The 144,179-nt window shown below is 44.3% G+C and overlaps 2 protein-coding genes and 1 non-coding gene across 3 annotated transcripts; all 3 read right to left on the bottom strand.

Moving 5' to 3' along the window:
- Positions 1-26,737: 26,737 nt before the first annotated feature.
- On the bottom strand, positions 26,738-131,726 carry LOC8036952 (cytochrome P450 302a1, mitochondrial). Its single transcript, XM_029973376.4, has 10 exons — positions 131,516-131,726; positions 103,815-104,019; positions 95,877-96,114; positions 68,187-68,380; positions 66,529-66,730; positions 65,809-65,968; positions 47,358-47,527; positions 37,524-37,602; positions 33,228-33,443; positions 26,738-27,405 (listed from the first exon to the last, which is right to left on the bottom strand). The coding sequence occupies exons 2-10, from the start codon at positions 104,017-104,019 to the stop codon at positions 27,292-27,294; spliced, it is 1,578 nt and encodes a 525-aa protein (XP_029829236.3). The 5' UTR covers positions 131,516-131,726; the 3' UTR covers positions 26,738-27,291.
- On the bottom strand, positions 42,402-47,009 carry LOC115326284. The gene has a single exon (XM_040217644.3). The coding sequence runs from the start codon at positions 46,873-46,875 to the stop codon at positions 42,565-42,567; it is 4,311 nt and encodes a 1,436-aa protein (XP_040073578.1). The 5' UTR covers positions 46,876-47,009; the 3' UTR covers positions 42,402-42,564.
- Trnaa-ugc lies at positions 117,375-117,449 on the bottom strand. The gene has a single exon. It is a non-coding gene; the product is annotated as a tRNA-Thr (tRNA).
- Positions 131,727-144,179: the final 12,453 nt, after the last annotated feature.

Below are 144,179 nucleotides of genomic sequence, written 5' to 3'. Positions count from 1 at the left end.
AAACACGTAACCGTAAGCGTAACCGTAAAGTATTTACCGGTAACTGGTTTTAACCAATATTAGCCGAAAAATAAAAAGAAAAAAATTTCTCATGTATGACTTGGAGGACGGATCTTGAAATATTGTGGCAATTTGACAGAGTTACTTTCAGCGAGTGGTGCATCTGGTAATACGATTTCCGTTCAATCTAACTTTAGGTTTAAGGATACTTGGTTGGAATCATTCGTCGTGCTCATAATAAAAAAAAGTCTATTTCTAAATCTATCACGCTCCTACATCGCTACATGTGTCAGTACGTGTCGCCTTCAGTGTAATAACTAATAAGTTAGAATTCTCAGATGTCCATCCAATTCGGTTCTATCAAAACCACCAATGTTCCTGACATGCAGTAGCCAGTACGAAGAAACGAGGTAAATTGACTGTCATGCAGAGCTGGCGGAAAAGAAAACATGTTATTCATTTAGTCTGAAACGTCGCTAGTAATGATTTTGAGACAACACAGAAAGAAAAAACAATGTGACCGGTTTGACATTGGCGTTAAGTGTATGTTTCATATTAACCGTGATCCAGAATTTATCTGAACAGAAAACAATCACAAAAATTAAAATTATTTTGTGAAGTGAAAGCTAATATATCCTTTGATGGCCAGTATTTACATGGAAGTTCAGTGACTGGCCGGCATCGGCGCTTTGGTGTTCAAGCTGGCGAGCCCCGTCATGGAAGATCCGTTTACTGACCGGCATCGTTTTTTTTTTTTTCGCCTTTTTCACTATGAAGTCAAGTCATTGAGATTCTGACGAACTGCGGCAATTCATGGATAGCGAGTGGAAATGTTTGCGTTGATCAATCCTTCCTAAATGACTGCCGACGCTAGGGTATTTTATCCCAGCATGGCAAGGCTGATGTGTTTTATCGCCAAAACGCAAGAAAAAACAATACGGTGAAGAAAATTAGCTGCAGAGGATTTGAGAATGTGACCGCCTACGCCACGAAAAATAAATTTTACAACGCTGAACATCACTTTTTTCAGGAAGCTAGTTTAATTTGATGTACTATACTTAAGGTCCGGTCGTATACGCAGGTGTTTGGCCCTGATAAAAAATAAAAACGGTATAACGGAGCCTAAAAATGAAGAAAAAAAAAACGTGGCATGATTGAGCACGCGCTTTGAGTTACAAAAACAATAATAAACATTACTTTCCAGAGACTAGAAAAGTAAGAGATGTGTTTATTGCTTATGACGTTACGAAATTGAGTGCGAAAATATGCTATTTCAGACAGGAATCAACTGCATTCTGTGGTAGTTACGATTATCTAACAGAAATATTTCGAACGTTCCCATAGCCAAACGATATCTGTTGCTTTGATAAATTATGTTATACGACATACCGCTCCAGAGGAACGCGAATATAAAAACTTATTTTTTTAACGCAAAAAAGCGAGAAACACCACTGCATTGTGGATGTTCACACTGCCGGGTTTGTGAATGTGACCCCTTGACGTTACAAAAAATAATTGTTACAACGTTGAACGATGCCGTTTCTGAAAGCTAGTTTAATTATACGTGCTGCACTTGAATCTCAGGAATAAAAACGTGTCTAGGCCTAATAAAAAAGTAAAACTGCGGAGCGCAACCTGTATAAATAAAACCTGGCGGCACGCGGGGGATAGCACTGATCTACGAGAACAAATTAAATACTACTTTCCGGAAGTCAGAATATTAAGAGATGTGCTTAATACGTAGCGCGCTATGAGCTCAGCTAAATTACTGCCTTAAAATGACGGTATTTTTGATTCGACAGTGGGTGAAGATGGCCGCTTTCAGACAAACTTCAGCTGCATTACTGTAGCAGTTTTACCACTTACACATTTTCCCATTTTGCTCGCAATATGCTCATTATTATTACATTTCTTTCTTCTTTGAAAGGACTTGTACTGTTTGCCTACGGATATGAATTATCCCGGCAAAACAAGAGGGCCACGGTTTGTGCTTTGCAACAATTCAAACTTAGGCTCGCACTTTTTGTTTTCACCTTCTCCGTGATTATTACCCTAAAGAACGGTGCCGACGACTGCAAAAATATAGAAAATATTTAAAATAATAAAATCTAATACAGAAAGGTGACAAAAAATATTTAAAAATATAAAAACTAATACAAGAAGGTGAGATACAATATTTTAAATAATAAAAACTAATACAAAAAGGCGAGAAAAAAATATTAGAAATAATACAAACTAACACAAGTAGGCGAGAAAAAAAATATTTAAAGTAATAAAAACTAATACAAAAGGTAAAAAAAGATTTAAAATAATAAAAACTAATACAAAAAAAAAAATAAGAGAGTGATTTCCGGGATTCGAACCAACGTCCGCACGCTCTGCAAGATAGCGCGATAGCAAACTAGGCTAAACTTGCCCGGTTATCCAAGAGTGTTTTCTGAAAGGATACATGTCTGCTGAATTCGTTTCGAACCGTTCTACTTAGTTTCGTATTTAATTTTTTCTACGTGTTCAGGACTTATTCATACTATTATGACAATAATGACGTCTGCAATAATTTATTATTGCTGTGTCTTATATGAGTTTTATAATGCGGTTTGCTTATCCTTTCATTTGAAACGTTTTGAAGATACGAAAACAAGCTCATCGAATCAACAGCCTATGTTTCGCACGGTTTGCCGGCCGTATCGGCCGTGTGCGTTTGAATGCCTCCGTTCACGACCGGATAACGGTTAAATTTCCCGATTAGTCGTGATGCGTGGAGTTTGCCTTAGTTTCAAACGTGTCCGAAAAAGACGGAAGCGACTGTGAGAAGTGGAACTTCGTCAAATCGGCTCAACAGCCAAGATCATGGTACGGGAACCGAAGTAAGTTTGTTTCTTTGTTCGTTAGGGCTAGTTTATTTCCTGCGTTCGGAAAGCTTGTTATTGTCTGTAGATCGCTTGCTTTTACCAGTATTATTAATTGTGCGTGAATGGTGTTATGCGAGGCTGTTTTTCTTCTTTTTTCCCCGATGCAGAGACTGTACTCGCTCAAGGTTCATCAGTAGCGGCGGAACTTTTTTGGAGACGGGGGGTGCGGGGGTGGGGGTCAAAGCGGATGGGGGAGGATTGCCTCCCTAAAGGCCTCCCTCTGTCGTACTGTTTACTGGTAAACTAGCATGTCTGGCAGCGCGCGGTGCGGTGCCCCTCCATCGCCGACGCCATTCCATGCGGAGAGCTGGACCCGACAAAAAGCAGCGATTGATTGATCGAGCAAGCCCGTGGCTTCCACCGCCCAGTCGTCTCCAAACGATTTCATTTTCGCGATTCGTAATCAGAAAAGAATTGCCAAAAATTGGTGCCGCAATGAATTTACCCCATGGTTATTAATGCATAGCATACCACTTCCGATCGCAAAATTTGTGCCCGCGAAATAATTTTTGACGCCGGCACTTATTCCTCGCGAAATGTCGAGCTCTAAATATCATGTTGAATATACCTGAGACTGGGGTAGAAAAACATAAAAGTCGAAGAAACAGAACGGGACAGGACGACGTCTCAAACTCAGCTACCAGGTTTATTCAGTCCTCCTCCTTATATAGTCCACAAACAGCCCACCACCAACACAAAGGGGCAACTCTAACCAGTTCAACCGCCAAACCCTCCAGACAGTCACTACCAACACAAAGGGACAACCTCTAAACAGTCCAAACGCCAAACTCTGTAATTCCAAACTAGCGCTATGGACGGCCTTCATGCCGATTCACAAAGATAACTCAGCAATCTCCCCCAAAGTATAACAAAAGGACCATTACCTCTTCCAAAGTAACAAGGATTCACAAACACATACAAAAAAAAAAAAAAAAAACTTTTTTCTTTTTTTTTCCTTTTTTTTTTGTTTTTCTTTCCCTTTTCCTTTCCTTTTTTTTACTTAAATTGTTTTCCTTTCCTCCTCGACGAAAGGATGACACGCACTTCACGTAAAACGGTGCAAAGTTGAACAGTACAGCATTTCCCTCTGTCCACCCCAAAAAAAAAAAGCACCCATCAATTACGCCAAGTCCTGAAAGAACAGAAGTACCCGGAAAAAATCGTAGACGATGCGATCAATAAGGCACAGGTCCTTGATCGTGGCCTCTTGTTGAGTGAGCGGAGCCCTCAGACTGAGGAGCGTCGGGCGAACCTGGTACTAACTTTCAACAATAAGACTCCGAATGTCGCACCCATATTAAGAAAACATTTAACATTTTACAACAAACTGAACGCCTCGCAAGGATTATCCTCTCCGTTCCCCGAGTGGTCTACAGACGCTCACGCAATCTTAGGGACGCCATAGTTAGGTCTAAGACAACCTACGCGGAAAGCACTGGCAGTCGCCCTTGTGGAAGAGCAAATTGCGACGTCTGTCAACACGTGACACCTAAAACCACGGTAGAGAGTACGAATTCCAATTTCACCTACATAATCCACGGAAACTTAAACTGCAGCACAAGTAATGTGATATACCTCCTCACATGTGGCACCTGCGGTAAGCAGTACGTGGGCCAAACCAGCACACCTTTCCGATTGAGGTTTAACAACCACAGGGCGCATGTAAATTCATTTCCCAAACTCCCCCTTTCAAAACATATGGCTTTACCCAAACACACGTTTGACAAACTGGACGTTACATTTTTACAATCCAATTTCAAAAGCAACCGTGATCGCGAGCAGAGAGAATCGTATCTTATTTACAAATTTAATTCAATCCGGGCCGGTATTAATGAAGATCCAGGTATAATGTCATCTATGCATGCAATCTACCTTGATCCCCCTGTAGCGGAGTGACTGTAGCTAATTCAATCCCATTCGTTCAACCCTTTAACTTTTCCGTGTACCTTTCTGTATAACCTGTCGATGAGTCTACGGGTCATGACCTTCAACAGGCATCTTCCACCTGTTGCTCCTTGTTGAATGTTCTGAAACTGTGGTTAACACTGTTATATTGACGCTTTTTTTTTCTTTTTTTGCAGTAGATTTGTTTATGCTCTTCGGCCGAGCGTTTGCCTAATTTAATGCGTGCGCTTTTTTTTTTTTTTTTTTTTTTTTAGTGCAGGGGATTTGTCTATGCGCGTTGGCATTGATTTACTCGGTGTGCTTATTTCACCTTTTCTTTCTCTATGTAGGGGCTTTTCTATGCGTTTGGCGTTATTTACTGTGTGCGCTTATTACATTCCTCCCCCCCTTTTTTTTTTTTTTTTTTTTTTTTTTTTTTGCTTTGGTTGATTTTGCGTTTGCCCGCGGCGTGCGTTGCTGGCCATCTGGGCCGATCCAACTATGTGAACGTTACTGCGCCTTCCGCACGTGACGTTCCTGGGGTCACGAAGTCTGACGTGGCCTTTGGTTTGCTCCGATGGCTGGCGGCGTCTGCTGCGGCCGTGCGTGGAGTGGGGGGGAGTACAGCAGCGTTTTTTCACTTGGCTCTTTTACTTGGGCATTTTTACACGTGATCTGACAGGTGACGTGGCCCGGGTGGGGAAAGCGAAAACAATCCTGTAACCGACTCTGGCAACCAGTCTTGAAGAAGGCCTGTCTCAGGCCGAAACGTCGACTCACTAAATGCTTTAAAACTCCAACAACGTTTCGAAGTGCGACTTTATTACTTTATATATATACATATATATATACACATAAATATAACTATATTTTTAAAAAACTTTTGGAATTTTTACCGAACTGTAGCGACGCCTGGCTTATGCAATTACCTAGACTTTATTCGCACCGTCTCCCTTACTAGCCTTTTTGTATCATTCCTCTCCTTGTGAATGATTTCTGTCTCCGACCAAATAGCAGTGCAGTTGTTACATTCGTTGATATGTTTTGCGATTTCTGAGTTCGGTGCATTCTTCATCACGTTTCTTTTGTGTTCACTTAATCTGTCGTTGATGCATCGTGATGTCTGTCCTACATACTTAAACCCGCATTCCAGTGGTATCTCATACACCACACCATTCTCGCAATCTACCGATTTTTCTCGATGGTTCTTTCTGCAATTGTTCGCACCTGTCTGAAATGGCGTCAATCTACTAAGTTTAAAATCTGAGCTGAAGACCGTGTCTACTCCAAACTTTTTCGCACAAGCCTTCAAGTTGTGCGAAATTTCATGAAAATAGGGGATCACGGCGAATCCAGTCCTTTTACCCTGTTCCTTTTCTCTCCTTCCTTTAATAACTATTTCTAACTGCCGTTTGATAAAACTGTCTTTATACCCTACATTGATAAACCTTTTGCATTGTCTTTTAACCGAATCCGTGATGAAATGAACACACGATCTGTCCAGCGCGTTTCTGACCAACGACTTTACAACCCCAGCTTTTACGGTCTTGGAATGACAGCTAATCCTTGGCAACACCGGTTTAGAACTTTCTTTTCCGTATTCCCAACATACCCCTTTATTTACATGTATACGTAAGTCCAGGAACTCTAGGACTCCTCTTTCTGGTTTTTCCGTAGTAAACTTCAATTCCGGAGCCGCTGACCTTATCTCACGTTCCAGACTGCCCGTTAGATCATTTGTTACCGTGCAAATTATGATGTCGTCTACATATCTTCTTACTAACGCCATACCAGGGGACTTCTCCTTTAGTCCGTTATGCACTACTCGATCCAAGGAGTTTAAGTACACTTCCGCCAAAATCGGTGCGACCGACGAACCTATACAAACCCCGTCTTTTTGAACATACTTCCTTCCTTCGTACTCGATTACCGTCGACTTCAGGTAAACCTCAAGGATCGTTAGGAAACTCTCTACCGATATACCTGAACCTGCTTGGAACTTTACGAGATTCAACTCCAATGCCTCTCTCACTCTCTGCATCAACCGAGTCTTTTCTAGCGAGTAATAAAGGTCCTTAATATCCATGGACACAACAGAACATTGCTGTCCATGAAATTTTTCCAACATGTCAATCAGTTCATTTGAATTTTTTAGAGACAAAGAATTATCTAGGCATGCATACATCAACCCTCGCTGGAGAAACTTTGAAACTTCGTGCGGTCATCAACGAGAACGGAACCTGGCAGAAAGTAGTTTCAAAGTTTCTCCAGCGAGGGTTGATGTATGCATGCCTAGATAATTCTTTGTCTCTAAAAAATTCAAATGAACTGATTGACATGTTGGAAAAATTTCATGGACAGCAATGTTCTGTTGTGTCCATGGATATTAAGGACCTTTATTACTCGCTAGAAAAGACTCGGTTGATGCAGAGAGTGAGAGAGGCATTGGAGTTGAATCTCGTAAAGTTCCAAGCAGGTTCAGGTATATCGGTAGAGAGTTTCCTAACGATCCTTGAGGTTTACCTGAAGTCGACGGTAATCGAGTACGAAGGAAGGAAGTATGTTCAAAAAGACGGGGTTTGTATAGGTTCGTCGGTCGCACTGATTTTGGCGGAAGTGTACTTAAACTCCTTGGATCGAGTAGTGCATAACAGACTAAAGGAGAAGTCCCCTGGTATGGCGTTAGTAAGAAGATATGTAGACGACATCATAATTTGCACGGTAACAAATGATCTAACGGGCAGTCTGGAACGTGAGATAAGGTCAGCGGCTCCGGAATTGAAGTTTACTACGGAAAAACCAGAAAGAGGGGTCCTAGAGTTCCTGGACTTACGTATACATGTAAATAAAGGGGTATGTTGGGAATACGGAAAAGAAAGTTCTAAACCGGTGTTGCCAAGGATTAGCTGTCATTCCAAGACCGTAAAAGTTGGGGTTGTAAAGTCGTTGGTCAGAAACGCGCTGGACAGATCGTGTGTTCATTTCATCACGGATTCGGTTAAAAGACAATGCAAAAGGTTGATCAATGTAGGGTATAAAGACAGTTTTATCAAACGGCAGTTAGAAATAGTTATTAAAGGAAGGAGAGAAAAGGAACAGGGTAAAAGGACTGGATTCGCCGTGATCCCCTATTTTCATGAAATTTCGCACAACTTGAAGGCTTGTGCGAAAAAGTTTGGAGTAGACACGGTCTTCAGCTCAGATTTTAAACTTAGTAGATTGACGCCATTTCAGACAGGTGCGAACAATTGCAGAAAGAACCATCGAGAAAAATCGGTAGATTGCGAGAATGGTGTGGTGTATGAGATACCACTGGAATGCGGGTTTAAGTATGTAGGACAGACATCACGATGCATCAACGACAGATTAAGTGAACACAAAAGAAACGTGATGAACAATGCACCGAACTCAGAAATCGCAAAACATGTCAACGAATGTAACAACTGCACTGCTATTTGGTCGGAGACAGAAATCATTCACAAGGAGAGGAATGATACAAAAAGGCTAGTAAGGGAGACGGTGCGAATAAAGTCTTTAGGTAATTGCATAAGCCAGGCGTCGCTACAGTTCGGTAAAAATTCCAAAAGTTTTTTAAAAATATAGTTATATTTATGTGTATATATATATGTATATATATATATATATATATTTTTTTTTTTTTTTGGGGTGGACAGAGGGAAATGTTGTACTGTTCAACTTTGCACCGTTTTACGTTAAGTGCGTGTCATCCTTTCGTCGAGGAGGAAAGGAAAACAATTTAAGTAAAAAAAAGGAAAGGAAAAGGGAAAGAAAAACAAAAAAAAGTGAAAAAAAAGAAAAAAAGTTTTTTTTTTTTTTTTTGTATGTGTTTGTGGATCCTTGTTACTTTGGAAGAGGTAATGGTCCTTTTGTTATATTTTGGGGGAGATTGCTGAGTTATCTTTGTGAATCGGCATGAAGGCCGTCCATAGCGCTAGTTTGGAATTACAGGGTTTGGCGTTTGGACTGTTTAGAGGTTGTCCCTTTGTGTTGGTAGTGACTGTCTGGAGGGTTTGGCGGTTGAACTGGTTAGAGTTGCCCCTTTGTGTTGGTGGTGGGCTGTTTGTGGACTATATAAGGAGGAGGACTGAATAAACCTGGTAGCTGAGTTTGAGACGTCGTCCTGTCCCGTTCTGTTTCTTCGACTTTTATGTTTTTCTACCCCAGTCTCAGGTATATTCAACATGGTTAACATCCACCAGCTCGCCTGCACCCTTACTATTGTATCTCTAAATATCATTTGCTGTACACGTGTTTTTTTATGATCCAACGCACGTGCAACGAATTTCACAGCTCCAGAAACACTCAGGCTGCTTTAAATGGTGAAGGATTTATTCTTTTCCTACTGCTGTTTTTTAGAGGCTATCAAGTATTAATTACAAGCTTCTAGGGAAATTTACAAGCATGTCCTGAATTAAGGTAGTGTCTCGCCAGTTTTTGGTATCTATATTTTTTTCAGTGTAAGTATATAGTGTTAGACATACCTCACCAAATCCCTGTTTTTTCGTTTGGTATTGCCTTTAGCGAATGGTGCAAGTTGTAATTGTTTTAGTTGTTGCACGATTGTAGTAAGGTGGTGAGCTGGTACTAATGGAACATCTTGAAAAATAGTTCGCAAAAAAATCAAGGAGACGGGGAAAGTAACACATAGACCTCATGCAAGCGCAAACTGAACTCGCATAAATCAGAGAAGGGAGAAATATAAATGCGGAAGGGCTCGAGCACAGGCCCAAGTGGAACGCGCTGATTTACCTGTTAGCAAAAGCCAACTAAAAAAAAGAAATGGTAATTTTTTATGTTAGTGAAGGTAACAGATAGATGGCTAGTACATAAAGAGAGCTCAATCTCTCTCTAAAATCTAGGATGGATTGTCACATACCTATGCACTGTTTACACTACTCGTGTATGTCATCCTTAGGAAAAACGTCAATAATTAGCAGATACTATAAAAACATAGAAGATAATTATTTTAGGCCTTTCTTATTCGTAGTATGGGGCAACCAATGGTGTCCGCACATCCGTCGGTTACCTGAGCTGCAGAGGAAATTGTTTTTACAGTATTATGCATATGGGTGAATTAGCACGGCCCACTTGGACCTGTTCGAACTTTTGTTAAAGCTCCTAACGCATTCTTTTTTTTTTCTAATGTATGTGTGTTGAGAGTCTGCACTCGTATGTAGTGTATGTATTCCTAGCCTTTATTCCTTGTTTTTTGGGTACTATTTTTCAAGATGTTCAATCAGGGTGAACTCACCACTTTACTACATGGAAAGGCTGTTGCTAGTTCTAAAGTGTCTGTAAAACAATATACCTGACATCTTTGCCTCACATCCCGGTTCCTGAAGCTCACATTCACCAAGTAAAGCCTTTCTGATTTCTCTCATCCTCTTATTTTCTTTTGTGTACAATCAATCGAGTTGCGAATGTACACCAGTCTGCGTCCTACGTGTTTCTATATTTTTTTCCTTGTCTTTTTGTGCACTTTTTCAAGTTGGTCTATGATATTTTTTATCATATATTCTAATTTGTGTTTTCATCTTTGTACTTACTGCAGCCTTTCCCAATTAGATGTTGGCATTCACTTTGCCATCCTGATGTGAGTGACCTGAGACGACACAAAATGACAGTCTCCCCTGCTGAAGTCCTGGCTTCATGAAAGACTGCCAAGGCCGTTCATGGCAAGGTTAGCAATATAATAGCAACTTATTGCTGCTAGGATTGTTTTTGACACAGACTGCATTTATGGGCCGGCCTTTTGCAATTCTGTTGCCACTCACGTGGAATGAAAGTTTTTAGGGAAACGTCGCATTTCATTCGTAAGCGGAATGCTGAGTTTACAACAGAAGTGCATTGCGTTGCCTTGCATTGGGGGTCGGTGGCCGACTGGGCAAGCGCACACCATTTGGAGCACGTGGAACGAAAGCTTGCGCTGCAGAACCCTGGGATCCTGGGTTCAGTCCGAACCCCTGCCCATTTCGATCTAGAAAGCACTGTACTGGCATGCGTATCACTACTGCTTGGTGCAGGTTGTATATTCCAGGCAAGCAGTCATACTGCACTGGCTAAATTGCTCACCTACAGCGAGCAAATCATCGCAACTTTGAAATGGCTCACCAACTACACGCTGTAAAAATATCCACAGAACCCCAACAGAAGTGCGTCACTAATTGCATCCAGTATTGCTGTGTTGTATCTGTATTTTGTATTTGTTTATTTAGTGTTCCCAATAATGGCTGAAGCCTTCCCATTGATGCGCTTGTTAGTAGCAACACACAAACACAAACAAACGGCGAGAGTGGTGAACACCACCACTTTTACCGCTCGCCGCCGCGCCCATTGGTTTTCGGAGAAGTTTGCAGTGTTAGTCCTTGTGGTATTTGGTCATAAATCGCACATGAACACAACCAGGGCACTGTACCTACAACTCAAGACTTGCGTGAATACACCCTGTAGGAGCTCGCACTTTCAGAGTCATTTTAATGTTGCAGAAATGATAGAATGGATGCTTGGGCGAGTTGATGAACCATATTCTATGGTGACAGTTCAGAAAAACATTCGCACACCAGATACTCAGGAAGACAAGCACACGCGCTGAACTTACAACTCTCGTGTATTCCACTACTTTGTTCTTCTCTTTAACGTCTAGATTGACTTTTCAGAGTGTGATAAGGAGAATAGCACAAAATACAAGGAAAGAAGCAAAGAACAGAAAAAAAAAAGAAACGGAGGAAAAGCAAAAATAGGAAGCTCTTACAAGTCAGCCCTCTCCCTCACTACTATCATTAAGATAGAAATTGGAGCTTTTTGGTCGACAACACAATAGGAGGACTACTTACACACTTGTTCTTCAGATGCTCTATTCTTTGCGCTTCCATTTTTTCCCTTGGCAATGGGTCTCGACTCTTAACTATTACGGAACAATTTTCAAAATGTGCTACACAACCACACTCCGGACAGTGGGTTCCCAAACGTCCAGCGGCGACTCGATGGGTGTTATAAAAATGCTCCTTTAAACGATCATTTAAACACCTGCCAGTCTGGTCTACATAAGGAGTGTGGTAAGACGTATGTAGGCCAGACTGGCAGGTATTTGAATGATCGTTTAAGGGAACATTTTTATAATAACCACCGAGTCATCGCTGAGCATTTGGGAGTCTGCTACAGGGTGTAAGATAGACAGGTGGGGAAACGAGAGCCAAATGAGTGACCGCATTGTGTCCCCTTCGGTTTTCTCTTTTTCTGTGGCGCCATCTATGGGGAGCACCGCGAACTCTCACTCCGGGTGGGCGACCGATGGCGACCGGCTAAACTGACGGAGATGATTTCTCGTGGATTTTTAATGAAAGACCGCCGTGCTCTCGGTTTATTTTGCGCACTCTCCCCATAGAGTTCCACGCAAATCCAATTCCGATTTTTTTTCCTCTCGCCGCAGCGCCATCTGTCGCAAGTGGGGAGTAACCGCAAGCAGACGAGTACACAATCCGGTCACGGCGCTGCGGTAGGCTTCTGTGGGCCGTTTCCCCACCTGTCTATCTTACACCCTGGTCTGCTGTCAAGATTGTGGTTGCATAGCACATTTTGAAAATTGTTACATAATAGATATGATTTGAGACCAATTGACAAGAGAAATAATGAAAGCGCAAAGAATAGAGCATCTGAAGGACAAGTGTGTAAGTAGTCCTTCTATAGCACTGTCGACCAAAGAGCTTCAATTTTCTTCTAAACAATAGCGGTAGAGAGAATGATGATGTTTAAGGGTTTTCTTTCTTCTTTTGTCTTGTCTTTCGCCTTTTTCCTTGTATTTTGCGCTATTTCTTCTGCTTATCACGTTCTGGTAAGTCTATCCAGACGTTGAAGAGAAGAATGAAGTAGTCGAATACACAAGAGCTATAAGTTTAGCGCGTGTGCTTGTCTTTCTGAGTATCTGTTGTGTGATTGTTTCCCTGCACTGTCACCGTAGAATATACAAAAATGAATAATGCCATTGGCGTATTTGTCATGCCAAAGCCTGTCACACTTGTTCCCAACTTTTATCTCCACGAGATCACAATACCATCGTTTCTGTTGTAGTGACACTGCAGACTCTATACTTGTTTTGCTTCAGTCTTTGTAAGGGGGACGCTGTAGTCCGATTCTACACATCTATGGTGTACTAGACGGCACCATATTTGCAGAGCTAGTCTTCGGTTTTTGTAGTTCCATCGAAATATATTTCAGCTTTTAAGTTATTTGTTATTTGACATGTACATTTACAAGCTTATCTTGATTGAAGGCAGCAAATATTTTGCCAGCACTCATGGCACACGTTTGAAGTATATTGCGTTAACATAATTGACCAACCTCTGACTTTTATTTGTTAGTGCCTCTAGCGAATTGTGCATGCTAGGATTGCTTTTCTTTGTTTCACATAATCTACGGCACATTTTTCACCTTTCTACTCAGTGCAGCCCTCGCCGAACAGAAGATAGCATCGACCAGGCCGAGGTTCAGTCCATGGCAGTGTGCAAAAGTTGTTGATGGGTAAGCTGCCTTATATATACAGCTGTGTAAAAGCAGCTTGTCTTGGGTGACAATTCGAAATGCATTTTTATGTTCTAGAAAGTGAAATTTGCATGGGCATACTTGCAATGTGAAACCTTACCAAGCCTGTTCGGAACTTTCATCCTTTTGAGATTTCAATACAGCCGCTTGTGCTGCACACGCACTGGCTACTTCGGCCAGACAGAGACTTGATCCATATGAAGGTAAACAGGCGAGTATCAACGGCTCAGTTCTGTGTGTGGTAACGTTCTCTCCTTATCCGACGACTTACCACACTTGGTTCGCAAGGCATTTGAAAAGGAAAGCAAGTGAGCTGCTGGATGATGCTCCCAGTACTGAGCAGTCGACGATTGCTTGTTCACCTTTGTATAGATCACGACTGTACTTCAAGCTCGGCAAGCGTGACACTTATCTGATTCAGCTTAGCAGTAATGTGCTGAGCGGTATGTGTAGAGCTAGTTGACTAGTGTATAGACAGTGGCTGTGCGGTACAAAACAGACCCAATTGGGAACTTTAATGCAATCTTTTGTACTCCCATTGATGTTATGATTATGATTACACAACGTTTTATGGTGAAAAAAACAAAAAAACGCGATGTAATCGTTTTTTAAGACTGCGTGTGCGATCTCCAAGCTTGTGTTTGTACGTTCTGTGCGGTGAAATGCCCTGTATAAGCAACATTAGAGAATCCTTGAGCTATATGCTGCAAGGAGTGAAAACTGCAGTCCGCCCGCATTCTCCCCTCTTCTGTATACTGTGCAAATGCAGACGGACGCGCACTTTGTATGCTTTGCACTTAAAGGCCCCACATAAAGCACACTGCTTAATACGCATCAATATTGTGAAGTGTTTGCGGATTTGGCTTTTAAATGTCATGCACATAGGAAGCACAATGGTGATGTAAAGTATGCCGAAATCGTAATGGTGCACTGCACTTTAAGGTTTTACAGGCAAGTTCCGCCTGGTCCCGAGCAGCCACAATAATGAACACAGAATTCAGAAAAATAGTAATATGAAGGACCTAGGCAGGCAGCCAGACGTTTTGAGTTCGCAATGACATTTGATTATGATCACAAATATCCCTGCATTGCTCAAAGTCGCATAGTTTACACACCATATTGGTTATGGTTAGCGCAGCAGGAATATTTTTTTATCAGGCTTCAACGTCATTTTTAATTGAACAAATGTGGCTTTCTGTGTAAGTCCTTTGTGTTTTTACTCTTTTTTTATTTGTGTGCTCGTTGTTTCACTTTTTCTTATGATTTAGTCCGGGTTTCTGTTACTTATGTGTTCATTATTTATTAATTTTTTTCTTTATTAAGTTTTAGTTAAAAATATGATGCCCTCGTCATTTTCCAGTCCGGGAAGCGGTGGTGACCTCGTCGTGTTCAAGGAGCAGTAATGAACTTTCATCTTGTATTGCTTCCGGCGAACAATGGTGTCTGTGCGTGTGTGTGTGTGCGACGTGTTGGTCACAAGGGATGATTTCGGGACTGAACGGAAAAACAAGGCCAGCGAGGAGCGACTGAGGGACTTTGAACATCGCACGGTGCAAGGAAGGACTTCAACGACTAGGCTAGCAAGCAAGCCCATGTCAAAACTGCTGTGCTCGACCGGAGAGTGTAATCAGAACTTTACCCTGTGAGTAAGGATCAACGACTTTAGAACTTTCGTATAGTTTACAGCTTAATTGTCGCCTTCCTTTTGTTTTATTTTAATAGGAGTCTGTGTGCTATTACATTTTTAGTTTATTTTAATGGTTGTTCGTGTGATATTACTATTATTTTTTCTTGAACGGCGGAAGTGCTTCTTTGGAATTTTGGCGCTTTTATGTATAAAACTTTTTTTGCAAACCATATCTGTCTGCTCCCTCGACAACCAATTCCGCCAAAGGGCTGTGACTTTCAGACGTCGAATGATATGTTACAATGTTTGCTAACTAGCGATCGCCTGCATTTGATTTTTGTAGCATACATATTTGTCGGAATTACAAATTTCGAACCTGGCCACTAAAGATTGGTCAGTGGCCTATTCTGCCAATGTATCTACGTAAACACACGTTTGGCAGTGTGGGATAGCAGTAAAATGTATATTTTGTGGATATTCATAGAAATGCATTATATGATCCCATGTCTGGACCTGAAAGTATGGCACCTGCCCCATGGCAATAATTTTAATGTGATGCTAGAAGGAGCATCACATGAAAATTGCTTTATATGAGGTGGGTACCCTATTTGCCAGGCCCAAACACGGGATAATATAAAGCAGTCTATATATGGTATATAAGGAATTGGGCAGATGTGGTCATATCTGCCCAATTCCTTATATATCCATATCTGTATTTGCATTATAAGTCTAGATATGACATTTTTGTAAGGGATGGCTTGTATGTAGCATCAGCTGCAGTACATCGGAAGGTGAAACAGTAGGTGTGTCACCCTATTAAACTACTTCTATTATATTCCGGTGTTGCCTGATACGGTTTAATATACGGTTAGACCCACTCCGGTGAAGCTCTACGGATTGGCCAGATACGGTTCAGCTTCCGCTTCGACCAATTACGGTTGGGTTTCCGGACTGGGTATTTCCGGTTCATTTACGGTTTCTAGAAATCCGGTTTGCTTAGGGGCCCATATGACGGATTAAAATTCCGGATTCATTCCGGTTTATTTTTAAACCGTTTTTTTTTTTTGGTAGGGATAGCTCCTACTATCAAATACAAGGGCAGTTACACAATACACAAAGAGAGTTTTTTTTATTTAGTTATATTTACACTCAAGGGCATTGATATCCAACGTATTCAGAGGGATGACACCTTCTGGTCAACCCACAAAGAGCCTTTTCCACTCAAGTTTTACATGGAAGGCCCGACTTCCGCTGAAATTCCTCACGTAGACGAGTTGTCCGACCGAATTAACTGCCACTACTCCCAATCTGGGAATCTCTCAATCTTCGTTCGTAGGCCATAGTATCATGAGATCGAGGGGTGTGGCTCTTCGTCCGCCGAATATTTCTTCGGCGAGTGTTTTTGCCGTGTAATATGAGACCGTCGCGTACTCCTGGAACAAGAACCTGGCGATTTTTCACTGAACTGCTTCTTCCGTAAGCATCAAAAGGGCTTTTTTTTCGTTTCGCAAACTATCTGTTCTGCTTGCCCGTTAGTTTCAGGATGTATGGTGCACTAATGTGATGCCTGATGCCGTTTTTTTTTCATTTTTTTTTGCAAAAACTTGTTTATTTTATTCGAAGCAAGATTTGGCGCGTTATCCGAGAAAAGTATTTTTGGTAGGGCAAAAGTAGGTAAAAGAGACCGTAGAACGTCAGTGACGTGTTTGGACGTCGTGGCAGGCATCGTGTAAACTTCCAGCCACTTAGAGTACGCATCGACCATGACTCCGCAGATGCGGATACGTTTCGCCACCCACCGACTGAATAGTGGATCGTTTTCAGTTACTGCTCATGATGGCGTTGGACTGAAGGAAGACTTCGAGTCTTTCCAGTAAGTTTTTGAAAACTATAATGTAACAACCTTAACAACATCTTCCGGACCCCGTGAAACACAATATTTCGTGACCTTATTTTGTCATTAAAATGGTCAGGTAAGTACCGTAAATCGCGAAGCAGTTTACTTGACGTCCGCTCCAACTGGTGTCTTGAAAGATTGAGTCTACTGAGCGTGTATTCCTGCAGAAGAAATTTTCATTGATAGAATATTGACACGTCAATCAACATTTGATTCCTTCTTGGTAGGATTTATTGCGAAAGCCCGTTACAACCGCCGAACCGCATCTCCCTATATCAGAGAACAATTTATACCCAGCCTGACATTCTCGCATACATCCGTTTGCTGGGCCACGCTACTTGAGCTAGCTAAGCACAGCTGGCAGCGGTGCGAGCAAGGCCACGAGGGGAACGTGATGGTGCTCGAGCCATCCCACTGTGAACCAATGTTTCGGCCACCCCACGGGTGCGTGTCGCCATCTATTGGTAGAACTAACGCCTTGTTCAAGATGGCTGCCGTGGGACCGCAGCCGTAAGGTTATGAATATAATGCAATTAAATGCAAAGGTGCAAGCGAGCTGGACAAGAATGACGAAAATAATCCCTGGAGAAGGGGAAGAAGAGGGACAAAGGACAAACATAAATCTCCAAACACAGCTAGGTGACTGGTGCGCGACCGAAAAAATCCGCCTGGTCCGGGTATCGAACCCGGGACCTCTCCATTACAGGTGGAGCGCTCTACCAACTGAGCTAACCAGGGGTTAGACATCAGTAGAGCAAACGGGTTTTATCAGTTGCCACCAGTCTAACACCAGCAAGGGTGAAGCTTGCAGTTTAAGGTTATGAATATAATGCAATTAAATGCAAAGGTGCAAGCGAGCTGGACAAGAATGACGAAAATAATCCCTGGAGAAGGGGAACAAGAGGGACAAAGGACAAACATAAATCTCCAAACACAGCTAGGTGACTGGTGCGCGACCGAAAAAATCCGCCTCGTCCGGGTATCAAACCCGGGACCTCTCCATTACAGGTGGAGCGCTCTACCAACTGAGCTAACCAGGGGTTAGACATCAGTAGATCAAACGGGTTTTATCAGTTGCCACCAGTCTAACACCAACAAAGGTGAAGCTTGCAGTTTAGGGTTATGAATATAATGCAATTAAATGCAAAGGTGCAAGCGAGCTGGACAAGAATGACGAAAATAATCCCTGGAGAAGGGGAACAAGAGGGACAAAGGACAAACATAAATCTCCAAACACAGCTAGGTGACTGGTGCGCGACCGAAAAAATCCGCCTGGTCCGGGTATCGAACCCGGACCAGGCGGATTTTTTTTTTATGTTTGTCCTTTGTCCCTCTTGTTCCCCTTCTCCAGGGATTATTTTCGTCATTCTTGTCCAGCTCGCTTGCACCTTTGCATTTAATTGCATTATATTCATAACCTTAAACTGCAAGCTTCACCCTTGTTGGTGTTAGACTGGTGGCAACTGATAAAACCCGTTTGCTCTACTGATGTCTAATCCCTGGTTAGCTCAGTTGGTAGAGCGCTCCACCTGTAATGGAGAGGTCCCGGGTTCGATACCCGGACCAGGCGGATTTTTTTCGGTCGCGCACCAGTCACCTAGCTGTGTTTGGAGATTTATGTTTGTCCTTTGTCCCTCTTGTTCCCCTTCTCCAGGGATTATTTTCGTCATTCTTGTCCAGCTCGCTTGCACCTTTGCATTTAATTGCATTATATGTCATTCCTCTTCGAACAGACTTCACATTCTAGCAAGAAGCAGTCTTGCGAAGGGGTCTTGCAGAGGAAGAGTCCATGGACATCTTTAAAAGACATAATCGGCCCAGTTGCATTCGTTAGAGCAGTGATCGCACATTGCGAAGTTTGCGCAGTAGACACATACACATTCTTCGTGAACTGGGAGTTTTTGAACCCACTTAGGACGAAGCAAATAAAACTTTGTTAGGCCCATTTTTGAGTCCGGGTGGTTCGCTTTGAACTCTCTGTAGGTTTCCCTAATAGATCGAGCCATAAACCGCTTCGCAACAAAATCTTGACCGTCGGTCACAATTCGCACGACGTCCTTCTTGTTTGGACTTTGCCTCGTGCAGTCTGTGGCATCAGTTGTGTAATATGAAAGCGCCTGTGCAACATCATTTTCGTCCAGCGGATGTCCCTGATACAGGTCACATGTCGGCCAGACTCCCATTTCTCTACTTAGCTTCCTTGACTTGTCCAAAACGTGCTTTGTGGCTTCGGGGGTATGTTTGAAAACATCCCTCTTTGAAGTCTGAGACGGCAAGAGGGATAAAAGGCGGTAGCGCTCTTGCTGTGACGTGCACATTACATAGGCAGCTTGCAAATTTCCTGTCCATTCTGTGCACGAGGAACATGGCTCATGCTCCAGATCTATGGGCTCTTCGTACATATTACTCAGCTTGCGACCGATTTTCTTTCTGAACTCCTCGGTAGCCTCAGTCTGTTTCCGCTTTACGTAGGCTTTTCGAATTCGAGGGCTTATCCTGGCAGGAAGTTTCAAAGGCGTGACACTTACTTCAGCAGCGTCGATCGCTTCAGTGACTTCTTGAACCAGGGATTCCTCGGCATTGAATGATGTGTCCGCTGGCCCCAGGGACGGCGACGACGAGGTCGATGACGGTGCTTTTTGTTCACGCTGAAGTTCTTCAATTGCTGTGTAGAACATTTTGAAGCAGTTGTTGCAGAGGACGTCATCCGAGCTCACGCGCTCATGTTATCACCAGACTCAGGGCTGAGAATTTTGAATTGATTATAATGCAAATAAATGCAGAGGTGCAAGCGAGCTGGACAAGAATTACGAAAATAATCTCTGGAGAAGGGGAACAAGAAGGACAAGGGACAAACACAAATTTCCAAAGACAGCTAGATGACTGGTGCGCGACCGAAAAAATCCGCCATGGTACGGGTATCAAACCCGGTACCTCTCCGTTTGGAGAGGCCCCGGGTTCGACACCGGACCAGGCGGATTTTTTCGGTCGCACACCAGTGACCTAGCTGTGTTTGGAGATTTGTGTTTTTCCTTTGTCCTTCTTGTTCCCCTTCTTCAGCGATTATTTTTGAATTTCGGAAGTTAAATCGACATGCAAGACATATGCAATTCCTTATTCAGAAAGGACGACGTACAAATATACTCATATTTGCACGATGGTATAAAAAAGTAACAGGAAACATACTAACCTGCAGTCGTGGAAACAAACTTTTCATTAGTCAGTCTTTAAGGGGGAACACTGGTCTTGGAGCTTTTTTTCTTATTTCATGACCAAACTCAAAGATATTGTACACGCTTGTTCAGCTTTTTGTGCTGATTTCATATATCTGGTAATTTCCTCAGTCAGTAGAATCTTCCTGAAGGTAATTAAAACTTGCCTGCCTTTGTTTGGAGGAATGATATGGAAAAAACAGCTCAACAAAATATCCTTTTTAACACATGACCAGATACTACAAAGTGTAAAGAATACAATGTTGGAAGTACTTTTAAGATAAACCAATTATTAGTGATTTCACAACATATTGAAGTTCAGTGCTCAATGCATGGCTAACAAGTAATAAAACAAAATTTAAGATAAAAAATTTTCTAGACCTATATTAAAAAATCTGCTCTCAACACTGTATGCTTCACACATTTAGCAACACATTTCAAGAAAGATTAGATTTCTGACTGCTTTAGATGCTGAGATATCCTTTCTGCAAATTTTCAATGAGTCCGAAAATTGTGTCATGTGCAAACAATGTTTTAGAGTCAACTTTAATGCACATTCAGCCCGCATAGACATTATAAATTAATTTATATCTCAAATATTTATCCACGAATTTAGAAGCCTGGTAGATTCAGAAGAACAACAGCCATTGCTGTTTTCAAAAGGAAGCAGTTTTAGGGAGTTTTTGGCTCCAAAGACCCATGTCCCCCATTAAGGGGAGGCACTCCCCTGGAGGGTCTACTTTTATGTACTAGTGCTATTTCAATGAAATTGGCAGGATATACTAGGCATGCAAACTTGGGAGGCTACACCAGCTTTCAGCTGAAAACGTCAATTTCATGCCAAGTAACAGCCTTATATGTCAAAAATACTATGCAGCTAGTAGTGCCTAGGGAAAAAAACTATCGTTACAGAACAGTACCAAAATGTCGCACTTAGTTTCCCTGGATATAAGGACGAGTGACTAGACTAATTGGTAGTCGGTTTCAAATAATTTTAAACGCCATATTTAGCGTTAAAGTAAACTTCGAAAAAGGGGTGAATTTCAATCATATTTTTAGCTACAAAAGTTGACGTTTTCTTGCTAAAGATATAGCAATCTTGAAAAAGTAAGCCCATAGTCGAATTCTCCAGTAAATTTCACTCCAGAAAAACCGCACAGCAGTTACGAAGGTACTTCAATCATCGAATGATTGTTTTTGAGCAATGAGAAAATGGTCAAAACATAAAGCTGAGGAAAACGCGTTTTAAAATCTATATTGTGTTCCACTTTCGATGGCACTTGCTACTTGACCTAAAATGCTCCAGGAGCGTACGGCAGTCTCTCCTCTGCATTGTCCTTCTGTGCTTTGGCCACAGCTTCCATCTTTTGCCTTTTGCGCGATGTTTCGGTGCCTTCACTTGGGCCTTTGCAACCTTTATCCGAGTGACCTTCACGGCCTGCGATATCTGGTGGCTCCCTTGCTCAATGCCCATCTCCAAAATAACTTTCTCGAAGCCTAGAAGACCCAGGTTGAAGACTGCAAGAGTCGCAGCACACTCGACAAACGACCTTTGGGCACCTCTTCCAAAGCAAGGCGTTGAAAGAATCATTCCCATTCTGGGCTCTCATCTGAGAACATCTTTCAAGAAAATCATTCCGTGGCAGGCGGTTGTACAAGGGCACTAGCTCCTTCGCTATCCCCTTGGAAAAGCTGGCTTGTGTGGCCGAGATGCTGGTGATTCTCTCGCTTCCTTGAGAGCCTTGCTTCGGTTCAAGTGGCACCAGGACTCCATCCCAGTGGAACGAGCGAAATGAATTGGCTCCTTGTCGGGGGGTGGTATGAATGCAGGCAAGGCGTTGATGCAGGAGACTGGCATATACACTCCACGCTGCATGGAGTATTGGGTCACGTGGCAGGTTTAAGCGAATCGGAGTTCCTTATTCACCAGTGTGGCCGATAAGAGAGCGTGCGGTGTTGTTTTCTATGCGGTTACACGTTTGGTGCGCACAACGTCTCGCAAGGAGCTCCATACCAAAAGAAGGAGGGCTAAGCACTTTTTTTAATGAGGGTTGCCTGTCTGTGCTAGACCTAATGAACGCGGAACGAGCGCACTTTGAGAATGGCAAATTGGTGTGACCGCGCGCGTTTTCATGAAGCCGCTCGGGGGGGGGGGGGGGGGGGGGGGGGGGGGGCGTTTGTTCATCCGAAATAATTTATTTCGGAGTAAATACTGGATCTACAGGAATAAAACATTTGACGTCATTCTTCGGGAGTTATACAAGCTGATAAGACTATTTTTCAAAAACGACTTTTTCAAAACAATTGTGATATTAAGGCTGTGCCCCCCCCCCCCTTAAACCTGACTGTCAACACAACTCTTTTCAACATTGTTTTATTTCCATACATGTTTTGTACCTAGATATTTACGGCATGTAAATGATGCCGTAAATGATTCAAGAAGGCTATTCAGTCTCACACATTTACCTGAAATACCTGTCGATAACGCAAATGGAGCGCTATGCGTAGAGTTAACACACAGTGTGCAAATATCCAAAATGACAGCGCGGATGTAGATGAATTTGACGCCACAACGCAGAGCTTGGGAGTTTTGGTACTCTAGAAACCTATTCAACGACTCTAGTTCCTCCCACACTCATCCATGGTAATAAAGCGGTCAAATAAGTCGTCCGGATTGGTTTAGGAAAGCTGTAACATTTTGTTTGTAAATTGATATCTGCACTGTTTTTGCATGCGTGGGAGCTATCGCGGAACTAACTAAGAGAGCGGGAACCTTCATCGTGTGGAAATCATTGCGCATTATGAGAGCAACATCTTGAACGTACTGATACTACAAGGACGTGGGCTTGCCCCGCCGCAATTGAGGAGTTTCAGGGACGGTGTCACCGCCCTGGCGGCCGGTCGCCGAAAGAGAAAGAGGGGGATAGGTTTGCTAGATGTTGGCTTTATGTAAGTTGTATAAAGTGCGTTGGCCGCGAACGTAGGCTTATAAACTTCGGCAGCAAGAATATTACGCGGCTCTAGTGTTCCGGTACGAGCAACAGAGGTGACACGATCTGCTACGACTAGCTACGACCACCCGCCGCAGCGATGCAGGCGTCGAAGTAGCGCAACCTGTGTACTACGCAGTCAGTCGCCGTCGCCCGACCCAGATCGTTTGGCATTCAGGGGTTTCCGCCCCAGGTTCTTCGTTTGTGCTTGGAACCGAGTATTTTCTCCTGTGCTTGTGTATGTGCTCAGTGGCTGGATATGAACCTCGTAGAGCAGTTCTTCAGGCTCAACGGCGACTCAAACTTAACGGCGGAGGGACTTGCTGCAACGCTTTCGGTTGGTGCACGGGTGTGACGACTACACGGATAAACTTTAAGATTGCTGTTAGCAAGGTAGGTCATAGCCGCTTTATGTTAACACAATTTTAAGTGTAAGTACTCTGTGTAAAGGCGAATCTATCGCGTTTCTGATCCACCTTTGTTTTTGTTGTTGTTTCTATCACGCACGACTGACTACTAAGCAAATGCTTCTGTACCTATCACGGAGTGAATGTCTTCGGCCTCACATTGCGGAACGCCCAATAAAAGGGCATGTTCGTTCAGCGAAAAAACTTCCCTTTCGAGTGACCATTTTTATTGATAATTTCTCCCGTATCTAGGCGCTTTAATGAACACGATCGATTAGGTTTGCTTCCCTAGTTAAGACATTTTGCTGCCACATGCGGCACCTATGCTTGGCACGATGTATGCCAGTGGTGGTATTGTGAATTGGCTTACTTCCAAAGCTAAAAGTGTAACAGGTGGGACCATTCAGTTTGCTCAAAATGTGTTGATATGGGAATTTCGTTGCATAACTACCGTTTTATGTCTAAGATTGATAAGAAACATGCTCATGTGATGCTGCACGTCTACAGCATAAGCTTTGCAGATCCAGATTGAATATGCTATATGCTACAGTCTCAAGGTTTTAATAGATCGAATTGGTGATTACACGGCAATAAATGTTGTGGTGGAAAACCGCCCATTGACTCGGTGAGTTATGATCGTGACCATTGGTGTGCTGTTGGCAAATTAGGTAATGGCACACCTCTTCCCTGACCATGTGGCTTCAAGGGACATTGCATCTAGATGTGCTTGACTATGTTTATGTCAAGGTTCAGTTGACCCCTCTGCATCATTACAGGAAGGCAGTCTAAAGCGACAACAGACAGCAGTGAATATACAATGCATAATAACAGGCACAAGTGTCCAGGCGCATAGTCCGCAGAAGCCAATTTGAGCGTCGAAATTTTTTTTTGTTTTGTTTAGATAGTTTTCATTTAATATATAATCCGCAGGGCCTGATTTCTGCGCCCAGTGCATAGTCCACCTAGCTGGTGCGTTGTGTTTTCGTGCTTGTTTTCCTGGGTGGCATTTTCTTCAGACATTCTTCGGTGAACGCTGTTGAGCCAGAAGAACTGCTCTATGAGGCCCATATCCAGTCACTGAGCACACACACAAGCACTGAAAATAACATTCGGTGCCAAATACCAACGAAGAACCTCAGCGGAAAGCCGTGAATGGTAAACGAGCAGCGTCGGGTGTCGGCGACTGACTGCGTAGTACTCAGGTTGCACACCTTCGGCGCCTGCATCGCTGCGGCGGGTGGTCGTAGCTAGTCGTAGCTTGATGATCTTCAAGCAAGAAATCTTGTCATACTGTAGTGAAGACACGTGTGCAAGTGTTCGACGACGTGGGCTCTCGCGCTGGTGCAGTTGTCATCAAGAAAGATACATATCAACAATGTTTACCCGTTGAGGCTGAAACAATGACACATACTTTATCTAAACCTAAATTTATCGGTCTGCGGTTACAAACATTTTCGTTGACGTTGTTTAGATGTAGGCATTCAGGCCTCGCATTAAATGGTGTAGCAAACTCTTCGATTGTTCTAGTTAATTGTGCTAAAAAGCGGTTGAATGGAAAGTATGACAGCTACAACATACAAGGGACAATCGAGGTCTTTATGCTGCGTTCTGTGTGCATGGACACTGGTGCCTGTTTTTGTTTTTTTTATGAAATAATGACACTTGCAGCAGGTGAGCGTTACTTCGGCATCCCGCTCTGCGACCGCGACTCGGCTGCCCCGCTGAGAAAATGCCTTCGGAAGACTTGCCCCGCTTCAGTCTCACCCGAGAACTTGCCGGAGGAAGAATGAAGCTTCATGTGGTCTACATGAAATCGAGGATGACCAACATAAAGGAGAATTACGATTTCCCCCTACAAATGGGGGAGCGTAGCAGGGTCGCCGAAACCAGCACGTCTGCGAATTCAGAGAAAGAGATGTTTATTACTTTTTGTCAAAATAAAAACACCAGACAGTAAAGGAATAACCCCGGTACAAATGCTGTGGTGAACTTCCCTGACCCCGCGACTATTCCGGTCGTTTATTGTTCACAATGGTCGAAGCTTGCGGTTTGACCTTGCTTGACGAAAGTACAAGACTGGGCATCTATCTGTCCGGTCTTCTCAGGTTTTAAATTATGTCTCACTGGTGATGTGCCCGTCGCCCTGTAGCCAATGAGCCGTTCTTCCCTAAGCTGACGCACTGTCAGCTTAGGGATGAACGGTGGAAGCTACGTGTTTGTTGGAGCAGTCACACATCTATCGTTCGCCACGTAACCACGCTCTCGTTCATACCCAGGCGCAGAGAAAGGAACGGGACACGTGATTAAAAGAAGGTGTTTGATTGACTCTGGTTAGCTTGCAGCTTCCACAGCACTGTCAGCTTAGGGATGAACGAAGTATATTATCGTCCTGATGACGCGACGCCGTGAATCTGTCGTGCCTGGATTTCGTAAGCCGTTGCCTTCCAGCGATGTCTACACGCAAGCTTTTCTCCTTCGCCTTTCCAGTCCTCCTTTGTACGTCTGTACAGCTCTTCGTACAAGGCTCTGCGCTCAGGTAGCCGTCGATTATTTCCTCTGATGCTCTTTCAAAACATTTCACCATGCAAAGTAATTTTTCTCTTCTTTCTTAAAGCTTACAGATGAATTTTCTAATTTAGGACAAAAGTAATTTCAAAAGTAATTAGTAATTTTCTCGAAACTATTGCCTGAAAGTAATTCATTACATTACTAAATTACTATCCTAGAAAAGTAATTCATTACATTACTCATTACTCCAAAAAGTAATTTATTTACTGTAATTTTATTACAGTAATGTCATTACCGCCACCTCTGGTGCAGTACAACCGCTAAGCTGGGTTTTTTAACGTGCATCATGCAGTAGTGATTACACGAACGCGTGCCGGTACGAAACTCATCCAGATCGAAACGGGCAAGGAGTGGGGATGGAACTTAAGAAGCGGAAATGGTTGGGGGCTATTGGCACACTGGCGCCCCCACGTTTCAAGTCACGCGAGAAAGAAAGAATCGATATATTCTCCCGTCACAAGCCGACGTAACGCAGTCGATCAGATTGAAACCCAAATGTGTAAATCAGCCTTCTTCCTCAAGTATTCCTGTTACTGTGACAGCGCATCATTATTTTTAGAATGATTTTGAGCAATGTGAAACAAGCAGGAAAAAAATGTGACGCTTTCATTTATCTCTTATGGAGAACGTTTAACGGTCCGCAACTTTGGATATAATATAACTACAAGAGGCAACTCCAAGTTATTAATTAGCTTGTTTTTATTTCACAATTGCAACTTGTACATACTTTGAAAATAGCCCCCACTAGACACACAAAGCCTCAAAGAAAATATATACAGTACATTAAACGTGTTATGTAAAATATGTTTTATAATAGTTTGTGCAAGTATCATGGTTAAAAAATCTTCGTAAGTTGTAAATCTTTGTAAAGCTCTCCGCAGCTTGTAAGGTATTAAAACTGACAGTCGGAATTATATTACCATCAAGCGTCCGAACGTGTGGTGTCTACCGTTTGTACTATGAAGATGTGATACCTTTCAAATGCGCATTCATTATTATACACTTGCTCGATGTCAATATAAAAATATAATAAGAAAGGAATGAAGATCGATATTTCATCATTGACATATTTTTCTTATTAATATCGAATAATTGATCCGGCCAGACTCGGGTAACAAATGCTAGAAGCAAATGATCATGGCTCTCATGCTTCTCGAATTTCTCAGCATGGCGTCATCTCCAAATGGTTCGTTCTTAGAAGGTAATTCGTTGTATGGTTTCGTCTGTGTGTCCGTTCAATTACTTCTATCTACGAATACCATCTTGAGTGGCTTGTCTGGAACGTTGATCAACCGCGTGAAGCAGTCAATTTTGTCGTACTTGTACTCCAGCTCGAAGTTTCGAACAATCTGTAAAAGAAGGAATCGCCGGTAAGCGACCGGGAAAGCGATCCCAAGGTACACGAAGCACATCAGGCGAATATCTTAAATACTTCTTACGCAGCAGTCATGAGATAAAACATAGAATAGCTTCATTTTCCTATCAGAAGCAGCTCGAACTTAAGGCCGCCATGTTTTTCTTTTTTATATTATTGTTATTCGGAAATTGTTTATTTTAGTTATGTTGCTCCACCATCAAGGTCGACCTACATCACGGAAGGAAGAGGAGGGAGTTAAAAGGTAGGGGATGGAGGGAAAAGGAGGCAGATAGAAAGGGGAAGAGGGACACTGCACGAGGATGGTGGGACAAATTGGGAGATGGAGAGAGAGAGTGAAGGGGGAGATAGGGAATTAGGGGTAGGTGGGGAGGGGAAGCGTTGCACAATCCAGTTTCCCCGCTAAATTTAGAGGAGAAATTTGCATGGCAACGTCACGTGACCTCTACACCAATCCAGGATCTCTGTTAAATTTAGCGGGGAAGTACTGTACGAGGATGGGATAGGAGAGGGAGAGGGTGGAAGTGGTAGGGAGAGGGTGGATGAGTTAGAGGGGAAGAGGGCATCGTAGCACGGTGAGGGCTAAGATTGGGAGAGGGAAGGAAGGGGCTAAATGATTGGTGAAGGATTGGAGGTAGGTAAGAAGGGAGTTTCACCGCATCCTGTTTCACCGCTAAATTTAGTGTGGAAATTAGCTTCGTGAATATGTCACGTGACCTTTATACCAATCGAATTTCCCGCTATATCTAGCAGGGAAAGCACTGTTGGAGGGTGGGGAATGGATCGGGAGGAGGGAAGGCGGAGGGAGGTATATGAAGAGGGAAATGAGGCTCCGTAGGAGCAACACCACCTAGAGCTAAGGCCGCAGCGCTCCGAGTTGTGACGTCCCAGATTCACGACGAGTGGGCCGACCTCGACGAGTGGGCCGACCTGAGAGGAAGGCTTCTCCGCAACACGTGCAATCTTTTTTTTTTTTTTTATGCGCCGTCTGGAGTTCCCCCGGAACTCCAGACGGCGCATGCTCCGAACTTGTGTTCATTTATATCTTTAGTTTCTCCTTCGCGGGGCATTTGCGCAATGACAATTTTTGCCCCCTTTGCGCACGGAAGGTTTGCGTTGCGCGAGGTTCGCGGCAAGAGTACGCGAACCGCTTCAACCGTCTTTCTTTTTTTTTTTTTTTGTTTGGTGCGCATGACGGTTATCGTGTGGCGCTTAGCGAGTTAAGCGCAGACCGCATGGTGCGTTTTTCTGCGCGCGAAAACGCGACGCGCTATGAACGCTCGCGCGGAAGCTTATGCGGGGACACCCGCATGCAGACAAAGGCAAGCACCGCCGGCCGCGCGTTATCAGCGTTGCCAGATAACAGAATCCTCAAAACGCGATGTAAATGTTGACGGAAATACTACAAAATGAGAATTAAATGAACAAAGAAGTACATAAAACGGGTTTGTTTGTCAAAAGAAACACCTTTTCAATTTTTATATGGAAAATAAAAATGTACTGTGCAGGATCACGTTATAGTTCGACCGACCCTCATTGGGCGAAAGCCGCATCGACGCCTTGGCGCGCGCGTCTTGTTCTGGGACGGCTAGAAACCAACGCTCCCGCGAAAACGCGCGCCCGCGCGCAGGAAATGAAGTCAGTTTGACGCCGACGCGCCTGAATCGCGAGTAGAAACGCGCCATGCGGTCTGCGCATCACGGGGTAGCTTTCGGGCTAGCCATGCCTCATGAATGCTGTGTCCCTGGGTGCCATGTGAACTACGAAACGTCCTCGATGAAACAATTTGTATTTAAGTTCCCAGAAGATGAAGAACCGTTAAAAGCATGCGTGCGGGCGATCCCTCGTGAAAATCTTTTACTATCGACTCATGCCAGCGTGAGAACTTTCGTATATTTTCACATCGTATTTTTATTTCTTAATTACTTTATTTTGTTTAATTTTACGCCGACATGGCAGCGCAGCCGGCAAGTACAAGCAAGCTCGCGCTCCTTGTTTTAGAAACTTATCTTTGTTACGGAAGCTCCCGTTCGCAAAACAAAGGTCAGGAGCCTTTAGCCTTCGCTTTGTGTCCCTTTCTTATTCCTATCTCTGTAGAGCATATTATTTAAGGACTCAATATGGTTCACTGAACTCGGGCTGAGCTTTGTCCTGCAGGGAAAAACTTCAGGTTGATTGCTTGGAAGACAGTTTCGGGAAGTACCCACAGCTGGCTGGCTCGCAATATCACGTATCTATAAGGCAGCTCTATGAAGGTGAAGATAAACAGCGACTGCAGAGTACGTTGGCGACAATCACGTATGGAAACGAGCGATGGGAGGAGCTTGGAAAACGAGTGGACATGCCACGACTCAGCCGCAACCTAGTCGTTACAGTAGAGGCAGTGTCACAAGCGATAAATGAGACCCTTCCAGTCCTATACAGTCGTGGCAGAATACGCAGTTCATTCCGCTTTAAAAAAAGCTGAAGTATCAGAAACGCAGGGTAGCGTTGACCGAAGAAGACAAGACGGCTAGTTTCACTCGCGCAGGAGAACTACTCCCTAATTGTCAATTAATTGGTTCGACAGGTGCTTCTTTATCCAACTATGTTCGTCATTAATGCCTTGAGACACATTTACGTTGCTGCCCAAGAACTTTCCGAACCAGTGCCACTTTGTGACCGAGCTTACAATGAAACTTTTGTTTTTATTTATTTTTATTTACAGATACTTCTGCCTTCTCAAGGAAGGCGTTGTAGGACGGGTTTCTACACAATGACTGAAACGTACAATATGGAACAAGGCCAGTGCAACGAACATAGTAAAGAGCAGAAACCGTGAAACCCACAACCAAAATATTGCACTACAATGAAATGAAACAGTGAGCATCATTACACTTTACCGTGTATCTTTTACTGTTTACGCTAGAAAGCGAACAAGACATTGAACGACACAAACGACCAACACAACCTCAGTTCGAGATATATAGCTGCCAAAATATTTTTGGGGGCAGTGCGTTGAAAGATTGGCAACAGCCAGCGGTCACAACAAAATCAAAACAATAAGCAACAAGTAGCCTCGTGGTTATTTAAAGAATGAAAAGAGCGAGGCTTTAAATGATTGGGTGGAAGTCGTGTTTACGATGTCAGAAGGCATCTCATTCCATTCAGTAAAGGTTTTAGGAAAAAGAGAAAACTTGAAGCAGTCGGTATGGCATTGATAGCCTGTAAGTGATAAGGCATAGTAGCTACGTGTGCTTCTAGCAGATTTTAGAGTGACATAGCTTGACCTATCTATTCTAAAGCCATCGTTTATCAGTGTGTATAGGAAAGCAAGTCTGTTAATTTTCCTACGCATTTGGAGGGGCTGGATACCGGCTATGTTGTATAGGGCACTCACAGAATCTAATCTTTTGTATTTGTTGTAAATGAATCTTTGTGCCTTCTTTTGTACTCTTTCGAGTTTATTTATGTTCGATAATGTGTGTGGATCCCAAATAATATCAGCATATTCTAAAATTGGCCTGATGAGAGATTTGAAGGCTATTCATTTTGTGGCAGGGGTAGAGTGTCTTAACTTACAGATACCACAGTTTGAACATCGCCATTTAAACTGTATGAAAAGACCAACGGAGACTTTTTACGCGTTATTGTCATCGAAACACATTTTTCAAGGTTTAACTGCATTTGCCATGTCTGGCACCAGTCACTGATTTTTCTCAGGTTCGAATTGAGATTAGCTTAATCTGCGCCATTTTTAATTTCAGAAAATAACTTCTGTGAACTAACGAGACTTCTGAACTCGACGACTTTTGGAGGACACACAAGTAAGCTCATGCTAACGCACTTGTTGTGGTGCAGCACGATCATTGTGCTAAAAAACTATTGTGGAAGGGTGAACGACCCGATTCCTAAGTCTAACTCCAAGTTAAAGGAAATAAATTGTGAAACAATAAAGTCTAAATCATTATTTCATATTCAGCGCACCAGTTGTCATAGCACTATCATTGTGCAATGGTATTAAAGTAGGTATGCCGTACATGTTATGTGCCTTTGTGTGGGGAAAACTACAGAACGACATCCAAGGTGCTTGTGTTCGAATATGGTCATTATGGATACAAGAAGAAAATATGGATAGACAAGAAGATACCATTTGAAGCTTTTAAAAGTGAGAAAACTATTCACAGCTTCCATTAGTAGTGTGAATTAACGCAGGTAGTTGTGGACATGAAGCTCCTACATATGTGTTCATTACTAAAAATTATTATGCTTTCACTTTTTTAGGTTTTCCTGCACTCAGTTAAATGAAAGCTTGTACACTGATTTAGACGGTGTCCTTCCCTCTTTTTACTGTCTTTTTTGCGTTTACTTTTTAGTTTTCGCGACCCAGTCCCAGTATATTTGCTTTGTGATAAACATTCCCCAGCTCGCCGGCAGTTTTGTTCTTAAATTTTTTGTTTACTTCTGCTGAAAATTCCATTTGGACACACTACATTTTTTCGTACTCCAGGATAGCATCAGTCCACAATTTGTTAACACATCTTTTATTTAGTACCACGGATGAATTCAGCAACCAGATATATGCAAGCACCACCTACTTAATTGGTGCTGTAATGCATTTTGGCGGGTCTCTTCACTCCTCGCAATAATGTTTTACACCAATTATTCTTTGTTAGTTTATGTCTATTCGCTTCTAGAGATAACTAAAGCAACCAAGAGTTAATTGCCTAAAAGAAAATCTAATCTTTCTACAAACGCCCTTAACCATGTTCTTGGATATCGTTATAATAATGGTGGGTCCTAGACGCTGCTCGTGTAATAAAATATGTTTCCCAGTCATAAAGATGTTTATAACTCCCATTTCGCCTATTAACAAACGTTTGTGTGAAGGAAGAAAGAGCAATACTACGTCGGTAAATTACGCGCGACGCCTTCAGTTCAGCGCTTCTCCACAACGCTCGCCAGCCGACTCGCGTGACGTCACCGGAGAAGCGCTGCGGCCTCCAGCTCAAGGTGGTGTTGGAAGAAGGGTGGGAGGACGGATCGGAAAACGGGAGGGAGAGAGGAAAAAATGTAAGAAAGAAAATTTTTCAAAATTAATCAAAATTAAGTGTGTGGTTTGTACGGTACGCATAATGGGAGGGATCGCTGGTCTTTGTCAGCATGATAAAGCGTGTGTATTTTTTTTATTTGAATGATTCATGGTTACAAACACCCTGCTCCCTCGAATACCCAATGCATCATGGCCCCTTGAGCATTCAGTGGAGCGTTGCTTGCAGTTCTTATGTTTCAGAAGACTGCAGCAGTTTCACCAGACTGTTCCCAACACCAAGAGAGGCAGCGCCATCTAACGGAAAAGCCGTGAAGGAGAGGCACGGGCAGCGCTGTCGCCTATCCAAGTGTACAGTGTGCCTAAATTACTGAGTGCTTCCAGTTGGTCTATCGGGGTCACATGGTTTGTCAACTGCGTTCGCAACATAAGGCGCCACGAGGTGACGAAGGCGTCTGTCGTCTGCAAGCCACTTCAAGCCTGACTCCACCTCTCTGTCCGCTTTCTTACTTGCTACGTGGCGACTAACGCATGCGCACCTGCGACCAACTGCCGTAGGAGGCGTTCGCCATTGAATTGAAAACAATCTGCCTGGTTTCAACTGGTCTCTTTCTTGAAAAAAATCATGGCTCTCTGCAAGTGTCCGTCGAAAACAGCCGCTGCCTAGTGGTCGAAATGTGAAACAGAGGTAGCCTGATGAAATGCATGAGGTTGTGGTCGCGGATCGTAGGGAATGCGAGAAAACAAGGGATGGCCCGGCAACTGACCCTGGCAACCAGAAGGCACATGACGGTCTCGGCGAAGCGCTTGCCGATGCACATGCGGGGTCCATAGCCGAAGGGCAGCAGGCAGAACGGGTGAGTTTTGGCTGTCGAGCCCTGGTCGCTGCGGTCCTTGAGCCAGCGCTCGGGCGAGAAGCTTTCGGGCTCCGGATAGTTGCTCGCCTGACGACAGGCCACCTGGTTGTGTGTGATCAGCACCGTCTGCAAAGAGAGTTTCTCCGCGCTGTAAGGGACAGTTAGAAAAGGGACCCGACTGGTTGACCCTCTACCTCCCTGTGTAATGCTCACTCGACACGCATCCTACATGTACAGTCTGTTGAGTGTTAAGTGATCCGTCACCGTTGCCATTGCGGTTTTGTAGTCGGCCATGTTAGGGAGCCAAGTTTGCAAAGGAATATTTTCAAAATTGACGCACGTTCATATCGCCTCGCAAATATCGATTGGCAAGTAGAGTTTTGCGAATATTTGAGTTTTAAGTTCGAATCGATGAATGGTTGACCCAATAATTCGACTGGACATTCGGATTCCTAGAAGTCGAGTTTTCAAAAATTACCATATATTGAATATCAGTGCAGCCGGGAAAAAAACGGGTTGAATCAGGACCGCCGTCTATCTGGTAAAATATAGTCGTCATAGGCCTATGCTGGATCAAAATCACGCCTCTATTCTGGAGCCTTGACTAAGAAGCAAGTTCGACAGGAAGTCGTTTTTTTTTTATTGTGTTTTTCGAAGAAAGCAGTTTCACTCTCAGGCTCAGCTTCTTGGATGGGCTCGAGGTAAACCCGTAAACCACGCACGACACCATTTTGAATTCAAGAAATCTTGCGCCACCTGCAGCCAGCTCGGGGCACTTTAAACCCATTCTCGCTTGTTACATTTATAATATCATAATTTATAATTAAAATATTGAGTGACAGCAATAAATATACCGGCCGCTTCCGCTGCAATATCGCTTTCCGCGGCGTCCAGCAAGGCTTGAATCTGGTGACGCGAGCCGACACCCGATTTAAACAGTTCCGCCATATCCTTCCATACATCCAACACGCTGCGTTTCCACACGTGGATGGCTCGACACATCCGTCAGCCGTGTATTAAGTTTGTCAGTTAAGAATGGTCATCAACGACGTTTTACGGAGAAGCTGTTTATGGCTAGGGTTCCGTGGATTTTTTGTGTACGTCAACAAAAATCGCAGTGCCCTTTCTTTGTCGTCGTTCCAAGCGCTTGCGTGCCTAGTTCTTTCCGCCTTTCCTGGGTGGTGGTCCCGTCGCGCGGTCTTTGCACAGCCGCATATGTAGAGAGTTTGGCCATTCACTGGGAAGTATAGAAGACAAATGAGGAGGCGCCATTGGCAGAAAACGGGCTGGGCGTGTTCCAGGGCGTCTTCACAAATTCGAATGTGACCAGCCAGAAGCCGGATATATGACCTTGGCGGTGGTTGCGAGAAACAAACTTGGTAAGTGCGTCGGAGTAACTTTCGGTGACAGAAAATATAGTGCAAGTGATGTTTCAATCACGATAATCTAAAATCATGCTGGAAGAGTGCGTTTAGCGGAACGATTGACATAATCTGAACGCCAAGAGCCGAGGTCCGGGAATCTGCCATCCGAGCGGTCACACCCTGTCCGAGCAAGAGAGAGTTCGAGCAGCACATTTGTTTCTTACATATTTCTGCATGATCCCGATCGAAACACCACGTGCACCCTATTTTCAACCACAAAGAGTTACTACATTTTACGCTTATGCGCTTACTAAAACGACCAAAACTGTTTCTCGCTACCACAACTAGAGGATTCTTTTCGCCTTCTGGTTGGTCAAGAGAGCATGCCAAACCCTCTTTCTGCGTCTGATGTACGTCCTGGCTCTGCCCGCGCTTCCCATTGACCAAACTCTCTGTATACACAGCTCCGGGTCTATGGCTAGGGTTCCGTGGATTTTTCAGATTATCGAAGCAGGAACTAACACTGCCTGTGTTAACGAAAATATAGAGGCGCCAGAGGTGGGGACTTCTCAAAGCGGGCTTCCCATGAGTGAGCGTGATTGGCCGGTGTTTCAATCCAGACGCATTCACTCTAGAAACTTCATTTTTTGTTAATCGCCATATCGTATTGCTCCTAAAACAATGCTGAAATCGATCGAAATCCATATTGTTCAAATTATTGAAGCAGGAACCAAAGCTGCCTTTGTTAATGAAAGCAGAGAGGGCTTCCCGTGAGCGTGAGTGAACGGTGTTTCAATTGAGACGCATCCACGCTAGAGATTTCGTTCGTTGTTAGTCACCATATGGTATTCATTGCTCCTAAAACAATGCTGAAATCGATCGGAAGCCATATCCTTCGTGTACGTCAACAAAAACTCGCACCGCCTTCACTTTGTCGTCGCTTCAAGCGCTTGCGCGTCTAGTTCCTTCCGCTCTCCCGGGGTGGCGGTCCCGTCGCGCGTGTGTACTTTTCGCCGGGTGGGCGAAAAGTACACGCGCGCCTACGAACACATGTCTAAAACGCGCCTACGAAGACCAACGGCGCGAACGGCAACGACAATGCCAGCGGCACTGGCGGGCGGCACACGCCACCGTCTGTGTCGCTTCGCTGGTCATCCATCTCGACAGAATGGAATGGCCTGTACATTTTTTTTTTATCATAGCTAACCTCTTGGTTCCGCCCTGCAGAACATACTGTGAAAAGTAATTCAATTACAATTGCCACTACTTTGCTCCAAAATTAGTTAAAATATATGTTTTATTATTAGCATACAAAAGTAATTATTATGTTTATGTATTACTTTCAGAATGTACTTAAATTACATTGCAATTACTCTCCGCACTAAAAAATAATCGTTCATACCTTGTATGACCGTTCAAGATAAAGCATGTGTTCTATGACGCTTTACATTCATGCCATAGTATGTCGAAAATAAAAAATGTCTAGCTCACTTGCACCTTTGCATTTAATTGCACTATAATTATAGCCATAGTGTGTCTTTGTTTCACTGGATTTATTAAGTGATATGAGGGCTGAGTTCTGAGTATAATACGAGTAAGTTGTTTCATTATTTTACCGTACCACCAAGATTGTTTATGCTCTTTTCGTAACCACGGTTTAAATTAAACGGGATTATTGATGTTAATAAGCACTGACACAATGCAATGTAAACTCTAATTATTAATTTTTCTGGGTCAACGCTAGTCTTAATAAAAATACGGAATCTGCTTGCCACAATCACATAATTCTGATGCCTTTTTACCATCTAGACAATTGAATTAGCTTTTGTTTTACGTGGTGTCATCCTACTTTGCCGCGTTACGGCTGCTGTGACTGACAGTGGCTAAGCTGTGGTTGCATGGTCAGCAGCCTTGCGCAGGCTTGGCTCTTTAAATACCCGCCGACTTGGTAGAAGGACAAGATGAGGCAGATTCATAATTATTTTACACTCTCAGGCTCATTAAAGGAATTACCGAAGTTAAAATGTAATTAAAACTCAGCTACTGTGACGTTCTATCTTTTCCAAGGACGGCTCTTAACCGACCTCGGCAAAGATTATATGAACGCAGCCTAAAGTTAGTTCCTCTCACTACAATTACCTTTAGCCAAAAGTAAAGAACTCAAAATATAAACGAGAGCAGTAAATTAATTACAGTAATTCAATTTCTGTAATTGAATTACTACCGAAGTACACTGAAGGATAAAAAAAACTGGTATTTTCCCTCGACTATGCGATTTTTTTTTTCCGATCTTGTGAACATTGCGAATAACATTTTCGCTGTTTGTATTCGATTCGACATTCTACTTTTTGTCCACTTTTAGGCCAGTTTTTAGACATCGTTGTTGGTAGTGCAGAGCACTCCGTATGGCCCCCGTTTCTAGCGCTGTTTGCTTCTTTTTTTTATAACGATCTACTGCCAACTTGCTCAACCTTTTATTTGGCTCTGACGTGCTACTTATGATTATTAGTAAATAAATAAACAAAGTACGTGAATATTTTTGTGTGAATTCCTTGTAAGCGTACGACATACTTACCTCAATAAATCTAGGATATTATATTAATTTAGAGTTCCAATAAAACGATTTACCGGCACTTTAATTAATGCAGTTTACAGCAGCACCAAGAGGCGTGTTACTTCTAGAGAAACAAAAATTAAATAAAAAAAACCGCGTCCGTCTGATTGATTTTAAACGGCAATTGTTATCAGGTATTAGCAGATGGTTAAAGACGGGTCTGGTATCCTGGTTGCTTTATTTCCAAAGAAAAAAAAAAACATGTTAATCAACAAAAACATATCTCACCCCTGCTGGCACGTTGTATCCCGACAGGACAACGTCTTCGGGCAGGATCCTCCCGACTCCAATCGCAATCGGACTTAATCTGCAAAATAAAAATAAGCAATGCCTGTCATGGAAAGAGTGCCAGGTGCGTAGCCGAGCTGGCTACGCATCCGGCTGCCACATGGAGGGGCGGGGTTCGAACCCATCTCGTCCTGCATCTTTCTTTTAACGTGAAGCGTTCTTTGGCTAGGTGCTCAGCATTTCGCGAAGCCTCATAAATGAAGCTTGATAAGCGTGGCCGTGAAGCTCGATGCTGATTGGTTAAAGATGAAGGTCACGTGACCAGACGGGTAGGCGAGGCCGATGAGGCAGGCGAGGAGGAGCTCGACTGCCTGTGCGCACTAGAGGAGCTTGAGAGCATGGAAGGCTCTGGAAGATCGCCAGGTTTATCGGCCCTGCACGCGTGACAGTCAGAGTATCGCGAAACGTTTGTGGTGCTAGAAAGCTTCACGTATTTAAAACCATTGCCTTGCAATTTGACATACTTTTTTATAATTCTGGACCCTTGCTGAAATTTCTAGTCTATTCTCGGCTGCCATCGAGTGTTCTGCTTCGGAACATTCTTGATCGCACAGCGTGAATAAAAGTAAAGGTAACGAGCTGCTTCGGACCTGCTACCCTTCAGTCGCCAACGAAGGATGTACGGCATAACCTTGGTTTTATTTCGATGCTGAAGTTCGCCTGATTAAGCATTTATATTTACTCCTGCATGGATATTTCGTTTTTATTCGTGATTATATTACGTTTAACGATTCACACCAGCAGGCATAACCCCAGCACCACAACAATAATCGGCGAGTGTCGGTACGGTATTGTTCGCAATATATGCCGAGTATCCCGTTCTTTTCCATCCCCCGGTATCTGGTGAATATCGTTTCAAAACTCGGGCAGTACAGGCACAATATCAGTCCAGTATTGGCAGCGTGGGCTGAGTACCCGCCAAACATCACGGATAACAATCAAGTACTGGCAGCGTCGGCTGACCACGTGTATGTCAGTTCAGTATCGGTGAAATGTCAGTTTACGCTTTTAGTGCTTCATCATTCTGCCCCAACATTTTTGTACTACGTTGGTGAAGTTAGTGCAGCTTTTACTGCGCTCCCAGCTTCCGGCGCGTGACTCCGTAGAAGACTTTCAACGCATTGCGAGCTTCGAGCATTAGAGAATCAGGCTACACTGCAATTCCCGAAGTTTGTGCGCGCCCAAGTCGGGATGGACTACCTGAGATCACGGGGGGTTCATGGTTTTATAAAAACAATAATAATTGTGCCGCAAAACCTTGTAAACTCAAGTTTTATCAAAACAAAACGCTCCTGTTATTTTATACTAATCTTCAATTAAAGTATGTACCAAAATAGTGTTTTTGTGTGTTTGTTCTTACGCAAAAGCATGGTTTCCAAACAAATAGTTTTTTTTTTTGTAGTTGATGTAATTGTCAAATTTTCCTGTTTACTCATCTGCCAAGAGGGGCCAGGTTTTTCGTCACGCTGCAGTTTTTTTCACCGCCCCTTTCGGCCGTCGTTGCAGTAGAATTTTATGATTTGATTTGATGTGATTTGATCTGAAATGAGCCAGGTTTTTCTGATGTTGGAGCGACGTGAAAAGTTCAAATATCCTGCAAAGCAAAAGTTAAAGAGCACACACAAGTTACACAGATATAAAGATTGATAAACGTTTCGACGCGTCACGAAGGTGTGTAGTAAATAATTTTAATAGGCTGATGGATGTTCTTTCACTGCTTTATGCTCATAGAGGGTGCTTTCTTTTCATGGTAAATATTTTTTTTTATATATATAGGGCTTACTGCTAAGTAAATGCGATCTACACTTCAGCTTGGGTGAGTTGGTGAATCATGCTAATATTTCACAGCACACAAAAGGAAACACACTATAAAAATACATACACACAAAGGAACAACTCTCACGCAGCGCTGGCTGTCAACTCTGGGATATATTAAACATCACCTTCGTTATCTTTTAGTTTTACTCTTACGCTCTAAAAAAGACAATAAAAATTAACTAAGGAAGAGCAGAGAAAGAAATAGAAAAAGATAAATAAAAGGAAAAGGAGAGAAGATAAGAAACAAAAGGAAGACAAAGAAATAAAATACAAATAAAGAAAAAGAAAAATAAATGAAATGAAAGAGGAAGGGATTACACTAAAAGTCACTAAGGAGGTGTTCCTAAATAATCTACCTCTTTTTGGGATAAAATCTTTTTTTGGGATACCTTATCCAAAAAAGAGTTAGATTATTTAAAAAAAAGCTCCTTAGCGACTTTTACTGTAGTCGGACTTTATCCCTCCCTCTTTAATTTCATTTTTTTATTTTATTTTCCTTATTTTGTATTTTATTTCCTTGTCTCACTTGGCTTTCTGAACTTCTCTCCTTTTCCTTTTCATTATCTTTTTCTTTTTCCTTCTCTGTTCTTCCTTAGTTAATTTTTATTTTATTTTTACTTTTAGTGCATAAGAGTAAAACATAACAAAGTTATGTTTAATATATCCCAGAGCTGACAGTCAACGCAGCGCGAGAGTTTTCTTTGTGGGAGTGTATTTTTACAGCGCAGCTATTAGGTGCCCGTTTCCGGCTTGAGCGGCATCGCCGTCGTCGGCGTAACCGCGCGTAACCCTCGTAACCCTCGTGAGGGTTACGAGGTTTACTCTCACGAGGGTTACGATGGTTACTTTCACGAGGATCACGAGGGTTACCCTCGTAACCCTCACGAGAGTAACCCTTGTAACCCTCGTAACCCTCACGAGGGCTACGAGGGCTAGTTACCCTCAAAAGAATTACCCTCAGAAGGGTCAGGAGGGTTACCCTCACAAGGGTCACGAGGGCTATGAGAGCTACCCTTACAAGGGTCACGAGGGTTACCCTCACGACGGTCACGAGGGTTACCCCTGAGGTCACGTGACTCCCTGAGGTCACGTGGCCTCAGGGAGTCACCTATCCCTCAGTACCCTTCCATCCTATCCCTCAGTACCCTTCCTTCCTCCTCCCGAAGAGCTGCGCTCTAATCCGGTGTTACAGGGAGCGCTCTAATCCGGTGTTACAGGGCTTTCATTTCTTATAGTTTGTTGTCTTGTGCGCGGCGCGGCGAATATTATACGAGAGGTAATCGTAATCTTTTGTAGAGTAATTAACTAAAATTCGGTAAGGAACAGTTTCAATCAGTGGCTTTTCAAGTCACGTAGCAATTGCAATTTTGGAGGCTAGCACCGTGGAAGGCTGTGAATTTGCGGATGGTAAAAAAATATCACCGAATTAGAGATATTCGCCCACACATTTTGGCCGTATCAGCTACTACTGACAGATCTCTGTGGTAATATCATACTTTAATGCGAAAGCATTAACTGTCCCATGAAGCGAACCGGCGTTGTCTGAGTGAAGCCAGCGTTATCGCTGTCTGTAGCAGCGATAAACGACACCTAAATTCCCATTGGTTGAGCGAAACGGCACCTAAATTCCCTTGAGCGAAACGGGACCTAAATTCCTATTGGCTGCAACGCGTCATGTGGCTCCATAGCAACGGCGCCATCGTTGCTAAAGAGCCAGCCAGACTGCTGGCGGCTCAGCGAGACGGCCTGTTGTTAGGCCTATCGTTAGGCCTAAAGTTGCAATTTGAGGTCTCACGTCATCAACCAGTACCCGCAGCTAGGGTGATGATGATAATGAGAGGACACGTGATTTCAGCACGCGCCGCGCCGCTAAGTCAACGATTACTTATGAGCAAGTTTTCTGAAATCTGTTGATGACATTGTTCACTCTGTAAGACTCCGGTGTTCAGGTTTAAGGCAGGAGAAGTATGTCCTCCTGCGTATACACCTTTCCAGTGTTTATCACCCTGGCAAAACATTCGGAGTGACTGGGCTGCAGACGCATGCGCAGCGTCTGATATTCAGAATGCGTTCCGCTGCAAAGCAGATAGGGATAGAAATGTGCAGAAGCAATACCACCTAGAAGACAAGCTTCAGCTTGTTTGCCGTTTGGGGCGGGTCTACGGTGTAAGATATACCATGGGCGGGTTAGGAATCCACTACGATGACGTAATTCGCTGGCCTTGCCTTCGAGGTGGTACTGTTACGTTTCTCCGGGAGAATCGACGAATCCGGAGACCGACGTTTATTTGGCAGCGTTTATTGTTTGGCAGCCGGAACCAAAAGAGCGCAAAGCTTGCCGGCGATGCCGCTTATATCGGCAGCAAGCACCAGAGGTACGCCCCCCTGACTCAGCAGTTCTGCTGCGGCCGCGACAGCGATAAGCGATAACATCGCATCGTAACAACTCCTCCCCCTTTTAGGGCGAAACCGCATAAAACAATTTTCCCGCCACTCTCCAGGTTTCAAGCACGTCCTTGGGAATGTTCGACAGACAAACGAACGGCGTAATCCTAGTGCTGCTTGCGCAGAACTTCACAGTCGTTGCTCGAAGAAACCTTCGCAGCGAATACAGGTTCAGCTTGCGCTGATCCGAAGGGAGGGAAGTCCTGGAGACGCAGGGCCCAACACCGTTTGCGAAACTGGCCGGAAGCGTCGACGCGCGGCCCAACACCGTCACTGCAGTTTTCAGTGTCCTTGACTGGTCGGAAGCGTCGACTGTGCGGTCCGAGAGGAGCAGGAAGGAGCGGTGATGGCGTTCCTTGCGACCATGAGCCAAAGTCGCCAGCGGCCCAGGAGTAGCAGCGGCTGTCACGTGCCGTCGGTGCCAGGACGTCGGGATGACAACAGAGGTCCGTCGTGCTTCTGAGGGGAATGAGAAGGGCCAACAACAACCAAGCACCACAGAAATTGCGGAGGCACCCGAAACGCCCTTTCCACTCACCGAGAGCACGAATTATTCAAAAGAAATAGCTTACAAAATATGCCCCAAACGCAGCCAGAATTTTTTGAAAATATCGTTCCCGATCTTTCGGGAATAGACAGCTAATGAATGAAATTGAATGGAACTATTTACAAATGTGCAGATGAGACAAAAGAAACAGAAAATCGCACTGTGCGCCGGTTAGAGCGCTCGGCTCAGACAATCGGCGTTCGCATGAAGCTTTCCTTTTTTATGTCGAACCAAGAAAGAATATTCCTGGAGGGTCAAGCTCCAGCGTAACAAGCGACCGTTTTTGGGGGACAGCTGCTGAAGCCATGTGAGCGGTCTATGATCTGTAATTAAAATAAACTCCGAACCATAGAGATAGCAGCGAAGCTTTTCTACAGCCCATACGAGACAAGCGCATTCTTTTTCGATAGTACTGTAGGCTTGCTCCCTTGAAGTTAGCTTCCTGCTGGCAAACAAAACGGGGTGCTCTTCCCCTTCATTTTCTTGGCTTAGAACGACGCCAAGTCCTTTTTCGCTGGCGTCGCACTGCACTAAGAAGGGTCTTGTGTAGTCAGGGCTGACTAATACGGGCTGAGTCGCCAAGGCTAACTTAAGAGCCTCAAACGCATGTATCTTGCGATCGTCCCATTTGATCTTAGTGGGCTCAGTTTTCTTGAGCGCATCCGTCAGGGGACTCGCCTTTTCAGAGAACTGGGGAATGTACTGGTGGTAGTAATTCACCAGTCCGATAAAGGACATCAAATCTTTTTTTGTTTGTGGCAAGGGAAACTCTTTAATGGCCTGAACCTTGAGTTCTTGTGGACGTCTCATTCCTTGACCGACTACGTGTCCGAGATACGATACTTCGCCTCGGCCAAACTTACACTTTTTCGCCTTGACTGTAAGTCCTGCGTCTTGCAGGCGCGAGAACACCTGTTCTAGGTGCTGAACGTGCTCTCTCCACGTGTCCGAAAATATAGCGACGTCGTCTAGGTACGGCAACGCAAAAGACTCGGTTCCGACCAGTACCAGATTCATCAGTCTCGAAAACGCATAGGGTGCGTTTTTCAGTCCAAAGCTCAGGACAAGCGGCTTAAAAACACCAAACGGGGTCATGAAGGCGGCAAGGTTACTGGCGTTCGCGGTAAGTGGCACTTGCCAGTAACCTCTAACGAGGTCGATGGTTGAGATGAACTTGGCTTTGCTTACTTTCTCAAGGCAAGTTTCGATATTAGGGATTGGGTAGACTTTTGTTACCGTTACCGCGTTTAACTTTCGATAGTCCACACAGGGACGAGGTTCTTTTCCTGGAGTCTCTACCAGAATCATAGGAGACACGAAGTCGCTCTCGCACCGCTCAATCAACCCTAGCTCTAGCATTTGATCTACGGACTCCTTTAATAGCTTTTCTTGGCGGGGGGAAAAACGATAGGCCTTACACTGAATATTTGACCGAGTCCTCACTTCGATGTCATGTTCGACCAGACTCGTTCTTCCGGGAATAGTTGAAAACAATTTTTGGTATTTGCCAATTAATGCCGTAAGATCCGAAAACTGGTTTTGGGTGAGCGTCTTATCGACTGCGGCCTCTACGACTTCGGCGATTGTCAGGATCCCGTCGGTTTTTCCCAGCTCAGGAATTCGTGTAGGAACTTCCTCTGGTTGGTTTAGTGCAATGCTGACTACTTGCACCCTTTCCACGTACGGCTTCATAAGGTTGCAATGGTATATGCGGACCTCTTTTCTGCGACCTGGCAGTTTTACCACGTAATTTGTCTCTGATAGCCTCTGCTGGACCGTTGCTGGTCCTTCCCATTGCAATTCCAACTTATGAGCCTTAGAAGACCTCAAAAGTAGGACTTTGTCACCCACCTTAAACGTTCGGAGGCGGCTGTTTTTGTCATAGTAGGTTTTACCTCGCGACTGCGCTTTTCCCAGGTTAGCCTCAACTAGCTCACGCGTTTTGTGGAGACGGTTTAGTAAGGAAAGCACATACTCCACCACTGTTGGGTTCTCGGCTTCACCCTCCCAGCCCTCGCGCAGCAACCGCAAAGGTGAACGCAAATTGCGTCCATAGACCAGTTCCGCTGGCGTGAAACCAGTTGACTCGTGAGCAACGGTTCGCAACGCGAAAAGCATAGCGGGCAATGCCAAGTCCCACTCTTTTTTCTGTTCGTGACAAAGGGCCCTGAGAATGCGCTTCATTACCGAGTGCGCTCTCTCTACGCTGTTACTTTGCGGGTGGCTTACAGAACTGTGAACAATCTTAATGCCACACCTCTCGAAAAAGCTGGTTGTTAGAGCACTGGTAAAAACGCTACCCAGATCACATTGAATTTCACTAGGAAACCCGATCCGAGAAAAGACCGAGAGCAAGTTATCTACTACTTCGACCGATGTCTGCTCTTTCATTGGAACGGCTTCTGGGAACTTGCTGGCTGGGCATAATATCGTTAGAAGGTACCTAAAACCCGTCTTAGTTGTAGGTAGGGGTCCTACGACGTCTATCACTAGCCTTTTGAAAGGTTCCGTGATTATGGGCACTAGTGTGAGAGGCGCCTTTCGGCGCTCGTTTGGTCGTCCTGTTCTTTGGCAGGTGTCGCAAGAACGGACGAATTGCTCAGCCTCCTTAAAGCAGCCCGGCCAATAATATTCTGCCAAAAGCCTGCACTTGGTCTTTGTGATTCCTAGGTGTCCCGACCACCCTTCTCCGTGAGCAAGCTCGAGTAATGCAATTCTATACTTGGATGGAACGACAATCTGATCTACCTCGTTCCCCGATTTGTCCTTGAAACTACGGTAAAGAATGCCGTTGCTCATAAAGAAGGAGATGTTCGGCTTGATTTCTTTTCCCACGCTATCACGACACTTTGAAAGACTCGGGTCGGATGACTGTTCGGCGATAAGCGTAAGCTTATCTACACCGGCTAGCGCACGAAAATTGCTGCTCTCCGGCGAAACCAGCGTGGTCATGTCAGCTCCTTCGTTCGGCTCTTCATCGGCCCCGCTGCTGGTTTTACCAGTCGTCGCGCTCGCTTCCGTCTGAAGTGTTTCCGGCACTGCACTAGTTGTCATTGAGCGCGTGACGACTAGAACAGGATTCATGTCAAGCGGTATACCCGACTCGCTCAATTGCCTTGCAGTTCTGTTTGACAGTATGTACGGACAGTTTGGAAGCACTCCGTCAGAAACAGCTGCTTCCGTTTCCACTACTCCGAAAGGTCCGTTTAGTTTTACCTTAGCGACGGGCAGACTAACTGCCCGATTTTCCAAGGCCTGACGGATCCACACACAGTCGCCTGTAAAATGTTCTTGCTCCACTAGCGAAGAGTGTACCAGATCATACGTGGCGCCGGTATCTCGTAAACCTTTGCAGAATTTACCATTTACTTTCATGTCGTACAGATACGGCCTGAGTAAGTCCTCCGCTTCTCCCAGACACAAGTTAACGGGAGCAACTTTAGGGACGCGGCAACCAGAAGCGACATGACCAGGCTGTTTACACCTGTAGCACACTATTGGTTTACGCTCCTCGAACGCCTTCATTTTACGTTTCTTTTCGTCTGAATCAGACACTCCCTTTGTCGGTACTTCACTCTCTTTGCCCTTTTCGGCGGCTTTCTTCACGAACGTGCGAGGTCCGCATCGTTCGTAGAAACGGTTTGAGCTACGGTTTTCTTCTACAACTTTTTTCCCGTGCCTAGAGCAGTACTCATCCGCGTAATCTGCAGCTTTTTGCACCGTTTCTACTTCCGGTCTATCCTGAATCCACTCCTTTAGACCTATCGGAATACAGGAGAGAAACTGCTCTAGTGCTATCTGCTCCAGCACCTTTTCACGATCCTCGTAAGAGTTGACACCACGGAGCCAACTTTCCAGAAAGCCTTTAAGCTTATAAGCGAACTCCGCGTAACTTTCGTCCGGTCCTTTCCTTGTCTCTCGAAATTTCTGGCGAAAAGCTTCAGGCGACAACCTGAACTTCCTAAGCAGGCATGACTTTACGGACGCGTAGTCATCGGCTGCTGTAGGATCTAGTCGGGCCAAAACGTCGGCCACCTCCGCTGGCAGTAAACTCAAGAGCCTTTGAGGCCAGCTCGACTCTACAAGACCCATCTTAGCGCAAACCCGTTCGAAATTTACTAAATAGAGGCCCATGTCTCCGCCGACGCGAAAAGGTTGCAAAAGGGCTCGCATGTCAAACTTTTTCGAGCTGTTATCCACCACAATGGCCTCACCAGCGTCAAAGTTACGTTGAAGCATTTCTAGCTCAAGTTTTTCTCGAGCAACGCGAAGCCCTTCTTGAGCCGCGTGAAGTTCCGCTTCCCTTCGTCTCTTCTGCACCTCGCTCCAACACTCGGAAATTTCGTCGGCGCCCGCGCCACAATCTTCAATGGCCTTGATAATCTCGGGCTTTCTCATGGCCTTGACCACTTTAACACCCAGCTCTTCCGCTAAGAGCATTAAATCGGGCTTCACAATCGCCGCGAGATTTATCGGATCCATGTTCAGAAATTTCCAAAAAAGTTTGGCTACTTTTGCCCAGCGCCCGTATCAACCGTTTGGCGACACCACAGAACTAACTGCCTTAAACACTTAAGCTGCTCGGTGAACGGAAAGGAAGCCTCAGGCACTCACCGACAGCACCCATGGAACCCGGCGTCGTCGATCCATCCCACCGCTGCCACCAGCTGTTACGTTTCTCCGGGAGAATCGACGAATCCGGAGACCGACGTTTATTTGGCAGCGTTTATTGTTTGGCAGCCGGAACCAAAAGAGCGCAAAGCTTGCCGGCGATGCCGCTTATATCGGCAGCAAGCACCAGAGGTACGCCCCCCTGACTCAGCAGTTCTGCTGCGGCCGCGACAGCGATAAGCGATAACATCGCATCGTAACAGTACTGACAGAAGGCGATTATTCGAATGGCCTAAAGAAAAATCAAGTTCCTTCGTGCCGCCTGATGTCAGCGCCACGACTCAATGTCTCACCTGAGGCTCTCGCGGATGCAGGCTTTAAGATAGGAAGCATTCTGGAGTTGCTCGAGGTCCAGTTGGGAATCCTTCTCGGGCAGAAGCCGGCGCAGCTCCAAGAACAGCTTCTCCTGGCTAGACGGATTGGTGGCAAGGTAGTACAGGATGAAGGACGTCGTGTACGCTGTCTGAAAAAAAAAAGAGTACAAGAACATCAAATGACCATGTTTGCGTCAGGTTGGAACTGCGCTATGACCTTCATATAAACAAATGTACTCGAGCGGTTCCGTGAAGAAATGTCTACGGAAATTTACGAGGCGAAGAGTGCCCTCATCCGCTACTCCATACTAGCTTCACTGCAAAAACCATGGACCAAATTACAGTTGGTGTGCAGGCAAGCTTGTAAAAGTTTACCACGATGATTTTATTTGTTGTACCCTCTATACTCCGTTTCACCTTCAGTCCGAGCGCAGCGGATGCTAGGAGCCATCCCAGCCAATCCAGCGTGGAGAGAGTGTCGTGTGACCTTGAGCTCCCTGCGTCGCTCCGCCCAACCGGCAGGTCACGCGATTTTCTCCCGACGCTGGATCGGCTGGGATGGCTCGTGGCGTCCACTGCGCTCGGACTGAAGGTGAAACGGAGTATAGGCCGAAGCGTTGCAGAGGGGAGTGGGGATAGAAGTACAAACGTAATAAACATATAATTAATATGGCTCACTTACACGAATAACGACTTGTTAGTGTTTGCTTAAAGCGGGCAAAATCTGTGATTATTGCAATTAGGGATGTCGCGAACCGCCCCAGGTTCGATTTCGAAAGGTTTCGATATTTGCGAAGCGAACTAAAGTTCGATTTCGAAAAATTTCGATATTTTCGTATTGACCGAGGTTCGAATTCGAAAAATTCGCAACTTTCGATCACAGTGAAGTTTCGAATTCGAAAAGTTCGAAACTTTCACGGTTTCTAAAATTTCGGATTCGAATATTTCGAATATTTTTTTACTTCAGGTTCGATAAATTCGAAGATTTCGAAATTCTTTGGAAATAAAATTCGAAAACTTCGAACGCTTCGAATTTTTATAGACATGAAGTTCGAACAATTCGAAGATTTCGAATTTTTTTCTGCATGAAGTTCGAAAAGTTCGAAGGTTTCGATTTTCTTTTAACGCTAAATTCGAAAAAAAAAAACGAAGATTTTGAATTTTTTTCTAGTCCACGTTTTCAAAGTTCGAAGTCCGGTTTTCAAATTCCTCCACAGTTCGTTTCAAATAACGTTTTCACGACTCACTGGTTTCCACAAAATCAAGTTTAGAAAAGTTAGGGTGTGATATCTAGATTCTGCGAAGTTGGTCAGGCAATTAAATGAGACGACGAGTGTCCCGGATGTGCTGGAATATTTGCCAGTGCAGAGTGACTTGAGACCATAGATCAGTAACTGGGACCGCCAGCCCGGGGGGGTCTTTAACCTGCATCACGCAGTAGTGATCACACGAACACACTGTTTTACGAGACTCATTCAGTTCGAAACGGCCAGGGGCGAGCAGGAGGTTGAGGCTCAGAAAAACCATGAAGCGACCTGGCAAACCACCTCGCCACGATGCTAGTAATCCGATCGAACGTCGCCCGAGTGACGCTGGCATATAGTAAGTTAAGTTTATAATTGTCCTGGAGGTTTTTTTTCTGGGACGGAGGAATCGCCTCGCAAAAGCCGACACAACTCGAGGTTGAGGAGCGTTCTACCATACAAGTGGCGTCGGAAGAGGAAAAACGGGGGGAAAGAGGGTAGCGGGGGGGCGGGGGGTCTTCAGTCCCCTTCCCCCCCCCCCCCCCCCCTTCCAGATATTTCGGACTGTTAAAGGAAACAATACGGGAAAGAGGGCGTGGTCGAGCTTATTTTAATCTGAAATTATTTATGCATATATATCGCTACTGTCGCTCTTCACTGCATAAAAGATTGCGTAGATGGTCATTGTTAGAAACTCGTTGTCAGAAGGCATTACTCGTCACATGCTTAGTGGTTCGGAAGTTCAAAGCTATGTCTTTTCGACCTAAATACTTGTGCCAATAGTAAAAAAAAAAAAAAAAAATAAAAAAAATAAATGCAAGAATAAAAAGCTGGAAAAAAAAACTATCAAGAATTCGCCGGAAGGGTTGTATTCTTGCATATTCAGAGGTTCAGAACTTCGAAACAAGTTTCTTTTACCAAAATGTGTACAGGCTAAAAGAAACACGTCCCAGGAACGTGAAGCGAAAAAAAAAAAAGTTTTCTTTTAATGACGTGCTGAACTTGAACACTATTAGAAATCTTCTCAAATGAGTTAATTCATTCCTTAACGTGAAAAAACAATAAATACATTATTTTGTATTCTGCAGATGGCAATGATATGTACTGTATGTGGTGTTAATTTAAATGCGATACCTCAAACAACTTAGACAAAAATAGATATCAAGTTTAGGGCATAATTGCATGTAGATACATGTTTGGACATTTCTTCGAAACTCACGTTGAATAACAATAATCACATCTTAAGACGGCACTTACCTAGGCTATACATAGATCATTCTTAAAAAAAATATAACATCTCTACCATAAATAGCTTCGGCTACAGCGCGCTTCAAATCTGGCACAAACGGTAATCGTCAAAAACCCGTCGTCCTTCCTCGCTTCTTCGGGAATTTATTTCTTTAAAACTAAGCATGCCAGAACATTGAAACAAACGGCATTGTCTTTCGTAAGGAACGCAGCACCGCGTGTAAAAGTTAGAGAAATAAATATTACGAATGTACCTCACTACTTGAATTCAAATGAAACCGTCCGCCGGTCATTCGAAGTTCGACGAACGTCGAACTTTTACGCTAAAAGTTCGAAGGTCGTCGAACTTCTCACTTTTCAGGATTCGAAAGTTCGAAGCTTTTCGAATCCTCTTGATAAATAAGTTCGAAAGTTCGATATTCATCGAATTTTTTGGTCAGTCAAGTTCGGAAGTTCGAAAAGCATCGAACTTTGAGGCGCAATAAGTTCGAAAGTTCGTAAAAGATCGAATTTTTTAGCGTAATAAGTTCGACGGTTCGAAAAACGTCGAACTTCTTAGCTTAACAAGTTCGAAAATTCGACTTCTGTCGAATTTTACGATGTAAACAATTCGAAAAATCGAAATCTTTCGAACCTTTCGAACCGCTTGATTCGATCATCGAAACTTCGATTCGAAAAAAGTTCGCGGCATCCCTAATTGCAATGACTAGAGGAAGGCAGTTTTCTTCGCGAGATGTTTTGGGATGAAACTGTTGAAAGAAATGTTAGTGACAAGTGGTTGTGCCAATTTCGCATATGTCGTTGAGGCGCGAGGAGACGTAGACTGGTTCACTCATTAGTGGATTATTGTAACAGACGTTATCGAATTAGCACAAACGCGAGATTGTACGGTGACTCGAAAAAGAGGCAGTAAATGACTTAATTCATGGACGTGACAGTCGATGTACGATAATATTTTGATAATAAGAAGCGCGCTTAACGGTTTTGTGCGGCTGCGAGTAAAGATATGTCCAAATTTAGGTACCAAGGTCCCAGGCTGAACTTGCATATTCTAATTTTGGTAAAACTAATGCCTTATAAAGGATAAGTTTTAATGAAGACGGCGCCTGCTGAAAGGTACGTTGCAGGAAGCCAAGCGCGCGATCTGCGTAGTTAATAACATAATTGGTGTGCGTTTTTCATCACAGGTCTGAAGATAGAAAAAACCTAGATATTTATAAGTAACATCGCTTTCAAGGGGGCTATTTAATACATGGTAAGTAGGACACGCTTCAACCTTCCGTGATGTTTTCGTTGCATTACACATGCTAATATATGGTTTCATCTGTCATGCATCATACCAAGAGAAAAAAGAGCATTAAAATCAGAGTGTATAATGTCGACATCAGCAATGTTGTTAATGTTACAATAAAGAACACACTCGTCAGCAAATAGGCTTATGGAAGCTGAGATTGTAATGGTCGGCGGAGGAAGAAGCAGACACTACCGAAGTGGCACGTAGAACAAGAACATGGTGTCAGGCATGGGATGCGAACCAAGGCCCGAAATAAATAACCGCTACCTGGACTGAAGGCTTTTGAGGCACCTGTAGAAACGAGTCCGTTTTCTAGCATGTGGAGACCGCTGCTCGTTGATTGAAGGACACGTAAGCCCAACCTAACTACCCTCGTCCGGAATTCTTAACCTGGCCTCACCACGTATCATGGAGTCTGCACTGCAGGTGCGGTCTTGCGATGAAAACTTCATACACCTCACGGGAGGCTTCTGCTGTCAACGAGATTACGGTAGACGACTGCGCCGGGGGATACGAGATGCCGATTATGCCTTCGGGAGGTTAGGCCTTGCTACGCCAAACAAATCAAGGTGCACCAAAGCACAGCATAGTACAACCAAGGAAAGGCGAAACAAAGTCACGCAAATTATGGTACAGAAACGCACAGCAGCGCACAACATAAGCAAGGCAAGTTAAAGCAAGTTGAAGATCATCAAAACAACATTGTCTAAAAAGGGAAACCCCTACAAGGCGCTTCTTTCTCACCAAATAGCGCCTTTGAGCAAAGGGTACGGCCATGCGGAGCTTCTTATGGGATGACTCCTCCGCCCAGGCGTGCCTACAGCAAGTAAGATGCTTGTTCCAGTAACTCCGGACTTAGAAGGGAGGAATAGGTTGGCAGGTCTTTAATGTAGATTAGAAATAGTGTAGGATAAAATTCAGAGCCTTGTGGCACACCGGAGTTTGAGGGAACAGAAGTGGAGTTATTGACATTTATGGTTACAAATTGCGATAGTGCGTCTATGAACACTCTAACCAATGTCAGATATTTGAATTAATACTTAGCAGCCTAACTTTGTAAAGTAACAGTTGATGGGATAATTTATCGAATGCTTTGGAGAAGTCTAGGAATATGCAACCAGTCCTATATCCGTGGTCCCGTGTTGAGCGGATGTTATGGGCGAAGACTAAAAGCTGGGTGTCCCATTTAAGCAGAGACTGAGGAAGTATCGTGTTAAATTCACCATAAGCACCCTGAAAAAACTTGGTTTGACTGCCATGCAGTTTACGCAGGATGTTGAGACTGTCTGTGCCCCTGATGGTAAAACACGAGTGCTTAGAATCTCGTCATACACGACTGATAAAATCAAACGCCAGTTGCAAGTATGCGCAAGGCGACCTCCTCTCCACCGTTTGCTCTGCTAACTTGGAGAGAGGTGGGAGGAGCTTCAAATTTACTCTTAACCTGTCTTCGACATAGGCTGCAATTTTCTTGTGCGTTAAAACATTTCTAAAACTTTTTTTGTAATAAAAAAGACACATAGCTTTTGAGGTATTTGGATGATTATTTCGATATCTCCGATAACGATACCCGATACCCTGCCGTCACCTTTGCGCATGGATCGCATCCTTATCAGGACCGTTATGGAAGTTATCAGAACGATCTTCTAACAGTCTCGTAGGTCGTAGAAAGGATAATATCGTAATTACCAGGGGCTGCAGTGGACGCTGCCTTTCGGCGCCCGAACGTTGATCCAAATCACTTTATATTGAGAGTTCGGTCGATGGGCGGAGCTTGTCGACTGCTAGAACGAGCGAACTTCCCTAGGCCACAAGATGAAGGTTTTTGGTTTGGGGCACTCCATTTCGGGTGCGCGAGTGCAATTCCGGGTTATAAGATGAACAAAATTTCTTGTACGCTAACATTTTCTTACGCTTGCAATTGAAGACTCTATTAAAAACCGGTCATACTTTATTGACCTACAGAACAGAACTTACAAATCATATTCTATTTTTCTTTCAGTTTTCAATGAAGTTATTATTTACCAAACAAAACGAAGTCAGGCAATGCAGCGCACAGATTCGCACCGCTTCTCCTAGAGGGCGCCAGTCGCTGCACTAAATTTTAGCGGTGACATTGTTTGAGAGATAATACAAAAAAATATTAAAATTACTCTTTTGAGAAAAGAAGAACAAATCAAAGGTCAAGTTTGAAAGATTGTTGCAGATAAGCAAAATTGACCTATTGATTTCGTGTACAGCGCCGAAGACGCCTACATTAACGAGAAACATTTCATTACCACGACGGGTCACTGCGTGTTTGACGTGTCTAATTCAGAGGGGGTTCGAAATTCGATGCCCGAAGATGACAGAGACATTATCCCAATTTCTGGCTGTCAGGCGTAGCTACTATACTTCGTTTCACCTTAAGTCTCGAGTCAAGACGCAACCGGCGCTACGAATCGATGGGACCAATCAAACAGCGTCTGAAGTGCAAAGTCATGGTGTTCGTCAAGTGTGAGACGTGGTCTACCACCGCTGCACCAATCGCGTACAAGAAAGACCCAGTGACTTGCGTAATTCACGTTGTTTGATTGATCCCATCAACTTGTAGCGTCGGGTGCGTCTGTACTAAAGTGAAACGGCGTATAGACTGTAGGCATAGTATTCAAAATAAGGCTCTCCCGACACCTGCTAGATAGCGAAGCGGTAGGGCTTGAAGGACATGGCTTCATCAGCGAAGGACAACGCTGGCTACAGATTGGACACGATTGCGTCAACGTTCGGCTTAAAATTTACTCGAAACCAAATGCGGACGCAGCAATCGTTTCCAGTCTGTGTCCAACGTTGGCCTTCGCTGGTGACTCCAAAATGTCAGCACTACGGCCCTGTCTTCTAGGCGGCGTTGGCCCTACTCTCCCAGTATAAATGACTCTGCGCTGACAATGACGCCACTGCCTCCACTGTGAGGGCCAACGGACGAGCTCGCTCGCCGCATGGACTCGCACCGTGCGTCATCAAAGAACGATAATATGCTTGGTAATATGTCGTATGTTTCTATTTTCGAGTAAAATGAAACTACAGTCGCTAATCAAATTGTGTCTATGTGCTCTTTCTACTTTTGTCTTGTTTGCGCTGTTTTATTTTCCTCGTAGCATGCACCGACTCGATCAACTGCATACGTTGCAACAGTGCGGGACATCGTTCTTTACTCCGGGGAGCATTCGTGGAACCCTTGGATCCGGGGTTATTTGTCACATTCCGGTCTGCATCGACGGGGCAGAGAATACCGGGTATGGCAATTAGGGCGGCGGCACCGTAATGCGATGCAGCTTGCAATCACTTGAAGAGCGCGTTCGCAATTACGAAGCCGCTACGAGGTATGTCGTCCTCTTATATGTCGAGCGTCGTCAGCGTCGCTAGCGAGGCCAGCGCTAATTTCATACGCGTTTTAATGAGGAATTAAGTTTTAAAATGTGAGAGCATTTTATACGCTCCCTCTATATTGGAACGGGAAGGTGCTATTTGATTTTCCGCGTACTTCTCATGCAGAAAAAAAAAAGAATAAGAAATTAAGCGTATATTTAAAGGACTAGAGTGCGGGCTGTATTCGTCACAGGATAAAATTTTAATTGGCCTTACTGGCTTACGACCCCGCAAAAAAATAAAGAATTTGAAGCGAAAACAGACACTCAGAAGTTCTTAAACTAGCTAGAGCCTTTAATTATATCTACGACAATTCGACTGCCATTCCCGGTCCAAAAAGATCAGGAGAAAAACAGACAAAGAAAATCGAGCAAGAGTAAACTGAAAATTAGGCAGAATGCGTTTTAGCGGGGAGGTTTCTCTGCTAAAGTTTGTGGGAAAATTTCGAGCGTTAAATGCTATGTTTAGCAACTAAACTTTTTTTTTTTTTGTGGTTAACGCTCAAAATTACAAAGCTGATCATTTGACACACTCTGCATACTAAAAATAGTAAAAAGAAGAGAAGGTTACAGTAGAAAAGGAATTATAGAAGCTGGTCTCCTGTTTTACAGGCATTTAAAAGCTCTCAGATCGAAGGCCTTTATAAACTCAGCGAATCCGCTCGCAGTCCCGACTCTGCGCGTGCCCATTAAAGGTTCTTGCGATTTCCTAAAAAAATTCCCTAATCAAGGCCATTAGAATTTTTGCAAAATAAAATACACGCTTCATAGTCCCTTAAGGCAACATTACATCACCCCTGTTGCTGGGCCGCGTACAACGTGCTCAAAACTAAACAAAGTACACAGTGACTCACTCATTACACAAAAACTCCACCCCACTCTGATTAACTTACTATTTACTCGCTCACCAGTAATTCCGTCAAAGAAACACTGACACCCCCAAAACGAATTTAATTTTTTTTTGTTTTTGTTTGCCAGGCGATTTTTTTTAGGTGTCAGGAAACTATGCAATCAATATTTTTCTGCAGAGTCACGCATACCTTGAATAAAGTAAAAACAAATCAACTGCTCGAAACCGAAACAGAAACACCCGGACGAAAGCTCATGGCCAGAGGTCACGTTGCTACGCCCCACCGGGTTTTAGAGTGCCGCTCTTAAGCGCCCGTTTCCTGGTTGAGCGGCGTCGCTGTCGGCGTCGGCGTAAGCGCGCGCGTTGCATTATGGGACGTCTCCCCGCTAAATTTAGCGGGGAAATTGACGTAACGTGACCTCGACAGCAATTCAGTTTCCCCGCTAAATTTAGCGGGGAAAACGACGTCACGACTTCGTGTCACGTCACCCATGAACATGTTAAGCAGCAGGAGGAGAGGAGGAGGGGACGGGAGGAGGAGGAGGGAAGAGGAGGAGGAACAGGGGAGAGCAGGAGAAGAAAGAGGAGGAAACTAGGAGAAGAGTAGGAGGGGAGGGGAAGGAGGAGGAGGAGGGTCATACCCTCCCCTTCGTACCCTCTCCTCCCCCACCTCAAGGGCTGCGCTTATTTTCGCCATTACAAAGATTTGTAAAGGTATTTCTTTTTTTTTTCTCCGCTTCTCCGGCGTGTGAAACAGACGATGACAACGACGAACTTGCGTGTATCGTTTGCTGTGCGACTGTGTCGCACTTTTATCCCTTCCGCTCGATGTTCTGCGCTTGAAGATCGATTGACTACAAACTGGCACTAGCGCGCAAACAATACGAACAGAAAAGGAGGAATGGACAGGACGGGCGCCGAACTTCATTTGAACGTTTAATGAAAGCACCGAGTTAAACAACCACACCGTCATAGCGTCAGCACGTGCTCAAAAACGTTATCCCCTTCTTGTTTAAGCACACCTCTTAGCTTTCTTTGGGTCCAGAGACGTCGGTTTAAAGTTCTTAGAAATAGCGGGACAAGATGTGGTCCCAAACATGTCCTGGGGCATAAATGCACCAGAACATGTACGGGACTAAGTCATGCGCAGCTATTTATTACGAGCCAGGACATGTTTGGAACTACGTCTTGGGCCAATGTTTTTAAGAACTTCAAACCGACGCCTCTCGACCCCAAAAAAGTTAAAGGGACCATGAAACGATTTTGAAATCGAATTTCAGTTACTGCATGTCGTAAAAAGTGTGAAAAGAAAACCAAAACACAATAATAAAGAGGAAAAAAAAATTTTTTTTTCGCTATGGAACTTTTAAAAGAAAAGCGGACTTCTTTGTACTGCGATGCATCCGCGGTGCCAATGCACGCCAGCTAAATCTAAGTCGCCTATTAGATTAGAGCCTACCTCACCAGCACCGCGATCGTAAACAATAAGTGGCAGGAGAATGTTTCTTCAAAGTTTTGTTAAAGAATATTCTGATCCATATTTTGTTGAACAATTCGCGACGGGACGGAAATTGCAAATTTTATAATGCTGGGAGCTATGCGTCATCTATTTAGTTGTAAAACGAAGCAAGAGAAAGATAAGATAAGACTGCGCCTGCGCCGTTTCGCGGTTCCCGCTCTCTGCTGAAAAACATGGCATCCGGGGTGATCGTTGACGTGGTCGGCGTGGTGGAAGCTCATCCTTCCGTGTAGAGCGCTATCCTTGACGGAATTTTCTTCGTGTATCGCGATGACAACCCAGCACGTTCTTGAAGGGAAGATTCATCTACTCGTGCCGCAATGTTTTGGCGGCACTCTCGAGACAGCAGAAACGCTCGTGCCGTCGTCTTTGTTTACTTCGAGTACAGTGGTGTTTTCTTAGCTTTTGTGTCCTTGAACATTGCCCGGATTTCTTATGTTGCGCATTCCATGCGTGTGCTCAAGTTGAAGGTACTACTGGTGCGTACTCTATTTAAAGGCGTGTATAAAGAATGCGAATTTTGACTTGTTTTCATCACCCGAGAAAATTGATCGTCGGGATGGTCCAAGACATCGTACACTGCATCTTTTTCTTTTCTTTTTTCATACACTGTGCCCTACGAGCCTATTCTGACAAAATAGAAATTAATAAAGCTTGAGCCGGCTGAAAACTGCATTTTCTGCTACGCCAGTGAGTGACAGCGCGTCCCCTTCTTTTCAGCGATGCCGCTGAAGCGGCTGTCGTGCTGACGACCTGCTGCGCTTCGTACAGTGGTTGTAAGGGTGTGTACGCGAGGCGCAGAGAGGTTGTTCCGGTCGCTCCGGTCACAACAGACCGAGTCGTAGCTAACGCGCTCGTTGCAAGTGCCCGAATTACAGTCCGGAGCTTTAGAAAAAACGGCTGCAGTTTCACCGCTTGCCATTCGAGCAACCACGTCGAAGCACTTGGTGCAGGCTCATCAATTTGAGGGACCCCAGGTCTAAAGTCAGGTCATCCGTGTATGCTCGGAACATACCATACATTGGAGTCGCCACTCCTTGTCGTCCGATTCCGACGAGGAACTGGACTCTTCGCCGGAAGAAGAACTCAATATTTCAATAATTTGTTGTGTAGAAGTTAATAAACCGAAACCAGGACGTATGGCTGTTCGGCGTTCAGGAAACATTGAAGGTTTATTGTAAAAGTTGTTTGACAGAAGTAAAAAGGTCATTTCATGATTCCTTTAGGAGCGCCGCTTTGAGATTATGCGACGGCCTTGAGTTGTGCAACCTGGCGAGGGACATAAAGAAAAGAAAAGTTGGGTACCTGGAAGTCTTTTTTACGGCTAGAAGCCATAAAGAGGGTTCACCTTTTAGGACTATTGTCACCGAAAGAGAGACATGGAAGCGGTTGGTGAGCCATTACCTTCTGAAGCAATTAACTACCCTGCAACTTAGTGACCCATTTTTGGTACGAAACTGACAGGCGGTGGTGAAGTACTTGAATTCCGGTACACACGCGAATGCAGCTGCGTTCTTTACCGACGTAGTTTATTTGTTTTAATCTTTTCCCCTCAATGGCCTTTTCGCGTGGGTGCGTGAGTGCATAGACAATAAGGGTGAGGTCGAAAAGCTCCAGAATACTAGCGGTGGCCTCTTCGCGTGGATGCATTGACAATAATGGTGTGGTCAAGCTCCAGAATACTGGCGGTGTGGGATTCGATGGCTCCTCGGAACTGCTCGGGTTACCTTTAGCCGACATTCATTCTGTTTGAAGACGTGTATTACTAATAAAAAGAAGTAATTTCGATAGGCGCGTGCGTAGCTCCAGTGCTTTGCGACATTCCTATTGGCGAAGATTGACCAAACCATTAGCAAGAATTTGGATGCGAGTAGTGTTAGTATGGTATTTCGATTTGTTGACAATTACCTGATGGCAATCAAAAGGCCCGTGGGGGCGTCGAATGATAAAGTTGTAAATTCAGTTATGGATGTTTTCAGGCCACATGCTGGGCGACTAAAGTTTACACATGAATGCCAAGACGCCATATTCTTGCGGTTTCTTGACCTAAAATTTAAGTACAGTGAGCACCATGCGTGTTGGCTCTATCAACCTCGCACTAAGAAGGGACTCTTGTCTTTTGATTCTTCGCACCCGAAACTAGCTAAGAGGGCCCTCGAATCATCGTGTCTGCTGGTGGCCCTAGAGAAGCCTTGCCACTATACTCTAAGAGAGCTTTGGGAGGCTGGTTGAACGGCCTGGCGCACGATGTAACTGTTGTCTTTTCGGCGCCCAGTAAGATGTCGCAACTATGCCCAAGAGTGGTTGAGAGGTGGGAGAGACAACAAATGAGCGGCAAATCAGTAAAAATACGTAAAGTGTGTAGTCAGGGTGGTCTATCGTATTTCGCTGAACTGTGCCCGAGTTTACATCGGCCAAACTGGCCGATGTGTCAGTGATCGAGCACGCGAATATGAACTTTCGCTGCGGTCCACCACTGAACGGCACCTTCTTTTACATTGTGTCACATTTGGTAGTGTCATGATTTTGGGCAAAGGGGCTGACAAAACTGCGAGGGCATTGCTGGAAGCCTGTGAGATACGAAAGGAGGGTAAAAATTGTGCCCATCAACCATCGGTGTATTTACACACGAAATATAAAACTTTGTGAGCACGTGTTGACGCTATGACGTTGTGGTTGTTTACCTCGGTGTTTCCTTTTCTTTAAACGTTCAGTTGAAGTTCGGCGCTCGTCCTCTCTATTACCCCGTTGTCTGCATTTTTGGCGCGCTGACACCAGTTTGTAATCATGAGCCATCTCGCCTTCATCGCGACGTTGATCGATTGACCCGTATCACGAACGACAGTTCCAAATTAGCGACCCCACGTCTGTCGCAACGTTGGTCCGTCGTGAGCGGCCGTCGCGTCGTCCAGTCCGCGGCACGTCACCATATTGAGAATGACGTAATGCATGTACTTTTTTTATTTTTTTTAAATATAATTTTTACACATTAGCATGTACAATACATGACCATGGAAAAGAGAGTGAGCATTACTGAAACCGGCCAATTCACGACCGGTTTCTTTCGGGCGGAAAGAAAAGGAACTTCGAGCCGCAAATTGTGCTCTGGGTAGTTGGGCACTTATGGGTCATGTTCCAATAAAAACCTTGGCAAGTATAAATACAATGCAAGTGTCCCTTTAATTAGCCACTCTTACTGCGTAGAGTATCGGTCTCATTCTGCCGACCGCTATTTTCCCAACTATTCCTTTCACCTTCAAAGCTCTCTCACTTCTCCCCCCCCCCCCCCCACCCCTTTTGATATAATGTTCCCTCCCTCTAATCACTGAGAGTTTAAGAAACACGAGAAGTGGCTTGTCATGTTCAGGCTTCTAATCTCATCGGCTGAGCTAATGAGATGCTTGGGGCACAGCACGTCCTGCTCTTCTGTCAGTGATCAAGTGGCTACAAAAGCCGTTGAAAACGAACAGGTGGTTGACTACTAAATATGCTTTTAGTTTTCAATGCCGCGCGCAAGTTCGTCTGCTTCTTGCACAGGGGTTGCGATGATGCCAGAACGCTAAACACTTATTGGGTGATTGTAACAAAAACAAAATATATATATATTGGGTACACTTATCTAGCATTGAGGTCTACCCGCTATCCTTCCAATCAAAGCCAATCAGAGCTCGACGTCGTTCTGACGTCACCGCAACCCCTGTGCCAACGTTACCAGATTACCTCAGGTGTGGAACTCCCGTTAAAGAGGGTACCCCCCTCACTCACTTCAGTCCGCCTCCCGTCGTTCGAAGCGCCATCTAGATTTTCGTTTCATAACTGTGTGTTCCATAGAGCAGAGCTGGAACGCCATCTAGACGCTGTGGCTTCGAAACTTACGTATTCCATAGAATACACTACAGTTACCGTAGGAGTCGTCCGGCGCTTCGAACGACGGGAGGCGAGTCATGGTGAGTGAAGGGGGGGGGGAGGGGTACTGCTTGCGTGTATCAGCAGTTCCGTAACTGACCTAATGAAATAACGTTGCCCTGCGCAAGAAGCAGACGACTTGCTCTCCGCATATGTATCTCCCTTCGTCGTTAAATGTCATTTATTATTGGAAAAAAAAATGGGTGCGCTTGTCAGAAGTGTTTTGTTTGAACATACACACGTGTCAAAGTCTGATACAAAGGCAGTTTTTTTATATTTTATTAAATCCTTCCTATAGCACACAATTTCTCGTGTGTTTGTACAAGAAACTCGGGTCAGTTTTCCTTCTTTTGCACATAAAGCCGCAATCACACTATGGTGCCTGGATCGGGTCTCCGACTGGTGTGTTTAGCATCCTACGCTGCCCATACATCAAATGTGGTCCCGAAGTGGCTACAAATGACGTCACAGAAGCCGAAGTGGCAGGCTGTCGGATGTCGCGATCCTGGCAGTTGGTCGAAGAAATGCTGGCAAAAAGCACGAGTGAACGCGATTCTCGCTGCCGCCATGGCGTCCCAACTGCTGACTGCTGAGGCTTCCCTGGACTCTCACACCAGAGAGCGACCTGCAGCAGAACAGGCGTCTGCTACATCCACCATCACTGCTGGGACACCGCCAGGATCGCGACCGGCGACAGCGTGACACTTCTATGACGCCATCAGGCGGAAATCGGGGGACCACTTTTTTGGACGCGATAAACACACCAGTCGGAGACTCCTTCCAGAGACCATAATCATATGGCGCATAGATCATACAAAAGACACAGAGTTTCGCAGCCATGATGACAGAATCATCCGCGGACACGTCTCAGGCATGTTCCAATCATGTTTGCTTTTATACATACGTATGCTTCGAACATGTGTGCGGGCAGTGTCTGCCTGACCAATGTTACATGATCGTCGTACAGCACGCTTCACACACTCTCTGCAGACTGTCTCCAATATGATATATTAGCAGGGCGGCCCCGGTTTTCAGGCTTCTAGTGATTCTGGGAGTTTAAGTAAACGTTATAATCAGCCTGCCTTTTCTCCAGAATGAAAGCATCGAGATTGCAATTATGAAATTTAAAATGCACGAAAGCACATTATGCAAGGACGCCTTTAAACAGGATGGGATCGCGAGAGACTTCAGCGTAAAAATCTATATTACCAGACGGAAGAAATGGTCGAAATATTTGCGGCTGAAAAAGTGATGCGCATTCCTGTTGTGAGGTACTTCGTTCTCTCGCTTTATATGGGATACCAAATGGGTAGAATGTGTAAAACAATTTAATATTTCTTTTTTTTTCAGGGAAATGAATAAACGTCAGAACTTGAAGAAAGGTTAAGACGCGAAAACTTCCACTGTGGGTAGAAGTTGTATATTGCTGTGCATCCCAGGAAATCTGTTGAAGTGCCTCGACCGATGGATTCATAAACACTTCCAAAAACAGGACTCCAAGATCACATTTGAACTATTAAATGTGAGCTTTATTTAACGTGAGCCTATTCTATGTAAGCCCCTCGTATGATACAAAGTCTGAGTTTTCTCAGAACAGGCACCAAAGCTTTATTAGCACAGCGATTGAGTCACTTCACGCGGAGCAAACTGACAAAAAATGACCAGAACAATTTGTGTGACACATCGGAAACACATTCAACTTACATCGTGCGCGGGTTCCGAGTCAAAACGCACCATCTCTACATATCTGACAAGCTGTCCTCCGGGCTTTCTTTTGCTAACATCGAGCAATCAGCAGATCATTTTAACATAATCAAGCCGTCCAACTACGTTTGAGCACCTAGAATGCAAGTGCCGTTTGCGCTTAAGTTTCCCAAACATAGTCCTTGAGCCGCGCAAGCGCAGTCCAGTCACTTTATCCATTGTTCACACCCTGCTGGAGTATTGTTGCAATGAGCGCGAGTTGCTATTGCGTCTAGAACCTAAAAAAAGTGTGAAAACAGACAAAGGACAAGCAGAATTTCGCAAACAGAACTTTCTCTAACAGTAAATGCTTGTCTATGAACTTCTACTATTCAATATTTCTGCGTATAAGTCGATGGTACGGACCGCCGCCTGCGAAGCCTTGGCCGTGATCAGATTTTCGAGTGCAACAAATATCATATCTTACAGAACATAAAAATACAAATAAATTTGTGAAATTCGTGGACTAAATACAAAGCGCAAGGGAATTGTGCAAAGATGGTGTGGAATGTATAATGAACGACACCAGAGGGTTTGTGATGCAGTGCGGAGCAGTGGGCGCGGTAAATGACGATTTGGTGGAGGAAGCGAATGAAAGACTTCGTGAGAACCGACGCTTTACAACCAATACTCTTGTAACACATACTCTTGAAGTTCCGAAATCATTGCTTTTCGAGATAATTTTAAAATAATTTTAAAATAGTTCAAAAGCACGGCATGTTTTAACGATGAATGTCAAAAATGCTCGCACAAAACTCCGGAGCCGCACTTCCGTATGGTTGAAGTTGGCCTCATCTGTCACATACAATGTTACTTCATCAAATTTGCTGTATTTGAGAGATGATAATTTAGTTTACAGATAGCTTGAGCCTTTTTACCTCACGAACGAAAGATGGAAATGCTGGCAGCTTCCGTGTCCTTGCTCGTGTCGGTATACGCGCATGTAATTGAAAACTTACCGACCTTTCGTGTGCACCTTATGTTTTGAACAACATTTTATGGCATCAGAGCTTCTTTTGCACGCGTTTCTTGAGCGTATTTTTTTCTTTCCGAACTTGGCAGCACGTCTAACGTTTGCCATAAATAGCACTTGCACGTTGCCTACGATATCGCAAACGCATCCGTCGAAAGCACTATTCAACCAAACGATCGCTCACGAAGTGAGAGCACGCACTTCTAAAAAGTCATCAAACTTTAAAGTTAATGTAAATTTTTGTGCATTTAAAAAAATAGATTATTTTTATTCTATTTTTGTTCATTCCAATCTTAAAAAGCTGATTTTTGAAATTGTAGATTGCCGGCGTTCACCGCACATCTCTTTGTTGCCCTCTGTCCGTTTAGACCTTAAGAACCCCAAGTTGTCCCATAATGAATACTGTAAAATATTCAGACCTCTTATGTCTATTGATGGGGATCACCTTTCCACATCTATTGCCTAAACTCTGAATCATGTTTATTTTAGAAATGCTGTAAACAAAATACAAGGAGGTGCTTCATGATTTTCTTGTTTGTTTACTTTTTTCCGTTATAACCGCCTCCCTTCCTCTTTTTGTTTTGTTGTTGTAATGCCTCAGGGCTCTGACCGTAAAAACAAAAAGAACAACAAATACCTTATTAATTAATTATTTAATTATTAACCATCGTTTTGAAGTCTTGTGAAAAGCGCTTGTAGCCACAGATCGTGTTCCAGCCGTAACTTTAAAGGAAGACTACAACGAAATTCTGGCGCTCATTTTTTTGGTCTATATGTGTTCAAAAAAGCAGTATCACATAGAACACAACAATATATTGTTAAAGAAGTCACGAAAAGCAATTTCGAAACAACTTAAACGATTAACAACGAGCACCTGGTGGATGTCGATAACGCCTCTTTTGTAATGCCGGTCTAGGGACCTTGAGAGGTAGTGACGGCAACTGTCTCGCCTCGAGCCACGAAGAGAGAAGAGGCGAAGCAGGAACTCCACTCTTCCCGAGAATCCCTTTTGTGTGACCCAGAAGTCGCTATTGTCCCCTTACAAGATTAGTGAAGATGAACCCGTCGCTCAAAATTCGTACAAAAGCAGCCGCTTCGGTGGCTGGAACGACTAGGCCATCCTCTCGGCGTCAGCCTCGCCGTAGCTTTGTTCTCCCCGAGACCAACTCCGTCACGATTGCGTTGGATGTCAAATGCTCTCCGCTGGCTCATCTCCGAGCGCTTGCCAGAGTGGGCCATTTATGACGAAAAATACTGCCACCAGGCTCAAGATAAAGACGTGCGATTGTCATTTCCGGATATTGTGGATCATATTCAATTTATTTTTGAACACGACGGGTATATTTCAAATTTCGTTGAAGTATCCTTTTAAGCGCCAAGCAAATACATCGTGCCCCCGAAAATAAAAATGCAGTGATTATATTTCACCGCAAAAGCACTTTGTTTCCGCCGAAATGCACGGACCGCTTGCAAACGTGAACGGTCTGGAGCAGATACAAAAACTTTAGGATTGACCGTGATCTTATTTCAAAGTTATAAGTGTTTTTGTTTTTCATAAATGTTCAATATGAAAATGGGACCCATTTCCGGTAGTTTACGCAATTCAGCCCCATGTATTGCTGGGCTTGGTCAGCGAGGATTTACCCATCGAAAATTTCTGAAAAAGTTCTGATAACTTTCAAATAAAATAACGGTTCGTTTTGAAACATTGATATCTGGTCCGGACTGCTAGTGCTACATTTGCGATTGAGAAGAGAAACTGTAATTTTTTTATGGGACACCATGCACAACACAGGAGCACTCTTCGCTAGTTTTCAGTTGCCGCAAAAACCTGGCTCTTAGTAACCCCTATGGCATTTCAACGTGAGGAAGCAGAATTTCGATGACCCAGTCGGAGTACTAGCTTACTGTGTCTCGAAGTACTTTGCCTACACGTGCAGGCTCATTCAACACGAAAACGTCACTTATGGCAGAAGGATTTCACTGGAAGGGCCTTCAAAACAACAAAATGACATTCCAATGCAGCACAAAAGATGTAAGCTTGTTTACTTCGCACGGATAACGTGGGCAAAGAAAGAAACCCAACTTCGAAAAATCAACCTTTGTATCCAAAATGGTAAACTCATATGTTTTTCTTTTTATTATTTCGTGTTTTTAGTTTTATGTTGTTTTGTAGGCCTTCATCAATGACTGAAGAAGGATATAAGCGTTCATCAATTATTATATATAGGACTGCTAAATGAACTCACCGTGTCTATACCGGCGAGGAACATGTCCAGAATCATGGTGAAGACACCCTTGATGTCGGTTTCCGGATTTGACAGGAACTTTTCCAAGACAGTCTTTTTTTCTTCCGGAATGTCTGTGCGAACTTTCTCCTTCGCCTGGCCTAGGTACTTGTTTACTATTCTGCGCTGACAAAAAGAACAAAGGAACGCATACAAGACAGTGGGTCAACGGAATGCTTTACTATATCCTGCGCCCAATAGACAAGTACTAAAATATTCAATGAGAAAAATAGAACTCTTATATTTGCGCAACTAAATATACAAATATCTGTTTTGCAAACAGTGTAGAGGAATACATAACGATGTCCACTATCAAATATATGTGAAAGCTTGAAAAAACAAACCTATACAATCAGATCACAACACTAAGAAAATACCGCCGTGCAGGAGTTATATCTTATTTGGTTGAAATGCAACTGAGCCGCTTTTAGTTTTGCTTTCGGGTAATGTCAAATAGAATAGCCAAGCAGCACGCAAATTTACATGAGAAAACATGAAAAAACCAGCTCCAGTCATGTCTAAAAGAGTTGCAGTTTTCTGTCTTACCAAATTGCGTCCTCTTTGGACCGTAAATTGACCACTGAGAACGTAGCTTCCATCGCACTGTCAGCTTAGGGTTGAATGGAGTATGTTTCATTCCCGCATATAAGCCGGGAAGTCGGGTGAGAGCCGTCGACTTACCCGGCCATGAAATCCTGCGATTTGACAAGTCTCTTGTAGGCCGGAGTGTCCCAGAACTTCCAGAAAGGCAGGCCGTTCTCGGTCAGCATTATGATGCGATGCGTCTCGGAGGCAGCCTCAACGAGCCGCTGCTGCTCAGAGTCCAGGGACAGCTTGCCCTCCAGGCACCCCAGGCGAGTGTTGAGGGCCAGCACTCCCGTACCTGGCATAAAATTTCTTGATGATATATTTATAAGTAAACACAAGCAACACAAATGTGGAAGTACATTTCAAACCGTACCGTGACACAGTGCGCTCTTCAAAAAGTATCGGGACTTGTAAGAAGCATGCAGGGTCCCTTTAATCGAGGAATTTTAATCTGGCACCACCAACAGCGCCACAGGATCATGTTGCCAGATTGGTGGAATTCGTGCAATGAATCATGAATGATGACAATTCATCTCGTGATGACTGGTAAAAATAAATTATTTTTGTCTCACTGCTCCGCACGGCTGCAAGTGCGCAAAGACTCGCAACTCTGCTATGAAGGTGACTTTTTTTTTTGTTTCAGCAGATGCATTCGATGAAGCCGAATAACAAGAATAAAGATATTGAATACAGGCAATAGTTATTACTGGTCGTGCAGCTACCAATCCATGAGGTGCCTGCTAACTTTATGCACATCAGCTGGGTTTCCAGCTTGTGCTGTATATGCATGGTTGTAGGGTTATTCCAAATGTCAGGTAACAAGAGCTCTCGAGAACATACTTTATTTCAAGGGCAGATATGCTGATACACTCTAGTACGTCACTGGTACACATTACTTTCCTACATATTCACCATGCTTCTCCTAATGCTTGTTCCAACGGCACACCAAGGATATGCCGGCATAAAAGTCTATGCTAAGTCCAAGTGAAGCCTCGTAAGGACGGCTTGCTAAACTTCCGCATCGCTTGTGAGTCGCCTACCGGTCAGTTGCTTCTTCAACAATCTGAAGAGATAAATATCAGTGGATTCCAAGTCGGGGCTGTAGAGAGTATGCTCCAGTACCTCCACCCCGGAAGCAACATAACAATTCACGCATGCTGTTGGCTACATGTGGTCGGGCGTTGTCGTTTTTCATTTCGAGTTTCATGTTTTTATTTGTCACGTTTCCATTTTATGACATTAGCACCGTACACCTGAACAAGTTGACGATAAAATTTGACTGGTGAGGCGCCACTTAGATAAAAAAATTCCTGATAACTCGACGCACTTCCACATTTGGTTATGTTTCCGTGAGCGTAGCTGTACTACAACTGAAATTGCGAGGGTCTGCCGCAATGTGCCATCTAACGGCTGTGTGAGAAAGCTGCTGTCTGCTGCTGCGATCCTAGCGAGAACTTCGAACAAGAGGAGAGATAAGGCACCTGTGAGAGTTCTCGTTAACTTAGCTTTTGAATAACTTCTATATACATATGTCATGCGAGCTTTATCTACAAAACACATATTTTGAATGTCAAAATCATGTTCTGAGGGGCACCCGAATATATATATATCTTTTATTTAGTTGACGTGATACCAAAACACGGTGATTAATTTTAAATTAAAATTAAAACGACTGTGAAATCAAACCGCTAAGGTTAATAAAAAGAAATTCTTGCTTCATCTCGCTCGAGGAATGAAACGAGGACACTTACACTCCAGCGCCCACCTGTACAACTCAGTCAGAAAGTCTCGCATTTCGAGGCTCGTTCTGTGCCGCGTTTTGCGAATAAGGTTAGCCACGTCCCACGTGACATCCTGTAGAACGGGCATGTACACTGCCATGGAATTCTGCTGCATCAGGGGCTTCTGGAAGGTGTGCCGGAGCCGGGACCACTCTTCGCCATTTCTGCGACACGATAAAAGGAAACGTCACCGCCGGGGAGGCAGAACGACGCATCTGAAGCAATTCTGATATTGAGTCGTTCAACTTTCCCTAAATAATCAAAAAAAAAAACAAAAAAAAAAACACTCCTAGTAACAACGGTGTCAGAGTGCAGCCCTGAAGGTGGCTCGCCGTAGAATGGCGCTATCCCACAGAAGCAACGCGTGGAAACACCAGCACCAATGGCTAGAAAGCGAGCTTGTCCGTGGAAAAGAGAAACCTCAATATCCTGCGACCGTTCTATCCTGTATTTAGAGGTTAACAAAAGCTTCAAAGATAATTTCAGGCACCGCGTTGTTGCGTATGCACTTTCGGATTTTTGGCATTTACAGTTTTGCTTTTTGGGTTTTAGGCAGATTATATTAAGTTTTCGATCTTTTTCCTGTTCTTCAAGTTCATAAAGTTCTCAGTTAGGCTTCCGTTGCCTAGAGTAAACTGCAGAAAACACTCGCTCGCAATTATCAATTTGGGAGCAATATACGCAATAAGCTTCACAAATATTACTAAAAAGGACATTTTCTTCTTTTACAAAGCTGACGAATTTTATTAATAATAAATTGATATATGTTAAGCAGAATCCAAAAATCTCCATATGAAAAGAAGAAAAAGAAATCGGTGAGCTTTTCTCGGGTGAGCTTCTCTCCGGGATTCCCCGTTCAGCTATGCGATGCAGTCCGCTCCACTAAACTATGCTGCCCGTTCCGCTACCTGATCCGTGACCCACTCGGATATGCGATGCCCATGCGGTCCGCACCACTACCCTCTACGGCCCCGTCCTCCATCCATATGTAGCCTGCTCCGCTATCCTATGCTGCCCGGACTGCTATCCGCTGCGACCCGCTCAGCTATTTGATGCGGTCCGCTCCGCTATCAGGTATCGCTGTAGTGCGCGTTATATAGCACGGTGGCCCAGCGCTATGCGGAGAGCAAGTCGTCTGTTTCTTGCGCAGGGGTTACTGTGACATCAGAGTGACGCCGAGCACTGATTGACCTTGTTTGAAAGAATAGTGGGTAGAGTTCAATGCTACATGCCTTGAAATCTACCCGCCATCTTTTTTTTTTTAATCGGCCAATAAGAGTTCGGCGTCGTTCTGACGTGACCGCAACTTCAGCGCAAGAAGCAGACGACTTGCTCTCCGAATATGCATTTGATGAGCAGAAAGATTATAAACACTGACTCGGGCTTTCAGTTTCGCCAAACCGTTTTCCAATCAACCGAAAACAACCACACAAGATGGCTGTTCGTTTTTGGTTCAGGTTCATTGGTTTTCGTTTTTTGTTCCGCTCGGGCAAAATAACGGTTTTGGTCCGGTTTCTGGCTCGGGTTAGAGTTCGCTTGACAGCCTGCTAAAAAGGTCAAATTACCTGTCTCTGGTATCAAAGAGACTTCCACAGCATGTTCTTTCCGCTGGTATTCAACTGCTAAATAATTTGCAGAACAAGCTTAAAATTCAGCCATAGCAAAAAACAATCCGATTGTTGAAATTATTAAACTAGCAAGTATAACATTACCCGACGCACGGGCTGAATGTCTGTACTATTCTGAACCCCTGTAACGGGTTGAAAAGATTACTTTAAGGGGCTCGGTGAAAAACCCAAATGGGATATGATAGAACAATTATCAGACGAACAAGAACCCTGAAGGATGAGAACAAAATAATAAAACACGGCAATAAAACCATCGAATATAAAGCTACATGATTAAAAAAAAAAGCGACACTGCAGGTCACGACACACACACGCAGAGGTTTCAAACACAGCTGAAATTTTATTTTACAAAACTTGGACAAATAGAAAGAAAAAGCGAACGAATAAGGGGAAGGGAAAAGCCCCAAGAGCACCTTTTTCCGCAAATGTACACAAGAGTCTCAGAATGCAACGCGCACAGTGATGCATTATGGCACGTCACATACTTACACACCGATTTACCTTCCCCGCTAATTTTTGCGAAGAAATAGAATTGGTGTGTCGGTCTGTGACGTCACCTAATGCAACACTGCGCGCGTTGCATTATGGGACGTCACAGGCCATAGCTTCATGAAACGCGGCTTTGGCCTATCGCCGCCTCCGTATGTCGCAAAATCAAAATACCTCAAGAGCTGCGCTCTAATTTCGCGTTACAGAGTGCAAATGTCTTTTAATGTTTTGCGAGTGATTCAAAGAATTCATGCTCAGAATTAACGTTCACCCTTCGTTGCCGAGGATCTGGCGGTACGTTACATGAATGTCGCATTTCCAGCACTGCGCGGAGTAGGGCATAGCATGCAGACTCCGCGGTAGTTTCCAAACGAATTAGTCGGTGGCTTCATCTTTGACTGAACAGTCAGCTATGACCAGAGTCCATACTCGTGAACAACCTTCTGTGGCATTTCCGAAGAGAGAAGGTACTATCATGCCTCACTGGAGATGCCTTAAGAAAACGAGCGCGGATCAAGTATGGGCGTGGGTGCAATATAAACTCCGTTCACCCTTAAAGAGGCACTGCAACAACATTTTGACTGGTTTCTAATTCGCACCGAACCTGAGCGCACTTAACGTAGTAACTTAAAGAAACTTTTCTTGTCTCAAATTTCGTTTTATTTTAAAAGTTATAGGCAAACTAGAATTACAAAAACAAGCAAAAAATAACCTCCTTCATGATGTCGTAGGTCCTGGCTTGAGTGGCCATCAACTAGAGGAGGAGTAGTGAGCTCATCGAGCGCTCACGGCTGCCGCACTCCGGGTCGGTGGCTCGAGAAGGTGCCACTAAAGCACGTGTTGGATAGGCTGTATGAAGCAGGCGGCCAGGGCGGCTCGCATCGCATTTGCTGCGCGATTAAAGACTAATTCGGCATAACACTTAATTGGCCACAAACGGCAGCAAACACGGGGTAAAGATCAGTTCAGAACGGGAGCCACTTCGCGCTGCCATACCGCCAAAGGGCCAAATCGCCAGCCAAGCCCGCTCCGAAAGCCTTCGGAACGCTCAGAACCGGTCGGATCCTCGAGCCGGTACACGACCGCAGCGCCGCCGCGTACATCCGGGACCTTTTTACGCTCGCCGTTCGTCAGAGCCTCATCCCACTAGCCCCCTTTCTAGTATGCGCCGTTTTTTCCGCAGCTTGATGACGGGTTTGTCGACGGGTCTTTTCTTGTTTCCGTACTTTATAAACTGTATTTGTTTCTTTTCTGATCTAAATACTGTACAAAAACTACTTTCATGCATAATTGAAACGGTTCGCGACCCTTATATTTTGTATCTCGACAAAGTAGAGTTTGTCGACTCCTCGACAAAAAAAAAAAGCTAAAAGCTTTTTTTTTTTTTTTTTGTCGAGGAGTTCCTCGACAAAAAAAAAAAAAAAAGCTTTTAGCGGCTTTGACCTAGTAAGCCCAGGACCAAAGATGTCACATACTGCGCGCTTTCGGCTACGCGGGTCGCCCTCGTAGGTGGAGGAGGTTTCCGCGTCGTCCGGATAAAATATGACTCACTGATATTTAGTTACTCTCTCCGTGCTCGCTGGCTTGCCCGAACCCCAAGAGACGTGGAACCCGAAAAAAATGCAGACGCTTAAATATGATTGCAGGGCCCCTTTAAGCTGAGACTAAAACCTCCGCCTTCAGCGCGAGCTTTCTGCCCTTGCTGACGCAAGTGTCAATGCGCAGGCATGCGTGACCAAAACATTGCGGAAGCCAGAAAGCTGACGCTGAATGCCGAGCTTCTACAGGTTTTCCCGCTCATTTTAATCCAAGCGACGACCAATTTAATCCCGGGGTCAGTCAATTTAATCCAAGCGCCATACAATTTAATCCAAGCGCCACACAATTTAATCCCGGGGTCAGTCAATTTAATCCAGAATATATATATATGCACTTATTGTGTTCAGTGGTCGTGTTTCGCTTACACATTTGGTAACTTAGAACAATTGCTTATACAATTAGAATTTTGGGGGGGCAATTGAGAATTTGATCACTAATGTGATTACTTTGAGTTACTAGTCCCACTATTGACGAGGCTTAACTGATATGTTGGTTTACTCTTTTTAGAGCGCAGCTCTTAGGCACCCGTCTCCGGCTTAAGCGGCGTCGCCGTCGGCGTAACCACGCGGTGAATGATGGGTAAATTTCCCCGCTAAATTTAGCGGAAAAATATCCCCGCTAAATCTAGCGGAAAACTTTCCCTGCTAAATCTATAGAAATGTTTTCCCAGCTAGATTTAACGAAATATTTGCCCCGCAGAGTCTAGTGGAAAAATTTTCCGCTAAGTCTAGCAGAAAATTTTCCACGCTAAATCTAGTGTAAAATTCTTCGTGCTTAATTTAGCGGAAAATTTTTTCCCCGCTAAAACTAGCGGAAAGTTTTCAGAGCTAGATTTAGCGAAAACTTTGCCCCGCAAGACCTATCGGAAAAGTTTCCCCGCTAAATCTAGTGGAAAAATTTCCCCGCTAAATCTAGCGGAACAATTTACCAGCTAGATTTAGCGGAAAATTTTCCCCGCTAAGTTTTGCGGAAAATTTTCCCCGCTAAATTTAGTGTAAAATTTTTCCCACTAAATTGAGCGGAAAATTTTTTCTCGCTAAATCTAGCAGAAAATGTTCCCAGCTAGATTTAGCGAAAAATTTGCCCCGCAATGTCTAGCGGAAAAGCTTCCCCGCTAAATCTAGTGGAAAAGTTTTCCCGCTAAATCTGGCGGAAAATTTTCCCGCTAAATTTAGCGGAAAAATTTCCCAGCTAGATTTAGTGGAAAATGTTTCCCGCCATCTAGCGGAAAAGTCTCCCCGCTTAACCTAGTGGAAAATTTTTCCCGCTAAATGTAGCGGAATATTTTCCCCGCTAAATCTAGCGGAACAATTTACCAGCTAGATTTAGCGGAAAATTTACCCCGCTAAGTCTTGCGGAAAATTTTCCCCGCTAATACTAGTGTAAAATTTTTCCCACTAAATTTAGAGGAAAATTGTTTGCCGCTAAATCTAGCGTAAAGGTTTTCCCGCTAAATCTAGCGGAAAAATTTTCCAGCTAGATGTAGCGGAAAATTTGCCCCGCTAAGTCTTGCGGAAAAGTTTCCCCGCTTAATCTAGTGGAAAATTTTTCCCGCTAAATCTGGCGGAAAATTTTCCCCGCTAAGTCTAGCGTAAAATTTTCCCCGCTAAATCTAGCGGAAAATTTCCCCAGCTAGATTTAGCGAAAAATTTGCCCCGCAAAGTCTAGCGGAAAAGCTTCCCCGCTAAATCTAGTGGAAAATTTTTCCCGCTAAATCTGGCGGAAAATTTTCCCCGCTAAATCTGGCGGAAAATTTTCCCCGCTAAATTTAGCGGAAAAATTTCCCAGCTAGATTTAGCGGAAAATTTTTCCCGCCGTCTAGCGGAAAAGTCTCCCCGCTTAATCTAGTGGAAAATTTTTCCCGCTAAATCTAGCGGAATATTTTCCCCGCTAAATCTAACGGAACAATTTACCAGCTAGATTTAGCGGAAAATTTTCATCGCTAAGTCTTGCGGAAAATTTTCCCCGCTAATACTAGTGTAAAATTTTTCCCACTAAATTTAGTGGAAAATTGTTTCCCGCTAAATCTAGCGTAAAGGTTTCCCCGCTAAATCTAGCGAAAAAATTTTCCAGCTAGATGTCGCGGAAAATTTGCCCCGCTAAGTCTTGCAGAAAAGTTTCCCCGCTTAATCTAGTGGAAAATTTTTCCCGCTAAATCTGGCGGAATATTTTCCCCGCTATATCTAGCGTAAAATTTTCCCCGCTAAATCTAGCGGAAAATTTCCCCAGCTAGATTTAGCGGAAAATTTGCCCCGCCAAGTCTAGCTGAAACGTTTCCCCCCTTAATCTAGTGGAAAATTTTCCCGCTAAATCTAGCGGAAAATTTTCCCCGCTAAGTCTAGCGGAAAAATTTTCCCCCCTAAATCTAGCTGAAAGTTTTCCGCGCTAAATCTAGCGGAAACTTTTCCCAGCTAGATTTAGCGAAAAATTTGCCCCGCAATGTCTAACGGAAAAGCTTCCCCGCTAAATCTAGCGGAAAATTTTCCCCGCTAAATCTAACGTAACGCTTTCCCTTCTAAATCTAGCGGAAAATTTCCCAGCTAGATGTAGCGGAAAATTTGCCCCGCCAAGTCTAGCGGAAAAGTTTCCCCGCTTAATCTAGTGGAAAACTTTTCCCGCTAAATCTAGCGGAAAATTTTCCCCGCTAAATCTAGCGGAAAATTGTTTCCCGCTAAATCTAGCGTAAATTTTTCCCCGCTAAATCTAGCGGAAAATTTCCCCAGCTAGATTGAGCGGAAAATTTGCCCCGCCAAGTCTAGCGGAACATTTTCCCCGCTTAATCTAGTGGAACATTTTCCCCGCTAAATGTAGCAGAAAATTTTCCCCGCTAACTTTAGCGGGAACTTTTTCCCGCTAAATCTACCAGAAAAGTTTCCCTCGCTAAGTTTGGATAAACTTTCCCCGCTAAATCTAGCGGAAATTTTCTCTGCTAAATTTAGCGGAAAATTTTCCCCACTAAATCTAGCTTAACATTTTCCCCACTAAATCTAGAGGAATATTTTCCCCGCTAAATTTAGCGGAAAAATTGTGGGGTTCAGGAAAGACGTCCGTCGATGCAGTATAACAAACTGATCTTTATAACCGCAATACACCCTTTCCGGAATTCAGTGCCATCTGGTGACTCAAATGGCAGTTTAACTTTTACCGTACTAATGGCGGCGATGAACCTGTGGTCTGCAGTACTGTATGGGGCACCGTCACTTTCGCAAGACAACGGTAAATGAGAATGCGCGAGTCACTGACCATTTCTTTTTAAATCTCTCTTGAGTGTCGATGGCGAAAAAGATGCAACCAGTCAGAACGAAGTGCCAGTTCACATAGACGCCTTGATAAAATTCTATACATCAAGGGGCTTTGAAGCGGAGTGTGTGCTACTAACAGATTGACTGGGTTTGAATTAGAAATGAACGCTTACGCAGCTCTTGCATCCGATTCCTGCTTCATGTCGCGCTAACATGTAGAATGTATAGGCATCGAATCATCTGCTTAGGAGCATCTTCAACTTCTCTTTCATCACTAAACAGAAGGCCGCCATTAGTATAGCACATATGCCATTTTTCAGATGATGATAGTGACCAAAGTTGCCAGTCGGGATACCGAAAAGGGTCTATAAAAGTGAAAAAGATCATCAAAAGGGGGCTCCGCTGAGACCGCCCTGCTTCACCGTCGAACGCTGCTAGTCTCGTGCTGTTCTGCTCGAGCCCGCAGCTCGGTCCCGTCGGTGCTGCTCGTGCCGCACGCTTAAAACGTCAATAGGGAGTTTTTGTAGGCCGCGTTTCCCCCTCCGCTAAGCCCTCCACAACGGAAAAGCCGTTACTGCGCCTGCGCGCCAATGGCATTGACTGTAGAGTTCCGGCTAGCGTAGCTGGTTGCGGAGAGCATTGCGGGACAGCAGAAACGATCTACGAAAATTCCCTATTAGCTCCCGACGTTGCGTGAGCCACCACAATAAGTGTCGCGCTTTGGCACTACAAATTTTCTCCGCTAAATCTAGCGTGAAATTTTCCGCTAAATTCAGCGCAAAATTTTCTCCACTAAAGACAGCAAAAAGAATTCCCCGCTAAATTTAGCGGGAAATATTCCCCGCTAGATTTAGTGGAAAATTTTCCCCTTTAGATCTAGCGAAAAAATTTCCCCGCCAAGTTTGGCGGAAAATTTCTCCTAAATGGAAGGCGAGCAGGAGAGGAAGAAAAGGCAAAGCTTCCTCTCCGCACCTTCCCCTCCTCCTCCTCAAGAGCTGCGCTCTAATGCGGCGTTACAAGGAGTTGTAAACGGCTTTCTTTTTTTGTTACCTCGAGTTATTGCGGCGCCCTCGAATATATTGAAGTTAAATGGACGTTTTGTTTCATCTTTTTTATTACTAGACAATTAGGAAGGCGAGCAGGAGAGGAAGAAAAGGCAAAGCTTCCTCTCCGCACCTTCCCCTCCTCCTCCTCAAGAGCTGCGCTCTAATGCGGCGTTACAAGGAGTTTTAAACGGTTTTCTTTTTTTGTTACCTCGAGTTATTGCGGCGCCCTCGAATATATTGAAGTTAAATGGACGTTTTGTTTCATCTTTTTTATTACTAGACAATTACAAGACAACTAGGTAAAATTCAGATGATACAAGTACTATTGCAATTTATAATAACTTTTTTTATAACTTCGCGCTAATATTGACGGACTGATATTATTTCAAGTTTAGTGTAGGTATGGCTTCCACTTCTAATCATTTCGACCTATTAATAACACAATCTGCATGATACAAGTTCAACAAGCATTATGAAGTACTCTGTCAAATGCTTTGACGAATTATTGGTAAAAATATGACTTGGTAGAAGCTCATTTGACATTCTGCTTACTTTTTGGTTATATAGCTATATTAATGCGAAGAAATGTAGAGCAGCAAACATTTTCATTACTCAGTCGATTAGTTTGATTTATTATTGACAAATGCGACGTCATATAACTTGAGCTAAGACATTGATTACTTCTTCCATTACTCCGTGTTCTTAATTCCACAATTGACATTAAATTAGCCCAGTTAACTTAGTGGTAATTTTTTATCTTTACACGATATATTAGTCACAAAACTGAGTTAATATGTTTTATGACATGGTGATTAATTTGAGTTACTAGTGGGTCACTAGTAACTCAAATTAATCACCATGACTTTTTTTTAATCTAATTAACATATTCCTCACTCTTTATGACTTTGAGTTTTTATATCAACAAGCGATTTATTCTCAGCTCGGACACCATCATGATCACTCTTTTTATTACTTTCACTTACTATTCACCGAATGAAGTTTTATTCGGCCTAATTGACATCATGACAACCCTTGTGATTACTTTGAGCAAAAATAAACTGATTCTTATGAGCCCAAGTCAAATCATAATTACTCTTTCAGACTTTGATTTGGCCAAACTAACATCTTGATGACATTTGATTATTTCCAGCGAATCAAACAATTGATTTGTTTCGAGTTCAACCGACGTTTTGATCAGTATTTTGATTACTCGAGTACTATGAACTCACTAGACTTTATGTCAGCCTAAATGACATCTTGCAGACTCCCTTGATTACTTTGAGTTATTATATAACTAATGGATAAGCCATGAGCTCAATTCACATTATTATTACTATTTGACTTTAGTTACATTTATTTTTCACAAATGAACTTAAATTCGGTCAAATTGACATTTTTATGACTCATTACTTTGAGCTAATCTTGAACCAATTGATTTATTATGAGCCCAAGTGACATTATGATTACTCTTTTGATTACTTTTAGTTACTTTTGACCAAATAGACATTAATTCGCCCTAATTGACATTTTGGCGACTTTTTATTAGTTCAAGCCATTACACGACCAACTCATCTAATATGACCCAAATTACCATTCATATTACTCTGTTGATTACTTCGAGTTACTAATGACCCAGTGGACTTTCATTTGGTTTAGTTTACATTGTGATGAACATTTTGGTTACTTTAAGCTAATATTTAGCAAAATAGCTTATTATGAGCTCAACTGACGTGATGACTACTTTCGCTTAATTTGTTTTACTATTGGCCTAATTCACACTTTAGTGAATCTGTTGATAATTTCGAAATACTAGTGCCAATTGATCTACTATAAGCTCTAATCAGATTAATATTAATCTTAATTACTTCAAGTTACTTTTGAGTCAATGGACTTGAATTCAGCCCAATGGACATTGTGATTACTCATTTGATTACCATGATTTAATATTCAAATAATTGAATTATTATAGAATGTTCATTGATATTATGTATATTTTTCGATTACTTTGAGTTACTATTAATTCAAACTTATATTGAGCCCAACTAGTATTTTGGCGACTCCTTTGTTTACATCATGCAATTACAACAACAATTCATCGGTTGTGAGCTCAATTCAAATTATTATTACTATTTTGATTACTTCGGGTTAATTTTGATCCAGATGACTCTAATTCAGCCTCACTAATATTACGATGATTGTTTTGATTATTTCGGGCTAATATTTTACAAAATTATTTATTATTTTCTCAATTGACACTACGATGACTTTTTTACTACTTTGAGTTACAATTGACCAAATGGACTTTAATGCGCGCCTAATAGACATTTTGGCTACTTTTTATTACTTCGTGTTATTATACCTCCAATTTAAGTATGATAAACTCAGTTGACACTCTTATTATTTTTTTTATTACTTCAGGTTATTTTTGAGCCAACAAACTTTAATTCAATCTTACTGGCATGTTGATGACTCTTTTGTTACTTTGATTTAATATTCAACAAATTGAATTTTTATTATGACTATTGACATTATGATTACTCTTTTGATTACTTTTAGTTACTATTAATTCAGTCCACTTTATTTTTGGCCTAACTGACATTTTGGTCAATTTATCTTTTACTGCGTGTTATTATACTCCAAAATTTCGTTTGTGATCTCTATCCGCATTATTATTACTCTTTGGATTACTTCGAGTAACTTCTATTCCGGAGGACTTTAATTCGACGTAATTGACATTTCGGCTACTCTTTTGATTACTTTGTGTTATTTTACACCAAGTGATCGATAATGAACTCAGTTGATATTATTATTACTCTTGTTATTACTCCAAGTTATATTTGATCCAATGAACTTTAATTCAGCGTAATTGATATTGTGATGACTCTATGATTACTTTGATCGAATATTTCATCTATTAAAAAATATATGATGTTTATTGACATTATAATTACTCGCTTTATTACTTTAAGCTACTATTAATCGAATCGACTTTATATTCAACCAATTGGTCTTTTAAGAGCTCGGTTTACATTGTACATTGTTATTACTCTTTTGTCCCAACTAATTTTAATGCGGCTTAATTGAAATTGTGATGATGCTTGGTTATTTTTCGCTAATTTCCAACCAATCGATTTATTGTGAGTATAATTGACATCACGATTAATCTTTTTTATTCACTATTGACCCAATGAACTTTAAATCCGCCCAATTGACATATTGGTACTAATTTTGAATACTTGGTGTTATTGCGCCACCAGTTTATGTATCATGAGCTCAATTTTAATTGCTATTACTCTTGAATACTTCCAGCTACTACTGGCCCAACGAACATTAATACGGCTTAATTGACAATTTGATGACTCTTAATTACGTTGAGCTAATATCGAACCCACTGCGTTCTTATGAGCTAAATTTGCATTATGATTATTACCCTTTTGATTGGTCTGAGCTGCTACTGACCCACTAGACTTGTCTGCCGAAATGACAGTTTGGTGACTATTTTGATTACTTCGGCTCATTATACAGCCAATCTAATAATTATTGGCTAAATTGATAATTTGATTACATTTTGATTACTGCTAGTCATTTTGAGCTACTTTATACTTCACTTCAACTACCGCGGACATCAGAGAGTGGCGTCGGACGAGAAGTCCTTCCAGTGAGCTCTTCTCCTCGTCCGACGGCTCCCTTTGGTGTCTGCGATACCTCCGAGGCAAGCGATCTTTGATTCCGTTATTAATAAGAAAATCAGCCAAGCATGACTGCAATGCTTGGTTTTTAGGATACTTAGAGCTCATAGATTAAGTTATGACCATAAATGAACTAACGCAGAAAGTGTTCCAGTGCCCCTTTTAGCTTATGTGGAACATGCTTATGACATTGATGTGGACTGGAATAATAGAAAAGCTTAAGACCTCAACGCAGTTTCAGCATAACGCAGCGAAGGAAGTGCATATCACAAGTCATTATAATTTTGCTCATAATGGGTAAGTTGAATATTATTTAAATTGTTAAAGCTTTTATAAGCTATGACATATTTTATTAACTTTGTGTGGACTAAAGGCAAGTATATTATTTCCGTACTTTTTGTGCCGAATTCCTTAAAACAAAGTTGCGGCGTTCATTTCTTGTTTTTTGTTTTGTTTTGCGAATCGAGGCAAACTATAAAACCGCATGCAAGATTATTTTTCCAAGTTACGGGCGACCACCCGAGAATGCGACAGGGTTTTTGTGAAGGAGGTCCTGTGAGAATATCAAAACGGCGGCCTTCTTTCGGTCAGTTCCATATCTTATTGAGGGAATCGAAGGTTATACATTTCTCTGGAAATGGTATACAGTCCCGAGTTTTTTCGCAATACTCTTTCTCGAATCTGGGATGTTTACTATTTAATTAATTATTGTTAAAACATTGTCAATTACTTAATTTTTTAGCATTTGTAGTCTCAGTTTGTATGCCTTTGTGTCGCATCACCACGTGTTTTTTTTTTTTTTTTTTAAATATCGCAACAGGAAGTTTAAGGGGGGAATATTTTCTTGGGAAAGGAAAGTAGAACGGCACATCTACGAACGAACAGTTTTTTTGTATTGATTTCTAACATATATATAAAGCACACTTCAAGTTGTTCAGTGAATGCCATCTCTCGCTACACTGCTTGACAAAAGGGCACACAGTATCTTCACTCACATACATCTAAAAAGACACGGCGTGACAATGCTGCGGTCTTCTACATGTCTGCTCCATCCAGCGCTGGAGCGACAAATTCAAAGCTGTGGCGATCGTAGGCCCTGCAGTCGGTTTGGTGAAGTTTTTGCATCGCATCTTGAGTGGCAGATTGAAGTAGGCGCCAACGATGTTCCTTGACTGTGATGTCGTCGGGCCGTGTGAAAATATCTTCGCTCCGCTCCCGCATGTAGGCCTTGACCCCGAGCTTGAATTTAGAAAATAACTCTTCTATGGGATTAAAAAAGGGGCTGTAGGGAGGCAAGTACATTACAGTGTGCAGGTCAGACACTGCGGCATCTTTTGCCCTCCTGTGAGCTGGGGCATTGTCCATAATAATAACCGCCTCGCAGTCTGGCTCAGCGGCTGTGATAGCACGCGACACATCCTCTAGAAACTCATTAAATGTGAGCCAGGATACTCGATCTACCGTCTTCCACAGAAGCAAACCCTCGGCCGACATGCAGGCGATAATGTTAATATTCGGCCCTCTTGAGGCTGTTGTTTTTTGTACGGCCTCCGTACCACGCTTAGACCGTCCAAACTTGCGGGAACACCAAATGTTGAAGTTGGTTTCATCCACGTAAAACCTCAAAGTTTGGGGGCCGTCTTTTTCAAGCAAAGTGGCGAAGACCTTCCGTTTTTCTTTGACGTCTGCTCTGTTGCGGTCGGCCGGCTGCAAGGAAACTTGCTTCAGGCTGTATCCATGTCCGTCCAAAAGGCGGTCGATTGAAGACGTACTAATCGCCAGCCCGGGCCGTTGTCGTTGAAGCTCACTTTTGAGCTGTTTCAGGGTGTAGGTTGGATGGTCGTCCACCAATTTCGTCAAAGAGGTCAGAACGTCAACATTAAATGCTGATTTTGGCCCTCCCCGGGCCTTCGGGAGATCCCTGTCTGTTCGCACGATAGATCTGGCGGTTTTGATGTTGATTCCGAGTGTTCGTGCGAGAGACGGCAGATCGCCACCGCGTCTTGAGCAATCAAGAAGCCTCGCTCGGTCTTGGGCAGAAACCATGGCATACTTTACGCGAACGTCATTGTGGCCTTTCTTGGGCCTACCACGTCGGCGACCAGACGAATCATTCATTTTCGAAGATTATTTCCACAATAAACACAGACGCAGAGGCTTCAATGTGGTCGTGGTGCGGCGATACCTTTGACGAACCGCGTCGTCTGCTAACAGCTTCTGATATCCCGCGCGCAGGAAAACCAGAAACTTCAAGTGGGGAAACGAGAGACATTGTCACTAAAATGTGCAGAAAGTGAGTGTTAATCTTATTGCCTTAAGAAATTATTTAATATCATTTTCCTAAATACTAAGCAATGGTTAAGAAAATATTGTAATAGTTTTGTCTTCCCATTTGAAGCTTCGGGTTTTCTAGCGCGCGGGATATCCGAGGCTGTTAGCAGACGACGTGCTTCGGCAAACGTATCGCCACACCCCAGCAGCTTTGAATCCTCTGAAGTTGTCAACACAGTTATCAGTATAACAGTCAGACCGAATTAAAGTCCATCGTGTCAAAAGTACCTCGAAGTAATAAAAACAGCAATAGTAATTAGATATGAGCTCGTGATAGATTAATTGGTTGTATATTTATTCGAAGTAATCAAACGTCACAAACATGAAGAGCCTGAAATAACCAGGCCCGATCTAAAATTGGCCGTCAAAATCAACGCTCCTGCACGTAGAAACAAACTTTCTGTCAAACTTGTATTGTACAGGTTGGTTGTATCTTGCAAAATTGCAAGGCGTAGCTTCCTTTCTTTAAAAAATGGGGCCAAAAAATTTTCCAGTGTCAACGCCGGACGGCAACACAGACGACCGAGTCGAGTGGCGGGCGCGTTTGGCATCCGTATTGATAAGTGGCGTCGTGAGCAGCGTCGGAGTAGCCGACCAGCGAAAGAAAGCAGACGACACGCAGATGAAATCCGTTGGCAGGAAAGGCACCGTCGTTTCGCAAACGCGTTCTTTTTTTTTTCTTTTCAAGTTTCGTTTTAATTGTTTGCATTTGTTTTTAAAGCAAACATACAAAACAAAAATATTATGTTCTTTTTAACAGCCCATGGACGTCGCGAGCCGTCTCGATAAGGAGGTAGTGCCATTTATCAACACGCCAGGACAAAATAATGTAGGTGTGCTGTACTGTAGGTGTTGCGTACCAAATACTTTAGGTGTTGCGTACGAATGCGAATAAATTGCTGGGGCACGTTTGGGGTGGGGGGGGGGGGGTAGGGGGGGGGGGGGGCTTCCGACGTATTAGAGTTATATAAACAGGACTACTACGTCACATGGAAGAAGAATACTGGGCCGGTCATCTCGTTTCATTTCCTCCTCACTGGGTTTTTAAAATTATTTGTTAGCCCGGGGGGTCATGCTGTACTCTGGAGTTGTAGTCCAGGCTGCCAGAAAAGTATCGGACGTGGCCGGCCCTACTCGTACCCCTCGCCATGTCTAGACAAGTCCTTACGGCCGCTGGAGGTCCGTGGCTCAACGGGGGCTCTAAAGAAGATTAAAGGGATACTTCAACGAAATTTCGGCGATCATTTTTTGGTCTATATGCGTTCAAAAGAGCAGTATCACATGGAACATACCAATATCTTGTTAAAAAAGTCTCCAAAAAGAATTTTAAAACGAATAAACGATTAGCAAACATCACCTGGTGGATGTCGCTAACGCCTCGTTTGTAATGCTCGTCTAGGAACCTTGACAGCTAGTGACGGAGGTTGTCTCGTCTCCGGCCACGACGAGAGAAGGGGGGAAGGAGGAACTCCCCTTTTCAGGAGAATCCCTTTTGTGTGTCGCAGAAGTCGCTATTGTCCCCCTAGAAGATTATAGAAGATTAACCCGTCACTCAAAATTCGTACAAAAGCAGCCGCTTCGGTGGCTGGAACGACTAGGCCATCCTCTCGACGTCAGCCTCGCCGTAGCTTTGCTCGTCTTGAGACGACCTACGTCACGATTGTGTTGGATGTCACGTGCTCTAAGCTGGGCCTTCTCCGAGCGCTTGCCAGAGTGGGCCGTTTATAACGAAAAATACAGCCACCAGGATCAAAATGCAAACGTGCGATTGTCATTTACGGATATTGTGGATCATATTCAGCCTATTTTTGAACACGACGGGAATATTTCAAATTCCGTTGAAGTATCCCTTTAATGGGTGCATTGCAAGCGAGCGCTGAGTTTAGTTTTATGGAGTGCTGAGATGCTCTACTTCATCAACAGGGCAATCGAAATCGACACAATCACAATGGCACTCCTCTGGATGGCCAAAGAGGTCCCAAAATGCAACGTGCGCAGTATTGCATGCAAGAATTTTAAGAGGTTGTCTCTCGAGTCAATAGTAAATCAACATGTTTAACAGTAGTCATAATGCCAGTTCGGCTCACAATAAGCCAGTAGCTTGAATATTAGCACAAAGTAATCAATAGTCATCACAAGGTCCGTTAGGTCGAATTAAAGTTCAATGGGACAAACAAAACTCGAGGCAATCAATAGAGTAGTAATAGTGTGAGTCTTGCTCATAAAAACAATTGGTTTAATATATACCACATCAAAGTAACCAGAAGACCCCCGAATTGTGAAATAGGCCAAATTAAAGTCCTTTCGGCCATAGTGACTAAAAGTAGTAAAGAGTAAGCACAATGTCAATTAGGCAACTAATAAATCGATTCCTTGAAGACAACGTTCGAGTAACCAACCGTTATCACAAAGCCATTAGGCCGAATCAAGTCCATTGGGTCAAAAGTAACCCAAGGTAATAAAAATAGTAATTTGAATGTTAATTTAGCTCATATTAAATTCATTTGTGTTTCAATAATTCGAAGTAACCCAAAGTGTAACCAAAATATTAATTAGGCCAAATTAATTTCGACTACGGTCAATAGTAAGTCGAAGTAATTCAAAAAGTAATCATAATGTCAATTCAGCTTTTAATAAATTACATTGTTGAATATTAACTCCAACTAATTAAAATAGTAATCCCAATATCAATGAGGCCGAGTTAAAGTTCTCTTCGTCTAAAGTGACTCCAAGTAATCAAGAGTAATAATAATGTGAATTGAGCTTACAAGCGATATATTTGTGATCAAAAGAGTATTCAGAATCTCAACAAACATCATAAATTTTCAATTGGTTGAATATTAACCCAGAGTAATCACAAGAGTCATCGCAATGTCAATTAGACTGAATTAAAGTCCATCGGATCAAAGATAATTCGACGTAATTAAAAGAGTAATATTATTCTCAATAGATATCATAATATATTAATTGGTAATATTATCACTCGAAGTAAAAGGGGTGCACCAAAATGTCGATTAGGTCGAATAAAGTCAATGTAGTAAATAGTAAAACCAATTAATAAAAACGTAATAATAGAGTCAATTGAGCGCATAATAAACCAGTTTATTAGAATAATAGCTCAAAGTAAACAAAAGATTGATCACAAAGTCGACTAAACCAACTTAAAGCACATTGGGTCAACAGTAACTCGGAGTGATCAAAAGAGTAATTTGAAGGTTAATTTGGCTCATAATAGATTAATTTGCGGTATACTAAATTGAAGTAATCCAATGAGTAACTGAATGTCAATTAAGCCGAATTAAAGTCTACTGGGTCAATAGTAACTCAAAGTAATAAAAAAGTAATCAGAATGTCACTTAGCTCATAATAAATTACATCTTTGAATATTAACTCGAACTAATAGACCGATCTCACCAGGCACGAGCCCTTGCATGCATGACCGTCTGCCTCCTGTGAACTAAAGTTATGGCAGCGTCACGCATGCGCTGAATGCCCAGTTAGATCGATGGAGTCATCAAAATGTAAATTTGGCCGAATTTGTGAAAAGTAAATGTAGCTAAAGTTAAAGAGTAATAATAATGGGAAGTGAGCTCATAGTATATGAGTTAGTTATATAATAACTCAAAGTAATGAATGGAATCTGCAACATGTCATAGGCTGATATAAAGTCTAGTGAGCCAATAGTACTCGAAGTAATCAAAATACTGATCAAAACGTCGGTTGAACTCAAAACAAATCAGTTGTTTGATTAGATGAAAATAATTAACGTCATCAATATGTTAGTTTGGACAAATCAAAGTCCAAAAAAGTCATTATGATTTGACTTGTGCTCATAACAAATCAGTTAGTTTATTATTTGCCCAAAGTAATCACAAGGGTGGCCACGATGTGAATTAGGCCGAATAAAACTGCATTCGGAGAATAGTAAGTCAAAGTAATCAAAAGAGTGATCATGTTGGTGTCCGAGCTGAGAATAAATCGCTTTTTGTATAAAAACTCGAAGTAATAAAGAGTGAGGAATATTTTAATTCGATTAAAATAAAGTCAAACGGGTCACTAACTCAAAGTAATCACCATGTCAATAAATTGATATTAACTCAGTTTTGTGACTAATATATCGGGCAAAGATAAAAATTTACCACTAAGTTAACTGGGCTAATTTAATGTCAATTGTGGGATTAAGAACACAGAGTAATGAAAGGAGTAATCAAAGTCTTAGCAGAAGTTATATGGCGTCACATTTTTCAATAATAAATCAAACTAATCGACTGAGTAATGAAAATGTTTGCTACTCTACATTTATTCGCGTCAATATACTACATAACCAAAAAATAAGCAGAATGTCAAATGAGCTTCTACCAAATTATATTTTTCACAATAATTCGTCAAGGCAATTGAGAGAGTACTTAATAATGCTTGTTGAACGTTTATCATGCAGATTGTGTTATTAATAGGTCGAAATGATTAGAAGTGGAAGCCATACTTACACTAAACTTGAAATAATATCAGTGCGTCAATATTAGCGCGAAGTTATCAAAAAAGTTATCATATATTGCAATTGTACTTGTATCATCTGAATTGTATCATTGATAAGTCGACTAATAAGAAACGTGAAACAAAACGTCCATTAACCTAAATATATTCGAGTGTGCCGCAATAACTCGAGGTAACAAAAAAAAAAGTGAAAGCCGTTTACAACTCCCTGTAATGCCGAATCAGAGCGCAGCTCCTGAGGAGGAGCAGGAGGGGAAGGTGCGGAGTGGGGGCGTTGCCTTTCCTCCTCTCCTGCTCGCCGCCCATTTAGGGGAAAATTTTCTGCTAAATTTGGCGGGGAAATTTTTTTGCTAGATAAAGCGGGGAAATTTTACCGCTAGCGGGGAAATTTTTCGCTAAATCTAGCAGGAAATTTTTCGGCTGCGGAGAAGCTTTTCCGCTAAATTTAGCGGGGAAAATGTTCCGCTAAATTTAGCGAGGAAAATGTTCCGCTAAATTTAGCGGGGAACATTTTCCACTAAATTTAGCGGAAAATTTCCCCACTAGATTTAGCGGGGAAAATTTTTCGCTTAATGCAGCGGGGAAAATTTTCCGCTAGATTTAGCGGCGAAATTTTTCCACTACAGGTAGCGGGGAAACATTTCCGCTAGATTTAGCGGGGAAAATTTTCCGCTAGTTTTACCGGGGACATTTTTCCGCTGAACAGCAAGGAAAATTTCCCGCTAAATTTAGCGGGGACATTTTTCCGCTAAATTTAGCGAAGAAAATTTTACGCTAGATATAGCGGGGAAAAAATTCCGCTAGGCTTCGCGGGGCAAATTTTGTGCTAAATCTAGCTGGGAAGATTTTCCGCTAGATTTAGCGGGGGAAATTTTCCGCTAAATATAGCGAGACAATTTTCCGCTAGATTTAGCGGAGAGAATTATCCGCTAAATTTAGCGGGACAAATGTTCTGCTAGATTTAGCAGGAAAAACATTCCGCTAGACATAGCGGAAAAATTTTTCGCTAGATTTAGCGGGGAAGCTTTTCCGCTAGACTTTGCGGCGCAAATTTTCCGATAAATCTAGCTGGGAAACTTTTCTGCTAGATTTAGCGGGGGAAATATTCCACTAAATGTAGCGGGGAATATTTTCCGCTTGATAGAGCGGGGAAAATTTTTCCGCTAAATTTAGCGGGGAAAATGTTCCGCAAGATTTAGCAGAAAAAATTTTCCGCTAAATTTAGCGGGAAAAATTTTCCGCTAGATTTAGCGGGAAAGCTTTTCCGCTAGACTTCGCGAGGCAAATTTTCCGATAAATCTAGCTGGGAATATTTTCCGCTAGATTTAGCGGGGAAAATTTTCCGCTGAATATAGCGGGGAAAATTTTCCGCTAGATTTAACAGGAAAAATTTTCCGCTAGACTTAGTGGGACAAACTTTCCGCTAAATCCAGCTGGGAAGATTTTCCGCTAAATTTAGCGGGGGAAATTTTCCGCTTAATATAGCGGGAAAAATTTTCCGCTAGATTTAGCGGGGAAAATTTTCCGCTAAATTTAGCGGGGAAAATGTTCCGCTAGATTTAGCAGTCAAAATTTTCCGCTAGATTTAGCGGGGAAATTTTTCCGCTAGATTTAGCGGGGAAGCTTTTCCGCTCGACTTTGCGGGGCAAATTTTCCAATACATCTACCTGGGAAAATTTTCCGCTAGATTCAGCGGGGAAAATTTTCCGCTAAATATAGCGGGGAAAATTTTCCGCTAGATTTAGCGGGGAAATTTTCCGCTAAATCTAGCGGGGGAATTTGCCCATCATGCACCGCGTGATTACGCCGACGCCGCTTAAGCCGGAAACAGGTGCCTAAGAGCTGCGCTCTAAAATGAGTAAACCAACATATCAGTTAAGCCTCGTCAATAGTGGGACTAGTAACTCGAAGTAACCACATTAGTGATCAAATTCTCAATTCCCCCCAAAAAATTCAAATTGTATAAACAATTATTATAAGTTACCAAATGTGTAAGCAAAACACGACCACTGAACACAATAAGTGCATATATATATTGTGGATTAAATTGACTGACCCCGGGATTAAATTGTGTGGCGCTTGGATTAAATTGTATGGCACTTGGATTAAATTGACTGACCCCGGGATTAAATTGGTCGTCGCTTGGATTAAAATGAGCGGGAAAACCTGTAGTTTCAGCTTACAGGTGAACGGAGTATAGCTATAGAGCGGCCCCTGAAGGGAAATAGCGGTGCGGCATTCATCCATGCTCTCGTGGCACGTGTATCTGGCGTTCACCAACAACGGTTGTCGATACTTTTAAAGGGATACTTCAACGAAATTTGAAATATATCCGTCGTGTTCAAAAATAGGTCGAATATGATCCACAATATCCGTAAATGAAAATCGCACGTTTGTATTTTGAGCCTGGTGGCAGTATTTTTTTTTTTTTTTGTGATAAACGGCCCACTCTAGCAAGCGCTCGGAGAAGGCCCAGCTTAGAGCACGTGACATCCGACGCAATCGTGACGTAGCTCGTCTCGAGACGAGCAAAGCTACGGCGAGGCTGACGTCGAGGGGATGGCCTAGTCGTTCCAGCCACCGAAGCGACTGCTTTTGTACGAATTTTGAGTGACGGGTTAATCTTTTATAATCTTGTAGGGGGACAATGGCTACTTCTGGAACACACAAAAGGGATTCTCGGGAAGAGGGGAGTTCCTCCTTCCCCTCTTCTCTCATCGTGACCGGAGGCGAGACACTCACCGTCACTAGCTGTCAAGGTTCCTAGACGGGCATTACAAACGAGGCGTTAGCGACATCCACCAGGTGCTCTTTGCTAATCGTTTAATTCGTTTTAAAATTCCTTTTCGTGACTTTTTTTAACAAGATATTGGTGTGTTCGATGTGATACTGCTCCTTTGAACACATATAGACCATAAAATAAGCGCCGAAATTTCGTTGTATCGCTTTAAGAAACTCGAAACGTAAATTTTATCAAGGCTTGTTTTTTTTTTGTTTTTTTTTTTCTGTGCTGGCTTCTATCGCCCGCTTCGCACCTCGGTCATCTTCTGGCCGATCCTACGTTTGCAAAAGAACATGCGCTGTGGCATATTTCTGCGTTAAATCTCAGAGCTCCGTTTCATCATGTACAGTGCCTCCCCAAAATTTACATGTTTTTGTTGTTTCTTACTGTAAAAATAAACTACACATTGCCGACCGCTCACTGTCCGGCCAAATGTAATGCTAATGGTCGAAACCAGGGGCCAAAGTTTTAGAACTAACCTTCGCAGAAAAAGCGCACTACCGTAATACGTAGTGAAGTTGCCTCACTCCGTTGTTCCGACTGGCCCGCGGAGGCCGGAGTTTCCGCCGTACTGGCATGTTATCCGCCTACGACTTCCTGTTTACCCGGCATTTCTTGCTTCAGACTATAGGCTAAGCGGCGCCATCAAAGTAATAGCTCACGTTTGAACAATGCTGCCGCCACTTCCAGGCATACACATGTTTCTTGCTTCAGCCGGTAGAAAGGGCCAAACATAACAACATTGGAAGTTACATGCTGCCCATTCCTGAGTCAGAACTACCGGCGCCTGTGCACTCGAGCTGCTTGCGCGCCGCTAACATTGACTATACTCCGCGACAACTTTTCTTAGCAATGCAGTGGAAGGTACAGGCCTGCGTTCCCTCTCCCATTTTGAGTGCGCGCGGGCTCTCCTCCTCTCCCCGGAAATAGAGAGAGGAGGAGAGCGTGCGTACACTCAAAACGGGAGAGGGAACGCGGGCCTGTACCTTCCACTGCATTGCCAAGAAAAGTTGTCGCGGAGTATAGTAGCGCCACTGAAAGCTTTACACGCGTGCTCTTCACTTCTCGAAAAATGCCCCGCGCCTCAGCACGATCGCTCATGTGGCAGACGAACAACAAATTTGTAAACAAACAACAACATAAATTAAAAAAGCAAAAAAAGAGATATTGTTAACGTTTTAATTAACCGCTAAAAGTGGTGTTCTGTTTCTTTTTAATTTTTTGTTTATTTTCGTTTTAATAACGCGGGTGAGTGGATGCTTATGCACCGCTTCAGTGTTTACAAAATCACAGCCCAGCGTCCTTCCTAAGTTTAGAGGCCATGGCACACGCTTGTCCGTCGCTTGCGAAAGCGACCAAAGCACGCGTCATACGCACGAACGGCGAAGATCGCACCGGCCAAGAGCTTTTTGTTTGCAAACTCCGGGGCTGTGAAGGCCGAACAGCTCAACGTGCCATCTTCGCAGCTGGTCACGCGCATGTTCGCCGATTTCGAAAGCGAGCAAAGCAGGCGCCGTACGTACAAGCGCTGAAAATGGCAACACGGTCGCATTTAAAGGCTGCACAAATTTGAACAGCGAATTTTGCGCTGTAAAAATATGTTACAACAGGCTGCCGCGTTTTTGTCGGCACCAAAGTACGTGCGACGGATAAGCGATGAACGCCGCCGAAGCCGGCACATGATGTAAAGGCGTCCGTTGCGTGAGCGACTTCATCTACACTCATATGACGCAACTGCAAAGTCAAGCTTAGTGCACTACCAAGGCACAACGCCATCCGCGAATACGGTGTTTACAAAATACGTTTAAATGGTTAGAACGTGGTTCCAACGTCGGAGCCACTCGGAAATCCAAATCCAATCAGAGAACTACCGGTTTCCACGGACGAACAAAACCTAGCTCGCCTAGATCGGCGGCAAACAGTAGATGGCCCGAGCGAACCCCGATTTCCCGAGCTGCATTTGATGCTGAGAGCACTCGTTCTTTATGATGATGAGGATGATTATGATTCTGCGGCTGTTCCCTTTGCAGCGGACGAGCTCGAAAAAAAAGTTTGAAGTGCGAGCTCCTGGCTTTTAGCGTCTCCGCCAAGAACGCGCGCTCGTGTAGTGCAGGCCATAGCCTCCTCAATACTCACAAAGCCTGGCAGTTCGACGACGGAGCCATACTGTGCCCAGTCGCAGATTTGGGGCGCGAGGATTGGGGAGGAGATCGAACAGCCGCGCCTCTAGCGGAACGCTCCAGCTGTGGGGACAACAAGCCAACTTTTCTTGTTGGTTTTTGATCAGAGAAATCGAAGATGACGATTCGAAGGCCGCTCCTCGTGCGACCAAAGCACTGGTCAGAACGAAACGCTCGTGCCCAAGCCGTGCTAGGCGAGGTTAAAAAAAAATTGGGTAGTGTGTATATTTATACAGCTTACAACCTAGTCTGCCTCAACGGGCGACGAGTCTCCCAGCTATAGGTGAGAAATTTAGCGAGTGCAGTACAACCGCTAGCCTGGGGTCTTGCATCACGCAGTAGGGATACAGGGCGAGGTTCAATTTATTTGTTATGCTGTGTTACTAAACACCGGGCTTTGGCAAAACAAGCTCGGTAAAGCAACTCCTGTAGTTTGATCTCCTGCCCAATCAGAAAAAACAGAGCAGTTCTCAGGGAACCTGGAATTCAGCGCACAGCTTTTGCAGCGGCGAGGATTCGAAACATGGCTCTCAAACCCGACGATAAAAGAAGCCATAGCGCGAGCAACGCGAGAAGCACGAGTGGGCATTCCATCGCTCGGGAGAAGTGTGTTTCAGCGTCTCGCCGCAGCGGGGCGCCCGTCACTTGGCTCTCCTCTCATCCGTTGTCTGCCACTCTACCTTTTCAATTTCGGCGGCTGCGTGGCTGCGTCTCGTAGCGCTCTGCCAGGCTTTGTCAGTATAGAGGAGGCTATGTGCAGACACTGTCCAGTGCCACATGCACGCGCTGGTAGCATCGGCTGCGTCTGGACGTCAGCTGAAGCGTGTGGGGATTGTGATCCCTCAACATCCTGTCGCGTCAGCGTCTTGGCGCGCCGTGGCGGCCGCGCTGGCGTAGCGAGAGGTGGCACTGCTTACCACTGTGAGTGGCTTCCTCCTCTCCCCCTTTGGGGCGATTTCCGTAACGAACCCCCGCACAAAGGAGATCGACGTGTCGTTCCTTGATTGGACACTTCGCCCCGCCGTTATCTTAAAACCAGCGGACAGCAGTATCTCCGCTCTCTTCTTCGTGGGATTGGGCGGCGGCGACAACGGAGAACCGTCCGGTGCACCGGTGAGCGTTTTCCCCGTCCTTTGTATCTTTGTGAACGACCGTTCGGCCGTGGGCGATCTCCACACCGACGGCGTTCACCAGCATATAGCCGCTGTTTTGTTGTTATTTGTTTCATTGTAAATGAACAGAGTTTATCACCGTTACCAACGTGACTGGTGTCTGTTTGCGCTGAACGAGTAGCATGCCACGCGATTACGAACCCGCTTCGCGGTAGAGCGTCTCGCCGCGAACGTGGTACTATCGGAAACAATATGAGCGTGAACGCGCCTCCGCTTGTCGCCGCTACCTGAGGCGCCGCCCTGCGGCGCCGTTGTGAAGTTTTCCGCATGCGTGTAGAAATCCTGTCGCTGTTCTCGCTTTGACTGTCAACCTCCGTCTGTCGTCTGCTATGCGCGCGCTGGCGGCCGCTCGTGCTGTTGTCTGCTATGCGACTCCTGTGCGCGCTGGCGGCCGCTCACGCTGTCGTCCCCTATGCGACTCGTGTTCGCGCTAGCGTCCGCTCGTGCTGTCGTCTGCTATGCGACTCCTGTGTGCGCTGGCGGCCGCTCACGCTGTCGTCTCCTATGCGACTCGTGTTTGCGCTGGCGTCCGCTCGTGTTGTCGTCTGCCGCACAACATTGCGTGCTCCGGCGGACACACGCGCTTTCTACGCGAGTTGTGTTTGCCCTGGACAGCTCGTCCCTATATGCTTGTATTATCCAGTTCACCGTTTTCAGCGGTCTTCCAGCCATGCTGGATATAGCCCTCTGAGAGTAGCCTCGGAGGGACAGCTCAACTATGTTGATCCGTTCGTCGTCAGGAACTCTAGCCATTTTTCACTCAACTGAATGTTTTCCGGGCTCACCGTAGTTGAACGCTAAGCCTTGCAGATATCTTGCTTCATTCCATTTGTCTGCTGTCGCTGTATCTCGACCCAATGAAAGAAGCCAGCTACTTATCACGTATCAAATGCGGGCATTGCGTTATCGCACAGGAAACTTGTGAATTATGTTAAGTCGTTTGTCTGAGTTGTGACGGAAATACACGAGTCGCATAGCAGACGACAGCGCGAGCGGCCGCCAGCGCGCGCATAGCAGACGACAGACGGGGGTTAGCAGTCAAAGCGAGAACAGCGACAGGATTTCTACACGCATGCGCAAAACTTCACAACGGCGCCGCAGCGCGGCGCCTCAGGTAGCGGCGACACGCGGAGGCGCGTTCACGCTCATATTGTTTCCGATAGTACTCCCAAAGGCAGCGGCCCTAAGGAGAACCACAAGCGATGTATAACCATAAATAAAAAGTTGAAAAAGAATAACATAAAAGTATTTCGCCGCCAGCTCTAAAGTTGCATCTATGAGAAAAAAGGAACAAATAAATCGTCCGTTTTTGTTTTTATGTTTCTGATGGGCAACTGATTGATTTTGACTGTATTACATAACAAACACAATTTAATGCGCTAAAACCAAAAAGCTTGTGGCATCGCGAAAAGCCGGGGAAGGGGTGTTGAGGAGTCGCGAGGTTATAGTTTACATTCTGTTGGGTTGCAGGGTTGTACAGTGTGGGGAACAGAGGTCGGCATTTTAGGTCGCCCTCACTCACCCTCACCCTCACAGCCACACTCACCTAAGCCCCTCACTCACCCTCACCCTCACAGCTACACTCACCTTCAGCCCCTCACTCACAGTCACCCTCACAGTCACACTCAACTTCAGCCCTTCACTCACCCTCATTGAACCTCACGGCCCTCACGCACTCACCGCCCTCACGGCCCTCACGCCCCTCACTCATTCATGGCCCTCACGCTACTCACCGCCCTCACGCCACTCACCGCCCTCACCGCCCTCACGGCCCTCACCGCCCTCACGGCCCTCACGGCCCTCACCGCCCTCACCGCCCTCATCGCCCTCATCGCCCTCACGGCCCTCACGGCCCTCACGGCCCTCACGGCCCTCACGGCCCTCACGGCCCTCACGGCCCTCACGCCACTCACGCCACTCACCGCCCTCACGCCACTCACCGCCCTCACGCCACTCACCGCCCTCACGCCACTCACACCCCTCACGCCCCTCACGCACTCATGGCCCTCACGCACTCATGGCCCTCACGCACTCATGGCCCTCACGCCACTCAGGCCAGCTTCAGATGGGGCAATTTGGCCCAGAAACTTTACGTCGCAACGCCAGCAACACTGGCCGCCCGCGATCACAAGCAGCAACCAATTGCTGCAATTTGCCATCGTCATCATAAAATTTTATTTTTCTTGCACTATTTAGACACAATTACGCGTTATAATCGTGTTTTTATCCATTTAAATATCGTTAAGAATACTAATGCACCTTTCTGAAACAGTTTATTTCCAAGAAAACGATCGATTTCAAACCAGAACCAAGTCTTTCGGTGTCATCATCACGGGCACGAGGTATCACGTGAAAATTTTGCGTCCCTGATTGTATGCAGCCGCTTCAAACGTATTCGAATTGCTCCGAGTTGCTTGCTTATTTCGAGCCCGACCCGATCTCAGCAATTCGTGTCGATCTAGGGAAAGCTAGAGAACAACCCGCCATTAACACCAAAATTGCTGAGAAAGATGCTCGATCTGAAGGGCGCCTCACGCACTCACCGCCCTCACGCACTCATGGCCCTTACACACCTCATGCACTCACCGCCCTCACGGCCCTCACGCCTCTCATGTCACTGCCCTCACGCACTCATGGCCCTCATACCCTTTACCGCCCTCACCGCCCTCATGGCCGTCATGGCCGTCATGGCCCTCACGGCCCTCACCGCCCTCACCGCCCTCACCGCCCTCACGGCCCTCACGGCCCTCACTCACCCTCACACTCATGAATTTTCCTGGTTCAGAAACTCACTCACCCTCACCTCACCTGTGAAGATGAGGGTGAGTGAGGGTGAGTGAGGGCCCTCATGAGTGAGGTTTGCCGAGGTATGGTGGGGAAGCACTGGGCTCACTGATTGCGATTCTACATTTTTTCATGTCTTACAGGTACTTTCACCTTTTAAAGTGGCAGGTTTTCTACATAAAACAAAACCCGTTATTTTTGGAGGGAAGAAAGACTGCACTCACGAAGGAAAGAGGCCTCCTCCGCTGTACTGCTGGGGCCTGTTGCTGCGGTACTTGAGAAGCGCGCGGTGGGACAGTCTCGCCGGGTAGCGGCCTTCGTTGCGGAACACCTGCTCCATGTCCCGAGGATCGAAGACGTGCACCACCACCCGATCGCCCACCACGACCTCGCGCACCAGTGGACCGTAACGGTTGAGGAGCTTTTGAGCGTTCCGATGCATCCGGGTGATGTCCATGTCTCCTGCAGACGTCAGGGAGAACAGCCGCGAATCACCTCTCAGTGTTTTCATTCAACACCTTCTTTGTAACGGGCCTTTTCCTCTAGGGTGTCTCAATGCTAGCGCCGCATCCAGTGCAGGTCGGTAAAGACGGCGGCAGAACGTGGCAAATAGTAAGCGCTGACATCGGTGGCCCCAATAGAAAGAATGAGAAAGAAGGCGACAGCAGAGAGGGAAAAGAAAGCTGACAAACAAGTAAGCGTTTGCGCAGAGAGAACGAGGGAGAGGAGGAGACGAGAGCGCTCGGGGAAGTCAGATTGCCGAGCTCTGGTAGGAATGATTAGTGGGTAGACCTAAAACTAGCAGCCTTTGCCTCCACTGCACTCATCGAACGCCTTCGAATGCGAATACCAAACTTCGAACGCCAGCGATTCACGTTTGGAAGCGTTCGACGAGTGCCTACCAACTAATTCTTCCAACCAGGGCTTGGCGTTCTGAAGCCTCCGCGCGCTTTCGCTCCCTCCTCTCCCTTACTTTCTCGGTGCATTCGTCTTGCCGCGACGAGTTCAAATTGTTCCATTGCTTGTCAAGTTTATTTATTTCTGTACAAAGCACGACACCATTGTTTTCGTGCAAGGTGAAGCTAGAAAACAACCAGGTACACACTTTTCGGTGATGTTTTGCCGTCTTTTTTGAATATCGCCAAGAATAGGCACAGAAACGAAGGGAGTCGAGGATGCGAGAGCATGCGCGGTAACGTCAGAACTCCGAGCTCTGATTGGAATAATGAGTGGGTAGGCCTAAAGATAGCTGCCTTTGTCTCCCCTGCACTCTTCGAACGGGTTAGAAGGGGGAAGGGGGAACGCCGACGTCCGGCGTTCGGTTCTCACATTCCAACGCGTTGGCGAGTATAGTGGAGACAAAGGCAGCTAGCTTTAGGTATACCCACTAATCATTCGAACCACAGCTCGGCGTTCTGACGTCCCTGTGAGCTCTCGTCTTCTCCTCTTCTTCGGTGTCTCTGAGCATAGCATCCCACAGAGACTACCGATGGTTGCGCATACGCCCTGCCGTTTCGAAGTGACCGAAAAGCGGTGCAAACGTTCGAGGTGGGGTTTGGTGTCCCCCGTCCCAAGGCCAAGGGGCTGAGGCTGACGTTCATCTCTCCATTGCCGAGGTCTTGTTGGTCGAAGTGGAGAAAGTAGATGAAGTATCAGGACGAAAAAAAAAAAGAAAAAAAGCTCAGTGTACTAACCTAAGGGGAGGAACGGTTTTGTAACCTATGTTCATTTAGAAAGGGAGAAACCTTCGTCCCTGAAGCAGGGGACCAAATAGTTCATCCGTTGCCTGCATCTCATTATGGCGGCTCTGAATCGAGCAAATCGAGCTCAATAAGGTTTAACGAGGACGCTACGTCTCTTGTACGGGACGAGAGGAGCAGCAACTAAAAGCGTAACACGAGCTTTCCGCGAACTGTGTTTATTTCCGAAGCTAGATTCCCCCCTCAGGTACAGAAACTTGCGTTTCGAAAGCAGTTACTCAGTCGTCTCGTCGTCAGCATTGCTATGTTGAACGGAGACAACCAGTACCCAGTTACTTTACGCACTTTACGTCTTACCTTTGCTGTTCCTCGAGTAACAATTCCTTCGTAAACCGCACATCACGGACGAATGGCAAACCAATCAGCGAAATCAAAAGCCGCTCTCAAAAGAACAAACTAAAAGCTGCTGTTTATCGCGTATCGTGAAAGAAGATTAAATCGTTTGACATCAGATGGCAGGGTAAAGCAGAGTAATTGCAAGTAGCTAAGCTAGGTGGCGCTAGGTACCGCCCAATTCTTGTTCTACAAAAAATATTTCCGCAAGCCACCATTGCGCTTCGCGATCTTCGGGAACCTGTACTGTACACACATGTGCACACATGCGCATACTACAAGCATCAGGTGAACATACATTTAGCGCATACACATGCACGGCACATAAGAACATCAATACAACGGCACATTAAACCGAACACTACACCCGAGCGCTGCGTTTCCGTCTTTTATACTGGTTGTTTTGAACGTACGGAATTTCTCGATAACTGCGTAAGCAATAAAAAATATTCCCAGCATGTTGATTTTTTACCAGCAATGTCATACCTCTCAGAGTATTTTGAATAGCTCAGGGGATGAATCTCTTATTAAAAAGAAAACGCTCGATCATGCCGTAATTAATTGAAAAGCCAATAAATCGAGCCGCTGCAATGTGTTTCCAAGCCACGAGTTTGTTTTCCCGCACGGCCCTTCGTAGCCAGTATTTATATTGTAGTGTTTGTTTTTTCTATTTGTGCTGTTCGCGCACGGCTGCAATTACCGTCTTGAATTAGTCTCTGTAGAGCGGATATTCACTCGGCTGGAAGTGATGCTTCACGGCAGAGAAATCGCATTTCGATCAACTTGAATGCAGTCAAAGCCGCGACTTGCGGCAGGTGTTAAAGGGGCCCTGCAACAACTTTTTGACTGGTTTTTAATTTGCACCGATCCTGAGCGCACTGAACGTAGTAACCTAATGAAACTTTTCTTTCCTCAGATTTGACTTTATTTTAAAAGTTATAGGCAAATTAGAACTACAAAAACAAGCAAAAAATAACCTCCTTCATGACGTCGTAGGTTCTGGTTTGAGTGGCCGTGAACTAGAGGAGGGGTAGTGAGCTCATCGAGCGCTCACGGCTGCCGCACTCCGTGTCGACGGCTCGAGAGGGCGCCACTAAAGCATGTGTTGGATGGGCTGTATGAAGCGGGCGGCCAGGGCGGCTCGCATTGCATTTGCTGCACGATTAAAGACTAATTCGGCATAACACTCCATTGGCCACAAACGACAGCAAACACGGGGTAAAGATCAGTTCAGAACGGGAGCCACTTCGCGCTGCCATACTGCCAAATGGCCATATCGCCAGCCAAGCCCGCGCCGAAAGCCTTCGGAACGCTCGGAACCGGTCGGATCCTCGAGCCGGTATACGAAAGCAGCACCGACGCGTACATCCGGGACCTTTCTACGCTCACTGTTTGTCGGCGGCTCATCCCACTAGCCCTTTCTATAGAAAGGGCTAGTGGGATGAGCCGCCGACAAACGGTGAGCGTAGAAAGGTCCCAGAAAAAACGGCGCATACTATACACGTTTGTAAGTCCGGCTTCAGGGCGCTGCCATCTTGCTTGGCTGGGGTGCGCTTGGACGAGTCGGCGTCGTAATCGGATTATGGCCGCGGCCAAGAGCGCACCCCACTGAGGAAGATGGCGGCGCCCTGAGACCGGACTTACAAACGTGTATACTATGCGCCGTTTTTTCTGGGACCTTTCTACGCTCACCGTTTGTCGGCGGCTCATCCCACTAGCCCTTTCTATAGAAAGGGCTAGTGGGATGAGCCGCCGACAAACAGTGAGCGTAGAAAGGTCCCGGATGTACGCGTCGGTGCTGCTTTCGTATACCGGCTCGAGGATCCGACCGGTTCCGAGCGTATGTCGACGGGTCATTTCTTGTTTCCGTACTTTATAAACTGCATTTGTTTCTTTTCTGACCTAAAATATTGAACAAAAACTACTTTTATACATAATTGAAACGGTTCGCGACACGTATATGTTGTATCTCGACTAAAAAAAAAAAAAAGATTTTAGCGGTTCTGACCAGTAGTAAGCCTAGGACCAAAGACGTCACATATCGCGCGCTTTCCGCAACGCGGGTCGCCCTCATAGGTGGAGGAGGTTTCCGCGTCGTCCGGTTAAAATATGACGCACTGATATTTAGTTGCTCTCTCCGTGCCCGCTGGCTTGCCCATACCCCAAGAGACGTGGAAACCGCAAAAAAGGTAGACGCTTACGCTTAAATATGATTGCAGGGCCCCTTAAAGTGTACGGAGCTACGCCGTGGCGAGCTCGAAAACTTCTAGCGCTCATCCCAGCGCACCACTTGAAGGTCAGTTTCTCCAGGAACCGTAGTATATTAAACAGCAAAATAAAGGGTAGCATTTTTTTTTCGATTTTGCATACTAGTTTTTTTTATTGCTAAAATTCCACACTGTAAATAGCTAAATACACGTACTTTCCGACATGGTTTCGTACTGTTCAGTCCTTTCCCCAGAGCGCAGTCGCTCTTGGGGAGGAGACAACCGACAGTCACATTGGCCACTGTACGGTAGGAGCTTACTGTTCAGACCAGCGTTCCAACATGGCTATCCGCAGGTCGGTCGATTGCACCTAATGCGTCAAGTGGTCTTAAACTATTTAATGTAAAGCGGAATGCCAACCTGCGACACCCCGCCCCCTCCGATCACGGCCCGACCAGCGGCATCGATGCCCGACAGTTTACGTCATCTCATCTTGTTGTTATACCACTGATACGTGAACACACGGTCACATCGGCGATAATTCCAGTCCTCTGTCACAACGCACAAAACTGCCATCACGATGTTGCTGCTATGTTGCTGACACGCAGAAATACAAAGCCACGTTGATTGCCGGTTGGCACTCGGCATCGGAAAACAGAACCGAACTCAGCACGGAAGGCACCCAGGCAGCCGGCAGCGAAACATGCCTGTCTTGGACGTAGTTCCTGCGATTTCCATAACGTCGAAAACGTCGACACAGTTCCGCGTCGTTACGCTACTGCAGTTCCGCATGGGTCCCGCCATCCGGAGACGGCCATCTTACCCAGTGTACGTAGCGCTGCTGGCACTGCTCCGGAACTTGCTCGTCTGATAAAATCAGTGATAAAAACGTCAATGCAACCAAAATGTTCTGCACGTTTGGACTAGAAGACGGAATTACAGGCGGCCTTCGTTGCCGTTGAATCTCAATCAACTCAACAACATTTATTAAACAACGTGCGCGACGTGCTCGGAAAACCAAACCGAAAGAAGATGAGTTGGGAGGCCGAAAGCTTTCTCCCGCCTGCCTGGAAAAGGAGAAAAACGTCTCGTTCCTCCCTTCTTCTCGTGTCCGCTTGGGGGCCCGTCAGTAGAAGGGAGGAAGACGCGGCGTTGCTACCTTTTTCCTTGATTTTTTCTTAGAGTGTAGTAGCGTAATGGCAAATGGAGCGCTCAAACGACAGAGGACAGGTCCTTATATAATAAAAGGCAGGACTCAGAAGCTGCCGTGCCATTTGTCGGGTAGTTCCGCATTCCGAAGATGGCCCTGACGTCAGCCACCTCCTCTCGTCGTCGTCGTTGCTCTTCTCAGAATTGAACGCGGGGATTGTCTTACATGCAGGAGACGTAGATTATACACACCGCGCATCCGTTAAGAATCGGTCATTGTCTGGCGTTTCTGTGGAGTGCAGAGGCCGTAGACGCCATAGACACCACTCCGACGATAACATCATTTCAAATGCACTTGAACCGAAGCCGAAGAGAAACGCTTCTTCGATTACAGGCAGCACAGGTCGAACGTGCGCAAAGGGTTCGGATCTCACGCCAACCGTCTTAACGTTCGCTTTGTCTTCGTCCGCACAGGAGTGCAAGGCTGGTCTCAACAGAAGCTAGTGGACCTTTTCCGTTTGTCTGTCTTTCTTCGTTTGTGTCCTCGTCCCTGTCGCGCTGTTTTTCAACATAGATGTTCCTCTAGAATTAAAAAAAAAACTATGGCCCAGTTTGAGGACAACGGCCAAAGGACAACTTCCGGTTGCTCTCGTCGGAGCAATTTTGTGTCGACGTTCCGCAAATTACTCTAAAAAGCGGCTTTCCACCCACGAACAACATCCACACACTACAAAGCACAGGAGCCCATGGGGCCCTGCTGCGTTGACCGTTGACAGAAGCGAAGGTTGGTCAGTCAGTGGTCGATCTGACGCTTCCAACGTGGCTACACCCACTGACCAACGCGGCCGCGCCACGTTACTCAGTGGGTGACTCTATTCTGAAATCGGCGCTGACATCGAGGTGCCCCATTTTTTGCAAACTGTCAGCGTCATCTATCGGAAGATCAGGAGGCGCAATCCTCTGTAACGCCTGTATCTTTGTCGCCAACTAAGGTGTAACAAGACTGCGGAGTGTTGCAATTAAAGCTCTTGGCTGCCCCCGGTCTCCACACCGTTACTGTCTGTCGATTCTGTCCCGTAATCGCCACAGAAATTGCGGACAGCGACGCCAGTTACCACAACTACGGTACCTGGAACGCTTCACCGTCTGGTGTGTTCACTGCCTCCAAGAAAGTGGGCCCTCGATTTCTGTCTGATAATGTTATAGAAGTGTCACGCTATCGCCGGCCGCGATCCTGGAGGTGTCACAGCACCGGTGGTGGATTTGGCTGAAGCCTGTGCTGCAGTTTGTCGCCCTCCAGCTTGACAGTCCACGGAAGCTTCGACAGCCGGGAGTTGGGACGCAGCGACGACAGCGACACTCGCGTTTGCTCGTGCTTTTTGCCGGAGCTTCTACGACCAACCGCCAGGATCGCGACATCCGACGGCATGACAGGCCGGCTTTTGTGACGTCATTTGTTGTCACTTCGGGACCACTTTTAATGCATGACCAGAATAGGACGCTAGACGCACCAGTCTTTGACGCGTTCTAGGCACCATACCACACCGCATAGCCATAGGCAAACCCTCAAAGTACCCGTTTTTTTTTTGCCGGGACCTAAAATGGGCAGGACGATCGCCTACGAGAGGAAACGAGGTAGAAGACATTAGAAGTGCAGATTTTTAACGACCCGACTGTGCGGAGCGCAAGTTCGTCTGCTTTTTGCGTGGTGGTTAAGATGATGTCGGAACGCCGAGCTCTTATTGGCTGATTGAAAAAGATAGTGGGGTAGCCCTCAAGGCATCTAGCATTGAGGTCTACCCACTCAATCTCAACATCAATCAAAGCGAATCAGAGCTCGGCGCCGTTCTTACCTCACCGCAACCTCTGCGCAAGAAGCAGACGACTTGCCCTCCGCCTAGACGCTGACAGTTCAGGAAACGCCGGGCCTGACGAGTCCCAGTCATCTTATTATCACCGCACAGCCAATAAGGTCACGGCATTAGCCGATGTGAGCACATAACAACGAAGTCCGGAGCAATACGCGTGAATACAGCAAGCCTTTTCCTTCACGTTTTAAGCCGTTAGTGACAATAATAGTAACGATAAATATTTGGTGCCTGTGAATTAAAACTCCCCTTTCTCGCGACAAGAGCCATCTGGAACGACCCGAGTAAGGTTCAGCAGTCTGAACTGGCAGCACGTATGCTTGCATTTTGCTGCCGGTCAGTGACACTCAAGTGTTGCAACGATCGGTTACATTGACGAGTCTATCAGAAGGCTGCCCTATCTGTAATATACTTAAGGTGTACCCAAATATATGAGTTCTGTAAATGATTTGCAACAAAAGACCACGTGCGCACACACATGTTATATTTCGCCCACGGTAATTTCCTGTTAATATACTAGGATATTTTTTTTAAAGCTGTAATAAACCCTCTCCTAGCACTTTTACCTGCAATTATTTTGTAGCCTTATTATATAACATAAACAATGCAATGCAAGCTGCCATAAGGTACCATAGAATTAAAAAAAAGAAAAATCTCTTTATTAAAATTGAGCCCGATATAAGGTGAACAAAAAAGTTGATGATGGATCGAGAGCACCACGCTCTACTTCGTCAAGTGTAAATTATTGTTTTACTTTCTTATCGACTGGTCAAACGCCAGGTAGACGAGCTACTTTCAGTATAGTTTTCGCAGAATAGACAACAAACAAAGCATGACGCACCCACCTATGATCGGCATGTACCTCCAAATGTTGCCGATGATGGGTAAGGGCTTGGGTCCTGGGATCTCATGGAATGGTCGTGCCTCGGCCGTGTTGGGACAGAAGCTGACTGTCGACTGCTTGTGCGCCATCCCCTCCGAGGGGGCCAAGGAACTGCTTCCCCTGGAGGTCAGGGGCACGCCCAGGACGAAGGGAGGAGTGCGTCTCATCTGAAAGAACGAACAAACGGCCCGGAGAGCACTCAGAATAGACGTCCAGGCTACTCAAACTCAAGGACTCGGGAGACCTGAATATGACATTTACGTTGTTGTATAAAAAGACCAATCAAAATTGGTGTTTAAGTTCTTCTTCTTTCCAGCCCAACTCTAGTTTTACAAGAAGAAAAAAAATAGTATTTTCAGTTTTTGTATATGGCGAGAAAACCTCGTACAGCTGTACCTAATACAAAAAAAAGCGTTTGTTTTAGCGCTTTAAAGCAAGGGCTCTTCTGTTGATGTTGGTTGAAATGGAGCGCAAGCCGAAATATTCGTCTCTTTTCGTAACACGTATATAAATATTCGGGAATTAACCAATGACGCACGCTTGAAGGATCGAAGTTACTCAAACTGTCTTTTCTTTAATTTTATTTAGTGGTAAAGCCGATCCTCAAGTGGCATGACCTATTCCGTCACATCTCCCAAGTATCGTTTAAATAGAGACATACATAAGTCACATCCAGACATAATGCGCCTAGAACACCTGTAGCAGATGCCTGGACGAGGAGGCATTTTTGTTTGTACAAACCCCCACGCAAGTAGATACAGAAACGCCGTCGAAGCCGCGAAGCGCTGAATTGTGAAAGTTATCCGCATTCCGAAGTCTCAGAAATTTGGAGCCTCAAATGGCCGACGTTTTGTAGAAGCTTCCTCCTACTATTCACAGCTACCACGGTGTAGTAGTGATAGTTTTAAATCAGCGAGCAAAGATTGGACCGATGGTTGGAAAATCTGTCGAGCCGCAACATTTACGTGCTCATTTTGAAGTTCAATCTAAGACGTCGTGAACGTGGTCACTATAAATGTACAATAAAGCCAAAGAGGATGAGTGCACCTTCACGCCACCACTGAACCTTGTTGCATTAAAAAGTGAGCTATGTACACGTCAAAGAAAAAAAAAGATAAGAAACTTTTTTACGTTAACGTTAGCAGAATTACTGAAATGATTCTCGCTAAGCGGAGAATAGGATTGTATTGACCGATGGTTTATATACAATGAAGTATACGATGAAGCATAATCCGACGAAGCCCTTCGACTTTATTATATTATTTATACAGTTCCTGTTTATATCAAGCAACAGATGTTCAATAGACAATAATCTTTTAAGTTATTGGGAGAGTGCAAAGTATTTTAAATAAACAGAGACATCGCTTGCGTAATATTAATTAGAGGTTGTGTGGATATTTATACAGCGTGTAGTTGGTCAGCAAAGTTTCAACGAGTCACTCGCTGTAGATGAGCAATTTAGCCAGTGCAGTACAACCGCTATCCTGGGGTCTTTAACGTGCACCACGCAGGAGTGATACACGACCGCACGCCGGTACGATGCTCACCCAGATCGAAACGGGCAGGGGTGGGGTTTGAACCCAGGATGCCTGGGTTCTGCATCGCGAGCTTTCGCTCTACGTGCTACGAGCTGGTGCGCGCTAGCCCACTCGGCCACCGATCCCGCCATCGCTCGCGTAGACACACGCCTCGTTGTGTAACAAAATTAAGAAAAAAAATGAGCGTTTGGCATAGACGCTTTACACACGCGCAAAATTAGATCCGCCATTGCTGACCTTCTCTTGTCTTTCCCATATGCCGAGTCACTGAAACAAGCGTTGACAAGCCTCCACAGAGGCCAATGCTGTGGAGAAGGACGCAGTACAACCTAAAATAGCAATAACCTGCTCTGCTGTGGTTATGATGAAGTGAAGTAAATGTAAGAAGAAGAAACAAAAACTGAAGGTTGGTTATGGCGGCGCCCATTCACAGCTGCTGCCAAGCGTCTTGACAAATAAATACCCCTTATCACATTTATTACGTGTTCACATTTATTATGTGTGTTTTTGCTAAGTGATTGGAACAACACTTGTGCGCAACGTTTACTTTTTATACGTAACGATCGGTTGACGTGATGTCAACCGAATGAAACAAAATTAATTGAGGTGCCGCTGCTTTATGTCAAGCCACTTTACCTTATTTTGTGCGAAATCTGCAGTCTCACTTCCCCCATGCAGTCTGGTGCCCCTTAGTACAATACTCTTATTAGTTTTTAAATTGATCTGCTGGGCAAATAAAAAGCGATTGGTTTCCAGAGAACAGATCCGCTCACTGGATATAACGGACGACTTGGACGGTTGAGTTTCTAAAGCACATCAATTAGCTGGAAGAAATCACAATAGCACTGTTTTTTTATATCTGTACATGACGTGTTATTTTATTGTGCACAGATTCTTCCTTGGCCTAACTGGTGTTTTTTGCCCTCCTTACGTGAACAGATAGTAACTTTTAGCAGAGATACTTTTTTTTCTTCCTCAAGAGCTTTGTGTATCAGATTTCTGCACCCTCCACAGAATTCTGCATATTTTCGTTTCCTCAAATTTAAAAGAGAACCATCGCAGATCGCTTTTCAACTAGCGTGCGCACAGAAAGATACAATTAGCTACAAATTTGAGGAACAAATGTATAGCTCAAGTTCTGTGGCAACTAGAGATAATAGCAGGATGATCGATTGCCACAAACTCCTCCCCATTTTGCCGCAAGAGTAGAGGGGTCAATTAGAAGCAAGCTTCTGATTTCCGGTTCTTCCAGAGCATTCAAGACTTTTCGCGCCCGTGGGGCAGTCCTTGAAGTCGAAGACTTTTCCTGGTAGACGCCCAAGGTTTCCTGCGCATCTTGAGCGGTGATATCAACCGAGCCTTCGTGAACTCACGTGACAATGAGCCCGGATATTCTCAACAAGGTGTTTATTTCCGGAATTCTAAACCATTCTACACTTCCACAGCTAATGAGCTTACTGCAGGAATATATTGGCTTACAGCTGACGGTTTAGGGATTTCTCGATAGTCTCAATCTATAAAAAATACTACTTTGCGGGGTCCTGACAAGCGTAGTGGTAAAGATATTAATAATTCACTGCTTTAAATGTACATACATTTGAACTCGGCCATAGTCCAAATGACGGCCCTAATGTGAACATACTATAGTTAGTGACAGGTTAAGAGTTTAGGCAAAGTTCCTCCCACCATTTCTAATTTAGCAGAGCGAACGCTGTAGAGGAGGTCACCTCCTCTCCTGCGTTCGCTCTACTAAAGTGGAAAGAGGTGGGAGGAGCTTCCACTTTACTCTGAACCTGTCACCCAGTACACACGAAACTAAAGGAGAAATAAATGTTTGCATTTAAATCTCTTTTATCACTTTTTCACACTTTAGGAACGATAATGTGTTATAAAGCTACTAATACGACTACCAGTACAGCTACAGAACAATAAGGTAAAATATATTACTTTTCAAAATTGGTAACTGGGACGTTAACTACCACTTTTTTTCTCTCTAAAGCGCAGAACCCAAATAAAACGCACTTTGAACAGTTGCCTAAACGCTACATTGTTAACTAAAGCAATCACGAATTCGAGCTGTTTCAAGACTTACATGGAAATCCAGGAGCGGGTGAAAAACCGGACGGACAACACAAAGCATTTTGAAGCTTTGTGTCGTCAGTCTCATTTACCCCCGCTCCTGGGTTACCATGACATTGTTAACACATTTCAGAATGTAAAATAGGTGTTTAATTACTTTCACTCATGGCTTCACACTTCCAGCATTCTTATTTTTCGCGTAATGCGCCCTTTAAAATTCGAATGCATGGTGATGCTGGATGATACACCCGTTCATTTTATGAAGTAAAAAGGGTGTGAAAACGAAATTAGTAACGCGGTGCGGCGAAGCGAGCATAAACCCGTTTCTAACAGCTTTAGCGTAGTTGAGCCATCACATCGAACAATTATTACGTGTACCAATGACTGCTAATAAAGGATAAAATCATTAAAACATTGAGGAATTATGTTCTATATACAAATTCAAAGAGAAAAAGGCCACATAGTTATACGCAGAGGAGAATGCACTTCGAGTATTCTTCATTTAACTTGAATTATGCTTTTTTCAATTGCATTTAAGTACAAAGAAATCGGTGTTTTGAACGCAATTCCAACAAATACAGTTCTGCGCCCTCTTTTCTGAGATATCGAGCAAATTACAACTTTGAATCAATGAATAGCGAGAGGCTGGTCTGCCTTTGAGATAGAACAGTACTGGTTATCCTTCGTTTGCCAGTAAAATGCTGCGGATAACCTCTGGTCTTCAATGCGTGTCGGAGAATAGTGATTATATCAATACGTGCCGGGTGGTATGGTACTTATCCAGATATTGTAACTGGCAGGAGCTCTGAACCCTGGATTTTGCAAAGAGGGTTTTCTCTAACACACTCAGTTTCCAAATTCACCGCAGCAATGGGAGTCGTAAATCATGAGCACGGCTTATGCCACAATTCGGTAATAATAAACATAGGGGAAAACATATAACATAGGAAGGAGGTACTCACGAGCAGAGTCGAACTATTGGCTTTTTCCTTTAGGGTTGCATCTATGTTTCCTTAGAAACTGCTTCGGCTTTCTCCGGAAAGTTTGATCTCAATGATCAAACTTTCCGATCAAGTTTGATCATTGAGATCAAACTTGATCGGAAATCGTAGAGATCAAACTTTGATCAAGTTTGATCTCTACGAACCCACTTGTTTTGCTGCCTCCCGTAGCCTCTATGCCGTCAAACTGAGTGATAAAAAGCCTAGCGTAAGATCTTCCCTTTTGGGATATTTCATTTTTATACAGGAGTGTAATACGAGGATTTTTTACCCTGCAAGTACTGCTTGTTCCTGCAGAATATTCAATCGCCCTTACCTCCTAGTTTATGTTTAAAAAAATGTAGTGTCAAATGGACAATTATTTTTAAGCATTCCCCGTTTCCAAAATTGCAATTATATAGTCGATATATATATATAGAAACCTGGATAAGAGTAGAAATATGTAGCAACCTGGATAAAAAGAAGGCACTCACGAGTAACAAATATCAAAAAAAGGTTTGCCCATAACAGCTGTGTCAGAAGCGACGGGATGAGGCGATGCAAAACGTTTCGGGCCTGGTAGGCCCTTGTTCAGTCAATCGATCTCTTCGGAGAGAAAGAAAACGGGATCGACCGACTAAACCTACCAGTCCTGAAACGTTTGGCATCGCCTCATCCCGTCGCTTCTGGCACAGCTGTTAAGGGCAACCTTTTTTGAGATATATATATATATATATTGTCGGAGCATATCGTATGCCGTATTTCAATACATTTTTTAAGCATCTTTCCCGCCCTGCTCGTAGCCTTATTTTTTGATGAGGAAGTCTCCGGCGGTCATGCCGGTGACTTCCTTTCAGTTGTTAAGAACACCTGAAAGGAGGTAGAGCAGTGGTCGTGACAACGGTTTCGCTCGTGTATCGTGGCGGCAGTATGATATACCAGCGGTTTGACTGCTGCTTAAAGTCGCGCTCACGGTTCTGATACGTCATACAAGACAGCCTGTAAACAGCGTCCTCGGCGTGTTTCCTCCCTCTAGGACAGTCCTGTCGCGTTTATCATACAAAAACTATCTGCAGATATGCTCGAAGCATACGCGCCCGAAGACAATTCTGCCATCATATCTGCAGCGAACAGTACGTATTTTGTATGATGTACGAGTATCGACACCGCGGTCCCGTTTTTCCATGACCTCCACGGCAGAAATTGAAAGAGTTCCTCACTCACCGCTATCCCTGACGTCAATCCCAGCGACGCGAACGCACGCCCAAAAGCGCATCATGTGCAAGAGCCGGCATTCTAACCACGGCAATTCTGGCATCCGGCGCCCGTTCGTTGTACCGTACCAGAAGCAAGGTCAGGGCTGTGCACTCGGTTCGCTCGGCGGCACACAGCCGCCAGCTCGTACGAAAAACAATGCATGTAAATGAAGACCCGCGTCGCCCTCTCTTCTCGTTCCCTTCCCCCGAATTCTTCGTCCCCCACTCTCCGGGGAGAATTCCGTCAGGAGCAATCGCTTCCTGGCTCGTGGGCCTCAGCTGCCGTTGGCCATTGAACTCCGCCTCGCACGCAGCGACTCAACAGACGGATCGCGGAGGCACGCAAAAGGAAAACCAAAAGTCAGATATTCGGTATACTCCGTGGCATCTTACGATGCACAGCAAAAAACGCTACAAGCCTCCAAAGCCAATCCCGTGCCGAGCTACTGTCACGTGACATTGGAGGTTGGCCCAATGACCGGAGCAACGCGCGATGTCAGGCGAAACGTTCACGGTGCCGAGTTGGCTGCGATGGCATGTAGCAACCGCTGCGGTCCACCGTAATGTGAAATATACTATTGTGCCTGCAGTCGGCAGCGACCTCAAGGAGTCCACAATAGGCGGATTGACTGTAACGCGAGACAAAACAGCTGGCCTCCACTACCGAGGGGTCTCCCCCGTCGACGGCGGCGTGGCAGGGTCGTAGAGAAACTTCAACGGTCAACAGCCAGACCCTGATGCCTTTCTTCACAACCCCTTCGCTCGGTCCGCCCCGTCGTTTGGACGGGTGAATAACGCCACGGTTGTGTTGTTATCCGTTCAAATAGGGAAGGGGGGTAGTCTCCAATTGTGTGAGGTTCATCTGTTTTTTGTGCGTGTGTTTTTTGCTTTGCATCAATGAAAGGCATAAAGGATGTAGAAGAGGGGGTTGAACTCTGTCTCCCATCGGCGCTGTCTCTACGCCTAGCCTGTCGGGGTCGTGCAAAGGGTCAGGGGTGGGGCGCCAAGGTCGTCGTTGCGGCGCCCGCGGTAAAACCCCCGGCCCTCCACTGTCGTCACAGCTGTAGTCAGGGTGACTGGTGCCGCTAATTCTGGCGGTGAGCGGACGGGGAGCATTATCGTGTCACGTAGTCGAATAAATCTCGTTATAAGCGACGCCGGTTTTCTGAGTTTCTTATTTGCAGTTATAGGGTTTTTCGGTTATCAGTTTATCATGTTTTCGAAAAGAGTCCTTAGTGCGAGAGGAAACGGTTGCATATTTTGAATAACGTTTCAAGGTCTACTGGTTGTTTTCGACGAAAGCAATCGAGCGAGATGCCACTCAAAATTCCCAAATCTCTTTTTCAATCACGTAAAGAAACCACACGCAAAAGTTAGTATACTACATGTTAAAATATTGCTTTCTTGAGATGGAAGAATACCACCTATTCCTTTACACTAGTTATCAGTGATGACTGGTGTCAAATGGTATCGGTCATGGCTAGTGATGCCGCAACATTGTACAAAAATAAAGCTGGGGTTCTGATAGCTTACGCGGACTTGCGGTGCAAGGAACACTGCATTTATTTTCATATTTCAATAAAACTATTTTGCGAGGGGAGAGAGGCAAACCAATGATACGTTGAATCATAAAAGAACCTAATACATTAAAAACAATGGACAATATTTAATTATTTTTGTCGAAGAGAGAAACTAGCTAGGGCGTGTTCAGTCGAGGCGAACGCCTCCAGATGTTCATCGTAAGTGCGTCGAGATATTTCAAAGTGCACCCGCGGTATGCAGCACCGAAGAGAAAAGAATGCCTACAGCATTGAATTATTCCTCATTATTCGCAACTTCGTTACTCTTATTGCAACACAGTGAATTGTACCCTTCATGAGAATTTTACAGGAGTAATTGGCTAAATCAGGGAAATTTATCGCAAATACGCTTACAGGGCAGATCTAGCGCTGTGTGAAAATATACGGGTTTTTGTAAACTCAAAAAGGTAAATTCGTGGGTCTTGCCTTCTTTGTGAAACATGAAGAGCACAGGGCCCTGACGTATTATCGTACGTCACTTCGTGTCCTTAAACGGAAAAGACAGGTCACAACGCTATCTATCCTTTTGTGCGGCGAAATTGCACATCTCAGCTCAATAGACGAAGTAGCAAAGTCAATGAGAAACTTTGTCGCAAGGAAGAAAAAAAAGTGAATATGATGTTTCATAATGACCATTTTGAGTAACTATTTTTCCTCGACGAAATGGGCAAAAGTGAATAGAGTGGTTAAAATAAATTATTTAAGCAGCTGTTCAGCACACGCGTTATCCCGATAATCTGACGAACGAAATGACTCCTAACGTATATCCATATTTGAACGCGCAGTGTGTCTGTACTATATGCAGCCGGCATGAGACATTATCCAGTGAATGAGCTAAAATATTTTCTCTGTTTAGTATAGGTGCTCGATTAAAGTTGATTTCAATTAAAGTTTCGCACTCTTCCATAAATGGTTTTAGATTTATAAGGACGTAAAGAAAAGAAGAAACAAGTATCTGAATAAAAATGTCACTCTTAATATCGCACGTTTTTGACTAAACCTTAGCGTAGAATACAAGATAAAATACGTTCACATTTTCTTTTCTCCATAGCCTTCCTGCCAGCTTAGATTCAACAGTGAGAGAAATGTACCAACAGCGCTGATTTGGTTGTTTGAAGCCACAATAAAGCAGGGAGATGTCGATTTCTCCCATCCACCATTTCACTCATTTATAGCCCAAGTAACCACTGTGGCACAGATGGTCAAATGAACGATCGCGACACTCTTATCACTATGCGTGAGGAAACACTCACGCATAGTGATAAGGAAACTATGTTGCAAATCGCAGCAAACTCGTACGACAGACGAACAACGGGTCGAATAAATGTACCCACCGTAGAGGTTCAGCAGAAAGCCCTCAGTGATCCGTCGCCTTCGCAGCGTCCAGCGTATCCATGACACCGCACCGACACCGGTTCAGGACGAACTCTCTCGGATTCCGCGCCGCCCGAACATCACCCGTCAGAGGCGAAAGAAACACTCATGCGCGGCTCACGCAAGCTCCCAAAGGAGCGCCAGTGTCGCTGACCCCCGGGAAGCCTTACCGAGCGCGGAGGCACGACCTTCCGCTGCGCCGGACCGTTGGCGACGAGGCCAGCGGATGAACTGGGCTCGGCCGCTGAACGGTGCTTCCAGGTGAGTCCTCCTCGCCGCTCGTTCTCTCGCGTACGCCAGTTCGTTCGACGCTTTCCTCTCTACAGACCTTGACATTGAACGCACGCGTGTGCTTCCAAAACACAGCTAGACTGAGAGGAGGAAGAGAGGGGACCCTTCCACCCTCCCCCTCTCGTCCCTCCCGTCTCCCACATCTGGAGGGTCGCCAGGCTGATCGCGGGACAGAGGAGTCCACTGCGAGTGTGTGGAAATCGCATGCGGTTGGAATTTGCTGGGACTAATCTAAAGGATACATCATAATCTCACGAAAAATGTATTTTCTAATCCAAGGTGCTGCTACAGCGACGCTATGTCATGTCTCGGAGCTAATTTTTGTCTTACCTTTGTTGCGCTTCGTTTGTTTCACTGCAAGTCCGAGGTCAGTAAGAGTTCAAGCAAGACTCGAAATCTCACACCAAGACTAATCCCGCATGCAGATACGCGGGTGATAATATATGCCCAGAAAGTCGATAAAGCCGTGTCGTCGCGGTCTCGATGTTGCTTGATTCGTCGTAGGCTCTTAGCGGCTATCTAACTCGTTTAGAACGAACTAGGGCAGCTTTGGTGCTTGCCTACCTATCCCCGATGGAGGGTTTGAATCCCAGCCGAGGTGCCGGCAGCCATATGCCGCAGGATATCGAAGGCATTGTGCAACTGAAATTAGGGTTGCATGTTGTAAGGGGCCCATATAGATGAAAAACTATACTATAATATTCGGTTCCTGGGCCCAACGTTGTGGCGCGCACGCCTCCCAAACTTTACGCGCGATGTACTTACATGAGCAAGCCTTGAGCGCGGGCAAAACTAACTACGCCCGCTTGTCTGTAGCAAGACGTGCAGAGCTTTTCGCGGAAACGGTACAAATGAGACGGCATTTCGTTTGTAAATATGTGTGTGCGCGTGTGCGTGTGCGTGTGCCTGTGCGTGTGTGTGTGTGTGTGTGTGTTTGTGTTGGGGGTGGGGGGGCGGTTGTCCACGCTCGGATAAATTTTCCATCTCTGATCACACTTCTCCACGATCTAGTATTCTCCCTCTCGCTCTTCAATTGCATCGATGATTGGCACCTAATATCTTATCAATTATACATGAAGATTGAAATCTGAGACTGTGGTTTGAAAAACGGAAACTCGAGCAGTAGGAAGAAAAAGGGTCAGACAACGTCTCAAACTCAGTTAAAAACTTTATTGCCGCCACGCCTTATATACACCTCCCCAGAACGTCGCCACCACCGCAACGGTCGATCACCGAACTACAAACATTACAGCCGAATGACAATACGCGGAACCGCAAACATTGATCTTATCAGCGGTGAGCCCTCCTGTCTGTCATTTATCACTTTTTTACAATGTCGTCAATAATGAACAATGGTATCGCGTTAAAATCCGAATGTTACATGATTTCGCTTAGAATGACCCATGAAGCCCCCAGCATTAAAAGATAGTAGAGGAGCCGAAAAACTTTCACCCAGCTTCGCCTTTTCAGCCATTCACGCAGTAAAAGACGTTAAGGTATTTTGTTTCTTTCTGTTTCACATGGCTCGATGAGCCTCACCATAAGAACCAAGGCAGGCTACACATACTCATTCCTGATTCATTTATCTTTTAGGCTTGCAGAATGAAATACCTTAATCTAAATCGATGACTCAACACCAATAAAAAATAAAAAAGAAGCCAGTTCTCGATTTTACACTTTAATAATATTAACGTTGTGTGTATGTTTATACAGCCGGAAGTTAGTCAGCCTCAATGGGTGTGGTGTCCCAGCTGTAGACGAGAAATTTATCCAGAGTACAACCGCTAGCCTGCGGTCTTTAGCGTGCACCACGCAGTAGTGATACAGGACCGCACGCCGGCGCGATGCTCGTTTAGATCAACGAAACGAATAGGGGTCGGTGGGGATTGAACCCAGGATCTCTGGGTTCTGCAGCGCGAGCTTTTTCAATCCACGTGCTCCGAGCTGGTGTTCGCGAGCCCACACGGCCACCGATCCCCCGAACACACCCTAGCTTCGCCACGCATTTGCATGCCAATGTTTCTCCCATATCCTTCAGGGTACAGAAACAGATTTGACAAACTCAAGATTGGCGCCTACCCATTTGTGAGCGCCTAGTGCAGCAGTTTCCCGAAACTCAGTTGATTCAACTGACGCACAGCATTCGGCGGAAGTGTTCGCTTCGCGATTACTTCCGCCGCGCCTTGCGTGGCGGGAGGGGAGACGGCGGCTAGGGTGAGCATTGTGGCCAGCTGCGGCCGACGCTGTTTGGACTTCCGCTCTCCCCCAGAAAGCTGAAATGGGAGCGGATCCTTGACCTCGAGGCCCCCTGGCATCTGGTCGGCCTCCCCACGTGACCATAAGGAGCAGCGGTCCGGTGGTCACTGGCCTAGCCGCTTTGTTGGGGCGCTTTAGAGGAGGTGGTATTCTAATGATCGCCGCGTGTTGGAAGTAAGTTAGGGAGCCTCTCTTTTCAACCGGAAGTATCAAACGGGCCTCCGTGGGTGTCCAAGGGGTGGCTGCTGCTGATTACCGTGGTTGAGGAAAATAAGGCGCGACAGCCCAGATGTTTTCTAACCAGCTGATACGTATATGGACGATGTCGTGTTACGCTTGCGACGTTGAAACATGACGTAGTCAAGTTAGACGAAATAGGCATAAGGTAGATATATAGCTTACTAATATCTTAAAAAAATAATAGCTGATGAAAATAGAACTTAGTGGTGCGAACTCCTAGAACTCTAGAGTCTTCCAACTGAAAAAAAAAAAAAAGACGAAATGGTTCGTGTTTTACGTCAACATACTTACGTGAGGACTGAACATGGAAGCCATCACAAAAAAGGGTGCGCGGCCAGGGACGCTTCAAAACCTAGTCTGACGACCGTGGATAAAAGATACTTTGTTTGGGCGCTAGTCTGGCAACCTTGCACATGCCTTAGCTAGCGTCCTAAATAACGTTATACAAGGTAGCGACAAGTCCTCCCCCACCCTCCTCCCCTCGCTCGTTTCGTCTGCTAGCGCGCTGTCCGCCATGTTCTTCATAACTCCTCCACCATGGCTGTGTTTGAAATCTTCCGAGTTACTCCGGCAAGTCATCTCACGTCACAATCCAGATAGAACAGCTCTGGGCGCAGCTAGGTTTTTGAACGCCAAGGTACCAAACAGTTAGTCGAGAGTGAGGTCGAGTCGAATCCGCCATGTTCTTCCTAATCGAAAACGGAACGCAGGCACTGACCAATGGGAGAGCGCGTCGGCACATATCAATCACTGTCGCTACTTAGCAAAGCGTTAATTGAGGAACTTGAGCCTATCTAAATTGTCACATCACAGGAATCGCCGGTGTTACTCGGAAGATTTCGAACACAGCCGTGGTGTGCGAACTGGGAAGAACATGTAGGACCGAGAAGCGAGTGGAGGAGGGCGGGGGAGGGGGACATGTTGCTACCTCGTATAGCGTTCATCCAGGGACGTTAGCCTTAGCAAGGCTTGACTATCAGGCAATCTACAACGGCAGTAACAAGACGATTGCGCCCAAAAGTCGTACTTGCAAACGCGAATAGCTGCATAAATACCATCCCCCCGCGCGTCAGACTTCGGCCGCCGTAACTTACTTTCTGTGGACTCAAAGTGGTGCCCAGCCACTGAAATGGGTGATGGCAAATAGACACGAAGCCTGCGCTGTAGTGCCTAAAGTTCGCTGACCTGTCCCGCGACAACAGTGATGGATTTTAGCGAAAGCAATGAAAGGAAACGAAAAGTGAAGGTCTGTAACGGCTGCGCCCGTGCACAGTTGCTAAAAAGGTATTTTTGAAAAACTGCCTTGTCGGACAAAAATCAAAACTAAAATCGTATTCGTAGTCTTTTTTTTTTTTTTTTGCCTTTAAGAACTGAATTTGGGGTGTCGAGATTTCATTCTGGGCGATTTATGTTCAAGGAGTTTAGAACAGCAAATATTTAAATAATATGTCGGGGCACTAATTTTTATCGTTAATAAAGCACAAATGATCCCCGTAGTGCCGCCAGACTAACAGTAGTTTGTTCTGGACAAACAACGTTTAAGAAGAAACAGAAAATATCTAGATAAAAATGATATTTAACTTGTTCACATGTATATTTTTTTCTAAATCGTATAAGAAGTGCAATGTCTCGATAGAAAACATGTCTCCAATTATTTTATATCTACGAACCATTTGAACTGAATTCGTGGAAAAATAAAGGGGGGGGGGGTTCTTACAAACTTCCGCAAAAAAAATATGTGTGCGGAAAATATGCGATTAGGACAAAACTGCGGAATTTTTTTATTATTATAATGCAATTAAATGCAAAGGTGCAAGCGAGCTGGACAATAATGACGAAAATATTTCCTGGAGAAGGGGAACAAGAGGGACAAAGGACAAGCAGAAATTTCCAAACACAGCTAGGTGACTGGTGCCCGACCGAAAAAATCCGTCTGGTCCGGGCATCGAACCCGGGACCTCTCCATTACTGGTGGAGCGCTCTACCAACTGAGCTAACCAGGGGTTAGACGTCAGTAGAGCGAACGGGTGAAGCCCGTTCGCTTTACTGACGTCTAACTACTAACATAATCCCTGGAGAAGGGGAACAAGAGGGACAAAGGACAAACACAAATCTCCAAACACAGCTAGGTGGCTGGTGCGCGACAGAAAAAATGTCCAGGGATTATTTTCGTCATTCTCCGGAGATTATTTTCGTCACTCTTGTCCAGCTCGCTTGCACCTTTGCACTTAATTGCATTATAATCATAACCTTAAATTGCAAGCTTCACCCTTGTTGGTGTTAGACTGGTGGCAGCTGAGAAAACCCGTTTGCTCTACTGATGCCTAAACCCTGGTTAGTTCAGTGGGGAGAGCGCTCCACCTGTAATGGGGAGATCCCGGGCTCGATAACCGAGCCAGGCGGATTTTTTCGGTCGCGCACCAGTCACCTATAGATGTGTTTGGAGATTTGTGTTTGCCCTTGGTCCCTCTTGTTCCCCTTCTCCAGGGATTATTTTCGTCGGAATTTCTTGTTTTGTTTTCTTCTGAAGTTGGGTTTTGAAAGAGCAGAAGGCGATTTTCGCAGTTTTCACAATGATGATGATGATGATGACACATTTTAGAGTCTCGCAACAACAAGCGGGCTGTGTTTTTTTTTTGTGTTTTTTTAACAATAATGCTTTTTTTTTTTTTTTACTGACTTGAAGCTTTGAATAGGCGGGTTAATCTTCTCTAGAAGTGTTTTTTTAATTCATAAAGTAAATATTTTTTTGAATCTTGCGCCTTCAAAAGCAATGGAGTAAGTTTGCCCAGCGCGCTAGCTTTCGATACTTAGTAAGTTAACGCATAAGGTATGGTTTATAGTACGAAAAAAACAACTAAGTTTGAGAAGAAAGCTAAAAATACAAAAACGTATTGTTTATTCCTTCCCAATTTTTTTATATGAAAGGTTTTTCTATATGTTCTCAAATATGCAATAAAATATCATTGACATATGTGTTGTCGTTGTATTAAGCAGTGCGTTGAAGAGAATACACTACGACGCATGTACGTTTTTACTAAAATGTTAGTTATTTTTGTAATATGATCAATGTTTTGAGTCCACACACAGTTCTGTAATTCTTATCATTGATAGTATTTATAGTATAATATGGTAAAAGTTTCTGCGCACGTTCAGCTTGCTTGCTTAGTAAACTACAGAAATCGAAACTGTCTTAAACAACGTTTATGCGTTGTCATATCAGATTAACTAACAGACATAGGGCGTTGTAAAAGGTTTCCGTCAGGCAACAGGGTACCTGTGACGTGGAGAAAAATATTTGAAAACAACGCCCCCCCCCCCCCCCCCTCCCCCGCGCAGGTCAATAAGCGTGCATGAACTTTTCTTTCTTCAAACAACTTCCTTTGCACGATAACTAAGCTAGGTTTGTTGAACCCTCCTAATCTCCTTTTGTTACTTTTGGCACCTCTTTGTTTGTGAAACCAAACGTACGTTCGAAACCTCGTAGAATGATATGGGGTGACACTATATTAGTTCTAATAGCATCACGCCACTTCGTCAATTGCTTTCGCGTTTCTGCAATGTGCGCGTCTTCCCCAATTCATCTTCGTTTTAATTTCTTTTTTCTTGTTAAAATATAAGTTCCTTCAAACTTCTTATATACGGCTGTGGCTTTTTTTCTTTTTTGACGAAAAGCGGGAACGAAAAGGCAATTCACGAGCTGATCATAACATATATACAAGGTGTGTCAAAAAAAAAAAATTCATAGTTTTATTTTTTTACCGCGAAAATAAACTAGGCATCACCGAACGCTCATTCTCCGCCCAAAGGTAGCGCTAAGGGTCACAACCAGATGCCGAAGTTTCAGCCCGATCCGATACCTTAATCAAAAGTTATTAGTGATTTTCTGAAAAATTCAATGGGAAAATGGCGGCCGACGGAGTTGTTGAATTCATGGGGCTCTATGGCACCAGGAACCGAAAACGCGTAAAACTGGGCTCCATTTTCCTATTGAATTTTTCAAAAAATCACTTCTAACTTTTGAATGAAGTATCGGATCGGGCTGCAACTTTGGCATCTGGTTGTGACCTCTAGCACTACTTTTGGGCGGACAATGAGCGTTCGGCGATGCCTAGTTTATTTTTAGGGTAAAAAAAAAAAAAACCTGTAATTTTTTTTTGTGACAGCCTTTACAAGCCGCCACATTTTGTTTTAATTCTACGACTGTGGCATCTTCTTTAGTTAGGTGTCGTGAGCGTTTATATAGTAGACAGGGTCACTTTGAACCAGGGATGGGCAGTATTTAAATTACAAGTATTTGAAATACGCATTTCAAATACTTTGTGTATTTTGCATTCGTATTTAATTACAAATTTGGTAATGTATTTGACGTGTGTATTTAGATACTAAACGTCGGTATTTCAAATACAATTGTAATTAAATACAATTTTTTTGGCAAAAATACATCCCTCAAATTTATTGTCATTGTCCAGAGCAGGAAGAAAACTACGTTCTGCACCGAATGCAGTGTATCTCAATCAAGCACAAGCGTTTAGTGACTTTGTGATTACGGTGCTAGTCCAGGGCAACAATAGTGACGAAATGGACATCCACAGACAGACTGGCTAAATAAGTGCCTGTGACAACTTGTGATGCTTTCCAACCTGATTTCCATCCATATTTTTGCCTAGAACATTCTATATGCGCGGGTCGTCCAGATGTTCGTAACTGGTGCGAGTTGCAACAATAAATATTCTCTAGCTAGTGCTGCGCGTCTTCGTTGTCTCGGTTCTTTGTTAGTCTATACCAAAATGTAATCGACAAAAAAAGCTGCTTGAAGCTCTGTACCTTTTTTACCTATTACGTCAAAGCTGATTACATTTTTTGGTGATTATATTTCTATTACGTTACTAGAGCCTCGCACACTGACTCCCGAGTGTGCGATGCAAAATTAAAATGAGATACCCAGAAACCTGTTCCAGGTGCCCTGAAGTCGCTGACGCAAATTTTGTGGAATGTATTTGGAAAAGTATTTGGAGGAGACCAAATACATTTGGTTGTATTTGTATCTTGTACTTAAATGCTTTTTTAAAAATGTAATTAGACTTGTAATTAAATACATTTTCGACTAAGTATTTTGTATACATATTTGCACGTACTTTGCCTTTCCCTGCTTTGAACATTAGAAGCGACCGTATCATGAACCATGCACGTGATAGAAAGAAAGAAGCTATAATCAACCTGTGATTACCAGGAGGCGCTACCAGAGCTTAGGCTTGCGTGTCGCATCATTGCAGAGCGGCAGCTTTTCCCTCTCATTTTGCTTCGCTGGCAGGTTCCATGCTGTCTATAGATGGTCTAAATTACTCAAAAAATGTAATTTAATTACAATTACTATTACGTTGCTTCAAAAGTAGTTTAACTACAATTACAATTAATACTACGTAAAAATTAATCAATTACAATTACAAATTACTTTTAAAAAGTAATGAAATTACTTTCAATTAATTATTTCTGAGAGCTACCCGACTTGGGCCATATAACTTTAAACTACGTAAAATACCGTGCAAGCGCCTACTCACAATTTAGAGATAATCGCGAAAAAATGGGGAATGGGCGCTTGTCCGATCATCCATTTAACATATCAATTGACTAGCTGTGCATATTTTCTCAGATCTTACAAATTCGGGAATGGGTGCTTAATTTGGACTGGTCGGATGCGCGGTATTCTACTAGTTGTATAGAAGGCAACGTATTTGTTCATTCCTTGCCCCAATATTCGAGGAGGCTTAAGCATCGCTGCATAAATGTCACGTATTGTACGTTCCTTTTATGAATCCTGTTAAATTCATGATAGAACTTTACAGTTTCGGACAATGAAGTACCACGTTCTTATATTTTTAATAAATAATAAATTAGGTCATATGTTGGAAGACGTGCAGATTGCCAAACATTGGGTTGTCAGACTCTTGTTAGCCAGGGAAATAACAATGCGACATTAGTCATATCAATATTTTACAAGTATTAATATAAAACTAACATCCACACGCCCTAATACGACCGCATTCACATACAAACATTACGGCATTGTGAATTATTTAAATTGAGTTGAAATTATAATGGCTCATACATATATAAGAACGAAATCGGGCTCCCGAATCATTGGTGACAATATTCACAGGTGCGAGCCCAATCACCAAAATGAATATGCAAATAATATCCGAAGTAAAACCAACAGGAAATAAGCCTGAAAATAATACAGAGATACAAATATGCGACTGCACTGGAAGAGGGACGCAAAAGTCAAGGAAAAAAGGAAGTAAAATAAATAATAGACAATTAAAATTTCCTAGCTCAACAAAAAGCTGAAGCTCATTTTTTTTTCTTTCAATATTTTGGCATGTTTACGGTATTGTTTTCTGCTTGCGCAACAGACGGCGCTACACGGCGCCGTTGAGGTGGGCTCCAAAGAGGAATGTCTCTCAGCCCGCAGTGTAAACAACAGACAACAAACAATGCGACGCTATTCATGTTGTGCCTGTGTGCGAGTGCGTGCCTGTGTGCGAGTGTTTCACCGAGAGCTAGACCGCTTGTGCGAATACTGAGGCTTTCAGAGATGTTCTGTCGGCGCCGCAAAATCTTGCAAAAGTAATTGTAATTGCTCCTGAAGTTTTGCAGTTAGACTGACGCTAGAAAGTAACTAAATTACAATTACAATTTCTTTTAGCCAAAAGTAATTAGTTACAATTACCAATGAGCAAGAAAGGTAATTAAATTACAGTAATTAAATTACTGTACTTAGTTACTGTAGTTTATTACTGGACAGACTCAAGTATGAGTCTGTCCACATATCCCTCATCTCATCACAGTTTGTTAGACACTGTTTACTAAAACCAAGAGAGAAAGAAACTAACTCTTTGCCTGGACGCAATATCAAACTTGGGCGGCCAAGAGTTCAGTCTCGAAGACGTTAAGAGAATTCGGCTGTGCGCAAGCTAAAATGAGGAATGCATTCTGCTGAACTGCAAAGTCTGTCCAAACAGAGATGGTTGAACCCTGGAATTGCTGTCAATCAAGGGAGACAAAGAAATGCAAGAAGCTCCGTGGGAATCTGGCGAACTGCTAAGCTAAAGAAACAAATAGAAAGTGACGCATTTTGAAATGAGCTCAGAAAGTGCGTAATAAAGTATTTCTTCCCTTATATCATCCGACATGCTTAGCAGCAGCTAGAAAAAATCGCATGACAAGGCTCATACCATCGTGTTGCGTTTTGATTTTGTGGAAAACTGTACCGGCGTTCTTCCGCGAGCGGTACAATTCTTTCATTGGAAGGGACAAATGGTGTCTATCTTCACGTGCGGCGCTACAACAAAGCGCCAAATCTACAGCTTTGGAGTCCCGACGACGACATCGTGCAGGATACAGCCCAGGCACTGTTCGCTCTGCGCGCAGTTGAGTGGCTGGAAGAAGACACTCCGATATTTACAAAACGTGTCCACATCTCGGATAGGGCTGCTAGTCATTCCAAAAGTCGGTTTAAACTACGAGATGGCGAAGAGACAAGAGATGACCAAATTATTTTTTTTATCTTTTCCAGCTACGGGACAAGGCAAAAGTGGGTGTTATGGCGTGGGTGGAGTCCTCAAGCACCAAGACTCCTTGCACAACCTCGGGTCGTCAGAACTGTAAAACATTGTAAGCGCTGATGATTTTCCTTCGCCCAAAACGTGTCTGGAACTGTACCCATCAAAAGTGAAGCAGCATTCCTCGCCCAATACCGTGACACAATGAAAAGGGACAATTCTTTGAGTCTTGCGAAAACTTCTAATCCTATCACTTCTGGATGAAACCTCGAAATAAAAACAAGTTGTTTCGGGTTGTGATAAAAACTAAAAAAAAATATTTTGGATTCTCAAAAGAAACGTTACCTCACTTAAATCACTTTTTATTTTATGATCATAAGCGTCACTCTGGTCTTATGGTACTAAAGATGCTATGTAATGTTATGCATTTCTTCCGTTTATCTGCATTATTTGTTTTTGCCTCAAATAAAAAGAAAGTAAAGACATTTAGAATGAGCCTCGCCAATATACGTGAAAATTCGGCCGCTTGAAAGAGGAGAAATTTCGCACACAGCCCGCTGGGTTTCTGAAAATATCTTAACTCGCCCCTTCATTGCTTAACATCAAGGTTTGCAAGACATAATTTGTATGCATTTAAAAAAAGTTGCGAATCTTGAGATTTTATAAGTAAAATGATCATGTGAACGTACCTTGCTTTAATTATCAAAACATACCAGTCATGTCTCATTTTTACTAAATGGTACATGAGCTTCATTATCATAATACTATAATCACGTTCCAAGCATATTTTAAAACAAGTACGTAAAAGATTTGGCAACGTCTCATATCTTTTGATCTTAGAATGGCGAGACAAATATATGTACGGTATTCTTTTCAAACGGACTGCGTAATATGAAGAAACCATATATGTCAAAGAGATATCATACCATATTTAAGAACACACAAACACTTTTCATATAACAAAATCACCGAATATAGTGAGATTAAATCTTTGTACTTTTATGTTTTCTTCTCAAGTTTCAGTGTTGTATCTTTTATATAAATATATTTAAAGTAAAAATATATTTTAGTTAGAATCAGATGCAAGCTTTGATTTGATATATTTCTTATGTCTTATATAATTGCAGATAGAAAGCTAGCTTGGTTCGACCTTGGCGTATTATTGCCAAGGGTGCAAGATTAAGAAACTTTTATTTCATAAAATAAAAGAAAAATCTCGCTAATACATAACTTCTTCCCTTTCCATACAAAGCTTTGCAGCAGTGAAAGAGTTATAATTGTTGATAAAAAATAATCTAAAGTTTTTGTGACTTCAAAACTTGACACTCGTGAAAACTGCATAAAAGAAAAGACGCTTACCTTCTGCCCTTTCGAAGCCCAAAACCCAAAAACAAAGACAAAATGTTTCGTTTTTCTAATTTGCAGATTTGTTCTGGTCACACATTTTCCACCAATAAATATTTTTTTCAGAATTTTTTTGAGTAGTCATCATTTTTCTTGCACAATTTGAGATGAAATTACCGATACGGCATTTTTATATTTCAGTGCACCGTAGCACTGCAAATATGTGAAAATGTGCTGCTAATTTAATGATGCGGTAGACCATATTTTATTATTAAACACTTCATTCTTAAGTGTAAAGCACATCGTGCACTTTGTCAGCAAAAAAAGTGTACTTACATTTGATTTACTAAATAGGCACAATTTTTTTACAATACACCAACAAATTATAACACGAGGCCCTGCGCCCGGCCGCCCCGAATTACTGACGTATTGCACAAAATAATTTACACATTTTTATTTATTTTTTAAAAGACTTCCAACAAAGTAGTTCCGTGGGTTTCGCGTACACGGTGCCACTGTGGTCAAAACAAAACGATGTTTGCCAACGACGATAGACCTATGACTAATAACTCGATCGCAGTTTCCGAATCGCTCGTAAGCAATGTTTTTTTTTTTTTGTTTTTCTCTGCAGTTAAAAGTATATGCAAGGCGGCAGATCGGTCGGATATAGAAAGCAACAGACGCATGTAAAGCGAAGCAAATATATTAGTGGATGCAAGATTATCCTGACGTATAGCTTGGTCTGTCTGTGTGGCCTAATCTTTCTTTGTCTATCAGTCTCTATGTACGTTCGTTGCTTCCTGTTTCCTAGTGAACCAATGAAAGGTGCTCCACACTCTAATTTGCTCGAGCCCCAGAGGAGCACCGCTTTTTTCTCGTAACCCTCATATAAATATTTACCGCTGGAGCACCGTTTGTTTCATAAAATTAAATGCATCAGCAAAAATGAAATCATACATATACATACGATAGAAAACGTTTTTTTAAATAGTTTCTTACGGGAATAATTTATTCTAAACAATAATTCTAAACGAGTGTGGTTCAAACGACGATCAAAATATTTATTTTATAAAGTCTTAATCAACTTGATTTTTAGTTCACCCTACCTAATGGTCTGTCAAACACTATTAGCCATAAACTTGTCCACATCCTCTTCTACTTTATAGACTTATTTGGCCCATTCACGGAGTTGCGTTTGACTGCGTCAAGACACACACAGCGTCCGAGCACTGTATGAAGCGTGGCGACCAATGCGCCTAGAAACTGAGCGAAAGGGGGAGACGAGAGCGTGAGAGGACCTCATAACGCTGAGCTCTGGTTCGAATCATTAGTGGGTAGACCCGGACCTAGCAGCCTTTGTCTCCACTACACTCGTCGCACGCGTTCGAATGCGAGAGCCAAACGTCGGACGGTGGCGTTCTACGTTCTAACGCGTTTGACGAGGGCTGTGGAAACAAAGGCAGCTAGCTTCAGGTCTACCCACTAATCGTTCCAATCAGAGATCGGCGTTCGGACGTCCCCGCAAGCTCTCGCCTCATCCTTCTTTCTTAATTTCATGGCACATAGACCGATTTCACCAGTGAGTATCATTACGCCGACGCTGCCGCGACGCATCGTGGGAACGTGAACCGAACACGAGAAGGCACAAGCTGTATCGCGTGCACTGCTGCGTGCTACGGCGGTTGTCACGCAAGCGTGGAGAGCTTAGTGAGATCGGTCTATTCAAGCAGTGGCTTGGCACCCGGCATGCGAAGCACATATTTCGCTTCCCGTTTAACGCGCGGTGAATCTTAGCGCAAAGAGCTCAAACGCAGACGACCTACGTGAGCTTGCTCCCGCTCCTCGCTTTAGCGCGGTCAAATGTGCAGGAGCGCGTGCCGCAGCGCACGTCTGATGCGGTGGAGGTTATCACTTCAGACTTAAAGAGGCGATGCAACAATTTTCGTACTTTCAATAAATACAGCTTATAATTCTTCCTTGACATTTACCTATCGAACACGCGTTGCTGTTGTTGCTCCTGTTGTTGTTCTGTGGTGTTTTGTTTTTCTCTTCACTCAATGACAGTCACAGAAAAATCCGAGAAAAAGGAACCCCGTTTACCCCTTCAAATCGCAGCCAGAAAAAAACGGCCATGTGGTCTTTAACTGAATATAAGCCGCGAATGTTTTTAACATAGCCACGCACTGGGTTCGGTAGAGCAAGGGTGTAGGTTGAGTCACACGCATTGTTCAGGTTCGGTTTTTCCTGTCATCCCAGCGACTGGGTCCGAGCCACTACCCGAATGCATGTCGAAGCATTAATTGGGACGAACTAAAATCGAACAGCCACACAGAGCTCGTGTGAGCTGTCTGAGCCGCATTTGAATATCCTCACAGCGGTGATCGCAACGTTGGTGTGGCCCCCGCAGCTTCATCATCACGTTTTGCGAAGGAGAGACTCAAAGAAAGGGTCCAATTTTATTCTTGGAATTCCACCACGACGAAGACGCTTCTTGGTCAGTGGCATTGCGCGTTCGAGTCCTCTTGAGTCCCACTAGTGCCAGTGTAAGCTGGTGTAAAGTGACGGACATCCTACCCAATATCGTTGCACGGCCACTTTAAGACTGGAAGCTTGGCGCCATTTTCCCAGTATACAGCTACTTTAGTGTGAAGCAGCCTCAAAACTCTACTATGAATACACTCAGTATACACTGAAATGCGTAAACACTTTTTGCGTATAAAACCGTCGAATACTTCATTTGTTTTTGAGGCGATATATTGCTGCTCATTCTTGCGAAAATGGTCACTGTAAAAGAAGCGCCGAAGCACAAACAAGCAAACTGGCCCTTTCAGTTTCATTTAATGTTTGAATAAGAAAGTATTGCGATGAATGATTGGATAAGAAAATTTGCGCATACGTTGCGTTGTCGTGGGTTAAGGAGAAAAGCGGGCGGAGAGACAGAGAGGCTTGAAAACGAGGAAGGCTTTCGTAAGCTTTTCTCAGCTCAGATTGCAAATGTGGCCAACAATTCACGTGATCACTCTAGAGCAGCTGTAAACACCCTGAAATTTAGGCCCGCTAACGACGGATGTCTTAGTAACCGCGCTCCAAACCCGAAGCCTGGACTCTACCTTCAACTTCAACGAAAATCCAAATCACTTACAAAACAGAACTACATAATATATAGGACTGGGCCGAGAGAAACTGAAAAAAACAAGGAAACCCGAGTGGGTGTTTATTTTAACAACTTATCAAAACGTCTTGAATCCCAAGAAGGTAAACGATTCACGGCATGCAGAAGACACCGACTGATAAGCGAGCATTCACCCATTCGAAGGACTATCCCAAAACACGTTTGGTGGCTCAAGTTTGAAGAATTGCTAATGACGGACTTGGAAAAAACCGGCCCTTTAAAATCCCACTCGGGGACTTTTTTTGTTTTCCTTTCTTTTATTTTCTTTTTAGGCTATGAAAACTATGAAAGTGTATCATCAAAAATCAAAGCTATAGAAGGCGACTTAGCTATTCTCAAAACCCCGAGGGAGGACCTGAGTGCTGTTGATGCCGCCACAAAGAAATTGTTGCGGCAAGTATCGAACCACGCCGCACAACAGGATAGTCTCGAAAACAAGTCTAGGAGGTGAAATCTAATTTTCTATGACATTTCAGACTCTGATAATGAATCATGGTCTGTTTGACTCACTTTGTCGCAACCATTGCTGTGACAACCTCGGCTTCACACTGGAGCCGTGCGCTGTTCAGTGCGCTCACAGACTGGGCGCTTAGAGTCATGAGCGAAACAGACCTGTCATAGCTAAATTAATGTTGATAAAAAAACATTTTGTTTTGGAATTTTAAATTAAAAAATTCGTCGTTTAGTGTCAGCGAGAATTTCTCTCCTAAGGTACGCTTCGAGCGCAAGAAGCTACTAGATTTTGTCAAGGTGAAAAACCTCCCAAACAAACTAAGATTTAATAAACTTTCCATGGGACAACACACGTACATATATAAAGAAACTTCTGCATTCGTTGTGGACTGCTATCGCTAGTAATTTCAAAGCTGTTCTGTCGCACGAGCCGCATCAGTAAAAAACCTTACGTTTCTTATCGTCAACTGTCGAAGTTTAAAAAACAAATCGGACGACCTTTCTGGTCTTATCTCGGTCACCATACCCGATGTCTTTATCGGAACCGAATCATGGCTTGACGCCTCTGTCCTTGACACGGAAGTATTTCCTCCGAACTATTACTGTTCAACTAGCTGATAGAAATAATTGTGGTGGTGGCGTATTCTTTCTTGTTAACCAGAACTTGCATAGCTTTTTTAGTAGACATTAATGCTGTGATGTGTGAAAAAGTGTGGTGCAAGATTTATCTTTCTCAAGGTGAATACTTGACGGTAGGCGCATTCTATAGGCCTCCGTCAAGCACAGTGCAGAGTCTTACGTCGCTGTTCAACGCTATGTCCGTTGTGGCACCGGGGAATGTAGTTTTGGGTGAGGATTCCAACCTCCCAGATGGATCTTGGGTAAATTGTTGTCCCGTGACTACTCATTCATCGTGTGTCTACTCAGCGTTTTTGGGATATTATAAATGACTTTGATTTATATAATTTTATCACCGAACCCATAAGAACCAATGCCAGCCGATCAACTGTCTTGGACTAATTAATCTTGTGTACTAGGCCGTCACCTGTCACCTCTGTTTCTGTAATACCAGGCGTAAGCGACCACGAAGCAGTTGTAGCGACAATAAAATGTTCAAATGTACCGCGATATAAAAGCCAACCCAAAAAGGTTTACATGTTCGGCAGAGCTGACTATGATGGCCCAAGTTTTTATCTTTTGGACTTTTTTGCCTCAGTTTGAAGTACAGAGTATCTACCAATGTAAGAGTTTTCTGAAATTTATTTGAGGATAAGATAAAAGAACTGCTTGACGTTTAAGTACCAGCTAAGATAGTCAGTGCGAAGCGCAAGCAAGATAAGCCTTGGGCGAATCCGGAAATTAGACGTTGAATATAGAGAAATAAGCGTATTTTCTTGCTGTATAAGAAAATGAACGATTCAAGTACACGGGATCATCCTGAAGACCTCCAACGAGAGCTCGAAACTAAATAAAAAGTCAATGAATAAGTATCTCTAAGTAGCGGTTGCGGAACGCGGATGATTAGGTTATCATGGCATTCCGCAACACCTTGTATCTGGTCCACGATTGGGAACTTTAGTGCACTACACTACGCTTCTCACGCGCTTAGTCTTTTTGAAACTTACTGATTTAGGTGTTTTTGATGACGCTGAGCAAGTTTATAATTCGAACCATATGTCTATTTTTACTATTAAAAAGTTATTCAACATATTTTAATTAATCAATGGACTGATTGTTACGATTAGGCCCCTATACCATGTGCAGGGTTCCGTGGTTAGCAAGCACTTAAACGTTTCTATAGAGGTCGGGAAAACATGTTCCATAGGTCCAAGTTTCTCGAACTTTTCTCAAAAGGTAGAAGGTTCTCCAAATCAGTCGAACCTTGAGTTTGACAAAAGTTTGTGACATTTCTAAAAATCACTGTTTCGAGTCCAGTGCTCCAGATCGATCTTCGCAAGTACCACGCCCGACGTTATCTGGAGATTTGAGGACGGCCGAGGCGGACGTGGGCCTGCGTGCGTGTCCGCGCGCAATCTAATATAAAACTAAAACATGGGCGTCTTTGATAGCTGCCTTAGCGCGTTTGTGCTAAAAGATAATGTCACCCAAGCGCAGCAAGAGATAAATTACGAGTGCTGTGTTGCCTTCCGGACGTCGTTCAGCTGTGTTTCGGAGTGCCAATAAGGCCAAGTTGGGAAGATACGTGTCTCTGAAAATCCTGGCCTTAACTTCTGAGCCCCATTACGTAAACAAACTGCCTATATCCTTTCGGTATGTGTCATCGTCGTGTAAATAAAAGGAAGCAGAGAATTCCGCAAAAGGCAAACGCGGCAGTCACACGTGCGGGGGTGAGTAGAGAACAGAAATAATATTAAGAAGTCGCTATTCTTGAAGAGAAGGAAGCGTTGTGATTTTTCTTATTGGTTCACTGTTGATTTATTTGTTAGAAGTAGGTACACCCCCCCCTTCCCCCCCCCCCCCCCCCCCCCCCCCCCCGCTCCCCGTTCTGCTTCACATGGGTGAGCCTGTGACGTCAACACTAGTTCGAGCGCAAGCCGCCGATCAAGCGCTCATCAGAAAAATACGCCTGCTCGCATGGAGTTCTTGCCCAAGTGTACAAAAAAAAAAAAAAAAACTGGAAGCTAAAATTGTTTTTTGGAAGCTCTGAATGACCCGCAAAGCCCGCGCCGATTAAAAATTTTGAACACGGCCCTCTATGGTGCTCTATCATGTGTATTGAAAAACTTTCGTCTAACCAATGGGTGATCATAATAAGCTTACAGCACGCCTTTATTTCACGAAACATTTTCCATAATTATAATCTTGGAGAAGCTTTGAATGGCTTCGCTTTCGAGGCGACTGCCTGTTCCTGGTGTATTTTTTTTTATTTGCTTTTATGAGCGATCGTCTAAGCTTTTCAGACTGTCTTGATTTCCAACTTTCGTGTCTTATCCAGGCTCATAACGTTTTCGTCTTCGTTATGTTAGTGCTAGTGTCGCGTAAAAAGTTGAGAAATTATGTGAGCCAAACAGAATTCTCGGATGTGAGTCTGTGCCAGACAATGACGCTCCAACAAGCGACGAAGATAATCTATCGAACTTTTGTAAGTTTCCATTGCAGAGTTTTGTCTTCTGATCTAAATTTTAATGTAAGAAAGTAGTGTCTAAGCGTTAGCCCAAATCTGCAAATACGAACACTAATCGTATTTCTTAATCGACGTTTGAATTGTGAACTAACAACATTCCTTCTTTATAATCGCCTGGCTTTTTGCAACATCATTCCTCCCTGTGCCACAATTTCTAACTAAACATTCAACAGCCACGTCTGGCCGAATCGTCGTTTGAGCGTTCTACCACGTTTTTGCGCGCGGTTTGAGAAAGCCATCTGCGCAGAGCGAGTTTGACCAGTCTGCACTCAATAAAAGATAGGCTATGAAGACCTGCACTCGAAAGAGTGTACATAAAGATAAGCGACAGGCTCCGGGGCTTCTTTCTATACCCAACAAACAGTAAGCGTCTTGCTTCCCCAGGCCACTCACGTTTTGTGCCTTTCTTCGGTCGCTCCTTCAGTGGGTGGCTAAGGCTCCACAGGGCTCGGCCACCTTTGCAAGAAAACAATCCGATAGGCTCAGCGACGTGTGGGTGGCATCGTCTTGACGTCGACCGGGGACACGAAGGTGATGGAGTGCGCTTGAGGAGGTCGGGGAACGACGCACACGACGTCCGTACGAACCAGCAGGCAGCGCGTCTTGTCCGGGGGTTTAGAAACAGGACTCTTCCTTCTCCTCTTACGCGGCACCCTCACCTCCCGATGTCGCGCCTTGATCTGTCTCGTCCTTATCAGCAGCACTCGGCCGACTCGGCCCGAATGAGCGAGAACGAGACCCACCCAGGCAAACTCAGTGTGTCGCTGCGTATCAGACGCGAACAGTTCAACGCCTCGCGTCGGCTACCACGCATGAATGCGGGCACACAGAGACGAGCGGGTGTTTTCGTATCGGATCGCGTTCGCGGTGACGTAGTCTGCTGTGACGTTATTTTTGGTGTTAGGTGTCCAACCAGCGTCCCTTGTGGGTCATTCACTCTCAAGGGGTTCTATTTGTGGCTTGTGGTACAGGCTTTCTAACACAGAATGTGTTTTGTTGCGAGATGCTACGCGAAAAGCGTAGCGCTCGAGTGTAAGGAAAAGTCGTTACCCGCGGGCTAAGGCTACAAAAAGCGTACATAGCCCATAGCACGCAATGCATAAGCGTACATAACATATAGAGGCATATTTCGTCGTAATTAATACTATACTTAATAGGAATAATTGGCGTGATCTACCAAGTGGAGCAGCGGGAACTAATACCCCGAACCGTGCGATCCGCAACCAGACGCCTTTGTTCAGCATTACTAGAACAGAGTGAGCAAATGATCGCTTATTTGACAAAAAACTGATTTTCCGACGTCTTCCTGCTGCAAGGAGGAGGCGAATAGGAGAGAAATCAGCTTGACTAAGTGTGACTCGAGGAATCCTGTGTTAGTAGGCGACTTTCGACGCTTGCAGCTGGCTTCCGATGGACGCAGTGTATCTCCCTACGTAATATCACAACTTCGCATGTCCGGAATAAATATAAAGAAGTACAAAATCGAAACTTAAAATATTCGTAAGAAATTAAAAAAAAAAAAGTTGAATTTGAGCTATATTACCTGCAAACGATAATGGCACGCTTGTATTTTAAACGGAAGGCTATTTTTTTTTTTTTTTTTTTTACAAATGCCCGATTCAGGACATCGCTTAGAAATTAGACAGCGAGGAGCGCAATTCGTATTGGGTTATCGTCCGCGCTCATGAAAGTTCCGGTCTCTTCGCAGCCAAGGCCACCTTCGAGGTTCTTGGCGCACCAAGAATCTCGGCCACGCCAAGGGTGGTGTGATTATCAGCTTTTCAACTTCGTAGCGTCAACGCGTTGCAACTTCTCCTGTTAAAGTACTCGGGTGCTCTACAGTCAGTCATTTAGGAGGACTCGACGCCTCGACAATCACTCGTGATGGGGTTGGGGTAGTCCGTAGTTGCTTGCTCAATGACTGATCACCACGAGAACGATATAGATTTGGAGTATGCTGTTGACGAGCAAGACGAAGATACCGTCGGACCGCTTGCATCGACGATGACGGCAGTTCGGCCTAAAGTAACTGGTTCCTATAAGTCGCAGCATTCTTTGAAGCCCTGACTGCGTGACGGTGTAGATTTTAGCAAACAAACGGCGGCGCAAAGCAGAAGAGTGATCTGAATGACGTCATTTCGTTTCTGCGGAACATGATTCGTTGTAGTATTAGTTGTCGTTACTTGTAAAAAGAAACGTCAAGGGACTTCAACTAAATGATGGAAAAGTAATGCCATAGCCTTCCCTACCTGCCAGCCGAACACAAACGGATACTAACCTACAGACCTCCAAACCTCGCAAGGTGATTGGCTGATAGATCTTAGTTGCCATGGTAATTGCCATTTTAATTCTTTCGAATCCTCAAAGTTTTGAACGGGTCGTTCTAAACCAGTCGCGCCAAGGTCGCTATGGAACATCATCGTACAGAAAATGTTCTTCTACAATATAAGCGTCTTTGACACTCTGTGTGTAATCAGCATATCAATCATGCTTATCTTCACAGATGTCTTACAGTGGTATCGTAGTTTTTGCGTATTTTAAGAGAGGAAAATTGTTTTTCCACGCCGCCAAGCACCGACTCCGCATGTGTTGGCGGTGCGAAGATGTGCGCCCGCTTTCGCCGATATGCGTACGAAAAAAAAAAAAAATCTCGATATTCAAGAGATGTTTTAATAAATAAACAAACAAAAAAAGAGCCGGGATTTCTGAGCAAATAATTAAACCGAATAGCACTGTGACATTGATGTTTACAGAGAACACTATATTCGACGGCGTATGTCTGTTGAATCAATGGTTAAGCTAGAGATGACACAGTGCCATTCATTTGGAAAAAGTATTCGCGCACCTCTAAAATGAGCGAAAAACTGCTATATCTTGTTCGTGTTAACTAAATGTGTTCCCCTGTTTAAACCCCCGGAAAAGATGAGCTGAGACACTAGATCTAGACTTTTGTCATGCCTACAGTTCCCACAAGCCCCATTATCTCGCGAATTCTCAGAGTTCAAAGATTGAGACACAAGTTTCGCGTTTCATATTACGTTTGAACCAAGGGTACTTGAAAAATTGTGGTGGGCTGTTTAGGCTCATATTGTCAGCGGTAGTAGATACTTGTTATATGAACTTATTTTTATGACACAAACATGTCCTCAATTAGGTCGTAGTGTAACTTGCTGTGCCATCCTCGCTACATTCGGCGCCAAGTGTGTAAAACGAGAGCACAAATTGAAGTCTCATATAGTCCGAGTCTTTTTTTGTGTTTCGTCTTTTTTTTTTTTACATTTGTGTGCAACGTTCCTTTTTTTTTTCTTCTTATTGATCAGGCTACAATTAACTTACGTAATATGCCGGGCGTCCTAGCCTTATCGCGGCTGTTGCGACACTCTGATCCTAAACAGAGTTTTTTTCAAACACATATAGAACCTCGAAAAATTCATTCAACAGGACCGAAGCATCTGGTGTCGGCTTTCACTTTTCAAATTACGCAACGACGACAACTTGAAAAACAAAAACGTTCTTTTTACAAAGCAGGATTCTGGTCTCCATGTCACCACCATTTTATTGCCAGGCCTTGCTATTGCTTTGTTTTTTCCGCCGGCAAATAATAGATCGCCTGATATAAAAAAATACAATCGAACAAATAAACTAGCAAAGATCAGCTTCGCGATAAACAGACGTACGCGCGTCACGCCCGTCGGGGTTCGACGAACAGAAAAGGCCATGCCAGCTGCTCTTATGCGAGCAACCATCAATGGGTGCATCGGATCTTTCCGAAAAGAATGCCAAGGCCTTCTTCCGTCCTTCTGTAATGGACTCCCGCGTCTCTTCTGTTCATTTATATCCGCGCCTGCGTACACGTATCTGTGTGGCGTGGAGTGGAGGGGGGGGGGGGGGGGGGGGAGGGAGCGGGGCATCGTCCCTTCCTGTGCGGTGCGTTGAATTACTTTCACAGCTAAGGGGGACGGCGGGAGAGCGGCCGGGGTCAGGGCTGCGAATGATGCCCGACGTGAGGTTCATTTATCCAGCTTACACGGCTTACTCTATAAGTCTCTACCGGATTTAAATCCTAACAGCGGTCCCGGTGGCAATAGCTAGCCTATCTCTTTTGCTAGCTCGTGCGAGACAGGGCGCATTTCTATCCCGGCGTTCATAATCGTGTCGTGCTCGCAAAATCGTTCGATATGTCACAAGTATTTTCGTTATGTTTGTCAAGGCACATATAGCATACGTTATCTCGTGCGCGAATTCGACCTTCGCACAATTTTCGTTTCTTTGAGGTTTTGTTTAAAGGCTTATCCTATCTCTTTTGCTAGCTCGTGCGAGACAGGGCGCATTTCTATCCCGGCGTTCATAATCGTGTCCTGCTCGCAAAATCGTTCGATATGTCACAAGTATTTTCGTTATGTTTGTCAAGGCGCATGTAGCATACGCTATCTCGTGCGCGAATACGACCTTCGCACAATTTTCGTTTCTTTGAGGTTTTGTTTAAAAGCTTCGTGGAGTGTGTCGTGCAGCATTGAAGAGATCCGCGGCATACATGGAGATGTGAGATAACCTCGGAGCTTTAAATTATACCCGTAGGGAAACAAGTTAATTATCTTCTTTATATACGTTTAAACTTGGAGTAGCATAATATATCACGGAAATTAGGTTCGAGAAATAACCGAATGCTCGCAACATATTTAAGTCTGAGCATTGCCAGTCACGCTTAGACAATTGTGTGTATCAAAAATTAATATTGGCTATACTTGATCCAATAGACCGATCGCTGAAGAAGGGAAACAAGGGGACAAAGGGCAAACACAAATCTCCAAACACAGCTAAAACACAGTGTGTTTGGCCTTGCCAAAAGTGCAGTGGGGGACGCCCCTTCTCGGCATCCCCCGCTGCACTTTTGGAAATGGAGACCAGCACTTGATGTGGGGATGTAAGGTTTGTGTTTCTGGGGGTCTTTCTACGTAGAACTCATATTCATCCGATATACCGCATCCCTGAAATAAAATTAGTAGAGTAAACCAAATTCAATTAAACACGAAAAAAAAACAAAATATATAATATTTCAACCACGAAATAAATGTACTCAGCAGGAAATTCAAATTCAATTTCAAAGCGAAATCATCGAACGTGTTAGATCACATAGGTTCTTATGTGTTCTGTTTCATGAACCTTTAAATTGGTCTTTCCATGTGCAAAGACCAAGAACGGAAATCTCACGATCTATCGGGATTATCTATAGACTTAAAAATGTGCTGCCTCACTGGGTAAAAAAACGACAACTATATCATACCTTAGTTCATTCACGTCTTCACTACTGTCTCCTTGTATGGGGGACCACAATAGAAACAAATATAGAAACCCTGCACATATTACAGGAAAAGGCCCTGCGTTTGGTCGAAAATGTCCCACACCGGAGTCACCCTGCTCCGCTCTTTAGAAAGCACCGAATATTAACTATTCAAAATGTTATAAATAAGAAGTTATCTTTATTATTCTATAATCAAATCAAATTATAACCGACCGTCTTTTTCAGTACGCATGTTTAGAAAGATCATCTATACAATTTTCGGCACACGAGCTACAGAAAGCAAAAAATACGCACAAACTATGGCGTACAAAAATTAGATTATCAAATACCTGTACCTCTGAATGACCACCCTAATCTCATGACCATTATTCTGGAGGGTATGTCTATACAAGCTCTAAAGAAAAATATAAATGTTTATCTATTGTCCCTTTAAAAATAACACGTCTCTTCATTATTATTATTTTTTTGTTGTTGTGCGCGTATGTTGTTTTTTGTGCAGCATTACTCTGCGGGCTTAAAGAAATATATTTGTGGAGATCGCTGGCTGGCTGCACTATGTTGTTGTGTGTGGCCCCTTGGTCTGCCGCGTTTGTGCAGGCCTAAAAATTGATGTGCGTCGTTGTTGTTCGTCCAACGTGGGGGACAATCTGGTTTTAGTTCATTGTTTTTTTTTTGTTTTTTTGTATACAGTGTTTTGTACTGCTTATGGGATTTTATGTTGGATATTTCATGATCAAGTAGTTTTCGTCCTCTGAGACATTCATTTTGTCTGGCCGTGGAAAGAGGGGGGGGGGGGGGGGGCTGTCGCCTTGTCAGGCATGCCAATGCCTTTTGTGGCGGCCCCCCAGACAACTGTATTCCTCGACGGTTGTTTGAATTGATTGAACTTTGATTTGATTTGATTTGAAGGCCAACCTCTCATCATTTCTGTCTGAGACACGAATCCTCTTTCAGGTAAGCTAGCTGCTTCACACTCTCAAAAGACAGAGCTAGACCCTTCTTTTCAAGTAAATGTACCTGTTCGCTATTCATGCTTATTGCGTTATTGTGGAGCTCACACTTTGACAACATATAATTGGCTAATGTGTAGTTGAAGTTAAAGCGATTGCATATTCGAAAATTTTCTGAAGTACAGTAGAACCCTGCTGGTGCGTTTTAGCCGACCACAGTAAAGGGTCATGACCAGAGAATTATTAGCAACCAATAATGCTGCTAGAACATGGAGACATGGAGGAGGCAAAGAAAAATGGTGTATTGTGAGAGCCCGAATTTCTTTCAGTGTCACACGGGTTCAGGACAGAAGTACAATGAAGAGGGACTAAAGCAAAAAAGAAGACGGCAGCCGTGTGCCCCTAGTGGTCATACCGGTCACTTTGGGTGGCAGTGTTTGGGCAAAAGGACCGGGTAGACAACGCAGGAAGCCGGTAATTCATGCACATACACTTTAGGACGTTCAACAAGATCGGTGTCTGTGAGCATAAGATCCGAGAAAATGTACGAGCATTGTTCTTATGTACATGTTACTGAATGCGTTACCAGAATATATATGCTGGTTATATGTCTGTTTAGACGAGATTTCTCATTTGTCCATTCAGGTCACACCTTAAAGACATGTCAGGGAGGAAGGAAATACCATTTTGTTCTCTCATCGTTTACCTCTCGAAATATTACCTCGGTCTTTAAAAAAAAAACACGTCATTTTAATACATTGTGATAAAAAAACTTTTGTTCTCGAAATTATTCTCAGATTTTTGCTTTTTCTTTACTCATATGGCAAGCAAGCACTATTTCTATCAGGTCATGTAAGCACCTGACTTGGATGGTATTCCTATTCCAGTTTTTCGGCTGGCCAGCCGAAAATTGAGGGACGGTTGACGGTTGCGAAATGGCTACGAAGATCGATCGGATGACGTTTATACACCAGCTCATGTTTACAAACAAAGCGGAGCGCCCCTAGCGGACGCCACCGGCGCCGCGCTTGCGCGGTGAACGGTGGGCAAGAAGCCTGCTTTCGCCCATAAACAAACCATTGCATTGCGTTGTTTTCGGCGTCGGTGGGAGTCCCCGCGCTCTTTTTCGCGTTGGAAATGTTGATTTTACGCCCTCCTAACAATCTCTGACTACTTGAGCGGCTTCAGCAAAATTAACGAGGCAAAACTTTGCGTGGATAATGTGACTTGCGTCGATTCATTTCACGCGGACGCCGCAGAATTGGTGCTAAAGCCTGACTCCCACGATGAGAGTCTGCTCGCTATTTTCAGTCGCGACGTCGCTCGGGCTGCAAAAGCGTGGACCCTAGCTGAGATGGTGGACATCGATACTGAAAACCGCAAGTAGAATCGGGCATTACAAATCGGTGATGGCCACTGATAACAATGATCAACACCTTCTTGTATCTACTGTTTACACTTAGCCTACTTACCCCAACCGACCTTCAAGAGTTTTTTGAGGCCTGCACTTAGTTATTATCGCAATTACCGGGTAAACGTGTGGTTTTCGGGCCGCTGTCGTTTGAACGCGCTGACGACAAAACGCAGAAAAGTTGGAAAGAGCAGACGACAGTTCGAATGCATACGAAATGGAGTGCGGGCAAGAAGCACCGCGTCCCGCGTTCAAAAATTATTGGAATGTCACGTTGTCGGCGTCTCTGTGAGTCTGCTTACTCCTTTTCGCGTTGGAATTGTCGATTCTACGTCCTCATAGCAATGCCTTACCACTTTAATCGCCTGACCGAAACTATCAAGGCTCGTTACACCGCTCAACTTTGCGTAAATAATTTGACGAGGGGCGATTCATTCGCGTGAACGCCAAAACCACAATGAGATTCTTGTAGATATTTTCGGTCGCGACGTCGCTCGTGCTGCAGAAGTGTAGAAGGTAGCGGCGTCGATACTGAAATCCTGAAGCGGAAACAGACCACGCGTAACAAGTCGGTGATGGCCACTGGTACCAATGATCAACATCTTGTATGTACTGTTTACACCGAGCCTACCTAAGTTGTTTGAGGCCTGCAATTACTTCTTATTGCAATCACCGGGTCACAGTTTGGTCTACAGGCCGCTTTTGTTTGAACGAGCAGACGACAAAGAGCAGGCAAGTTTGAAAGAGCAGACGAAAGTTCGAACGATCAGGCGGCCGTGTGAATTTAAAGACGCAGTGAACCCGCGGGTGGCCCGGACAACTTGGCGGTTTTCCCTCGTTAATGTTGGAACAAAACAAATACATCTGGGGACCACAAAGTGTTGCCCGCACAAGCAATTGTAGTTCGACAGCGTCTGGTTTACCCTTTTCACGGCTACTATCCACATACTCGGACGAACGGAGCGGGCAGAAACACATGAAAACTAATCTTCAAACCTTTCCAGACTCTTTTGGTGCAGCCCCCGTCACAGCATTTTGACGACAACGCAGGTTTTTTGTCTGGTTTCTCCGAAAAGAACACAAGAATGCATGTCCCGCACGGCGACTTCTGCCCACCGCCCCAGACCGGAAGTGCGTCCGACGCGCCACCACCGCGGCGTGACGTACGAGAGTTGAGTTAGTGTATATGACGTTTACCATCCACGGCCGGCCGTGGGTGGTGATCGTCAATTTACGCTCAATCGCCACTTGATGTTAGTATGCAACCAAAACAGCGATACTCTGGCGATAGCCGATAAAATGGCGAAAAGTTATCGGTTGGCGAAATGGCTAAGAAGATCAATCAGATGACGTGTATATAACAGTTACAATCTACGGCCAGCTGGCCGACTGCTTATAAACATCTATCGCCATCTGGTGATAATACATACTTTGAATTGTGTTTACCATTTTTGCAAGATACGCTTTGTTTTGCGTGTGCCTCTAAAGCGGCGCGAGCGAGCTGCGAAAAGAACCCGCCTTTGGAATGCCGAGTTCGACGCCTGGCCTGGCCTTCCTCGCGAGTAATTTCTGTTTGCTCTGTCTGTTTCCGACAAGTTAGAAAAAAAAGACAACTTGCTCCGGGACTCATGCCGCACCACAGTCTACCTGCTTAGTCACTTAATTGACAATCCTTCGGAGCCACGAAGACGACCGACTTGGTCGTGTTCGGCACGATAACACCAAGCTGGGTCAGCTGGGTCAGCTGGGTCACTGGGTCTTGTTACATAAGCCACGACGCCACTGTGGTCGCACTGATTGGATTAAATTTAGTACAGCGAAAATATTAGATCAAAAGCAACCCTAAACTCTCGTTCAAATTACAAAATTAAACATGAATTGTAGTTGATACACCTCCACTTACATATACCAACGAAGCGCAGAAGCGGTCCCGTGATCATGGCTACTACATCAAGACGAGGAGCCATCAAGTTGCGCCACTCCATATTCTCGGGGCTAAATTGCGATGTTGTCAAATTAAAAAGCCTGTTGTACGTATCTTTCTTCCTTTTCGGGTCCTTCAATTATTATACCATTATTGCGAACGCGCCCTTACATGATGATTCAGAGTGCTCACACACTATCTACATGTTCATGGTTTGACAAGAGTACACAGAAACGAGCTCAAATTTTCCTAGTTATTTAACAAAATGTAGGCATAATGTGCATCTTTCCGCTGTTTACGACTCAGTGCGAAGGTAATTCATTATTAGTTTCCTAGTGGGTGTTTCAACCTGATTTTCACTTCATGCTTTGCTCCATGTATATATGACGAAACCAGTTATAAATGTATTTGCTTCAATATAATACATGCTGTTCTCATGATCGAACATTTTCACGCACAAAAATTGTGATTTTGGTAGCACACCATAAACATTAAACTGTTTATATTTCGGCTCTCGAAGCAGTGTTTTTTTTTTTTTTCTAGTTTTCACTTCTCGCCCCAATTTCCTCAAGTTCGGGGTCATGACCCCGACTGGCCGTGACTCCAATTCCCTACATCGTTTCACCTTACCACGCAACGCAGCGGACGACAAGAGCCATATCGAACCCATATCGAACCCGGCGGGAGTGTCACGTGGCTTGTGGTAGGCGCGCAGCGACCCGTCGGGCGGGCACTTTCACAGCCATGAATTGGCTCCAAGGGCTCGTAGCGTCTGCTGTGCTCCATCAATAAGGAGCGTAGAGCGACTTCGACATCCCTCTTGCCTCTCGCCGGAACGTTCCGTGAGAGCCGACCCTCCGACGGCCCGGCTCATCCCGCCCCTCCCAGCTGCTGGTAGGGCTGCTTCGCGGGACTTCTCATTAACTGGGCGTCGTCGTGCGTGCACCAGGGGCCCTGCTCAGGGGTCTGGAGCCTGTTCGCACCCTCGTCGTGGCCCCTTAGTAATGGCCGTCTGGCGTTATGTACACGCCATCTTTTCCCGCAGAGATTGAGCAAATCAGACTTCTGGGGGACCTTCACTGGGCCCGGAAGCACATTTTCTTAGTGGGATGTCCAAGTTAGCACTAAAAAAAGAATAATCAAATTTCGTCAAATTAAAAAAAAAAAAACGCACAATAACACCCAAACATACACGCACGTAAGTCTACACCTAAACACTGACATCACACGGAAAAGCATCAACGTGTCGGCATTGTGTTTTGATATCAATCAAAGTGCTAGGTACAAGTCAATCAAAATCTTTTCGCTCCTTCATTTCCCAGCAGAGTACTCAGTACAATTAGGACTTCCGACGGGGCTAACATTCGTCTAATTCATTTGCTACATACATCACGTAATTATAAGCATGTGACTCATATGATTATATATCAATTTTGAATCCTCCTGCTAAAAAAAAAAAGTTGTAGAGGCTGCTTTTTAGCGTGTCATTTATAGTTCCGCAATGGTACTTTTAACGTCGATAAAAAAAATCGACTAAAAACTTTGCTACAGATTCACAAAAACCAATGGAAACCGCTTGCGTTCTTCTCCCAAAAATCCACGCCAGCAGAAAAACGCGACTCCATTTTTACACGAGAACTGCTCACTATCTATGCTGCGACCCGACATTTTCACAGTTATATACAAGGAAAATCATTTTTCCTTATAACATATTATAAGTCTATCAGATACGAACTGCAATCAGCCAAACATTCCGCGAGAGACGTCACATTGCCTACATCGCCGAATTTACCACCGATATACGGCACGTCGAGGGCGCTGATAACCCTTTGGCCGACGCATTATCACGGAACATTCTCATTGTCCGTGAGCTATCTTTCCCAGCAGCCTGAGATTTAAGGGCTCTTAGCACCGACAAACAAAGCGACTTTGCTTTGCAACGCTTACGTCGCTCACCGGGCCGATTGCTTTTTCAAGAGGTTGCTTTGCCTGGCAGCCAAACGAAAGTCGTGTGCGACGTTTCCCCTGGAGCAACAATACCTTTTGTCCCCGCCGACTTCCACAGGCAAGTCTTCGATTCTATGCACGATATAGCTCATATTGGAATCCGTGCTACGCAGCACTTAAGACTGAACGGTTTCTTTGGCCGAGCATCAACAAAGATGCGCGATCCTGGGCTCAATGCCGTCGCCCAATGTCAGAAATACAAGATCCCGCGCCCTTCATCTGCGCCATTTGCATCTTTTGGGGACGCTACGCAACGTTTCGACCACATGCACATCGATGTCGTGGGCCTCCTGCCTCTATCTGAGAGGCATCGCAATTAGCTTATCTGCATCGACAAAATCTCACGTCGGCCCGTGGAAATTCCTATGGTATAGATATCCAAGCGGAAACTATTGCCCGAGCTTTGGTGCAGAGATGGATGTCTCGATTCGGCGTCCCTTCAACCAGTACGAAATGTTGAGGCAGTCAAATTTATTCAGCACTGTTCCAGAAACTACTCAAACTCCTGGGAATGCACAGTATCGACACAGCAGCCTACCAACCAGTGGCAAAAGGCCTCGTGGAACGCCTTCATCGCACACTTGAAGCTGCACTTATTACCCACGAAGACACGATTTGGTGGAGCACCACCTTGCCGGTGGTCCTTTTGGGGTTACACACGCTGCTGTCAAGAGCGACTTGGACCGTAGTGTGACCGAGGAGGTCTACGCGTCTCCGAAGAATTTTGTACACACCCAGAAAGGCCTAATTTTAATCCTACCAGTTACGCAATTCAACTTTGATTGTTAATGCGAGACATCTGCCCCAGAAGTCCGCGGTAATAAAAGCGACACACTATTTAAGTCTCGCCTACCTAGGACACGTGCACGCATGATTTCTTAGCAACACAAAGGCGAAGTTAAGAATCCCCCCCCCAACAATCTTACACAACTACGCACCAAGTAATTTGAAGAAAAAAGAACGAAAACCTTCATCATTCACCTTAACCGTCGCCCCAAAGCCGTTTCCGTAGACCTCCTCAAGCCAGCCCTCAGCTAATGTTCTCAGCCGCGACGAAGATCACCATTTGACAATTAGTGCCGTGCGAACAACCTTCGCCTATGGTATGATGTCCCACCGTATCACGATAACTGGTACAACTCAACTGCCCCATCGACGATCTAATGCCGACCCCCCCCCCCCCCCCCGGACTACACTCGCCCGACCGAACCTCATCCTAGGCCCCCATGCGATCACACTCGACAGGACTTTTATTTTTCGTGGTACTTATCACTCCCGGTTGTTTTAAAACGTTACAGTAAGCTGAGACGTATATAATAAAAGAAGAGAGGGGGGGGGGGGGAGGGGGGGGGGGGGGGGAGGGACAGAGCAGGGGAGCATTTGTGTCCCTGTGCTGCCACAAAAATAGGACGAAGTATGGCACAAATTCGACGGGTACAACACACGCGCCGAAGGCCGAACTC

The sequence above is a fragment of the Ixodes scapularis genome, unplaced genomic scaffold (genome assembly GCF_016920785.2).
Source record: "Ixodes scapularis isolate PalLabHiFi unplaced genomic scaffold, ASM1692078v2 PGA_scaffold2__306_contigs__length_199485367, whole genome shotgun sequence".
NCBI lineage: Eukaryota > Metazoa > Arthropoda > Arachnida > Ixodida > Ixodidae > Ixodes > Ixodes scapularis.
Note: the sequence above shows the minus strand (reverse complement) of the source record. Positions and strands in the feature narration are given on the sequence as shown.

Bases quoted from the DNA above. Each gene is read 5' to 3' on its own strand.
- LOC8036952 (XM_029973376.4), bottom strand. From the start codon at position 104,019: ATGAGACGCACTCCTCCCTTCGTCCTGGGCGTGCCCCTGACCTCCAGG. The intron at 96,115-103,814 runs GTGGGTGCGTCA...TGACGTCTGCAG, and splicing joins GAGGTACATGCCGATCATAG to GAGACATGGACATCACCCGG. The intron at 65,969-66,528 runs GTAAGTCGACGG...TTGTCAGCGCAG, and splicing joins TCGCAGGATTTCATGGCCGG to AATAGTAAACAAGTACCTAG.
- LOC115326284 (XM_040217644.3), bottom strand. From the start codon at position 46,875: ATGGATCCGATAAATCTCGCGGCGATTGTGAAGCCCGATTTAATGCTC.